The sequence below is a fragment of the Hemitrygon akajei genome, chromosome 4 (assembly GCF_048418815.1).
Source record: "Hemitrygon akajei chromosome 4, sHemAka1.3, whole genome shotgun sequence".
Classification (NCBI taxonomy): Eukaryota; Metazoa; Chordata; class Chondrichthyes; order Myliobatiformes; family Dasyatidae; genus Hemitrygon; species Hemitrygon akajei.
The window spans coordinates 13,657,846-13,802,024 of record NC_133127.1 but is presented as its reverse complement, the minus strand read 5'-3'; the positions used below and the strand labels follow the sequence as shown (position 1 = coordinate 13,802,024).

At 43.4% G+C, this 144,179-nt stretch overlaps 2 protein-coding genes across 4 annotated transcripts; both read left to right on the top strand.

The window, feature by feature from the left end:
- The first annotated feature begins 39,781 nt into the window (after positions 1 to 39,781).
- mrps26 (mitochondrial ribosomal protein S26) lies at positions 39,782 to 49,350 on the top strand. Its single transcript, XM_073042107.1, has 4 exons — positions 39,782 to 40,087; positions 40,844 to 40,990; positions 43,451 to 43,574; positions 47,230 to 49,350. Exons 1-4 carry the CDS (start codon positions 39,885 to 39,887, stop codon positions 47,359 to 47,361), a joined length of 606 nt encoding a protein of 201 aa, XP_072898208.1. The 5' UTR covers positions 39,782 to 39,884; the 3' UTR covers positions 47,362 to 49,350.
- A 12,722-nt stretch (positions 49,351 to 62,072) lies between these two features.
- Positions 62,073 to 120,946, top strand: aup1 (AUP1 lipid droplet regulating VLDL assembly factor). Of its 3 annotated transcripts, XM_073042103.1 has the most exons (13): positions 62,073 to 62,325; positions 63,584 to 63,721; positions 76,200 to 76,350; positions 78,846 to 79,033; positions 81,377 to 81,449; positions 87,901 to 87,974; positions 99,564 to 99,630; positions 102,831 to 102,869; positions 105,140 to 105,245; positions 110,050 to 110,208; positions 117,868 to 118,046; positions 119,680 to 119,771; positions 120,565 to 120,946. In XM_073042103.1, the coding sequence occupies exons 1-13, from the start codon at positions 62,285 to 62,287 to the stop codon at positions 120,629 to 120,631; spliced, it is 1,374 nt and encodes a 457-aa protein (XP_072898204.1). In that variant the 5' UTR covers positions 62,073 to 62,284; the 3' UTR covers positions 120,632 to 120,946. The 3 variants fall into 3 exon arrangements, with proteins under 3 accessions (XP_072898204.1, XP_072898206.1, XP_072898205.1); XM_073042105.1 differs by lacking the exon at positions 63,584 to 63,721; XM_073042104.1 differs by lacking the exon at positions 102,831 to 102,869.
- The last annotated feature ends 23,233 nt before the right edge of the window (positions 120,947 to 144,179 follow it).

Below are 144,179 nucleotides of genomic sequence, written 5' to 3'. Positions count from 1 at the left end.
AGAGAGGAGGTTTACCAGGAGAACGTGTATTTTTCGGGTGCAATGAGGTATTCAGGTCACATTAATGTCAACGTGTGGTTGATGTTTGGTGCAGATTCAGTGAGTTGGGAATTGCTCTGACTCGATACTAATTGATAGGAAAGGCTTGCAAGGCTAAATACCCTGCTGCTCACAGTATCTGATCTTCTTGTGTTCCTAAATAGCCTCCCTGTATGTGGTACTATTCACTGCAGTGGACTACAAGACCTGTTAACAGAAGCTTGAATTAAAGAGAGATGTATTGAATTGTAGCTCTAAAAGACTTTAGATTTGCACTCTCTGGTGTGAGATCAATCTGTTAACATCCTCATTACTGAACCTTGTCACCTCTGTCAAAGTCTGAAACAAGCATGAGAAATGGATCCTGATGGTAATGGACATATGAAGATAAATCATAGGAGCCATTCAGCCCATCAAGTCTGCTCCACCATTTCAACATTGCTGATTTATTAACCCATTCAAGCCCATTCTCCTTCCTTCTCCTCGTAACCTTAGACGCTGTTGCTAATTAAGAACTTTTCAACCTCTGTTTTAAATGTACCCAATGACTTGGCCTCCACAGCCACACATAGCAATGAATTCCACAGATTCACCACTCTCTGGCTAAAGAAATTCCTCCTCATCTCTGTTCTAAAGGGACGTCCTTGTGTTCTGAGGCTGTGTCCTCTGGTCCCAAACTTCTTCACTGTAGGAAACATCCTCTCCATCTTTTAAGCAACACACACAAAATGCTGGTAGAACGCAGCAGGCCAGGCAGCATCTATAGGGAGAAGCACTGTAGATGTTTCGGGCCGCGACCCTTCATCAGGCCCGAAACGTCGACAGTGCTTCTCCTATAGGTGCTGCCTGGCCTGCTGCGTTCCACCAGCATTTTGTGTGTGTTGCTTGAATTTCCAGCATCTGCAGATTTCCTCGTGTTTGTCTTCATCTTTTACACAGCTTCAGTCTGTACAACAATCTTTGCACCATTCTGTTGTTTGGATCATTGTATTTATAGTTATATTTATTATTAATATATTTCCATGAATTGTTGAAGCAAACTACATGCAAGCAAGGAATTTCATTGCACCCTGCTGTTCTTCTATTCTGAGGCTGTCTCCTCTGGTCCTAAACTCCCCCATGATAAGACACATCCTCTACGTACACACTCTATCTACTCCTTTAAAACTAGAGTTCATAGGATCAATGTGAGAGGAGAAAAGTTTAAGGGGGATGTTACAACAGACAGCCAACACTGGTAATCCATCTTCTTGCCAATGGAAGGAATTTACTCTATCAAGACACTCATTGTTTTAAACATTCTCCCTCAGCTTACAAATGATCTGCTTATGTACAGCCCCTACATGCAAGCAAGCTTTTGAGAGACCATGATAGGATAGACTTGTCAGCTGCTGCAAGGTCTAAGGGCCATCTTCAGCCATGTGGGAATTCGGTTCATGGTCTCACTTCCAGCTCGCAAACTGTCCAGGATGGAAAAGTTCACGGGAACAGAACCCTGGTGTAAATTTGGGATGACTTGTATTTAACCTCGAACTTGTCTCCACCACTCTAAAGAGAAACATCCTAACTTCTGAAGTAACTGTGAATAGCAAAGTTTGCAAGGTATTCAGGTGATGGAGGGAAAGCTTTTACTTCTGCTGGTTGTGTGGCTGAACTGTGTTTTCGAAACTGAAAACAAGATACTGGAAATCTTGAGGAACACACACAAAATGCTGGAGAGACTGAGCAGGTCAAGCAGCATTGGAGGATGTGAATGCTTGAGTATGCGTAACACTATGGTCAAAGATAGCTTCTATCCTACTGTGGTAAGACTTCTGATTGAACTTCTTGTGTAATAATGAACTCTTGATTCTTCAGTCTACCTCATCTTGGATCTTATTTGATCACCTGCACTGCACTTTCTCTGTAACAGAAACACTGCATTCTGCACTCTGTTTTTCATTTTCCACCTCCATAATTTTAAGGTGATTGGAGGAAAGTATCATGGGGGAGGTCAGAGTTAAGTTTTTAACACAGAGTGGTGATTGTATGGAATTCAGTAGTGGTGGACACAGATACCTTAGGGACACTTAAGAGACTCGAATAAGTACAATGATAGAGAAATGGAGGGCTATGTGGGAGGGAAGGGTTAAATTTTCTTAGAATAGGTCAAAAGGCCAGCTCGACATTGTGGGCTGCATTGTGCTGTACTGCTGTATGTTCCATGAAAATAGCCTCGCTGTCCTGATGAAGGGTCTCGGCCCGAAACATCGACAGCGCTGCTCCCTATAGATGCTGCCTGGCCTGCTGTGTTCCACCAGCATTTTGTGTGTGTTCTCGCTTTTTTATTCTCTTTTTGTACTACTTATTTAACTTACCTTATATTCAGTACTGTGCAAAAGTCTGAGGCAACTTAGCTAAATATATGTGCTTAAGACTTTTGCACAGTAGTGTCATATTTTTATGTACTGTTTTGTACTGCTGCCGCAAAAAAACAAATTAATGACGTGTGAGTGATGATAAACCCAATTCTGATCTGGGTCTCTATTGTGGACTGAGAGTGGGGAGGGGGCAGGGAGAGGGGAATCATGGTTGGGAAAGGGCAAGGGAGAGGGGAGGGAGTGGGAAGCACCAGTGAGACATTCTGTAATGATCAATAAACCAATTGCTTGGAATCAAATCAGCTTGCCTGGTGTCTCAGGGCTGGGTGGTCTGCACCCACAGCACCACCCCCCACCCGCCTCTGGCACTCCTTCTGTGCCAGCTGTTATTATTATTATGTATTGCTCTGCATTGCAATGTTCACAACGTATGCCAGTGATGTTAAAACTGAGTCTGATTCTGATGCTGATGTGTGGATTGATGTGTCTGGATGGCACGCAAACAGAAGTATCTCAGTGCATTAACATTAATGAACTAGCTACCAACTACTGGAAGGGTAGAATGCACAAGGCATGGTTAGAAAGTTTATAGGTTAGAACTTTGGAAAGTTTTTAACAATGACAGTGATGCACCATCAATAACTGTCTGAGATGTGAGGCGAGATATAGGCTTTTATTGGCTGGAAGAAAGAACAAGCAGCAATTGACCACCATGCTACATCCTGGAGACAGAGGGCAGGTCTCAGGCCTCAATCGCCTTTATACCGGGGTCTGTGGGAGGAGCCACAGGAGCAGTCAGCGGGGGTGGGGGGGGGGGGCCGTGTCCAGACAGGTATATGTAGTTCACCACAGACAGGCCATTCAGCCTAACAAATCTTGCCAAATTCCTCTTCACATAGGATGTTGAAATAACTATCGAGTTTAGATTTGAAAGTCTCTAAGGTACTACTCTCAACAACACAACTAGGTAGCTTGTTCCATGTGTCCACAACTTGATGTGCAAAGAAATACTTCCCGATGTCAGTCTGAAATCTCCCTTTAACCAGTCTCCACCCCTGGCCCTGTGTCCTTGTTGATGGATGAATTTTGAAGCAGCACCTTACTTATACCCTTTAACAATTTTGAACACTTCTATCATGTCTCCTCTCATTCTACAACTACTTAGCTGAATAGATTTAATTCTTTCAATCTTCATAGCTCATACCCTGGAATGAATTTGGTCACCCTGTACATTCACAAAATATGGAGACCAAAATTATATACCGTACTCAAGGTGTGGCTTCACAAGCACATTATACAGATTAAGGAGAAGTCTCTAGACTTGAACTCCACTGAGCGCATTATATAGCCCAACCTTCTATTAGCCTTCCTAATTGCTGCTATTCATTGTCTAAATGTTGATACAGTCTACCAAGGCACCCAAATCCTTCTCATACAGTGCACTTTCCAACTCAAGACCCCTCATTGTATATTTGTATCTAATATTTCCACTTCCTATATGTAATATTTTACATTTACTTGTGTTAACTTTCATCTGCCATTTCTCTGCCCACATCTGGATTTTGTTTAGATTCTGCTGCCTAAATGTTATCTGCCTAATTTTGTGTCATCTGCAAACTTTAGTGGTTTATTTGTTACATGCTTATCCAAATCATAGATGTAAGTTTAAAACATCAGCAGTCCCAAAACTGATTCCAGAGGGACTCCACTTTAAATATCTTCTAGGTGTGATATGATCTTCTCACCATAACTATTTTTTTTCTGTTTTTATTTTAGTTGCCTTTTCATAGGGCTCCAGCATATTAGTAAAACATGGTTTCCCCTTCCTGAACCCATGCTGGCTTTCTGCTAACATGCCTGTTCTTATCGTCTACTTTTCCATCTCATTCTGTATTAATGTTTCCATTATCTTTCCTACGATACATGTTAAGCTTACTGGTCTATAGTTGCCAGGGTCAGTGCAGTCAGTCTTTTGATATACTGGGACAACATTAACCCAGTTCCAGTCCTTAGGAATTTCACCAGTCTTCTCTGACCTTTTTGAAAAGTACAAGTTAAGGGTTTGCATATATAGCCACAGACCTCTTTAAGTACCCTTGGTTATAGGTTGTCCGGCCCTGGAGATTTAATAACTTTCAGCTTTTTCAGCTGAAGCTGGACGTCACTTTCTCAGATCTCTAAGTCACTTAATAACCTTATTTTTCTCTACAGTTACTGAGATATTGCTAACATCTTTGCAGGTGAATATTTCAGCAAAATTTGAATTAAGAGTATCTGCTATGTCATTCTCTGCATAATTTATCACCCCTCTAAGATGCCTAATTCTCAAAACTTCCTTCTTCTCTTTGGGTCAATCTTAGCATTATCATCAATATCCTTCTCAAGCTGTCATTTGGGAATCCGAATTTCCCTCCTGACTATAGCTCTCATATTTTAATTTGCCTATGCTTAGCATCATTACTATTTTTTATGTGTTCCTTATAAAGGTGGTTTCAATATTTTTTGTGTATTCATCTACGTAGCTGATCTATTGTTTTTATTGCTTCTCCTGACCGTGGGTATGTGCATTTCCTGTACTGCATGTGTTACCTCTTTAAATCGACCTTAATACAGATTCTGAAATTCAATTTGATAGCTTTTGGTTTTCACTGATATACTCTCCCAAAAAAACTTTGAAACTAACAATATTATAATCACTTGTTTCTCGGCTCAACAAATTCCATACTCAAAATTCTATCCTCATTGTTACAGAATATCAGATCTAGACAGGCCTCCCCTCTTGCTGGTGTATTAACATACTGGGTCAAAAACACAATCATTCAATAACTCAGTTAATTCACTTTCCTGTAATCCATTAGTCACTGGGTTCTCCCACTCAATATTTGGGAAATTAAAGTCACCTATAACTGTAACATTAGCTTTAGAACTTGCTGTTCCAATATTCTGAGAGAGTTGTTTATTAAAATCACTGTCAGCATTATAGAGTCTATAACGTACACCCAGTGTTATTCCTTTACCTATTGTAGCTTTTTATTCTCACCCAGATATCTTCACTAAGTCTTAATTCATCTCCTATCGTTAGCAGCCTCATGTTTAAATTCTCTCTTATCTATATGGGTATTCCTCCACCTTTACGATCTTGCCTATCTTTCCTATGTAAAGTATATCCTCTAATACTATAGTCATCACCATCCCCTGATGTCAGCCAGGTTTCAGTAATTGCTATTATATCACACTTATACGCACTAGCATATAATTCCAGCTCATTTATTTTATTCTTAATGTCACTAAGATAGGTGGTGGCATTGACTGTGAAGGTGGTCATCAGGGAGTTTGATCAGCATGAATGGCTGGTGGAGTTTCATTCAAATAAGTTCAAGGTATAGTAATTCGTGAATAAAAATGAGGGTAGGTGAAGGAAGAAAGAACTCACATGGAGTCTGGGGTTTACCCTTAAAACAAATTCTTTCTTTATTGCAAGCTAATGTTAACAAGGTGGTGGGGGAAGGGGAGTCATTTGATCTGAACGAATGCTCCCTGATCCAAAGTTTTCATAATTCTTGTACTTTTTCTTATCTACTTGCCCCCTCCCCATTATCATTACCCTGCATCGAGTGTGGTAAGCCTTTTGCAGTGTCAGGCTTCAGTCCCCATGCTCTATCTGAGCTGTGAGCAGTTCCACATTTACCTTGTATGGTAAGCTTCCGTCCTGGAGTTTTATGAAGCCGTTGCTAGGCTGGTATCTAGGCATGAGTTTGCTGTAGATCACCTTGGCCTACAGTTTGTGGTTTGGGTGTGTTACAGACCTTCATTGCCTGGTGCCTGAGAGGTATGCAGACAGGGTAGTTAGTCACTCTTTTTAGAAATGTCAAATACTAGAAGTCATTGCAACAAACAATCTGCTGGAGGGGCTCAGCGGGTCGAGCGGGAGGAAAGGAACTGTTGACTTTTTGGGTCTGAGCCCATCATCAGGAGGACCAGAGGGCAGAGCTTTAATATGGCAGAGGAAGGAGCTGGGGGTATGGAATGGTGTCCTTACAAAGGGACAGTGTGAAGACATTTTAACAGGATTGTTTTCACAACCTGTGGGAGTGAAATGAATATCATTCATTGGTCATGGGATTGAATTCAAGAGCCGTGAGGTAATTTTGCAGCTCTGTAAAACTCTGCGTAGTCCACACTTGGACTATTGTGTTCAGTTCTGGTTGCCTCATTAGAACAAGAATCAGAATCAGGTTTATTATCACTAGCATGCGTTGTGAAATTTTTTAACTTAACAGCAGCAGTACAGTGCAATACATAATATTACAGAAAGAAAAAAGAGTAAATCAATTACAGTAAGTATATTTATCTGTATTAAATAGATTAAAATAGTGCAGAAACAGAAGTAATATTTAAAAAAATATCAGAATCATATGGTTCTAGTGAACACCAGGGGAGTGGTTTTGTGATGGACACTGAAGTGGGTTGAGGTCTTTTTCGATGGGAGATTAAGAGAGAAGAAGCTTGAGAGAATTGGCTGTAGGATTTGATCCAGCAGGAATGTACAATCCGAAATTCTACTGGGGATCGAAGAATAGGCGATGGTGCTGTGAGCACATCAGACACAACAGCTTTTGGAAGATTTGAGCTCCAACCTGTGCACATTTGACTGTTAAAGTATATTAATGAATGTTAAACAAACGGTTATTAAAGAAAAGGGAAAAAAAGGGCCTTTCATGATTAAAATTTATAATTTATGCAGTGTACAGTCTATTATTCCTTGCCCATGGGTAATTGTGTGGGAGCAGCAAGTTACACAGTATTCAAGTCATACCTACCCTAGACATACAGAGTCTGAAAAAGTTGATTTTCTCTCCGCTGAGTCCGGTGGCTAGTAGCAGGGGGCTAAGGAGCCGTATCTCTAGAGACATCCAGTAAAAAGGGGTTCCACACTACTTCAACATAATATCCCATCTCCTGTACTTAATACTTTGACTCATGAAGGCCAATGTGTCAAAAGCTTTCTTTATGTCCCTATCTAGCTGTGACGCCACTTTCAGTGATACCAGATCCCTTTGTTCTACCATATTCCTCAATGAGAGTCCCAGTCAATATGTGGCAAGTTAATGTCACCTACTATATCAACCTAATGTTTCTTGCAACAGTCTGGGATCTCTCTACAAATTTGTTCCTCCAAATCCCTCAGCCTTTCAGGTAGCCTTTTATGTAGCTGCATTAATATGGTCACACCTCATTACTCAGGGTTTCGACCCGAAACGTCGACTGCTTCTTTCAACGGATGCTGCCCAACCTGCTGAGTTCATCCAGCTTGTTTGTACGTCTTGATTTGACCACAGCGTCTGCAGTGCACTTTGTGTTCAGTTTCACTGATAACGCCGCACTGGAAGAGTTCTCCAGTCTGTCCTGAATGTACGCTGCTGTGGTATTTTCCCTGACTAATAATGCTACCCCCCCCCTCCTTTAATCCCTCCCCAATGGCTCTAACAAACCTGCCTATGAGAATATTGGACTCCTTGGGTTCACGTGCAACCCATCCCTTTTGTACAGGTCATACCTCCCACAGAAGAGATCCCAATGATCCAAGAACCTGAAGCCCTGCCCCCTGCACCAGCTTCTCAGCCACACACTTATAGAACATAGAAATTTACAGCACATTAAAGGCCCTTCGACCCACAATGTTGTGCCGACCATGTAACCTACTATAGAAACTGCCTAGAATTTCCCTAGCGCATAGCCTTCTATTTTTCTAAGCTCCATGTACCTATTTAAGATGCTCTTAAAAGACCCTATCGTATCCACTTCCACCATCGCTGCTGACAGTGCATTCCACGCACCCACCATTCTGTGTGTAAAACTTACCCCGGGCATCCCCTTGGTACCTATTTCCAAGCACCTCAATATGCAAATATGAACACGTGTCCTGATCTTTCTATGCCGCCTTACAAAAAAATAACATGTTGGAAGTTTGTCTCACCAAGGATTAGCCACACCTCCATCATCATGTTAATCAATATAAATAAATAAACCCACGACTCACTTTCAAGAACTCTTCGTCTCGGGTTTTTGATATGCATTGCTTAAATATTTATTCTCTTTTGTGTTTGCACAGTTTGTTGTCTTTTGCACTTTGGGTTGTTTGTCCTGTTAAATTATCTGCCAAATCATCCTGTTTCTACCCTCACTGACGTGTGGCACAGGCAGCGATCCAGAAATTAATACCCTGGAGGTCCTGCTTCTCAGCCTTCTGCCTAGCTCTCTAAATTCTCTCTTCAAGACCTTATTTCTTTTTCTTCCTATGCCATTGTACCAATATGTACCAAGACACCTGATTGCTCTCCCTCCCTCTCCAAACGCTGTGGACACGATCCGAGACGTCCTTGACTCTGGCACCTGGGAGGCAACATGCCATCCAGGTGTCCCATTCACGTCCACAGAATCTCCTGTCTGTACCTCCGAGTATTGAGTCCCCTATCACTACTACACTCCTCTTCTCCCTCTCTCCCTTCTGCACCATGGACCCATGCTCAGTAACCTGGTCTCCGTGGCATTCCACAGGGAAGTCATCCCCCATAACAGTATTATTGAGGGGAATGGCCACAGAGTGCCCTGCGCTAACTACCTATTCATCCTTCCCTTCCTTCTCCTGATTGTAACCCAGCTACCCGGCTCCTGCGTCTTAGTGGTGACTACTTCCTTGTAACTCCAGTAGATGAACACCTCACTCTCCGGTACAAACTGAAGATCATCCAGCTGCTGTTCCAGATCCCTAACATGGTCTTCAAGGAGCTGCAGCCGGATGCACTTCCAGGGCTCCCAGGACTCCGACACCTGGTATGAAGAACACGTAACGGCCATTTAAACTGCACCAAGTACCCCGACACGGAAAGAAAAAGGGGAAATTTAACAGAAAATCAACACCTCTTCTGAGCCGAAGCCTCCTTTGAGCCAAAGCCTGACACGCCCACCCCTCACCAGTCCTGCCAATGGCAGCTCCAACAATGGCCACTTCGCTTCTCCCTTCTGTGCTTTTATTTAACTCCTCACTGAGCGCTGCTCCCGCCACTGACTGGGCTGCTGGAATTACACTGAATACCTGCAAAGCTCTTCTTTTAAACTGCACACAGTACTCCAAATTAGTCCTCAACAATGCCTTATACAACTTCAACATAACATCCCAACTCCAGCACTCAATACACGAAGGCCGATGTGCCAGAAGTTTTCTTTATGACCCTAGCTACCTGTGGCATCACTTTCAAGGAATTATGGATCTGTATTCCCAGATCCCTCTATTGAACTGCATTCCTCAGTTCCTTACTGCTCACCATGCAAATCCTGCCCTGGTTGGTCCTCCCAAAGTGCAACATCTCTCACTTGTCTGCATTAAATTCCATCTGCCATTTATCCAGCTGGTCCAGATCCCACGGCAAGCTTTGATTGTTTTCCTCACTGTCCACTCTTTCCCCAGTCTTGGTGTCATGTGCAGATTTACTGATCCAGTTTACCACATTATCATCCAAATCACTGAAATAGATGACAACCATCAAAGGACCCAAGAACAAATCCTTGTACCATACCACTTGTCAAAGGCCTCCAGTCAGAGAGGCAACCATCTACTACCACCCTCTGGCTTCATCCGCAAAGCCAACGTCAGTCCAACTTACTACCTCATCTTTAATGTCCAGCGATTGAACCTTCTTGACTAACCTCCCGTGCAAGACCTTGTCAAAGGCCTTGCTGAAGTCCATGTAGACAATATCCACTGCCTTGTCTTCATCAACTCTCCTGGTAAGTTCCACAAAAAAAACCTTTGCGATTTGTTAGACATGACCTACAATGTGCAAAGCCATGCTGACTGTTGCTAATCAGTTCCTGTCTATCCAAATACTTACATATATTGTCCCTCAGAATACATTCCAAAATCTTTCCCACTGCTGATGTCAGGCTCACCAGCCTATAATTTCCTGTTTTATTCTGAGAGCCTTTCTTAAACAGTGGAACAACATTGGCTAGCCTCCAAACCTCCAGCACTTCACCTGCAGCTAAGGATGTTTTAACTATTTCTGCTAGGGTCCCTGCAGCCTATGCACCAGCCTCCCACAGGGTCTAAGTTAACACCTTGTCAGGCCTTTGGGACTTATCCACACTAAGTTCCCTCAAGACAGCAAAACCCTCCTCCTTTGTAATCTGTATATGATCCATGATTTCACTGCTGCTGTTTTGCCTCACTTCTGTAGTCTTTGTGTCCATCTCCCGAATAAATACAGATGCAAAAAGATCCACTTCCGATCTCCCGCATCCCCTTCGGCTCCACGCACAGTTTACTACTCTGACCTTCCTTTGAGTCGGTGAGGAAGGCAAATGTAATGTTAGCATCCATTTCAAGAGGACTAGAATAGAAATGTAAAAATGTAATGCTGAGACTTGAAAAGTACTGGTGAGGCCTCACTTGGAGTATTGTGAGCAGTTTTGGGCTCTTTATCATAAAAAGGATGTGTTGACACTGGAGAGGGTTCAAAGGAGGTTCATGTAAATGATACCAGGATTGAATGGCTTGTGATATGAAAAGCATTTGATAGTGACTTCATTGAAACCTATTAAATGGTGAAAAGCCTTCATAGAATGGATGTGGAGAAGATGTTTCCTATGGTGGGAGATCTAAGATCAGAGGACACAGCCTCAGAATGGAGATGAGGAGGAATTTCTTTAGCCAGAGAGTGGTGAATCTGTGGAATTCTTTGCCTCAGGCAGCTGTAGCGGTCAATTCTTTATGTATATTTAAGGCAGACGTTGATAGATTCTTGATTTGTCAGGACATGAAGGGATGCGGGGAGAAGGCAGGAGACCGGGATTGAGAGGAAAGTTGGATCTGCTATGATGAAATGGTGGAGCAGACTCAATGGGCCAAATGGCTTAATTCTGCTTCTATATCTTTTAGTCTTGTGGTCTTCCAGAGGACCAATTTTATCCAAAGCTATCCTTTTCCCCTTAATATATCTGTAGAAGGCCTTAGGAATCTCCTTCACCTTGTCGGCTAGAGCAACCTTGTATCTTCTGTTAGCCCGCCTGATTTTCTTCTTTAAGTGTTCTCTTGCATTTGTTATTCTCCTCAAGTACCTCATTTGGTCCTATGTGCCTATGCCCACTATGTATGTCCTTCTTTTTCTTAACCTCTCTCGAAAACCAAGGTTCCCTAAACCTGTTATCCTTGCCTTTTATTCTGAAAGGAACATACAAACTCTGTATTCTCAACATCATGTTTTTGAAGGCTTCCCACTTACCAGTACACCTTTGCCATAAAACAGCCTGTCCCAGTCCACAGTTGCCAGATCCTTTTGGATACCATCAATATTGGCCTTTCTCCAATTATGAATCTCAACCCAAGGACCAGGCATATCTTCTGCCATTAGTACCTTAAAGTTCAGGCAGCTCCATCATGGGTACTAGCCTCCCAAGCATCCTGGAAATCTTCAAAAGGTGATGCCTCAAAAAGGTGGCATCCATCATTAAGGATCCCCATCACCAGGACATGCCCTCTTCTCATTGCTACCATCAGGAAGGAAGTACAGGAGCTTGAAGAGACACACTCAATGATTCAAGAACAGCTTCTTCCCCTCTACAATCAGATTTCTGAATGGACATTGAACCCATGAACACCACCTCACTACTTTTTTTTATTCTACTTATTTCATTGTTCGCATGATTTGTGTTTTTTTTCCCCTTTCTCTTGCACATCAGGTGTTGGTACTTTATTTATTTTCTTTGATTTGGTTCTTTTCGGTTTCTTGCTTTGTAAGCAAACATATCTCAGGGCTGTATAATTTATATATTCTTTGATAATAAATGTACTTTTCATTTTTGAATCTTCGAATTTGATTATTATGTATTGCAATATACTGCTGCCACATAACAATAAATTTCACAAGATATGTCTCTGATTCTGATTATGATCATTAGATTCAAAGTGTTTCTCTTTAGAATTTAAGTCACCTGCATTACTTCCTTACCTAATAGAAGATCTAGTATCATTATCTCTCTGGTTGGGACTTCTACGTACAGATTAAAGAAATTTCCAGAAAGCATTTGACAAACTCTTTCCCATCCACCCCTTTTACAGTACGAGAGTCTTAGTCAACACATGGAAAAGTTAAAATCACCTGCTATCATAACTTTATGTCTCCTGCAACAGTCTGTGATCCTCCACAAATGTTCTTCTCTAAATCCCAAGACTGTTGGGTAGTCTATAATATTCAGTAATTCCATTAACATGGTCATACCTTTCTTATTCCTCATAAAGCCTCACTGGACGAGCTGTCCAGTCTGTCCTGTTTGAGCACCGCCGTGACATTTTCCCTGACGATTTTCCTCCTCCTTTAACCCCTCGCGCTCTATCATGTCTTAAACAAGAGAACCCCAGACCACTGAGACAAAAACACTGACACTAAAACAAGAGAACCGCCAGTCCTGTCCCTCCTGCAACCAACTCTCACTAATGGCAATAATGTCGTAATTCCACGTGCTGAAGTATGCCCTTAGCTCATCCGCCTTTCCAACAACGCTCCTTCCACTATCCTGCCTGGCATTCCCACTGCTCTAAGAGGGCTGGATTTTGTGCATCGTACTTACATAATTCTACAGATGCACAGTAGAGAGCATCCCAACACACTGCATCACTGCATGCTACAGAAACTGCACTGCGGCAGACAGAAAGGCTCTACGACGGGTAGTTAAAACTGCCCAACGCATCTCTGGCACCAGCTTACCCACCATCAAGGACATATATGCAGTAAGGTGCAGGAAAAGGACCAATAACATCATGAGGATCCCACCCTCCCTGCTCAGGACTGTTAGTCCCACTCCCAACGGGAAGGAGGCTACATAGCATCCATACCAGGGCCACCAGACTAAAGAAAAGTTACTTTCCACAGGCAGTGAGGCTGGTCAACACCTCCACCCACTAACCCACCTCACCACACCCCAGCACCATGACATCATCACTTCGTGTCAGCCACATTACGTACAGACACTCTTATGTCTGGTGTCACTTTATGGACATGCAATCTACTTATTTAAGCTTTCTTATTTATTTATATTTATATTTTTATGTTTTATTATTATCCAGTTATTAGGTCTTTATTATTAAGGTTATTATCGTTGGTGGTGGTAATGAGGATAAGATCCCATTACCTTTAAATGCTCCCAAGCAATTACTTAAATGTTGGGAATATTTATCAATCATTCTTGTTAGCTACCCTCCACCACTTCCCCTTCATCTATGGGAAGGGTTTGGGAGTAAATCCTGAGGAAAAATCCAGAGCTGGTATTTATGTATTCATGCACATTTTATTTCAAATCTGTACTTCAACCTCTAAGTTTATTTTTTATGTAATTCTTTATAATTTACAATTGTTAAAAGTTGTTTCTTTTTGTTGCATGTCGTGCCCTGAACAATACACCACAGGAAATTCCTAATACAGCACACGTAAATGTATATGGAGACTAAAGATGATCCTTGATCCTTGTTGTGAAATGTTATTGTTTTCATGTGCCATCAGAAAGATTTCATACACAAGTACATCAAGGTAGCGAAACAGAGAACAGAATGCAAAATATGGTGTTACTGTTACAGAGGATGGACTGTCCAGAGGCTGACAAGTCCAGTGCAGGGCCACGACAAGCTAGACTAGGAGATCAAGATTTAGCATTTATCTTTTAATGTATGAGATTCACCAAGTCCTCATGGCAGGCATTGATGGAACAATACAGGAGCCACTGACAGAGGGGTTAGGAAGTAAGGTGGAGAATTAAGTTATCTAATTTAAAGATGGCACCTAAGATGGCTGCCAAGGTGTTTTGGCATCTTGTGTTTGTAATTTTGTTCAATAATAGTGTCTAGCAGTGCTCTCCAGATTACATATTATTCCATATTGGCCCTTTAATCTCTAAATATATTAGATTGTTTAATTATATATTATTTTTATATAATAACCTTTATCCTTTATAATTATTGAATGCTGCTGTTTATTTTTGTTGCATATCACACTCTGACCGATGCACCAAATCAAATTCCTAATTCGTAGCGAATAAAGTTAATCCTTGAATAAAGAAACAAAATGTAGCTCAGCTCAGTTAAGGACATAAAAAGCGGGAGAAAGGCTTTTAGACGCGTGAGTTTGTATCGTATCAATCGATTCGCTTGGGGCTGAGGTGCATTGATTTAGCCCGACCTCGTTTGCTACAGCTGCCTAACAAAATCTTATCAAATTGCAGTCTTCAAAGCTCCGGTCCCGAACAACCTGCACCTTGTTTGCAGTGATGGGGGAGGAGGGGAGGTTTCCACACCCCGTTGACTGAAGTGCATTTCGATTTGGCTCCTCAGTGGTCTTGCTCTACTTTGAAGAGTGTGTCACCTCGTTCCTAATTCACGCACCAGGGAAATTAGTTTTCCATCTATTCGAACAAATCCTTTTAACATTTTAAACACTTCAATTAGACCAACATTCAATCTTCTAAATCCAGCGCGACAGAAGCCAACTTCGTTCAACCTCAGCTCATAGTTTAACACTCTTGGTCCTGGCTGTGATTTTGGGTGAATATCAAAGTATATTTATTATCAAAGTACCTATATGTTGCCATATACTACCTTGAGATTCATTTTGAAATGGAAAATATGGAAATACAGTAGAAATTATGAAGAACTATACATAAACAAAGGTGACAAAATACCCAATGCGCAAAAGGCAAATTGTGCAAATATTAATAATTTTTAAAGTGACTCAATATATTGATAACATGGTGTAAAGCGAGTATAACAGGGGACTAAGCACACAGCATTGTGGTGCAAAATGTCATAAACATAGGAAATTCTGCAGATGCTAGAAACCCAGAGTAACTCTCACAGAATGCTGGAGGGACTCAGCAGGTCAGGCAGCAGCTATGGAGAGGATTAAACAGCCGATGTTTCGGCCTGTGACCTTTCATCAGCAGTTATCGTGTACCTGTGCTCGTGGTGATTATGGAGAAGATGTTGTTGCCGAACTGACTGGGGTCTGCAAGTGAGAAACTCGAGGATCCAGTTGGACATGGGAGTAGTTCTTGGAGTTTAGTGATTAATTTCAAGGGGATGTAGTGTTGAATGCTGAGATGTAGTTAATGAAGAAAATTCTGATGTCTGCATCTTCATTGTTCAGATGTTCCAGGGCTGTGCGAAAACCCAATGAAGTGGCAGCTGCTGTTGACCTATTGTGATGGTAGGCAAACTGGAGCATATCCAATGGTTATTGTATATTATCGGATTAATTGGTCAGCTCTATCATGGGCACAAGCCTCCAAAGTATCCAGGACATTTTCAAAGAGCAATGCCTCAAAAAGGTGGCATCCATCATTAAGAATCCCCACCGCCCAGGCCATGCCCTCTTCTCATTGCTACCATCAGGGAGGAGGTACAGGAGCCTGAAGGCCCACACTCAGCAATTCAGGAAAGCTTCTTCCTCTCTGCCATCCGATTTCTGAACGGACATTGAACCCATGAACACTACCACACTACTCTTTTATTTCTATTTTGAGCACTACTTATTCAATTTAACTATTATATATATATATAGTTAAATATATAGAATATATATGCTGTAATTCAGTTTTTCTCTATATTATCATGTATTGCAATCTACTACTGCTGCAAAGTTAACCAATTTCACAACATATACTGGTCCCATTAAACCGGATTCTGCTTCACTGCCCAGCAGTCCTGAAGAGGGATACAGAGGTCACTAGGAGAGCGGGCATTGCAGGTGAATTGTTCAACTCTTCTCCTTTCTCAGTGTTGCAGCTCGTAGAGCCACTCCTCTCAGCTCCAGTGACCCAGATTTGATTCTGACCTCCAACTCTGTCTGTGTGGGGTGTGCACATTTTCCCCTGTAAGCAAGTGGCTTTTTCCCCAGACTGTCCCGTTTCCTCCGAAATCCCAAAGCATCGGGATTGGTAGGTTAATTGACCATTGTGAATTGGCTCTCATGAGTGGTAGAATCTTCAGGGAGTTGAGAGGAAGGTCTGGACATCTTTTACATCAAATGTACAAGAAGTACAACAAAGAGCAGCACGGTAGTGTAGCAGTTAGAGTAACACTTTACAGCATCAGCGATCAGCATTCAGGGTTCAATTCCCACTGCTGCCGAGAAAGAGTCTGTACGTTCTCCCCAGGACCATGTGGGTTTCCTCTGGGTGCTCCAATTTCCACCCACATTCCAAAGACATACCGGTTAGGATTAGGGCTCGCTACCTACCAGAAGCATGGTAACCCTTGCGGGCTGCCCCCAGCACATCCTCAGAATGTGTTGATCGTTAATGCAAACATTTCACTGTATGTCTTGATGTACATGTGATAAGTAAAACTAATCTTTTATAATCTTTAAAGATCATCTTTTGTAAATACTTGATCTTACAGGCTACCTCGTTGTGACCCTTGCACCTTCTTGAATCCCTAAGTAACGCTTCCTCTGTAACTGTTACACTTTATTTTTCCCGACATTTCTCAGTCTATTTCCAAAAAAAGTTCAAACTTCAAAATAAACTTCTTATCAAAATACATATATGTCACCATATACAACCTTGAGATTCAAAAAATCTATAGAATAATTCTTAATATATCAGTAATATTTGAGTAACATTCTAAATATATAGTTTAATTAAATATTCTTTGCTGTTTACATAATTCATTATGATTATATTACAAAGTACATGAATGGCGAACATTATCACACCACTGTGTCACACATGCATGCCTTGCCTAAAGTAGAAATGAAGTAAGACTGTTATTCCATCTCTGTATTTTTGTTTTCAATAAATTTTATGTTTTGGAGTTACAAAACATGGCAGGTGTCAAAGAGAACTCGGCCTTTTCTCCTTAGAGCAATGGAGGATGAGAGGTGACCTGATAGAGGTGTATAAGATGATAAGAGGCATTGATCGTGTGGATAGTCAGAGGCTTTTTCCCAGGGCTGAAATGGCTGCCACAAGAGGGCACAGGTTTAAGGTGCTTGGGAGTAGGTACAGAGGAGGTGTCAGGGGTGTTTTTTTTTACTCAGAGAGTGGTGAGTGCGTGGAATGGGCTGCCAGCGACGGTGATGGAGGTGGATACGATATGGTCTTTTAAGAGAATCTTGGATAGGAAAAGTAGAGGGCTATGGGTAACCCTAGGTAATTTCTAAAGTAAGTACATGATTGGCACAGCATTGTGGGCCGAAGGGCCTGTATTGTGCTGCAGGTTTTCTATGTTTCTATGTTATGGGGAGAAAGCAGGAGAATGGAGTTAATCAGCCATAATGGAATGGCGGAGCAGACAAGATGGGCTGAATGGCCTAATTCTGTTCTAATGTCCGATGGTCTTATAGTCTGATATACTGTGGTGAAGGAATGGGTAGCATGGACAATATCTACTAGCACCAATAAACCAATTCCCAATTACCAAATAAATGAGTTGCTCCAGCTTTGTAGAATGCATTGTCCATATTTTTGTAATTATTATTATTATTACTGTACGTTGTGGCACTGCTGTTTAGTGCAGTAATGAAGGGCCTTCATCTTTGACAGTGTTCAGGGCTTCTTTCATCGAGCCAGTAGCCTCCTCTCTGTTTTCACTACTAGCAGCCATGTAAGTCCTGGGTGGATACTCAGGGTACATGTCACTCAAGTGTAGAAGGAGTCTTCATTGCTGTTTCCATAACAATTTTGTTTTACCAGTCACAGTTGTTAGTCCTGAGCTGAATCCCTGAACCGCAAGGACTGGTGGACCATTTAGACAAGATGGGCTGAATGGCCTGTTTCTCTCTCTATTTTTTCCCAGAGGTCTGCGATGCATCAAAAGTGAAAAGGATGTGTCAATGGCCGGTAGAGGTTGTGGACATGAAATGGCCTGGCTTTTCTTATGAATTCCTGCAATGATGCCTCAGGAAATGGATGGTGTGCGTGAGAAATGGTTCAGTACAGACATTGCCAGCACAGGTCCTACTTAAATGCCACAGGGAGTGATCCCGGCCCAGCCATGCCCTTCCCTCCTCGCCAGGTTCGGAATTCATCTGTTGCAAGGCCACCATATCTTTACATCGCACGACTGACGTGGTACAGGCTCCATTCACAGGCTGAAGGCTGTGTCTCGGGTTTGATATGAGGCTTTATAAGGCATTGGTCAAACCACATTTAGAGTATTGTGAGTAGTTTTGGGCCCCTTCTCTAAGAAAGGATCTGCTGGCATTGGAGAGGGTCTAGAGGAGATTTACCAGTATGATCCCAGGAAAGAAAGGGTTAACATACAAGGAGCATTTGATGGCTTTAAGCCTGTACTCAATGGAGTTTAGAAGAATGAACGGGGATCTCATTGAAACCTACGGAATATTGAAAGGGCTAGATAGAGGGGACTTGGAGACAATATTTCCAATAGTCTAGGACTAAAGGGCACGTCTTAAGAATTTAAGGACATCCCTTTAGAATAAAGATAAGGAAGAACTTATTTCGTCAGAGGGTGGTGAATCTGTGGAATTCATTGCACAGATGGCTGTGGGGTTCAAGACTTGGGTATATTTAAAGCAGAGATTGATAGATTCTTGATTAGTAAGGGAGTCAGAGGTTATGGGGACAAGGCAGGAGAATGGGGATTGAGAGGGAAAATAAATCAGCCATGATCCAACAGCAGAGCAGATTCAATGGGCTGAATGGCCTAATTCTCTTCCTATGTCTTATGGTCTTATGGGATCAATACCATCTCCAGCTGACATGGGTCCCGGGACATTAGTTCATTCCAATAGCTGTCAAGCAAACCGCGTCTCGAGAAGTCTTATCCTACACTCACGACAGGCTCCATTATGAATCGAAGCTGGTCTGTAATGTGCTTAAGCCTTTTCCCACCTTCCATGATTCCTTGCTTTAGGCATAGTCATATAACACTATGTTAAACAATATGTTTTAGTTATTCTGTAGTGTGCAAAGTCTTAGGCACATATATATAGCTAGGATGCCTAAGACTTTTGCACAAAGCTTTAGTAATTTTATGTATTTCATTGTATGGCTGCCGCAAAAAAAACAAATTTCATGACATATATGATAAACCTGTTTCTGATATGGGTCTCTATTGTGGACTGAGAGTGACAAGGGAATAGGGAGAGCGGAATCATGGTTGGAAAAAGGGGAAGGGAGAGGGGAAGGAGTGGGAAGCACCTGAGAGACATTCAGTAATGATCAATAAATCAATTGTTTGGGATCAGCTGACCTTGCCTGGTGTCTCAGGTCTGGGTGTGTGTCTGCACCTGTACCAATCCTGCCCACCCCCATCCCATGGTACTCCTTCTCTGCCATCTGTCCCACACCCCTCCCGAAGCGCTCCACCCTCCTTTGCTCCTGTACAGACGGAATCCACGGAGGGGAGGCCGGTTTCCGTGAAGCGCTGAGCTGTGCCCGCTACTCTCTGCGGTTTCTCTGCAGTCACGGGCAGAACGGTTGTCATTCCAAACCATGAACGACATCTACGTGTATCTAGTCTCACCTGCCTGCTGGATGTGCGAGCTTCCCGCTTTGAGGAGGACACGTTGAGAGCAGCAAAAATGGTAAGATATATTCCTGTCCATTGATGCTGCCTGATCTGCTGAGTTCTTCCACATTTGTACATGTTACTGTGGATTTCCAAAATACCTTGTGTTTATAATAATCAAATAAACTGCTTTAGTGATGCTTCAGGATAAGTATACAGAGCATAAATATAGTCTGAAGTAGCATCTTGAGATCTATTACATACTGTTGAGAGAGCAGATTGGGCTGTGATTGAACAGCTTGTCTGAAAGACAGACTCTTGGATAGTGCGACCCTCCGTCAGTACCACACAGGAGCAGATGAGACTTTTAAGCTGAAGTGTCTGGAGGGACTTATAGAGATTTTAAAGATTAGCATTATTTCTGACATGTACGTCTAAACATATGGTGAGCTGCGTTGTTCACGTCAGATCAAATCAGCGCGGATTTTGCTGGGCAACCCACAAGTGATGCCACACTTCTGGCACCAGCATAGCGTGCCCACAGCATCAAACCTCCAGGATACTCGGCAATCATATAGCAGTTCCCAGATGAAGTTAAAGGCTCTTTAAAAATGAATATGAGACAGCCTCGGAAAGATTAAATACATTGGATCTGACATCGGCTTAGCAGGAGATACCAGAAGCCAGAGAGTAGTAGATACATAAAAACACAAGAGATGCTGCAGATGCTGGAATATGTGGTGACGCTTGCGGGCTTCCCCCAACACATTCTTGAATGTGTTGGTTGTTAAAGCAAGTGACACATGTCACTGTATGTTTTGATGTACATGTGATAAATCTGGATCTGAAGTTTGAAAACCTAAACAGTCCACCTGCATGTATATGGTCACTATATCCTCCATTCCCAGCAGCACGCACAAGGTGCCGGAGGAACTCAGCAGGTCAGGCAGCATCTACGGAAATGAACATTGACTGTTTATTCATTTCCATAGATGCTGCCTGACTTGCTGAGTTCCTCCGGCATTTGGTGTGTGCTGTTGTAGATACTGGAGGCCTTTGTCTAGTAGTATACTGTAGGGTTCAGTGCTGGGACTGCTGTTGTTTATCATCTATATTAATGATTTAGATGAGAATTTGCAAATTACAACAAGGTTGAGGAAGGCTATCAAAGCTAGCTGTGGTATCTTGATCACAAGCACAAGATATTCTGCAGATGCTGAATTCCTGAAGCAGGGTCTCCGCCCGAAACATTTGTTGTTTGTTTAAAGATCAAAGTACATTTATTGTCAAAGGATGTATATATTATACAACTTTTATCTCCTTACAGGCAGCTGCAGAACAAAAAACCCAAAATAACCCATTAAAAAAGCCCAACAAACACTCAAAGTACACAGAGAGAGAGAGAGAGAGAGAGAGAGAGAGAGAGAGAGAGAGAGAGCCAGAGAACTCATGCAAATAGTATTTAGAATGAAAGTGAGTGCTCATACATAGAGCCCAGAGCAGGCCACAACCACAGTCACAGTGCAGAGCGGAGTAAATGTCACAGAGAAGCAAGCAGAACCGGACCGACACCCAGCTTTTTAAATCCATCTGGCCCCACGTTTAAGTCATCCAATCATCGGGTCATTCCTCACTCTAAGACCCATGTTGCTTCAATACGCTCTGGGCTTGGGCCCCACCGCCGCGTTTCGGCCTGCACCCAACCTTTCCAAATCGGCCCGGCACTTAGACTGATCCTGATTTAGGCTGACTCTCCTCTGCTCCGACCTTTTTCCACTTCACACTCCCTACTCGGCCTCGAACGTTCTTCAACCTCACTCTGACCCTGTCTTGGACACTCCTCGACCTTGCTCCTACTCCGTTGCACCTGCAAGCTTGACCCTTGCCCCAGCGTTGCCCCAGCTTTGCACACCTCTTCATTGTTTGCGGTGATCACTTACCATAATTTTTTTTACAGAAGAAGTGTTATTAATAGAGGATTTCGTTGTACTTCTTGCTTTAGGCTCCGCCAGTAAATTGTCACCTGCCTTCAGCAGCACCATTTTAAACCGAATGTCTGAAAGCAGATGCTGGCTGACCTGTTGTGTTCCTCCAGCATTTTAAGTAGGGGTCTGGATCAGCTGGGAAAATGAGCTGAAAGATGGCAGATGGAATTTAATTGCAGGCAAATGTGAGTTGTTGCACTTTGGAAGGGCCAACCATGGAAAGACTTACACACTGAACAGTATGGCACTGAAGTGGGTGGTAGATCAAAGGGACCTAGAAATACAGATCCATAATTTCTGGAAAGTGCCAATCCAGGAACTTCTTTACACAGAAAATGGTGAATCTCTGGAATTCTTCGGCCCGCTGGACAATGGAGTCTAACCTGCTGGGAGTTTTATAACAGAAAATGACTAGGAAATTGGGAGCTGTGGGGACCTGATAGAACAGAGAACATAACACAGGAACAGGTAATCTGGCCCCAACGTTGTGATGAACCAATTAAATTAGTAATCAAAGTGCCAACTGAACTAATATCTTCTGCCCACAGAATGTCCATATCCTTCCATTTTCCTCACCTATCCAAACATCTCTTAAAAGTTCCAAATGTATCTGACTCTACCACCACTCCATGGACCCGCCATTCTCTGTGTATACCCTCTGGTAGACATTTCAATCCTGGGAAGAAGGTACCATCTGTTTACTCTATCTAGGCCTCTCATAAAACTCTATCCGATCTCCCGTCAGCCTCCGTTGCTCCAGAGAAAACAAGCCAAGTTTGTCCAACCTCTCGTTATAGCACATGCTCCCTAATCCAGGCAGCATCCTGGTAAACCTCTTATGCACCCTCTCCAAAGCCAAAATAACCTTCCTATAATGGGGCAACAAGAACTATGTGCAATACTCAAAATGTGGCCTAACTAGAGTTTTATAGATGTCCTGATTTTTAAACTCAGTGCCTTGACTTTTAAAGGCAAGTATGCCATATGCCTTCTTAACCACCCTGTCAACCTGTGTGGTCACTTTCAGGGGGGCCTGAACTGGGACTCCAAGATCTCTCTGCTCACTCTCACCGATAAGGGTGTACTGTCTCTTTATGTTAACCAACCAAGGTGCCACACTTCACATTGGCCGAGTTAAGTGCCATCTACTATTTATTTTCCCATATCTGCAACTGATCTATATCCTGCTGTATTATGTCCCAGTCTTCTCAGCTATCCACAACACCATCAATCTTGATATCATAAGACCATAAGACATAGGAGCAGAATTATTCCATTTGGCCCATTGAGTCTGCTCTGCCATTCCATCATGGCTGATTTATTATCCCTCTTAGCCCCATTCTCCTGCCTTCCCTCAAAACCTTCGATACCCTTATGAATCAAGAATCAAGGAGCTATCTATCTCTGCTTTAAGTATATCCAATGACTTGGCCTGCACAGCTGTCTGTGGCAATGAATTTCATGGATTCACCACCCTCTGACTAAAGAAATTCCTCCTCATCTCCGTTCTAAAGAGAAGTCCCTGTATTCTAATAATTCCTAACAGAGCTAGCCATCAGCAGCCATCCAGAAAAGGCCCCATTTGTTCCCACTCTTTGCCTCCTGGCATTCAGCCAATCTTCTATCCATGCTAGTATCTTTCCTCTAATACTATGGGCTCCTACCTTGCCAAGCAGCTACACTTGCAGCCAATAACACACAGCAGCACACAATAATACTAGCCAAAAAGAGCGCAGGACAAGGTGTAACAGTGACAGAGAAAGTGCAGTGCGGGTAAACAGTAAAGTACAAGACCATGAGGAGGTAGGTTGTAAGAATCCATCCTATCACACAAGGTGACCATTCAATAGTCTGGTAACAGCAGGATACAACTTCCTTGAACATGATAGTATGTGCTAGTGGTATCTGATGTATGCATCTTCTATCCAATGGGAAAGGGGAGAACAAAGAATGTCTGGGGTGGTGGGGCCTTTAGTTATGTTAGCTGTTTTACTGAGGCAGCCAGAAATGTTCACAGAGTCCATGGAGGGGAGGCTGGTTTCTGTGATAGACTGGACAGAGTCCATGGAGGGGAGGCTGGTTCCAGTGACACTGGACAGAGTCCATGGAGGGGAGGCTGGTTCCAGTGACACTGGACAGAGTCCATGGAGGGGAGGCTGGTTTCTGTGATAGACTGGACAGAATCCATGGAGGGGAAGCTGGTTCCAGTGACACTGGACAGAGTCCATGGAGGGGAGGCTGGTTTCTGTGACACTGGACAGAGTCCATGGAGGGGAGGCTGGTTTCTGTGACACTGGACAGAGTCCATGGAGGGGAAGCTGGTTTCTGTGACACTGGACAGAGTCCATGGAGGGGAGGCTGGTTTCTGTGATAGACTGGACAGAGTCCATGGAGGGGAGGCTGGTTTCTGTGATAGACTGGACAGAGTCCATGGAGGGGAGGCTGGTTTCTGTGATAGACTGGACAGAGTCCATGGAGGGGAGGCTGGTTTCTGTGATAGACTGGACAGAGTCCATGGAGGGGAGACTGGTTCCAGTGACACTGGACAGAGTCCATGGAGGGGAAGCTGGTTCCAGTGACACTGGACAGAGTCCATGGAGGGGAGGCTGGTTCCAGTGACACTGGACAGAGTCCATGGAGGGGAGACTGGTTCCAGTGACACTGGACAGAGTCCATGGAGGGGAGGCTGGTTTCTGTGATAGACTGGACAGAGTCCATGGAGGGGAGGCTGGTTCCAGTGACACTGGACAGAGTCCATGGAGGGGAGACTGGTTCCAGTGACACTGGACAGAGTCCATGGAGGGGAGGCTGGTTCCAGTGACACTGGACAGAGTCCATGGAGGGGAAGCTGGTTCCAGTGACACTGGACAGAGTCCATGGAGGGGAGGCTGGTTTCTGTGATAGACTGGACAGAGTCCATGGAGGGGAGGCTGGTTCCAGTGACACTGGACAGAGTCCATGGAGGGGAAGCTGGTTCCAGTGACACTGGACAGAGTCCATGGAGGGGAGGCTGGTTTCTGTGATAGACTGGACAGAGTCCATGGAGGGGAGGCTGGTTCCATTGACACTGGACAGAGTCCATGGAGGGGAGGCTGGTTCCAGTGACACTGGACAGAGTCCATGGAGGGGAGGCTGGTTTCTGTGATAGACTGGACAGAATCCATGGAGGGGAGGCTGGTTTCTGTGATAGACTGGACAGAATCCATGGAGGGGAGACTGGTTCCAGTGACACTGGACAGAGTCCATGGAGGGGAGGCTGGTTCCAGTGACACTGGACAGAGTCCATGGAGGGAAGGCTGGTTCTTGTGACGCTGGACAGAGTCCGTGGAGGGGAGGCTGGTTCCAGTGACACTGGACAGAGTCCATGGAGGGAAGGCTGGTTCTTGTGACGCTGGACAGAGTCCGTGGAGAGGAGGCTGGTTTCTGCGACAAGGCATGCACAAAATCCAAGGAGGGGGGTTGGTTTCCGTGACATGCTAATGTGCTGTGATCAATCCCCTTTTGCAAGCTGTGTAATCTGCACTCTCTTCATCCTCACACAGTGGATTACAGGTTATGACTTCTCAGGAAATAGTTTGATCATGTCTGTTCCAGGATCCTCAGCCAATTATTGTATAACTGGGATCAGTGACACATCTACGAGGGTCTTTCTCTCCGTTTCGCACTTCTACCCCACAATGTGATGTGCTGGGCTGTGCCCCCTACTCTCTGGAGTATCTCATATCTGAAGCAATTGCCACACCAAGTCAAGACATATCCAGATAGACTTCCCAAAATAGCTTCCACCTCAAAGAGCAGTGATATTATATTAAATATTATCAAATCTTATTTCATCATATTATCAGAATCAAAATCAGAATTAAGTTTAATATCACCCGGCATATGTCGTGAAATTTGTTGTCTTTGCGGCAGCAGTACAATGAAATACATACTAATGAAGTATAAGAACTGAATCACAGTAAGTACACATACATATAATAATTAAATTACAAACTTTGTAAATAAGTAGTGCAAAATAGAAATAAAGAAGTAGTGAAGTCATGGTCATGGGTTCAGTGTCCATTCAGAAATCTGATGGCAGAGGGGAAGGAGCTGTTCCTGAATCATTGAGTTTCTGCCTTCAGTCTCCTGTACCTCCTCTCTGATGGTAGCAATGAGAAGAGGGCTTGTCCTGGTGAAGGGCATGCCACCTGTTGGATGCCACCTTTTTGAAGCATTGCTCCTTGAAAATATCCAGCATTCATAAGAAAAATAACCTAAATTAAACCGAAGTTCTAGGCAAGTTTTACAAGGAAAAACACAATTAGCACAAAAAAGTCCGTTTCAGTGGACTTGAACGTACTGCATGTCCCATGAACCCCAGATCTAGAATATTATGTGCTATTAATGTATGGTGATCTGAATACCAAGAAGTATTATCGTGAAATATAATGAAGCCTTCCAAACACTGAAAGGCCGGATGGAGTGAATGTGGAGATGATGTTCCTATTAATAGGAGAGTCTCAGATCTGAGGGCACAGTGTCCGATCACCTGTCTCTTTAGAAGTGAGATAAGGAGGAAGTTCTTCAGCCAGGGGGCAGTGGAGGCCAAGTCGCTGAGTGCGTTTAAGGCAGAGATTGATTAGGTTCTTGATTGGGAAGGATGTTAATGGTTATGGGGAGATGTTGGGAGAGCGGAGTCAAAGACAAATTAGCTGTGAGCAGGTACAATGGGCAGTTGGTTTCTACGCTTTCTCTACCTGCTCTAATCCTGTGGAGAGTCTTTGAGTTAACAGTGAATGGGCTAAGGATGTGTGTGTGTGTGTGTGTGTGTGTGTGTGTGTGTGTGTGTGTGTGTGTGTGTGTGTGTGTGTGTGTGTGTGTGTGTGTGTGTGTGTGTGTGTGTGTGTGTGTGTGTGTGTGTGTCTGTCTGTCTGTCTCCAACTATAGCATCTCATATAACATCATCACACCAACGAGCTGCACAGACAGCCAAAGCATGTGTTTCAACATAACAGGAAAAGCAGGAAGAGCCCTAATTATAGTCCGTTTTTTATAGAGGGTGGGTGTGATCACAGAGTGTTTTATCAAAATGTCTCATCAGCACATGGGAACCAGAGTGGCCCAATGACCCTATCCCTCCATTCAATGAGATCCTTACCACAACGGAAGGGGAAATTATTGGAAAAGATTCTCAGGAACAGGACTTAATCTCTTCTGAAAATAGACTTTATTCCTTCCACTCCACCAGCCTTCTTACTCTGGCTTCTTTCCCCTTCCTTTCCAGTCCTGATGAAGGGTGTCGGCCCAAAATGCCGACTGTTTATTCATTTCCACAGATGCTGCCTGACCTGCTGAGTTCCTCCGGCATTTTGTGTGGGTTACTCTAGACTTCGTTGGGCATTGGTCAAAGTCAAAATCAGAATCAGGTTTATTATCACTGATGTATATTGTGAAATCTGATGTTTTGCAGTGGCAATACAATATATAAAATATACTATAAATTACAATAAAGATATATCTGGCAAATAAATAAGTTGTGCAAAAAGAGAGCAAAATATTGAAGTGGTATTCATGGGTTCATTATCCGTTCAGAAATCTGATGGCAGAGGGGAAGAAATGTTCCTGAAATGTTGAGTGTGTGTCTTCAGTCTCTTGTATCTCCTCCCTAATGGTAGTCATGAGAAGGGGGCATGTCCTGGATGCCCTCTTAGTGATGGACGCCACCTTCTTGAAGCACTGCCTTTTGAAGATGCCCTTGATAGTGAGGAGGCTAGTGCCTGTGATGGATCTGACGGAGTTTGCAGCTTTCCTTGGTCCTGTGCATTGAAGCCTCCAGCACTAATGTCATTCGGAATAATGTGAGAAATTCTGGGGCTCTGCATCTAAGGAAGGATATGCTGGCCCTGCCAGGGGACCAGAGAAGGCTCAGAAGAATGATCCCAGGAATGAAAGGCTGAACATATGAGGCGTGTTTGATGACTCTGGGCCTGTACTAGACAGAGTTCAGAAGGATAGGAGAGGATCTCATTGTAAACTACTGAATGCTGAAAGGAGTGGATATGGAGATGATGTTCCCATTAGTAGGAGGATCTAGAATCTGAGGGCACTATCTCAGAACAAAGGAGCTTCCTTTAGACATGAGGTAAGGAGGAATTTCCTCAGCCAAAGAGTGGCGAATCTGTGGAATTCATAGCCACAATGGCTATGGAAGCCAATTAATTAGGTCCATTTAAGGCAGAGATTAATAGGTTCTTGATTGGGAAGGGAGATAAGGGTTATAGGAAGAATTTGAGAGAATGGGGTTGAAAGAATTCAGTTAAGAGCAGACTCGATGAGCCAAAAGGCCTAATTTTTCTTCTAACTCTTGTGGTCTTATGGCCTTGTGGACTTAGTGATGCCAATCAGTGTGCCTCCTTGTGGAGGAGCTGCTATCCCATAAATCTGATTAGGGTTTTTTTGAGGAACTGATGAAAATGATTGATGTGGACAGGGCCCTTCACATAGTCAATGATCACTCCCATCTGCCCCACAGTTTCTTTGAACCTCTACCGAGACAGGAGTTACTAAAGCATTAGGGCAAAAGACTGTTAGGATGAGAAACAGTTTCTTTCCCCCCGCCGGACTGTGAGACTATTGAACTCCCTGCCACACCCAGATCTCATCATGTGCAACGTGCCAGTAGCGTTATATCACCAAGACCAAGGAGATGGTGGTGGACTTTAGGAGATCTAGGCCTCATATGGAGCCAGTGATCATTAATGGAGAATGTGTGAAGCAGGTTAAGACCTACAAGTATCTGGGAGTACAGTTAGACGAGAAGCTTGACTGGACTGCCAATACAGATGCCTTGTGCAGGAAGGCACAGAGTCGAATGTACTTCCTAAGAAGGTTGGCGTCATTCAATGTCTGTAGTGAGATGCTGAAGATGTTCTATAGGTCAGTTGTGGAGAGCGCCCTCTTCTTTGTGGTGGCGTGTTGGGGAGGAAGCATTAAGAAGAGGGACGCCTCACGTCTTAATAAGCTGGTAAGGAAGGTGGGCTCTGTCGTGGGCAAAGTACTGGAGAGTTTAACATCGGTAGCTGAGCGAAGGGCGCTGAGTAGGCTACGGTCAATTATGGATAACTCTGAACATCCTCTACATAGCACCATCCAGAGACAGAGAAGCAGTTTCAGTGACAGGTTACTATCGATGCAATGCTCCTCAGACAGGATGAAGAGGTCAATACTCCCCAATGCCATTAGGCTTTACAATTCTACCGCCAGGACTTAAGAACTTTTTAAAAGCTATTATTAATGCTTTTTGAGATGGTGATTTAGATGCATATCATATTTTTTTTACTGAGTTAAGTGTTGTATGTAATTAGTTTTGCTACAACAAGTGTATGGGACATTGGAAAAAAGTTGAATTTCCCCATGGGGATGAATAAAGTATCTATCTATCTATCTATCTATCTATCTATCTATCTATCTATCTATCTATCTACTTTGTAACTTGTATTGTAAATGCACTTTATGCTAAATGTCAATCTATTTGTGGTAATATTACTTTATATGTTGTGTGTGAGTTATATACACTGTGTTGTGCACCTTGGTCCGGAGGAACATTGTTTTGTTTGGCAGTGTACATGCACGCAGTTCGATGGTTCTGAACTTGACCAGTGGATATCGTCAATATGGATTTTAATAAAGCTTTTCACAAGGTACCTCATCGTCCAGGTTAAATTTTGCAGTGAGCTGGTAAACTAAATTCAAAATTGGCTTGGTCATAAAAGACAAAGGGTGGTCTTAATGGGGTGTTTCTCCAATTTGAAGTCAGTAACCTGTGGTGTTCCACAAGGTTTAGGTAAGTCTGCAAACAAATCAAAAATTGCTGGAATTGTGGATGGTGGGGAGAAGATAAAGCCAGATGAATATTTGGGCAGAGAAATGGAAGATAGCATTTCGTCTAGGCAAGAGTGATGGGTTGTACTTTGAGGGGTCAAATTTAAAAGGGGACTGTTCAGTAAATGCAATACCCTTCGGAGAAACGATAGCGTGGTGGTTAGCGAAACACTGTAACAGCTCAGGTCATTCCAGAGTTCAGAGTTCAATTCCAGTCTGGTAGGGGTCTGTATGTCCTCTGGGTGTTCCGGTTTCCAAAGACATACTGGTTAGGTTAATTGGTCATTGTAAATTGTCCCATAATTAGGTTAGGGTCAACCAGGGTTGTGGAATTGCTGGGGCAACGCAGCTCGAAGGGCTGGAGGGTCCTACTCCACATTGTACTGTATCTACAAATAAATAAAATAAATGCCTGACGTGTAGTGAGCCCTTGGGGCAAGAAAAAGTTCAAAGTAAATTTATTTTCACCACATACAACCCTGAGATTCATTTCCTTGTGCGCATTCACTGTAGAACAAGAAATGCAGTAGAATCAGTGAGAAACTACAAAGACTGACAAACAACAAACGTGCAAATAAAGATAAATTGTGCAAATACAAAACAATATAATAATATAATCATATAACCATATAACAGTTACAGCATGGAAACAGGCCATCTCGGCCCTTCTAGTCTGTGCCGAATGCTTACTCTCAGCTAGTCCCACCGACCTGCACTCAGCCCGTAACCCTCCATTCCTTTCCTCTCCATATACCTATCCAATTTTATTTTAAATGACAATACCGAACCTGCCTCTACTCCTTCTGCTGAAAGCTCGTTCCACACAGCTACCACTCTCTGAGTAAAGAAATTCCCCCTCGTGTTACCCTTAAACTTTTGTCCCCTAACTCCCAACTCATGTCCTCTTGTTTGAATCTCCCTTACTCTCAATGGAAAAACCCTATCCACGTCCACTCTATCTATCCCCCTCATAATTTTAAATACCTCTATCAAATTCCCCCTCAACCTTCTACGCTCCAAAGAATAAAGACCTAACTTGTTCAACTTTTCCCTGTAATTTAGGTGCTGAAACCCAGGTAACATTCTAATAAATCTTCTCTGTACTCTCTCTATTTTGTTGACATCTTTCCTATAATTCGGTGACCAGAACTGTACACAATACTCCAAATTCGGCCTTACCAATGCCCTGTACAATTTTAACATTACATCCCAACTCTTATACTCAATGTTCTGATTTATAAAGGCCAGCATACCAAAAGCTTTCTTCACCACCCTATCCACATGAGATTCCACCTTCAGGGACCTATGCACCATTATTCCTAGATCACTCTGTTCTACTGCATTCTTCAATGCCCTACCATTTACCATGTATGTCCTATTTGGATTATTCCTACCAAAATGTAGCACCTCATACTTATCAGCATTAAACTCCATCTGCCATCATTCAGCCCACTCTTCTAACTGGCCTAAATCTCTCTGCAAGCTTTGAAAGCCTACTTCATTATCCACAACCTTCGTATCATCTGCATACTTACTAATCCAATTTACCACCCCATCATCCAGATCATTGCATAATAAATAAATAGTAAATAAATAATACTGAGAACATGAAAGTGAGTCTTTGAAAATGAGTTCATTGGTTGTGGAATCAGTTCAGAGGTGAGGTGAATGAACGTTCGGGAGCCTGATGGTTGAAGGGGTAAGAACTGTTCCTGGACCTGGTAGTGTGAGACCTGCTTCCTGGTGGTAGCACTGAGAAGCCTGAATGGTGGGAGTCCTTGATGATGGATGCTGCTTTCTTGAGGCAGCGCTCCATGTAGATGCGCTCAGTGGAAGGGATAGCTTTTCCTGTGACTACATCCATTACTTTTTGTAGGCTTTTCCATTCTTGGGTATTCGCGTTTGCATACCAGGCTGTGATGTAACCAGTTAGGATACTCTCCACGTGCATCTACAAATGTCCCCGTAACCCAATGCTTCCCAACCTTTTTTATGCCATTATACCATTAAGCAAAGGGGCCGTGGACCCCGGATGGGAACCCCTGCACATATTCTCCCTCACATGCCCATAACTCGCAGTAAGTTTTCCCTGACCCCACACATCGTCTTGTTTTTACCAACCATCTTATTGAAATTAACCTCAAGACCTGTTTTCTTACAGGAAGATTATTGGATCTTAAGGTTTGTAAACATGCCCTTGTGAAAATCACTCACGAGTGCCACGCCATCTGCAAAGGCCAAAGGAAGTGAGCACACCCTCTGAACCGAGATGGAATCCGGACTGATCCCTATCCAATGAACATCATAAATTGTCCATTGTAATATTAAATAAAATTGGGAAAAGGGTCACCCCACAACCTTGGGATAGGAATGGGCAGCCTTGGCCTTGCCATTCTCAATAGAAGTGCAGGAGTCTATATGGATATTTGAAATGAGGTTCACAAAATGGGCACCAACCACAATCCAACCCAAGGCTTAAAAATAACCCTGTGACCAACAGAGTGAAATAGCTTAGACATAAGGCCTTTGTTGCACAAGGCAATAGGGTGTTGGCCTTCATTAGGCGGGGGATTGTGCTCAAGAGCTATGAGGTAATAATTCAAAAGCTCAAAGTTCAAAGTAAACTTGTTACCATATACATCCCTGAGGTTCATTTTCTCTAGGGCAGTCACAATAAGTGCAAAGAATCCCAACAGAATCAACGAGAAACTGCACACAACAAGATGGACAGTTTCTCAATGCTTCTTTTGCATTTCTTTGTGGCTCTATCAAACCCTGGATAAACCACCCGGAGAATCGTGTACAGCTCCGGTTGCTTCACTATAGGAAGGATGTGGAAGCTTTAGAGAGAGATTTATCAGGATGCTGCCTGGATTAGAGAGCAGGTCTTTTGAGGACAAGTTGAGCGAACTAGGGCTTTTCTCTTTGGAGCGAAGGAGAATGAGAGGAGACATGACAGAGGTGTACAGGATGATATGAGGCATAGATCAAGTAGACAGCCAGAGAGTTTTTCCCAGGGCAGAAATGCTAGAAAGAAGGAATATATTTTTAAGGTGATTGGAGGAAAGCATAGAGGGCATATCAGAGGTAGGAATTTTACACAGAAAGTGGTGGGTGTGTGGAATATCCTGCCAAGGATGTTGGTAAAGGCAGATACATTACAGACATTTATGAGACTCTTGGATGGACACATGGATGAAAGAAAAATGTGGGGGGTTACGGTTAGATTGATGTTATATCTTGGTTAGAATGGTTAGATTGGTCATATAGCTGTGGAGGCCAAGTCGTTGGGTGTATTTAAGGCAGAGATTGACAGATTCTTTATTGGACATGGCATCAAAGGTTACTGGGAGAAGGCCAGGAACTGGGGTTGAGGAGGAGGCAAAAAAAGGATCAGCCATGATTGAATGATAGAGCAGACTCGATGGGCCAGATGACCTAATTCTGCTCCTATGTCTTAAGGTCTTCTGGAATAGTTTAGAAGGTCAACTCAACATCGTGAGTTAACGAGCTTCTACTGTGCAGTATCATTCTATATTCACCCTGACCCTATGACCACTAGTTCTAATCTCACCCAATCTGATGGGGAAAAGTCTGCAAGTACACTGAGTGGCCACTTTATTAGGTACACCTGTACACATGCTTATTAATGCAAATACCTAATCAGCCAATCACGTGGCAGCAACTCAATGCATAAAAGCATGCAATAACCATCAAGAGGTTTGGTTATTGTTCAGACCAAACATCAGAATGGGGAAGAAATGTGATCTATGTGGCTTTGATCATGGAAGTGCCAAACAGGATGGTTTAAGTATCTCAGAAACTGCTGATCTCCTGGGACTTTCATGCAGAGCAGTCTCCAGAGTTTATGGAGAATGGTGCAAGAACCAAAAAACATTCAGGGATTTAGTGAGTGGTTGGAAATGGCTTGTTAATGAGAGAGGTCAGAGGAGAAGAGCCAGCCTGGTTCAAGGAGACAGTAACTCAAATGACCACAGGGTGGATGGTGTGTCAGGGAGGGGTAGAAACGGTGGTATGAAGACCTGCCATATCTTCCGAGGTAGGTCTTCCACTTTTGGTCCTCACCTGGCACTCAACTCTGACCTCTAGCTCCAAGTAAGCTGTTTGCATGTGACAGTGGCCACGCCCCAAACAACAGCTTCGACAGGCTGGCCAAACCAGGTGAGAGTAGCTGTCGGGGTTTTTTTGAACCTTTGGTGACCGGATTTGTCTACTCAAAATATGTGAAGACTGGATTCGGCGGACTGCGATTTGGAAACCTCCAGATGGTTCAACGGGCAGGAAGGCATGTTCCAGCACGTGTCGTGGAGCGCAAGGAGCGTGGCAAGACATTTCGATCATCCTGGTCATCCTGACCTAGCTCCAGTTGTCTTGACACTCATCTTCCCAATGGATCCAATGGATGAGAGCGTGAGGTTGACAACCTGCACTTTAATCAAACTCATGCGCAAGTCATGGCATCCAAAACAATCTCACAGGCCCAAGGATGTCAGTGGGCCTCATCGCTTGCGATGGACGTGCATGGGCACACACACACACACACACACACACACACAGACACACACACACACACACACACTCACACTCACACACACACACACACACACTGACACACACACACACAGACACACACACACACACACACACACACACACACACACAGTGGTGAACTACATATACCTGTCTGGACACCCCCCCCCCCCCCCCGCTGACTGTTCCTGTGGCCCCTCCCACTGACTGTGGCTCCTCCCACAGACCCCGGTATAAAGGTGATTGAGGCCTGAGCCCGGCCCTCAGTCTCCAGGATGTAGTATGGTGGTCAACTACTGCTTGTTCTTTCTTCCATCAATAAAAGCCGATATCTCGCCTTCACGTCTCAGAGAGAGTTATTGATGGTGCAACACACACACACACACACACACACACACACTCACACTCACTCACTCACTCACTCACTGGTGCTCAGAAGAGCATTTCGAAATGCACAACACATCAAACCGTAAGCAGCAGAAGACGACGAGCATTCACTCAGTAGCCGCTGTATTAGGTACAGGAGCTATCTAATAAAGTGGCCACTGAGTGTATTTACCATGTCTATAGAGCAGTGGAGGTCAAGATCGAATCTGGGTCACCGGAGAAGCAAATACCACTGTGCCCCCATGCCCTGGCATAAGAGAGTTGTGCAAGTATTGAAGCTTAAGTTACTGAAGGCAAGTGATTGACCTGGTTAGGAAATTATCCGGCAAACAGGGTTAATGGGCAGGTGCTCAGATTGATAGTGTGTGACTAGTTGGCTCTCACAGGGACCTGTGATGGAGCCTCAATTATTCTCTGCATTCATTAACAACTTGAAGAGAGGATAGAGAGTCACATATGCAAGTTTGCCAGTGACACAAATAGTCAATGCAAGCAGTACATATGGCAGCAAATTGAGGTCATCCATTCTGGACTGAAAATAAAACATCAGAAGCGCCACACACACAAAATGCTGGAGGAACTCAGCAGGTCAGGCAGCTTCCACGGAGGTGAATAAACAATCGATGTTTTGAGCCAAGACCTATGAGACCTCCATAGATGTCGCCTGGCTTGCTGAGTTCCTCCTGCATTTTGCGTGTGTTGCTCTGGATTTCCAGCATCTGTAACATCTCTTTTGTTTAAAAAGAGGAAAAAGAGTGTGTTCTAAATAGTAAAATGTGAGACACAATGTAGACTCAGTGGCCATTATATTAGGTACCTCCTGCACCTAATGTGACCAATTAACCTACTAACCTGTATGTCCTTGGAATATGGGAGGAAAGCAGAGCACCCTGAGGAAACCTACACGGCCTCAGGGAGAATATACAAATGACTTGCAGACAGTGGTGGAATTGAACCCGGGTTGCTGGGGTTGTAATAGCATTACGCTAACCATTATGCGACCGCGCTGTCCTGGTTTGCAGCGGCTGCCGTTTCTTATGTTTTTGTGTCTTTCTCAAAGGTCTGGAGCCAGCTGGAGCTGGAGAAAAGAGCTGGGAATCAAAGTTCAAGGTAAATTTATTATCAAAGTACATATATGTCACTAAATTCTACCCTGAGATTCATTTTCTTGTGGCCATTTACAGTAAGCAAAGAAATACAATCAAACCAGTGACAATCTACACCCAAAGACTGACAAGTAACCAATGTAGAAATACAAAAATAAATAACACTGAGAACATGACTTGTAGAGTTCTTGAAAGTGAATCCATAGTTTGTGCTCAATCATCCGTTCAGTGTTGAAATGAGTGAAGTTATCCACGATCAGGAGCCTAATGGTTGAGGGGTAATAACTGTTGCTGAACCTGGTGGTGTGAGTTCTGAGGCTCCTGTACCTCCTGCCTGATGGTAGTAGTGAGAAAAGAGCATGACCTGGATGATGGTGGTCCTTGATGATGGATGCTGCTTTCTTGTGGCAGCACACCTTATAGACGTGCTCAGTGGTGGGGATGGCTTCTGAGAAAGTAGAGGAGTTGCTGTGTCCTCTTTGTCATGGAACTTTGTAATGTGCATACCCTCTGAAATGATAACACCGAGGTATTTAAAGTTACTGATCCTCTCCGTCTCAGATTCTCTAATGAGGACATCCAGTTTCCACCTCCCATAATCGATAATCATCTCTTTGTTTTAGCTGACATTGAATGAGAGGTTGCTGTTGTGGCACCACTCAGCCAGATTTCCCATCTCCCTCCTGTATGTCTAAACAGCGACTTGATTACACTGGACAACAAAGATTTTGCTTCCTGAATACCTTCAGGTGTATCTTATGAATTTTGGGTACTGATCATGAAAATCACCATGAAATTTCCCTATCAGGTACCATTTTTAATAAACTTATGTTTATTATTTCAATTCATAATTCAAGTTAATTAAAATATTGCTTACAATGTAAGCTGGAAAGTTTCCTATCTTGTCCAGGCATGCTTGGGCAGGCTTAGGCGGTGTGGCTGCTGCATGGCAGGACAGGTTTTAGTTATGGAAAACCCTGAAAATCCTCTACATAGCACCATCCAGAGACAGAGAAGCAGTTTCAGCGACAGGTTGCTATCAATGCAATGCTCCTCAGACAGGATGAAGAGGTCAATACTCTCCAATGCCATTAGGCTTTACAATTCAACCGCCAGGAGTAAGATATGTTAAAGTGCCGGGGTTGATTGTATTTAATGTATTTAAGTAAACTACTTAAGAACTTTTTAAAAGCTATTATTAATGCTTTTTGAGAGAGTGATTTAGATGCATATCATATTTTTACTGAGTTAAGTATTGTATGTAATTAGTTTTGCTACAACAAGTGTATGGGACATTGGAAAAAATGTTGAATTTCCCCATGGGGGATGAATAAAGTATCTATTTATCTATCTAATAATTATTAGGTTCAAGACTGTAAGAATGGAATTTTCTATCGCCAGGCACAAAAATTTTTATGAAGGACTTTGAAATTTGAGACAGACGCTTCCCAGAATAACTGATGCCAAGATTAAGGAAAGCATTTTTGTTGGTCCACAAATCAAACAGGTTATCAATGACAGGCAATTTGAAAAATTTCTAGTGGGACCGGAGAAAATCACATGGAAGGCATTCAAGGAAGTTGTTGAAATTTTTCTCGGCATCTACAGAGCACCAAATGACATGCAGTTGGTTGAAAGCATGCTTCAAGCATGTAAAACCATGAAATGCAAGATGTCACTAAAGATTCATTTTCTGCATTCCCATTTAGACTCCTTCCCTGCGAATCTTGGTGCTGTTAGTGACGAGCACGGTGAAAGGTTTCACCAGGACATTGCAGTCATGGAGAAAAGATACCAGGGCAACTGGAATCCATCAATGCTGGCGAATTATTGTTGGACACTTAAGTAAGGAGCTTCAGACACTGAGTACAAATGAAAATCATTAACAAGATATTTTTAACTTAGTTGAACTATTGCAAAGCATCAGCACCATTATGCAATTAAACACATTATATTCAATAAAAGTTAGTTTGCTGTTTCTCTAAATTCCTACGTAACACAAGTAGTCCGAAATTATATTTGTGTTCATCTTCAAGCATTCTATCATAAACAAAAGAAAATTCTGAGGAAGCAACACTTTTGAAAAAAATTTGTTGTCCAGTTTATTGGTCAGTCCTGCTCAATAGCACTGTCAAAACAGAAGTACACAAAGGAGGATACGAGCTGACCTGATAGAGGTGTAATAGAGCCATAGTGTAAAGTCAGTGCCTTTTTCCCAGGCTGGCCATGGCCAATACCAGAGAACATCCTTTTAAAGAGAGTGCAGGAAAGTTTGGGGAAGCTGTCAGAGGTAGTTTTTTTCACACATAGTGGTGGTGGGTGGTTCCTTAAAGTTGTCATAGCTTGGGGGTGGTAATGGGGATAAGCTTCCAATGGTGTGTGTCTCAAATAGCCCCTGACAACCAAGATCAGTTCTTGGCCTTTACGTGTGACTTAGCTACTAAGACTGGCGGAACCATTTCTACTGACAGGAGAAGGAGCAAAGACAGGTTGCTGGTGCCTTAAAACCAGTCGCTTCGGGCAGATGGGGCTCATGAGCCGTGGTTGGCAGCTCATCTAGGAGAAGGAAAACTCTGATCTCAAACCTCCACTGCCTTCTGGTTACGTCCGCTCATTGGGAACGTTTTGGGTATAAACCCGGAGGACAAAGCAGCATTCTGCAGATTTCAGATACGCACCGCATGAAGTGAATAATGAAGATCTCGATCATGTATTTAATGGGTGGATTCATCACTGCAGAGTGAACGTTTGCCACTTAACAGTGTGCTGATCAGGATCTATCACAATGAACTGAAAATTGAAGGCTATTGCGAACATTCAGCAGGATGGTTGCAGAAATTTAAGAACAGGCACAGCATTATTTTTTAAAAGATTTGTGTTGATACAGTAATGCGTTTGCTGATCATGAAGCAGCAGAGAAATTCATTGATGGATTTGTCAAGATCTTTGCTGACGAAAATCTTAACACACTGACCGGCTGCATCCGTACGTCTGTGTGATGAACAAATGTAAGGAAATTCAGAATTGGGAATGATGGTGATGGCAAATAGCTGCTGATTGTTTCATGCACTAAATTATTTAAAATATTATATAAAACTACCTTCAGAGGGTACATATACACTGAATATGTAATGTAAACCCCATCCCCAAGTTATCTCATTATATAAATACAAATACTGTAATCCCAAATCTAATACACTTCTGGCTTCAAGAATTTCAGGAATGCTCAACCTGTACTCTAAACACAAGACATTCTGCAGATGCTGGAAATCAAAGCAGCACACACAAAATGCTGGAGGAACTCTGCAGGACAGGCAGCATCTACAGAGGACCATAAACAGTTGATATTTCAGGCTGAGACCTTTCATGAAGGCTGGAAAGGAAGGGGGCTGGGAGCCAGAATAAATCAGACGCTGGGGGAGGGGAGGAGTACAAGCCGGCAGGTGATAGGTGAGACCAGGTGAGAGTGAAGGTTGGTGGGGTAGGGGGTAATGAAGTAAGAAGCTGGGTGGAAGAGGTAAAGGGCTGAAGATAAGGGAATCTGATAGGAGAGGACAGAAGACCATGGGAGAAAGGCGAGGAGGAGAAATGTGGAAGAGTGACGGGCATCAAGCTGGGTTAAGAGAGGAGTCAGAATAGAGAGTGGAAAGAGAGAGACAGCTGCCTGCACTGCACGTTCTCTGTAACTGCACGCTAATTCTGCATTGTTTTTTTTAACTTCTTCGATGTGTGGAATGATCTGTCTGGAGGGCACACAAAGGCTTATTGTACCTCGGTGAATGTGACAATAATAAACTAATTCAAAATCCCTAACACAAAAAAGAAGTAGATGCCTAAAGATTGCAAAGTTTATCACCCAATTGTTCGCCCTTTATTTTTTTAAACCATTCAAGCAGCTGCGAGAGCTGATGGTTCGGGAGCGTGATTACAGCCCACGTGGGCAAACAGCTGAGAGACCTTTGACCTCCGCTGGATACAGCAGGCGCTTCCGGTCATGGCGGCGCCCATGTGAGAAGCTGGAGCTGCTGCTCGACCGACCGGCACCCGGACTCCTTCACCGTCCCGCCCGGCCGAGATGTGGGCCCGCTGCCGCTCACTGCTCGTGGCCCGAGCCTTGGGCGCCCGCCCGGCCCCTGCCCGCGGCCGCAAGTCGCGCACCGACCCGCCCGCCAAGTCAAAGGTGGATCGAGTCCGCGTCCCCACGCCCGTCCACCCCGAGGAGCTGCTGGTGGTGCAGGAGCGCTACCGGCAGTACGATGCCATCATGAAAGCACTGAGGTCGGTGTGGGTGGGGAAATCAGCAGTACGTGGCTGTGTTCGGGCCACGTCTGCGTTGAGAACAGGGGCAGAGAATGTGTGATGGCGGGGGGCGGGACACAAGTGGAAGCTGGACGGGGGTGCTGAGGCACATCTGAAATGTTGCCGGGGAGGGTGACTGGGACACACCTGGAATCAGGGCGGGGGGTAGACGCACATCTACGATCTGTACGGGGAGTTGGGACACATCTAGAATCTAGGTGGGGGCTGGGGCACATCTGGAATATGGGGTTGATGCCCGTCTGGAATGTTGTCAGGGGGCCAAGACACATCAAGAATCTGGATAAAGGTCCAGGACACATCTGGAATATTGGCAGGGGCTGGGGCACATCTGGAGTCTAGTCAAGGGCTAGGGAACATTGGGAATATGTGTCAGGGGCTAGGACACATCTGGAATATGTGAAAGGGGACACCAGCAATATAGACAGGAATACACTAATTATGTGCAGGGATGTGGGTTTATTCTGTCTTGAGTATATGGCTGGTGCACTGTGCTACCAATCGAATTGTCTCACAACTTGGATTGTTCAACTTGTTTCTCAGGGTTTGAGCTGAGACTGTAAATAGCAGTGTTTCTCTTCCACCTGTCTTGTAATTGGCTCAGTAAAGAGTCAGTATGTGAAGATTAGGACACAAAGTGAGATGCAGGAGAAGGTTATTCCACATCTTTTCTTTGCCCCACTGTTTGACTTATCATTTCACCCGCTCTTTACAAAGGGCTGAATTCAAGGAGGCAGTGTTGCGGAAACGTTATGAGGAGGAGGTGGGCTCGCTGGCAGAGGAGCGAGCCAAGCAGGAAGCTGAGGAGCATAGACAGCTGATGGAATTCAACGACCGGGAGAATGCGCGGCTGCAGAAACTCCGGTGAGTCTGTGTAGAGGCAGTACTTCGTCAGTCACCACCCCTCAAGGTCAGAGAGCAGCCAGCTGTAAATCATAAAACTAGACATTCTGCAGATAACACCCACAAAGTGCTGGGGGAACTCAGCAGGCCATTCAGATTCTGCAAATGCTGGAAATCCAGAGCATCACACACAAAGTGCTGGGGGAACTCAGCAAGTCAGGGAGCATCTATGAAAATGAATGAACAGTCAATGTTTTGGGCCGGACCCTTCTTCAGGGTTCTTCCAGCATTTTGTGTTTTTAAATCATAAAACTCCTGTCTCAAGGACAGTGGATAATGAGGGCAGGCAGCTGTATGTCACAGCCACTGACTCATCAGAGGGTGATGAAGGCCAGCAGTATTATAACTCATACTCAAGGTCACGGTTGGCAGGGTGGAGATGTGTCTCCACCAGAGAAGATACAAGGTGCCCCTGCCCTATGCTAGCCTGCAGGTCACCCTTGAGCAAGGTGTAGCATCTGCTTAGCCCCTGATCTGGGTCACGTGAAGCCACGGGGGCAGGTTGTGGAGGTCATACGAGCAGCTGGTGCAGATCACAAGTCCTGGTTATGCGACCACTGACACCAGACAGACAATCTCTGAAGAGTATTGATAATGGCTGGGGTCACCCATCTTGTAGAGACACTGTCCAGAAGAAGGCAATGGCAGACCACTTCTGTAGAAGAATTGCAAAAATCCCATGGAAAGACCATCATCACCTATGTCATACAACATGGCACACGATGATGTCATACGACATGGCACATAACGAACGACTCAAGGCGAGGGTAATGAGGGTGGGCAGCTGTAAATCGTAAACTTCTGATACAAGGTCAGGAGATGATGAGAACAGTTCAAAGTAAATTTATTATCGAAGTACATATATGTCACCATGTATAACCCTGAAATTCATTTTCTTGTGGGCATATTCAATAAATCCAATGACCATAACAGAATCAATGGAAGATCACACCACCTGGACCTACAACCAGTGTGCAAAAGAGAACAAAGTGCAAATGCAAAAAGAAAAAGAGAATTTTAATAATAAATAAGTGACAAATATCAAGAACATGAGATGTAGAGTCCTTGAAAATGAGTCCTCAGGTTGTGGGAACAGTTGAGTGGTGGGGCAAGTGAAGTTCAGGAGTCTGGTGGTTGAACTTGAACATGGTGGTGTGAGTGCGGAGGTGCGTGTCCCTTTTTGATGGCAGCCGCAGTAAGAGAGCGTGACTTGTTCCACAGCCACTGAGCCGTCAGAGGGTGATGAAGGCCAGCGGTTATGTTCTGTGTTTTGGCTCAAGGTCAGAGGGCAACAATGGCAAATCACAGCGATAGATAAGGTACAGGCAGGAAAGTTGTTTCCACTGGTAAATGAGACTAGAACTAGAATGCTTAGCGGTTAGTGTAATACTATTTCAGCACCAGTGACCCAGGTTCAGTTACTGCCGATGTCTGTGAGGATGTTCTCCCGAAGGATGCTAAGTATGTTCTCCCTGTGATCACGTGAGTTTCTTCCAGGTGCTTCATTTTCCTCCCATATTCCAGAGATGTATAACCATATAACAATTACAGCATGGAAACAGGCCATCTCGGCCCTTAGTCCGTGCCGAACGCTTACTCTCACCTAATCCCACTGACCCGCACTCAGCCCATAAACCTCCATTCCTTTCCTGTCCATATACCTATCCAATTTTACTTTAAATGACAATACCGAACCTGCCTCTACCACTTCTACTGGAAGCTCGTTCCACACAGCTACCACTCTCTGAGTAAAGAAATTCCCCCTCGTGTTACCCTTAAACTTTTGCCCTATAACTCTCAACTCATGTCCTCTTGTTTGAATCTCCCCTACTCTCAATGGAAAAAGCCTATCCACATCAACTCTATCTATCCCCCTCATAATTTTAAATACAATTATCAAGTCCCCCCTCAACCTTCTAAGCTCCAAAGAATAAAGACTTAACTTGTTCAAACTTTCTCTGTAACTTAGGTGCTGAAACCCAGGTAACATTCTAGTAAATCTCCTCCATATGGGTAGGGTGCCGCTGTTACTTATTACAGCTCTTGGCATTCTGGTGTTCAGAGTTCAATTCCGGCACCACCTGTGAGGAATTTGTGCGCTCTCCTTGTGAACGTGTGGGTTTCCTCTGGGTGCCCCCATTTCTTCCTACAGCCCGAACACTTCCTGGTTACTAGGTTAATTGGTCATTGTAAATTGTCCTGTGATTAGGCTAATGTCAACTTGGTGAGTTGCTGGCCAGTGCAGCTTGTTGGGCCAGCAGGGCCTGTTTGGCACTATTTCCATAAATTAATTAATTAAGTTGGTCACATGGGTGTAATTGCACCCTCCCCCCCAGGCTCGTTGCACTGTTAGCGCCTGTTTCTTGCTGCATCTCTAAATAAATTTTCAATAAGCGCTGCCTTGTTTTTGTCTTGGAACAGAGAGGAGCGACTCCGGCAGGAGATGGAAGCAGAGCGGCAGCAGAAACAGCAGGCTGCTGCCTACAGAGAACAGAAGCGGATGGAGTTCCTCAGTGAGAAGGAGAGGGAGGTTCTGCAACTTCAGGTGAGCTCTGCGCTCTGGTACCAGGGCCATGTTCACTCTTTATTTATTTATTTAGAAATACTGCAGGGTCAGTCATTTCCAGCCCACCGAGCAGGTGGTCCAGCACACACCTATTTAACCCTAGCCTAATCACAGGACAGTTTACAATGAACGATTAACATATTGACCAATACATCTTTGGACTGTGGATGGAAACTGGAGCACCAGTGTATATTTACAAAATAAACAGCATTATTTGTACACAGTGGTTTAAAGTGTTTACAGTGCAGTGAATGGGGTAATAAATAAAGTATCCCCCTAACTAGAATGGTTGATCAGATTAACTGCCTGAGGGACGAAACTTTTAAGATGATGTGAAGTTTTCGTTTTAGTAGCCCTATAGAGCTTTCCCGAAGAGAGCTTTTGGAAGAGACAGCTTACAGGAGATACAGGAGCCTGAAGACACACACTCAATGTCTTAGGAACAGCTTCTTCCCCTCCACCATCAGACTTCTGAATGTTTGTGAACACTGCCTCACTATTTTTGCTCACTTTTTGCACTACTTATTTATTTTTTATATATATTGTGTCTTTGTTGTTGTGAATTATAGTAATGTTGATATGTACTACTGCCACAAAGCAACACATTTCACGGCATGTGTCAGTGATGATAAACCTGATTATGATTAAAACACATCACAAACGTCGTCCTCTGGTCTGACAAGTATATGACTCCAGGCCCATCAGGTGGTTAGTTCTTAACTGCTTTCTGCAGATGTCCAAAGAGAAGTTTAAGTTGTGCTGCAGATACACTGCGAGATCCACTTGGTTCATAGCCTGATCCCTGCTTCTAGGCAAAGTAACGTTCACTCTGGTCCACAGTGACACCTGTCAGTCACTCTCAGAAATACACCAGGTGCAGGCAGTAGATCACAATGTTGTAGTCTTCATACAGTTCCTGCAGAAATATTGGAGACCTTCAATTGAACAATAACCACACTGATTTTTAAAAACAGCAATTGAACATTTCCATGGGGGTTTAACCTTTATTCTTACTGCTCCTTATGCTTTTGGCACTGAGGGCACCAATGAAGGTCCTCCCTCTCTGTCTCCATACTTCCACACACAGATAAAGAAGGATTTTTCATTGCTGTTTTTTTGACCAGACTGGATTGTTAGCCCTGAGCTGAACCCCCAAACCTGGATGACCAGTGGACCGGTCTTGGTCTGGCCTCTACCCTTTGGCCTGTTTGGCATGGGTGACCCTTCCAAGAGCCAAAGTACAAGGCCGTGACTCCAGCCAATGTAGCTCTCTGGGTCAATGAGGCACACAAGCCTCCAAACATACAACACGGTTATGGTCCCCTTGGTGGTTAATCTTCATGTTGAGGAAGAAATCGTGATCAGTCTTCCAGTATGTTTCTGTGGTAGGGATGAGTCAAAGTTGAGCTTATTGTCATATACTTAAGTACACATATGCGCAGGTGCAAAGAGAAACTTACATGTGGCAGCATCATTTAAGCACCATTCACAAAGGAAGTATACATTAAACACTATTTTACAGGAAAAAAAACCACGATTTAGAACATAGAACACTAAAGCGCAGTACAGGCCCTTCGGCCCACAATGTTATGGTGATCAATCTAACCCTTCCCTCTTACACAACCATTTATTTTTCTATCATCCAAGTACCTATCTAAGAGTTTAAATGTCCCTAATATATCTGTCTCTACCACCAATCCTGGCAGGGTATTCCACACATCTAGCACTCTCTGTGTAAAAGACTTACTCTGACCCGTCAATACTTTGCTCCAATCACACCGCTCTCTCTGTGGGATAACCTACCTCTGACATCCCCCTATATTTTCCTCCAATCACCTTGAAATTATACTGCCTTATTCACCCTGGGAAAAGTTCGCTTCCTCTCCACTCGATCAATGCCTCTTATCATCTTGTACACCTCTATCAAGTCACCTCTCGTTTTCCTTCACTCGAGAAAAGCCTTACCTTGTTCAACCTATCCTCATAAGACATTCTCTCTAATCCAGTCAGTATCCTGGTAAATCTCCTCTGACCCCTCTCTGAAGCTTCTAAATCCTTCATAATGAGGGACCAGAACTGAACCCAGTATTCCAAGCGTAGAAATATTTGTTATACAATATGAATTGATCTGTATGAACAGCAGGCAAGACAGGCTTTTCAGTGTATCATGGTACATGTGACAATAATAAACCAATACCAAACTATACATAAACAGATCAAGTCCAGTTTAAAAATAATATACAGGACACAGAACACAACAGTGCGTAAGTAGGCCTCCGGTAGTCTCGATAGACCATGGATTTGCACCTTGGGAAGTTTCCAGGGCACAAGCCTGGGCAAGGTTTTTTTTTATGGAAGACCGGTAGTTGCCCAAGCTGCAAGTCTCCCCTCTCCATGCCACTGATGTTGTCCAAGGGAGGGGCATTAGACAACAGTACAGGAATGGGGAATAGGCCCTTCAGCCCACAATGTTGTGCCGAACTAATTAAACAAGTAATTAAAATCGGAATCATAATCACTTTATTACCAGTCTGTGAAACACACCACTATTGATTGTGGTCTGGTGCCAAGCAAAAAACACAGGACAATACCATAACAGACAGCACAATAGCAACCAACAATTTACCGGACAAACAGTCATGAGCAATCAACAATTAGCAGAGCGGTCACACGTGCAGATGTCAATAATGGAACTGAAATAAATGTGAACATATAAACGGGATGAACAATTATCAACAAAACAAGGAGAGCAAGAAAGACTATTTCATGGATTTTGTGCAGGGACAGTTAGGGTATTACACCTGAGTGGGACTTGTTGAGAAATTGGACAGATACAGGAAAGAAGCTTCCTAAATTGTTTTTAAAAAGTTTAAACTAGTAAATAAACCTTTCTAAATGGTCCTGTCAGCCTCCATAAGTCCATATCCCTCCATTTTATTCATGTTTATGTGCCTCTCTAAGAGCCTGTTAAATGCCTGTATTGTATTTGCCTCCACTCTTAGCAGTGCACTCCAGATACTGCCAAGGTGGGTCATCTCCTACCTGACTACATGATAGTGATTTCTCCCCCTCCCCTTTCCTCTTCCATTTTCCATTCTTGCTTCCCTCTTACCTCTTCTCTTTAAGTGCCTATCAACTCCCTCTGGTGCCTCTTTTCCTTTCCTTTTTCTGTTGTTCCACTCTCCCCTCCTGTCAAATTCATTCTTCTAAAGCTCTTCACCTTTTTCACCTGTTACCTCCCAGCTTCTCACTTCATCCATCCTCCGCCACCCACCTTCCCCCTCGCCTGGTCTCACCTGCCACATTGTACTCCTCCCCCCCCCCCCCCCCATCTTGTTCTGGTCTCTTCCTCCTTCCTCTCCAGCCCTGAAGAAGGGTCTCGGCCTAAAGCGTCGATTGCTTATTCATTTCCGTGGATGCTGCCTGACCTGCTGAGTACCTCCTGCATTTTGTGTGTGGCTCTCTGGATTTCCAGCTTCTGCAGATTCTCTTGTGCCTCTGCAGCCTTTTCCGATCCTGCGTCTCCAGACCAGAAGGTGATGCTGCAACCAGCTGGAAGTCTGTCCCTGCTACACCCGTAGAAATCTGTTCGGGTTGCTGGTGACATTGATTATCTCACTCTTCTAATTTACAGGAGGAAGCAAAGAATTTCATTACGCTGGAGAACCTGGATCAGCGCATCGAGGAAGCAATGGACAACCCACAGAACTATAACTTCGCCATCGACAAAGAGGGTAGAATTGTTAAACAGACGGTGCTGCAGTAGGTCAAGCCCAAGCGTAGTCTTGTTGCCTGAGTTCTTTAGTGGCAGGGTGTAGGGAATTGTTCCCCCTGCAAGGGAAGGGAGGGGAGGGGAGGTCTTTTGAGAATGAGTGAAGTCCAACAGAGCAGCCCTACCAGAGTATCAACACTTTCAGTCACAGTACGGGTGAGAAGATCAACTTTACTCACTATATATATTTACATGTATTAGAAATTTACTGTCCTGTGTTGGTGTGACATATAAGAATAAACAACAACGTTCCAACAATTATAAAGCAGTGTATAAAATAAAGTTAAAAGTACAGCTATGGGATAAAATATGTATAAATATACAATACTAGTGGGTATTTACAATGTAAATAGCATTATAAAGACTGGCTTAAAGTGCTTACAGTGCAATGATGAGTAATAGAGGGTTTGTGGGGGGGGGGGGGTAACTTGATTGGTTGATCAAATTAACTGCCTGGCAGAAGAGACTTATAAGATGGTGTGAAGTTTTTTTGTTTCAATAGCCCTGTAGTGCTTTCAAGAAGGGAGCTTTTTGGGAAAACCAAACAAGAGGAATCCAAGCAACACACACAAAATGCTGGAGGAACTCAGCAGGCCAGGCAGCATCTATGGAAAAGAGTAAACAGCTTAAAGCCCTTCAGCAGGACTGGAGAAAAAGCTGAGCAGCAGATTTGAAAGGTGGGGGAGAGGGGAGAGGGAAATGCCAGGTGATAGGTGAAATTTGGAAGGGGGGATGAAGCAAAGAGCTGGGAAGTTAATTGGTGAAAGAGACAGAAGGCCATGGAAGAAAGAAAAAGGGAGGGGGGAGCAGCAGAGGGTGGTGATGGGTGGGCAAGGACATGACATGAGAAAGGGACAAGGGGATGGGAAATGGTCAAGGTGAGGGGAGGCATTACTGAAAGTTTGAGAAATCAATGTTCATGCCATCAGGTTGGAGGCTATCTGAATGGAATATAAGGTGTTGTTCCTCCAACCTAAGTGTAGCCTTATCACGACAGTGGAGGAGGCCATGGATGGACATATGGGAATGGGAAGTGGAAATTAAAAAGGGTGGCCACTGGGAGATCCCACCTGTTCTGGCAGACAGAGCATAGATGCTCGGCGAAGCCAGTTTGTTGGGTGGGTACTGTTGGCAACGATTTTCTCCTGCCTGCATCTTTGTCGGCAATAGGGCTGTTGAAAGCGACGGGAGCACCCTGTTTCTTCCCACAGTTCAAAGCTGTGCTAGTTGGTAGGTTAGTTGATCATTATAAATTGTCCTGTGACTAGGCTAGGGTTAAGTTGGGGGGTTGCTGGGTGGTGTGGCTCGAAAGCCAGAAGGCCTGTTCCGCACTGTATCACCACAAATATAAAGTCCCTCAATCATGGCAGACTGCAGCTAATGACCTTTTCTGCTGATCTGACTGTTCACTGTAATTTTGTGTAATGTGAGCGGATGCTGCTCCAAACTGGACAGTATGGACCATAAAGCTGAGAAGAATATGAATTGTAAAATATCATTTTTGTACCAGTGGCAATAGCCATCGTCCTCTGTTGCTTACTGCTCTATTACAAACCTGCTGAGATTTAAAACAATAAATTCCTGTGAAGTGAAGCCAATTGATTTCAATGTTAAACTTCAGCTGTGCGGGCTCTGCACTTTATAATGTAATAAAGGCTGAGACACATTGTATCAATAAATAAACTTTAATAAGCGTTGTGCCACATTCTATCAATAAAGACACCACAGACAAATGCCTAAGGTTGCTTTACAGCAATAAATATACTTCAATAATCATAGAATAATAATGTATTAAAAAAGAAAATATAATGGTGGCCTGAAGCTGCATTGTATCAATAAATGTAACACTGTGGATACATTCATACAGCAGATAAGGAAATGCATAGGAACTCACAGATTGTAACAGGATTCTTTGTACAAATAAGTATAAAATGGGTAGATGTAGTGTGGTTTATTTTGAATAAAGGAAGAATCATTCAGGTTCACATTCATTTATTTATCACGTGTACAGTACAGACCACATTGTTTCCCACACTACTGTGTAAAAGTCGTGGGTACATATACTGTATATAGCTAGGAGGGCCTAAGACATTTGCACAGTCTTCTCTTTGTCAACGTGAAACAGAGAGCGAGTTTGTAAATCTGGTGGGAGCAAAGGATGGTGAGAGGGGAGTGCCGCGGGATGGGGGTGGGACAGGTGGCGGAGAAAGAATGGTGAGGTGGTGGGGCAGGTGCAGACACACTCAGCCCTGAGACACCAGGCAAAGTCATTTGATTCCAAACAATTGGTTTATTGATCACTACAGAAAGTCTGGTGCAACAGTCCGCAATAGAGATCCATATCAGAATCATGTATGTCATCAACTTTTTTTGCAACAGCTCTACAGTGCAATGCATAACATTACTACAGTACTGTGCGAAAGTCTTAGGCACCCTATCTATCTTGCACAGTACTGTATTTATTAAGCAATACAGTACTGCGTAGGCTCTTTCAGCCCTTTGAGTCATGCTGCCCCAGATTGTAGAAATTGTTGCTCGCTGCCGCTTACTCGTGGGAGGGGGGAGCTGGGGGGGGTACTTTGGGGTTCTCAAGTTTAAACTGTCGTTCATTCTTTGGGACACTTCTCTGTTTTCGTGAATGTTTTGCAAAGTAAAAGCATTTCAGGATGTATATTGTATACATTTCTCTGATATTAAATTCGACCTTTGAACTCCTTTCCTCCCACAGACGCTGCTCAACCTGCTGGGTTTCTCCACAAAACTTATCCTTAACATCTGGATTTGTTGTGACCAAGCTCAGTTCCAAAGAAAATATAGTAGTTTAATGAAAGGGGTCAAAAGGAATTGCAAAAACTTAGCAATCCAGTCTTGGTTTTTCATTCCATCAGGTATTAACTTATTCTTCAAGGTCTTGGCAGGATTGGGATCGAGCAACGCACAAAATATAGGAGGAACTCAGAAGGTTAGGCAGCATCTGCGGAAGGAAATGAGCAGCTGATGTTTCAGACTGAGACTCGAATCAGACCCAATGAAAGGTACTGATAAAGGGAATCGGCCAGAAATATCACCTCTGCATTTCCCTCCACAGAGGCTGCCTGACCTCAAAGTCAAAGTAAATTTATCATCAAAGTGTGTATATCTCACGTATACTACCTCGAGATTCATTCTCTTGCAATCATTTACAGTAAATAAATATAATAGTATTTATGGAAACTATACATAGCAAAGACTGACAAATATCCACTGTATAAAGGAAGACAAACCATGCAAATAAACCAAAAAAGTAAATCAGTAATACCAGCTTGTAAAGCTCATAGCAGGATGGGGATCAAACTACATACAGAAAATGTTGGAGGAACATCATTCCAGACACCCGCCACTCTGTATAAAAAAGTTCAAAGTAAATTTATTGTCAAATTATATAAACAACACTGAAGTTCATTTTCCTGTGGGCATACTCAGTAAATCCATAACAGAATAATGATCATAATGGGAGCAATAAAAGACTGCACCAATTTGGTTGTTCAACTAGTGTTTCCCTGCTCTGCCATGTACATTCTCCTCCCACGTCCTCTGGTATTAGACATTCTGACTCGAGGAAAATGACACTGGCTGTCTTTTCTATCTATTGCCTTTGATAGTTTTATAAACTGCTGTCAGATTTCCCTTCAGTCTCTGCTGTACCAAATAATACAACTCAAGTTTGTCCAATGTCTGCTTATAGTACATGCTTTCTATTCCACACAGCAGCCTGGTGAAAAAATGTGGCAAATGTTCAGGGGATATTTGCGTGGGGTTCTGGGTGGATACGTTCCAATGAGACGGGAAAGAATGGTAGGGTACAGGAACTGTGGTGTACAAAGGCTGTTGTAATAGATTTACAACATCCTTTCCTTTACAACGAGATGTCATGAAGAACAGAAGAGCTTACAGAAGGTTCAAGAAACTAGGTAATGGTGGAGATCCAGAAAATTATAAGGCTAGCAGGAAGGAGATTAAGAATGAAATTAGGACTGCCAGAAGGGGCCATAAGAAGGCCTTGGTGGACAGGATCGAGGAAACCCAAAGGCATTCTGCAAGTATGTGAAGAGCAAGAGGATAAGACGTGAGAGAATAGGACCAATCAAGTGTGACATTGGAAAAGTGTGCATGGAACTGGAGGAGATGGCATAGGTACTTAATGAATACTTTGCTTCAGTATTCACTACGGAAAAGGATCTTGATGATTGTAGGGATGATTTACAGTGCACTGAAAAGCTTGAGCATGTAGATATTAAGGAAGAGGATGTGCTGGAGCTTTTGGAAAGCATCAAGTTGGATAAGTCACCGGGACCGGATGGGATGTACCCAGACTGCTGTGGGAACCGAGGGAGGAGATTGCTGAGCCTCTGGCGATGATCTTTGCATCATCAATGGGGATGGGAGAGATTCCACAGGATTGGAGGGTTGCGAATGTTCCCTTATTCAAGAAAAGTAGTAGGGATATCCCAGGAAATTATAGGCCAGTGAGTCTTACTTCAGTGGTTGGTAAGTTGATGGAGAAGATCCTGAGAGGCAGGATTTATGAACATTTGGAGAGGCATAATACGATTAGGAATAGTCAGCATGGTTTTGTCAAAGGCAGGTTGTGCCTTATGAACCTGATTGAATTTTTTGAGGATGTGACAACACATTGAGGAAGGTAGAGCCATAGATGTATTGTATATGGATTTTAGCAAGGGATTTGATAAGGTACCCCATGCAAGGCTTATTGAGAAAGTAAGGAGGCATGGGATCCAAGGGAACATCGCTTTGTGGATCCAGAACTGGCTTGCCCACAGAAGGCAGAGTGATTGTAGACGGGTCATATTCTGTATGAAGGCTGGTGACCAGTGGTGTTCTGCAGGGATCTGTTCTGGGACCCCTACTCATTGTGATTTTTATAAACCTCATTTATATATATATGAGGAAGTGGAGTGATGTGTTAGTAAATTTGCTGATGACACAAAGGTTAGGGGTGTTGTGCATAGTGTGGAGGGCTGTCAGAGGTTACAACGGGACATTGATAGGATGCAAAACTGGGCTGAGAAGTGGCAGATGGAGTTTAACCCAGATAAGTGTGAGGTGGTTCATTTTGGTAGGTCAAATATGATGGCAGAATGTAGTATTAACAGTAAATCTCTTGACAGTGGGGAGGATCAGAGGGATCTTGGGGTCCGAGTCCATAGGGCACTCAAAGCTGCTGCACAGGTTGACTGTGTGTTTAAGAAGGCATATGGTGTATTGGCCTTCATCAACCATGGGATTGAGTTCAAGAGCCGAGAAGTAATGTTACAGCTGTATAGGACCCTGCTCAGACCTCACTTGGGGTACTATGCTCAGTTCTGGTCACCTCACTGCAGGAAGGATGTGGAAACTATAGAAAGGGTGCAGAGGAGATTTATAAGGATTTTGCCTGGATTGGGGAGCATGCCTTATGAGAATAGGTTGAGTGAATTTGGCCTTTTCTCCTTGGAGCGACGGAGGATGAGAGGTGATCTGATAGTAGTGTATAAGATGATGAGAGACATTGATTGTGTGGATAGTCAGAGGCTTTTTCCCAGGGCTGAAATGCCTAATGTAAGAGGGCATAGTTTTAAGGTGCTTGGAAGTAGTTACAGAGGATGTCAGGGATAAGTTTTTTACACAGAGAGTGGTGAGTGCGTGGAATGGGCTGCCAGCGATGGCGGTGGAGGCGGATACAATAGGGTCTTTTAAGAGACTCCTGGACAGGTACATGGAGCTTAGTAAAACAGAGGGCTATGGATAACTCTAGGTAATTTCTAAAGTAAGTACATGGTCAGCATAGCATTGTGGGCCGAAGGGCCTGTATTGTGCTGTAGGTTTTCTATGTTTCTCATTACTATCAGTAGACTGAAGACCCATATAAAAAGATTCAGAAACAGCCTCATTCCCTCCACTATCTGATTTATGAACAGACCATAAACACTAGCTCAATATTCCTTTTTGTACGATTTAATTATTTTGTAATTTATAATAATTTTGTCTTTGCACTGTCCTGCTGCTTCAACATAACTAATTTCATGCTGTATAAGACCTAATTAACTAATTTCATACCATATTAGTGATAAGAGACCTAGTTCTGATCCTGAAATCTGATCTCCTTACCCAGCCTAATGTGCTTTCACTGTGGTTAATACCCACAACCTGTGAAATGTTAAAAAAAGAAGTCTCCAGACTAATTATTGCTATATGCATTCAGTGAGAATGATTTGCAGAGATTTGGGAACACAGCCCAGTCCACCAGAAAATCCAGACTCTCCTACCCATTCCCACAGTGACATGTCTGTCCTCAGTCTCCTCCGCTGGCAAGGTGAGCGGAATTAGAAACTAGAGGAACAGCACCTCCTATTCCACCTGGATAGTCTACAACCTAACTGAAGATTCAAATTTGTTTAATATATATCACTATCAGTGGTGGGGGTAGAGATACATCTCTACCCCAGGAGGTGTAAGGCCCTCCATTACCCTGTAGGTCACCCTTCGGCAAGGTGTGGCTCCTGCTTAGCCCCCTCTCCTCCCCGATAAAGGTCACATGAAACATGGGAGCAGGTGGTGGATGGTCGTATATCACTGATGCCAGGCAGATGTTCACTGAAGAGTACTGATAATGGCTGCGGTCACCTATCTTGTAAAGACACTGCCCAGAAGGCGGCAATGGCAAACCACCCGTTCAGAAAACTTTGCCAAAAACAATCACGGTCATGGAAATTCCATGATCGCCCACGTTGTATGACATGGCACATGATGATGATATTGCTGAGAATATAGATGATGAAATTAGCAGGTTTGTGCATGACACTGGGATTGTAAACAAGGTAGTCCGGATGCAAGGTCTGAACCAGTTGGGAAATTGGCCTCTGGGAAGGCAGTTGTGATTTAACTCAGGCTAATGTGAATTGATGCATTACCTTTGTTGCTCTTTATTGGCCACAATGTCATTTGGGATCTCCTGAGGCTTGTGAAAGAAATGGAAGTCCATCCACCACCATCTCATACCTTTAACACTCTCTCCAACACACCCTCATTCACAGCACATTCTGTGAGCTATAGAACGCTTAAAGAGTATTGAGACCAGCTCTCTGGTGTTGTAAATATCCAGGAAACATTTACACTAAACATACACTAACTCAGTTTTCTTCTCCCCACAGTCTTATCAACTCACCCCATGTGAGGGGCAATTTACAGTGACCAGTTAACCTTCAAGTTTCAGGATTGTTTAATGCAACTTCCAGTTCACAAGTGCAAAGGAGAGCGAAAGAATTATTAATCCAGATCTGATACAGCATGAAAAAACAGTTAATATATAAAGCAATAATAAAAAACACAATAAGTATAAATATAAATACATAAGGTAGCTTTATACATACATTGATTGCATGTCCACAAATTGATGCTAGGTACAGAGGTGTCTGTACATAAGGTGACTGACAGGAAATGATAAAGTAGTGGTGGTGGGGTGAGTTAGTGGGTTAACTGCACGAATGCTGAATTTTCAAACTTTTGGTATCTGCACAGTAATGTAAAGGGTGGCTCTGTAATGTAGCTGTTAGCGCACTGGTTTACAGCAATCGGACAGAATTCCTGTTGTTTTCTGTCAGGAGTTTGTACGTGATTGTGTGGTTTTCCTCCAGGTACTCCAGTTCCAAAGGCGTACAGTTAGGGATAGTGAGTTGTGGACACGCTATCTTGATGTCAGATGTGTAGCAACTAGCTGACTGAAATATAAAAGCAAGGATGTAATGTTGAGGCTTATGAGGCCTCACTTGGAGTATTGTGAGAAAGGATGTGCCGACATTGGAGAGGGTTTGGAGGGGGTTCATGAGAACGATCCCGTGAATGAAAAAACAGTTATCATATGGGTGGCGATTGATGGCCCTGAGTCTGTACTCATACGAAGTTAGAAGAATTGAGACCTAGCAAATGTTAAAAGACCCAGATAGAGCGGATGTGGAGAGGTTGTTTGCTACGCTGGAGGGAGGGTGAGTGTGGTCTAGGACCAGGATGTACAGCCTCAAAATAGAGGGATGTTCATTTAGAACAGAGAGCAGTAGGAATTTCTTAGCCAGAGGGTGGTGAATCTGTGAAATTCATTGTCACGGGCAGCTGTGGAAGCCAAGTCACAGGATGCATTTAAGTCTTGATTAGTCAGGGTGTGAAAGGTTATTGGGAGAAGGCAGGAGAATGGGGTTGAGAGGGAAATGGATCAGCTATAATGAAATCCCGGAGCAGACATGATAAGTCAAATGGCGTAGTTCTGCTCCTATGTCACATGGTCTAGCTCTTGCAGGCTGCCCCCAGCACATTCTTAGACAGTGTTGATCATTGACACAAAAGATCCATCTCACTATATGTTTCAATGCTCATGTGACAAATAAAGTTAATCTTCTTTAAACTCTGTCCCTTTTCCTCTATCCTTCTGTTTGACCTGCCCCCCCACCCTCTCCATCTGCTCATCACCCACACACTCCTCCTTCTGTTTACCATCCCTACCTCCTTTTATTCAACACTCCACTGTCTTCTCCTATTTGTCTTCATCATCTTTAGCCCTTTGTCACCAGCCCCAGCTTCTGACATCATTCACACTCTTCCCCTCCCTTGTCTACTTATCCTCCTCCCACCTCATCACCAGGATCAGTCTATCACCTGCCAGCTCTTGCACCACCTCTTTACAGTGGCTATCTCCTCACTTTCAGTCCCAACGTAAGTTTTTGACCTAAAATGTAGACTGTCCGTTTCCCTCCCCAGGTAATGCCTGACTCACCGAATTCCTTCAGCATTCCACGTCCCATTCCCATTCTGATATGTCTATCCGTGGCCTCCTCTACTATCAAGGTGAAGCCACACTCAGGTTGGAGGAACAACACCTTATATACCGGCTGGGTAGCTTCCAACCTGATGGCATGAACATTGACTTCTCTAACTTCCGTTAATGCCCCTCCTCCCCTTCTTACCCCATCCCTGATATATTTAATTTTTTTCCCCCAATCCCCCTTTTTTTTCTTTCTCTCTCTGCCCATCACTCTGCCTGTTCTCCATCTCCCTCTGGTGCTCCCCTCCCCCTTTCTTTCTCCCTGGGCCTCCCGTCCCATGATCCTTTCCCTTCTCCAGCTCTGTATCCCTTTCGCCAATCACCTTTCTGGCTCTCAGCTTCACCCCACCCCCTCCGGTCTTCTCCTATCATTTTGCATTTTTCCCTTCCCCTCCTATTTTCAAATCTCCTACTATCTTTCCTTTCGGTTAGTCCTGACGAAGGGTCTCGGCCCGAAACGTCGACAGTGCTTCTCCCTATAGATGCTGCCTGGCCTGCTGCGTTCCACCAGCATTTTGTGTTGAATCTCTCCATGGATCCTGTGTTCATTTCCCAGTCAGGAAAGCAGCCAACATAATCAAGGATCCTTCCCAACCTGGTCTTTCTTTCTTCTCTCCCTCCCACCAGACAGAAGATTAACATACAACCATGGCGACAGCATTTATCCCAGTGTTGTCAGACACTTGAACAGACTTTGCATACGTGAAAGATGAACTGTTCATCTCCCATTCCACCTCACTATTGTTCTTGCACTTTATTTCATTAGCTGCACTGCAACTTGTCTATAACTGTAACATTACTCTCAATACTTCCTGTACCTAATAAACTGGCCACTGTGTATATGTTCATGGGCTTTTGCTGTAGACCATCCACTTCAAGGTTCAACATGTTGTGCATTCAGAGATGCTCTTCTGCACACCACTGTTGTATTGTGTGGTTATTTCAGTTACTGTCACCTTCCTGTCAGCTTGACCCAGTCTGACTGTTCTCTGACCTCTCTCATTAACAAGGCATTTTCATCCACAGAACTGCTGCTCACTGGATGACTTTTTGATTTTTGCACCATTCTCTGTAAACTCTAGAGACTGTTGTGTGAAAATTCCAGGGGATCAGCAGTTTCTGGGATACTCAAACCGTCTGGCACCAACAATCATTCCTCAGTCAAAGTCACTTGGGAGATCACATTTCTTCCCATTCTGATGTTTTGTCTGATCTACATCTGAACCACTTGACCATGTCTGCATGCTTTTATGCATTGAGTTGGCTGACTAGATATTTGCATCAATGAGCAAGTGTACCTAATAAAGTGGCCATAAAGTGCATACTCTGCATTGTTTTCCTTTAACTCTCTCAGTATGATTCTGTTTGGAATGATCTACCTAGATGGCAGGAAAACAAGGTTTTTTTACAGTCTCTCGTTACATGTGACAATAAGCCTCAGTACCTCAGATTTGCCCAAGATATAAGACAAAGTGTAGGCAATTTATCTGAAGATAAGATCATAAAAAGCTGCAGAAATTTGTCAACTCAGGCAGCTCCATCATGGGCACCAGCCTCCCCAGCATTCAGGACATCTTCAAGGAGCAATGCCTCAAGAGGTGGCATCCATCATTTAGCATCCCCGTCACCCAGGACATGCCCTCTTCTCATTGCTGCCAGCAAGGAGGAGGTACAGCAGCCTGAAGACACACACTCAATGTTTTAGGAACAGCTTCTTCCCCACTGTTATCAGATTTCTGAATGGACAATGAACCCACTAATACTACCTCACTATTGTTTTTTTAAATGTTGCTCTCATTTTGCATAGCTTAATTAATTCCATTTTGTTATTTCTTATTGTAATTTATAGTTTTTTTCCCCCAAGTCATTAAAACATACAACACAGAAACAGGCCCTTCAGCCCATCTAGTCCATGCTTAACTACCTAAACTGCCTGCTCCCATTGACTCGCACTGGGACCATAGCCCTCCATACCCCTATCATCCATGTACCTATCCAAATTTCTCTTAAACATTGATATCGAGTTTGCATATTATGTACTGCTGCTGAAAAAAAAAACATTTCACGACATATGCCGGTGATAATAAACCTGATTCTGATTCTGGAGAATATAATCAGAAGTTAATGAAATGAGATTAGGTAGAAATAAAATATGATAAAGTTGTGAGAAATAAATCTGTTTTATTATTACTGTCTCATGTACCGAGGTACAGTGAAAAATGTGCCATCCATACAGATCATTTCATCACATCAGAATGTCAAGGTAGTACCAAGGGAAAACAGATTATTCTGAAGATTGCAGAATAAAGTGTTATAGCTGCAGAGAAAGTGCAGAACAAGCAGACAATAAGAGGCAAGATCACAAGAAGATTGACTAATAGGTCAACAGTCTATTTTTAAAGATTAAAGATTAGCTTTATTTGTCACATGTACAACAAAAAATTGAAAGATACAGTGAAGTGTATCACTTACTTCAAATCAAATCAGTGAGGATTGTGCTGGAGGCAGCCCACAGGTGTTGCAATGCTTCTGGTGACAACATACCATGCCCGCAACTTGCTAATCGTAACCTGTACGTCTTTGGAATGCGGGAGGAAACTGGAGCACCTGGAGGACTTGCTAACTCCTCACAGTCAGCGGTGGGAATTGAACCCCAGTCGGTGATCACTGGCACTGTGAAGCAGTTGCACTAACTATTTTGCTACCACTCCACAACATACATAACTCTAACCAGAATGTCCTTGGAATGTGGGAGGAAACCAGAGCACTTGGAGGAAACCCACAGGGAGTATATACACACTCCTCACAGGCCATGGCAACCCAAATCCTACAGCAAGTGCTGTAAAGCATTACACTAACTGCTACGCTGGTGGGACCTAAGGTGATTTACTAATGACAGATTACTCTTTTATAGCATTTCTAACACAATTCTGAGCAGCACTGAAAGAAAGATCAGAAGAAGTGACTGAGATAAAAGAAAAGAAATAAAATAATTTTTTTAATGGGCTTCTGTTGGATCATATTTGGGGACCATTTTGATAAGAGTGAGATTAGCCAGCTGGTGATGCAGTGGCATCAGCACCAGAGTTCGAGGGGAATGGTTCTGAGTTTGAATCCAGCCCGCTCCTTGCACTCTTTTCAAACGTGTGGGTTTGAGCATCAATCTAGTGACCTGGCCTTGTAAAAAACAGACAAATGCTACGGAAACGGCAAAAAAAAGCCAACCGATGCATTACAAGGTGTGAAAAAGGAACAAGAAGAGTGAGAATCAACAAGGTCGCTTTGACCTTGCCCGTCATTGTCTCCTTGTACTGCATTTTCTCTGTAACTCTGCATTTTTACTGTTTTACCTTGAACTACCTCAATGCTCTGTATAATGATCTGATCTGTATCAACAGTTTACAAGACGGGTCTCTTCAGTGTATCTCAGTACATAAGACAATAATAAACCAATTCGAATTCAGATAGAAGCTAATCTTTCCTCATAAAAACCTCTACAGTTATGATGCTAGGTCTCGACTGCATCCATGATAACCTTGAATTTGACTTGTCCAGATTAAACTTCATCAGCCATTTCTCTCTCCATCTACTTTCAATTGGTCTGTATCCTTTGACAGCATTATGGGATCATTATCCACATGAGGAATCACACATACATTTTCATCCAAATCACTTAAACACTGGATATGTACGGCCATGGCAATAAACTCGAAACTTAAAAGAGACAGAGTAGCATCCCTCCACTACTACCCTCTGACTACCATGGCCAAACCATTTTTGAATCCAATCTACCATTGATTTCATAGAAACATACATGACAATACAGACCCTTCGGCCCACAATGCTGTGCCAAATATTTCATACGCATTAATTATTTGAATCAGCCTACCATGTGGAACCTTGTCCAATGCTTTAATAAAGTCCATATATACAACATCCACTGCCCGATAAAATTAATCGAACTTGTAAGACATGACCACCACAAACCAGCCTTGCTCACTATTAGAGTCATAGAAAAGTACAAGCACAAAAACAGGCTCTTCAGCCCATCTAATTCATGCCAAAACCATTTAAACTGCCTACTCCCATTGACCTGCACTGGAATCGTAGCCCTCCATACCCCTCTCATCCACGTACCTATTCAAACTTCACTTAAGTGTTGAAATTGAGCTCTTTTCCAGATGCGACGAAATCCTATCCCTAAAAATCTTCAATGGTGATTTCTCTACCATTGTTGTAATGCTCAATGGCCTATAGTTTCTTGGTTTGCTCTTTCTTTTTGCTCATCTTACGCAAGGACCGCCTCTTCCTCCTGACACGTAGCATGGCAGTGTAGCATAGCACTCTACAGTACCAGCAACCAGGGTTCACTTCCAGCTGCTGCCTGTAAGGAGTTTGTATACACAAAGTACACTGCAGATGCTGCGGTCAAATCAAGGCGTACAAACAAGCTGGATGAAATCAGCAGGTCTGGCAGCATCCGTTGAAAGGAGCAGTCAACGTTTCAGGCCGAGACCCTTCGTCAGGACTAAAGAAGGAGGGGGCAGGGGCACTATAAAGAAGGTGGGGGGAGGGTGGAAAACCAATCAGAGGAAAGATCAAGGGGTGGGGGAGGGGAAGCAGGGAGGGGAATAGGCAGGAGAGGTGAAGAAGGAATATAAGGGGAAAGCACTATGGGTAGTAGATGAAGGCAGAGTCATGAGAGATGATAGGCAGCTAGAAGAAGAGACAGAGTGAAGGTGGGATGGGGGAAGGGAGAGGGAGGGAATTACCAGAAGTTGGAGAATTTGATGTTCATACCAAGGGGCTGGAGACTACCCAGACGGTATATGAGATGTTGTTCCTCCAACCAAAGTTTGGCCTCATCATGGCAGTACAAGAGGCCATGTATGGACATATCCGAATGGGAATGTGAAGGAGAGTTGAAGTTCGTATGTTCTCCCTGCGACTGCGTTGGTTTCCTCCGGGTGCTCCGGTTTCCTCCCACGGCCCAATGATGCTGGTAGGGTTAATTGGTCATTGTAAGTTGTCCCATGATTAGGCTAGAATCCATGCTGCATCTAAAAATATACATGCATAAATAAATTAACATTTTGAATCTTGAAAGTGGGCAATTCGTTAACTTTATTCCTAGACAGATTTCTGATTTTATTCTACAGCATCACGTCTCGGCAGGACATTTTTTAAAATCAATGATAACATTTTATGTTATAACATTCTTATCAATTCACAACTTCGTTCCTGGTTAGTCATTATGACGCCTCCAATGCACAGGATTGCAGGGGCTGCGAAAAGCGGCAGAGGATTGTAGACTTAGTCAGTTCCATCATGTCACGGCCTTCTTCACCATGCCAATATCCAGAACATCTTCAACAGGCGATGCCTCACGAAGGCGGCATCCATCACCGAGGACCCTCGCCATCAGGGTCATGCCCCGCTTCTTACTGCTACCTTCAGGGAGGAGATACAGAAGCCTGAACACGCAAGCTTCTTTCCCTCTGCATCAGATTTCTGAACACTATTCCGTTAGTTTTCACACTATTTATTTATGTTTGCATTTTATAGATTTTAATGCAGCTGAAAAAACAGCAAATTGCTCACGATCGCTATTAAAACGGATCCCAACCCGGCATGAGTCTCTGACAGTCAGGACCACGCATGCGCACTGAATACCACGCAGACGACCTCCCCAGGAACCGGGGAAACTGAGGTCGTGTTGCTCAAGGGTTGTACGCGTGTGCAGCGAGCCTTGGCCGTGCAGCTTGCTGGGATTTGTAGTTAATGTTCGCTAAAAGTAATTGGGAATGGGGTCTTCAGAACTACATATTCCGGCAGGCGCCGCGGGAGCGGCGTACGGTGCTTGCAACACTGTTGAGAGACGGCTGGGGATAACATGGCGGCGGTGGTCGGGCTTGGGCTGCTCGGCCTGTGGTAGTGGGAGAGAGAGGGTCAGGATTTCCGCCTTCGGGGCGGTAGGGGCTGGTTTCCCCCCTGAGGAGTTGAGAGCGCTAGGCTGTGGGTGGTGACGGTGGTTGCCGCCGGAGTGGCGGACAGCGGTTTTGGGACATGGAGACGCCGCGATTGGAGCAGCTCTTCGACTTTAGGAGGTGAGCACGACCGGATTCGTGGGGGTGGGGGGGGGGGGAAGCGGTGGATGCGGAGAGGGACCAGGGCCCGTGGGAGGGGAGTGTGGGAAGTGAAAGAGAGAGTGTGGGAAGTGAAAGAGAGAGTGTGGGCTGGCTTGGAGGGTGTGTGAGGTGGGGTGGGGTGGGGTGGATCGAGGCAGGAGGTAGATATAGAGGGGATTGGAGTGGAGTGATGTGTGTTGCTAAAGGTTTAGAAAGGGGTGCCGTGCGGGGTGGAGGGAAGAGGACGTGGGATGGTGGGTGGGGGAGGTGGAGGGGCCAGGAGGGTGACGAGGAAGGCGGGAGAGGGTAGCTGGTGGGCTGGATTTGGGTGGTGTGAGAGTGGAGTAAAAGGAGGGGTGGAATTGGCGGTGGTTGGAGGAAGAGAGAAGATGGGAATGGTAATACACACAGATTGCTGGAAGAACACAGTAGGTCAAACAGGATCAATGGAGGAGAATAAACAGTTGACATTTCAGGTCGAGACCCTTCATCGGGACCGGAAAGGGTTATGGTTCCAGAATAAGAAGGTGGTGGGAGGGTAAGGAGGACAAGCTAGAGTGAGTTTGGGTGAGCACATGGTTGAAGAGTTGAACAGCAGCAGAGATCACAGAGTGGGAGCAGTGAGAGAGGGTCGTTCTGTCGAAGAGGAGATTTAAACTTCAGGGTAGGCATCTCTCGAAGAGACTTTTTAGTGAAGCAGCAAATCATAAACATGAGAGATTCTGCAGATGCTGGAAATCCAGAGCAAGACAAACAAAATGCTGGAGAAACTCAGCAGGTCAGGCAGCGTCTGTGGAAATGAATAAACAGTTGACGTTTCAGGCCAAGACACTTCAACAGGATTAGAAAGGAATGGGAGCAATCCCAGAATAGGAAGGTGGGGTTGAGGGGAAGGAGGACAAGTTAGAGTGATTCTGGGTAAGCACATGGTTGAATAGGTGGTGGGCAGCATACATCTGAGAGAGGGATGCCAAGTGAGCTTTGACATGGCTCAGACAAGACTGAGGAAAAAGACAGCTTACTATCCTGAATTCCCCAAAGTATGATTGCAAATGTGGTGCTGCCTTTGAGTTGCTTAAAGTCTTTCAGGAAATGTTATGGAGTGCCTTCAGCAGACATGATTTTCTCTAATTGCTCGAGCTGGAAAACCACTGTCTTATTTCTAATTTCCACATCCTAGGTTTATCTGCAAGGTTTGAAAAAACTCCTTGCCCATCTGTTTCTTTTCAATTTTCAGGTTACCTACGGATGGTTTAATCCTGACCCTCCTGGTATTGTACGCTCCGTTCGGCATCTGTTTAATGCTCCTCAGGATATTTATTGGGATTCATGTGTTTTTAGTCAGCAGCGCCCTCCCTGATAACTTTTTGCGAAGGTAATTTTTTTTCTCTCCCTTCTTGGTTAATATTTGGAGGCAGTTCCATTTCTTCTGCTTGCTAGTCGTCTGCTAAGTAGTTCTCTGTCATCTGCCAGAGGTGCGAATGAGAAGTTCTTGCACTTTGCATGCAAACTGTAATAGTGTGTTTCTTGAGACTAGCATCAACTTCTAGTGTAGTGGTTAGCGTGATGTTATTACAGTTCAGAGTGTCAGAATTCAGAGTTCAATCCTGGAGTTTGTATGTTCTCCCCATGGAAAGAGTGGGTTTCCTCTGAGTGCTCTGGTTTTCTCCCACAGTCCAAAGATGTAACAGTTAGTAGGTTAATTGGTTAATGTAAGTTCTCCCATGATCAGGCTAGGGTTAAATTGGGTTTGCTGGCAGTAAGGCTTGAAGGGACTGTTCCACGCTGTATCTCTAAATAGAATAAAATAAATTAAATCTATCACCTCTCAAGGGGCATAGGCTGCTGATAGCAGCTCACCGGAGTCCTCTGTCCTGTGCCAGTCTTTCACGTTGTCCCCATGTGTAGCCCATCTTCTTGTTGTATCCTTCCTTTGCTAGCAATAAGGTCTTTGGAGCTACTGTTGGCATTTCTGTAGGACTGTGTTTTTACTGGATGTGGTTACTATCCCCATGTCCAACCCTTCTCCTCTCATATCCACGGTGGAGTATGACACTAGCAACAGTCAATCAAAAGCTACCACCCCAGGGCTCTGGGAGATGAGAATTGTCCAAATACAAAAAAAAACAAAAATCTATTTGCTCGCAGAACAACCTTTCAAGAGTTCTAGTAACCCAATGAACTCCTCAGTTTATCAGTTAAGTAACACTTATTTGAAGCAGTGGTATAAAGTTCTATAGCACAGAAACAGGCCCTTCAGCCCTTTTCATTACTGCTGATGAAAGTGCCTCCCTGGGCAGACCCAGTTGCCTGCTTTTGGCCCATATGCCTCTACACCAGAGGTTCCCATGGATCCCTCGGTTAATGTTAAGGGTTTGGAACCTGTGCTCTGCACCTTTCCTACCCATTAACCTGGTTGAAAATGTACCAGCCTCTACCACTTCTTATAGCAGTTGATTCCATAAATCTACCGAACTCCATGTGGATAAAGGAGACCTCTAGGTTTCCCCTCACACCGTAAACCTATGCCCTTTAGTTTTTGACTTCCGTACCATGTGGGGAGAGAAAAGAATGACATTATCTCTGCCCTTTGTGATTTTATAAACTTCTTAAGGTCTTCCTCATTCTCTTATGCTCCAGAGAAAACAGACCTAGCTGATCCAGTGTCTCCTTACAAAGCAGGCCCTCCTGTCCAAGCAAAACCCGTGTCAATCTCTAAATCTCATATACCTTAGTCCTCTCTTTCTGATGGTATGGCAACCAAAACTGCAATCACTGTTTCATTTGTGGTCTCTACGGCTGTAATTTGAACTCCCAATGCAGAATGATTCTTTTAGAGCTCTGTGCAATCACTTCCAGTACCATGGACCATCATTTTAAGGTGATTGGAGGGAAATATAGGGTGGTGTCAGAGGTATGTTTCTTTTTACAGAAAGTAGTGGGTGCTTGTAATGCCCTGCCAGGGTGCTGATAGAAGCAGATACGTTAGAGTAGGGATTCCAAACCATTTCTTTGTGGGGACTAACCACAAGTCGCTGCCATTAACTGAGAGGTCCATGGACCCCAGGTTAGGATCCTATGCATTAGAGACATTAAAGAAATGCTTAGGCACATGGAAGATGGAAAACTGGAGGGTTGCATGGGAGAGACTGGCTTGATTGATCTTGGAGTAGGTTACAAGGTCAGCACAACATCGTGGACCGAAAGGCCTGTTCTATGTTCTGGTGTGCTTGAAGTTATCTTTGTGAACATTCCTTTTAATTAACTACTTCCTCATTTGAAAATTTTATATATATAAAAAAAGTTGGCTGGGCTAATATTTATTGCTTAGTCACCATCATCAATATTCAGATTCAGTTTATTGTCATTTAGGAACCACAAATGCAATGCAGTTAAAAAATGAGACAACGTTCCCCCAGAATGATATCACAAAAGCATATGACAAAACAGACCACACCAGAAAATCCACATAACGTTTGGCAATCCCCAATCCAGAGGCCGGAGAGGCTGCTGCGTATTAATATCACGCTACCGTCTAACGCGTTCCCCGGGAAAGGAGCTTCAAATCCACCAGACAAACAAGACCAAAAGCTACATAATTACCAAACCACATAAACCACATAATTACAACATATAGTTACAACAGTGCAAACAATAGCATAATTGATTAAAAAAACATACTATGGGCACAGTAAAAATAGTTTAAAATGTTAAAGGACTGTAAGTTCAAAAGAAATCACCACAGTTTCCACAAGTCCCCAGGGTCCCGACAGACTCGCCATCCCACGCTGGCGGCAGAAGGGAATACCCTCGCTATGGACTTCCAAGGCGCCGCCTGACTCAGCCTCGCAGACGCAGCACACAATGGAAGCTCCGTCGAAACCAGCCTCGCAGACGCAGCACACAATATTTACTGTTCTGACAATATTTGTTGCTTGTTTTGTATCTTTGCTGTGTGCAAACCAAATAACATATTTCCCTAATTTGTAATCATTTGGTTCAGTTATTAGAAACCACAGAAATTCAAGTTCTTAATTCTATTGAAGGTGGAAGTCTGATCTACCCTCAGTGCTCTTCCAGCTAGAGTAAACGAAAGTATCTGATTATTAGAGGAAATTGAGGTCACTGGCAAGTTGCAGAAGTTGAAGTATACGTGTCAGAACCATATGTACATCTGTGTCTTTTTTAAACATGCAGTAGGAGCTGTGATATATTCACAGCTGCATCTGTAAGCTTTCCTTTCCCTGCCATTTCATCTATCCTTCCCTTACTGCCTGCACCTGCAGGAACTTAGTGGCCACTCAAGCCTACCCTGATTTAACAAGATTGTGTCTGATCCAGTGTAGGACTCCACATCCACTTTTTCTTTCACTCCCAATAAGCCTGATCCCATTGAATATCTTAAGTATATTTAATGGCTTTTCGCACAGCTCCTTCTTCATTCTTCTCATCTCTATCCTAATGGGCTTAATTCTGAAGCTGCCCTTTGTTCCAGATATTCCATAATATGAATGATAGAGTAACATAGTAGAAAGTGTAACACTATCACAGTGCTAGTGTCAAGGGTTTAATTCCTACCCCTGCCTGTAAGGAGTTTGTATAGTACAAAGATATACAGGTTAGTAGGCTAATTGGTAATGTGGATGTAATTGGTCAGCAAAGGCTTGTTGGATTGTAAGGGCCCGTTACTGTGCTATAGCTGGATAAATTAAAAAAATCCAAACATCCTTTCAGCTTCCACCATATTAAAATAAGAAATTAGGACTAAGAGCAAGCTATTCTACTTTTCAAGCTCACCCTGCCTGAAGAGCTGTGCATCATAGATACAGGTCTTTCCATTCACCATGTCCATGCTGACCATTTTGCCCAAACTACACCAATTCCATTAGGTTTGTCTTTTACGCCTTGCCCATTTAAATGCTTATCTAGACGTTGCGATTGCATCTGATTCCACCGCCTCTGACAGTGAGTTCCAGATATCTACCACTGTGTGTGTGTGTGTATGTATATATATAAAACTTCTCACATACATCTTGAAAAGACACTCTCTTTGGCTTTGATTACCTTACCCTAGCAAAACATTCTAATTATCTTCGCCTCTGTAATTTTTATAAACCCTGAACGAGATTGAAGATCAACATTGTCTTGTTCACACTTAGAGGTAACAAACCCGTGTCTAATCTCTCCCCATAACCAATCCTCCAATGTGGGCAATATCCTAGTACATCTCTGCACTCTGTCCAGTGTGACCACAACCTTTATAAAGTGTAGCAACTAGAACTGCTCACAATAATTTTAAGTTTAACCATTGAAGTTGCAACGTAATATCCTATTTATTCAATATGATTATGGCAGATCTGTCATAGGCCTAATTTTCTATGCCATTTTCCCACTGCACTCACTTCCTTGATCATTAAAAACGATAATTTAAAATGGTCATTTACTTGTAAGTACACCCGATGGAGCCTCTGCAACCCTCTAATGTAGAGAGTTCCAGTGATACACTGTAGTATGTTTTAAAAACACAGAATCTTATTTCAATACAATCACCTGTGATTGTGCTATATTTCAATGAGTACAAATCTGACCCGATCAGCCTTGTCTTCATATGTCAACCCCTTAATCTACTTTTCTATACTTATACTCTATAACCTTGCGATAAAGGTCAGGATGAGCCTTCCTGATTACTTTGTATTCCTGTGTGTCTACCCTTTGTGTTTTATTGAGTCGTAGATCTCTTTATTGCGGTCGTTTTAACCTTAGTCAAATTAAATAATTTTGTTCTTTCATTCTTCTTTCCAGAAAGGACAAATTTGCATGTTCCCTTAATTATTCGCTTGCCCACTCATAGAGTCATAGCACACTACAGCACAGAATTGGGCCCTTCGGCCCATCTAATCCATGCCAAACCATTAATCTGCCTAGTCCCATCAACCTGCACCCGGTCCATACCCTTTCCATCCGTGTGCCTAATCAAGTTTCTCTTAAATGTTGAAATTGACTCCGCATCCACCACTTGTGCTAGGAACTCATTCCACTCTCTTGCCATCCTTTGAGCGAAGAAGTTCCCCTTAAAGTAGTGGTCGCCAACCTTTTTAAGCCCAAAATCCCCTACCTCGGCCTTAGTGAAAGGCAAGATAGACCTACTAAATCGTTTAGACACACACATGCGCCCCAGGCAGAAGGGACCGGAAGTGGAGCCCCGCAGCCCCGGAAGCAGTCTCTCTTTGCAGTCGGCTTTCCGTAGTGGGAGTGTTGCTATCTTACCATTATCTTAATTGGTACTACTTATTTTTATAATGCTCACATTACAACACCTTTAGTTCTACATTTCATTATTTAATTTTATTTCAACAAGAAAAATAAATTAATAAAAATTGACTGTTGCACTCAGTGTGATGACTGGGGCTGAATACTTTCTGCTAGTTCCCTGAAATTTGTCTCATAATTACAGACAGCCAGTCTGAGACATTCTGTGAGGTGTCTGTCAGTAAGACTGCTCCTGTACTTAGATTTAATAATTTTCATCTGTTGCAGCACAGCACAAACCTGACAGACTGAATATTTGAATGGACAGTTTCCTTTGTTAGACTGAATGTTGAATCTGCCACGTTTTTCAGGTGTTTTGTATTGGTAAACTGTTACTGAGACACTAGTATAAGTTTCAGAGGTACGCAAAATAATGACACCACTGTTTTTTGTTTCCCAGTTCTTTTACATTTGGGGAATGTTGGATTTTAACGGGGGAGAAGTGTTGTAATGTGAGCATTATAAAGATCGGTTGATGCTGATTAGGATAATGGTGATGTAGCAGTGCTCCCGCTGCGGAGAGCTGTTTGTGGGGAGAGGTTGTTTCCGGGTTGTGGGGTTTTGCTTTCGGTCTTTTCTGCCAGGTGCGCATTTTTCTTTTTTTTTGGTATCTACTGGGAAAGTCTCAAAGATCAACCGGTCGATTGCGATCGACTGGTTGGCGACCACTACCTTAAACTCTTTCACTCTTAGCCCATCATTTCTAGATGCAGTCTCACTTAACCTCAGTTGAAAAAGACTGGTTTCATTTACTTCTCAGAATTTTGTATACTTCTCTTAAATCTCCCCACATTCTTCTATGTTCTAGGGACTAAAATCCTAACCTATTCAGCCTTTCCCTGTAACTGAAGTCCTCAAGTCCCGGCAACATCCTTGTAAATTTTCTTTGTATTCTTTCAATCTGTTTGCATCTTTTGTATAGGTAGGTGACCAAAGCTACACACAATACTCCTAATTAGGTCTCACCAATGTCTTATATAATTTCAACATAGCATCCCAAATGTAACTCTTCACAATTGTCTGCATTAAATTCAACCTGTCATTTTTCAGCCCATTTTTCCATCTGGTCCAGATCTCACAGCAAGCTTTGATAGCCTTTCTCGCTGTCAATCATGGTGTCATTTGCAAATTTGCTGATCCAGTTAACTACATTATCAATGAGATCATTAATATAAATCACAACCTGCAATGGACCCAGCACTAATCCCTGCAGCACACCACTAGTTACAGGCCTTCAATTAGAGAGACTACTATCTATTACCACTCTGGTTTTCCCATGAAGCAAACGTCAAATCCAATTTACCACTTCGTCCTGAATGCCAAGTGATTGAACCTTCCTGACCACCCTCCCTAGTAGGACCTTATCAAAGGCCTTGCTAAAGGCCATGTAGATGACATCCACTGCCTTGCCTTCATCAACTTACCTGGTAACTTCCTAGAAGATTGTTTAAACACAACTTACTACGCACAAAGCCATGTGACTATCTCTAATCAGTCCTGGTCTATCCAAATACTCCTGTCTCTGATTCTTTAGAATATCTTTCAATAACTGGTGTCAGGCTCACTGGACTATATTTTTCTGGCTTATTTTTAGAGCCTTTTCTTAAACAAGGTGAACAACATTCGAGCGGTGCAGGCTGGAAGGGCCGAATGGTCTACTTCTGCACCTATTGTCTATTGTCTATAACATCAGCATCTCACCTGTGGCTAAGGAAATTTTAAATATCCTCAAAGAACTGTGTGCCCTGTAGTTTTGTAATTACATCTTTTTTTCCTCTTTGGAGTGAAGTAGGATGAGAGGTGACTTGATAGTTGTATAAAATAAGAGGCATAGACAGAGTAGATGCCAAAGAGACTTTTTCTGCTGTGTGGATATTGCTTATAGGAGGTGGCATAATTTTGCGTTGGCCTACTTTAGTCAGGGGATTGAGTTCAGGAGCTCGAGCTAATATTGCAGCTCTGTAAAACCCTGCTGAGACAACAGTTGGAATATTGTCTTCAGTTATGTTTGCCTCATAGAAAGGATATGGAAGCTTTGGAGAATGTGCAGAGGAGGTTTACCTGGATGCTGCATGGATTAGGAAGCGTGTCTTATGAGGATAGGTTGAGCAAGCTAAGGCTTTTCTCTTCAGAATGAAGGATGGTCAGAGGTAGACAAGATAAGAGGCATAGATCGAGTGGACAGCAAGAGACTTTCCTGGGGTAGAAATGGTTAATATGTGGTAGCATAATTTTGAGGTGATTTGAGGAAAGTATAGGGGGCTGTCAAAGGTAAGGTTTTTTTTTAACACAGTGTTTGGTGCATGGAATGTGCAGCCAGGGGTGGTAGTAGAGGCAGATACACTAGGGACATTTAAGAAACATTTATGAAGTAGGGAAGGCTTAGATTGATCTTTGTAGGTTAAAACGTCAGTACAACACTGGGCTGAAGGATTTTTAATGTGTTTTACTGTTCTATGTTTATATAAATATATACTAGGTTTATAAGGGTAATTATCAGAGTGAGAATGGATGCAGAGGAATGGGATCTAGTTGGATGGCACACATTCCTCATTATCCCCTATCTTCAACAATAACTCAAACCAGGCTGAAAGCAGAACAGACTGCTCTTAAAGAACTGCTAAATGAAATACCTATAAAGATATGAACCAGGGCATTACAGCAGAATATAGTGTTGGAGTTACAGAGAAAGTGCAGTGCAGGCTGACAGTAAAGAGCAAGGCCATAATGAGGTGTATTGTGAATTCCAGAATCCACCTTGATGTACAAGGGGATCATTCACTAGTCTTACAACAGTAGGGTAGAAGCTAAACACGTACAACATGCTGGAGGAACTCAGCAGTTCGGGCAGCATCTGTGGAAACGAGCAGTCAACGTTTCGGGCCGAGACCCTTCGTCAGGACTAAAGAGGGAGGGGGCAGGGGCACTATCCTTGAGGTGGTAGTGTGTGCTTCCAGGCTTTTGTTTTCTTCTGCCTAATGGGAGGGGGAGGAGGGAAAGTCCAGGATCAGTATGGGGTCCTTGATCATGTTGGATGATTTTCTGAGGCAGCAGTGTAGACAGTCCATGGAGATGAGGATGGTTTGTGATGTGCTGAGCTATGTCTGCAACTCTGCAGTTTCTTGTGAATGAACTCCAATAATCACTTGTGACTTTAGCTCTGGATTAGCAGATTTTATGGATGTTTATTTATAATTCAACACATCTTAAATTTCTTCTCAGATGTTGCAGGTGATAAATTTCCCACTGAACCTCTTAAGTTTAAAGGGAACATGGGGAAACAGGACATTAACACAACCAATTCTGCAGATGTTGGAAATGCAGAGTAACAGACACACACATAATGCTGGAGGATCTCAGCAGAATAGAAATAGAGTTGTGCTGAGACCATCTGTAGATGCTGCTAAGTTCCTCCTGCATTTGTGTGTGAAACAGGGCAAGGTCATTGATCTGTATTTTTCTTTAAACACAAGGGAAATGGTTCCCTGGTCAGTTTTAATAATCTGGGAACTGGGACTTTGAGTCTGAAAGGAGTGCCAGAACTGAGGCCCAGTGAGCCAGAAGGAACTGGCAGATAATACTCAGTGAACTATTGGAATTTCTAAATGGTTGAATTGTGGATTATTGGAATTTAACTCTAATATGAACTTCTTGTCAACAAACTGAAGTTGCAATCCTGCCACAGTGGGATTCTTTTCCCCTTGGGGATCATTGGTATTAGGTCCATTCATCAATCCTGTATCATTACATAATACTAGATCTAAAATAGCCTCCTTGCCAATTGGCTCCTTATTGTGTCGCTCTGAGAAACTATCCCAATACATTCTATGCTCATGACAGATGTTACTAGATAAGGAAAAAAGTACTTAAAATATGAACAGTAAAAATAATTTGTAATATGAAGCCTTAATGCTTCTGACTGTCATTTGCATAAGGGTGATGATGGCTTTGAGTCCACTGGATGAGTGTAGTTTCACTTTTTTTTGCTGTTGCTAGTTTATTGTGGGTTTTGTGTTCTTAAATCACTTTAGGAAAACAGTAGTGAAAATCTTTTTTCAAATTGCCCCTTACCCCAAATGACTAGAAACGTGAATGAAGCAGCTGATAGTAGTTGGACTTGGTACTCTATGGTGAAGAACTGTTACAGTGATAATTTGTGATGAGACGATTGACCTCCAGCCACCACCATTTTCCTTTGATTCTGATGATTCCAACCAATGGGGGGCTTTTGGCCTGATTCCCTTCAACTCCAGTTTATCCAAGGCTCCCTGTTGCCTTGATATCAGGGGCAGTTAGTTAACTTCATCTCAGGAGTTCAGTTCTGTGTCCATGTTGGGACCAAAACTGTAAGGAGATCAGAATCTGAGTGACTGACAGGACCCAAACTGAACCTCTGTGAGCAGCTTATTAGGCAAGTCGTGCTTGATAGCACTTTTGGTAATCCTTTCTGTCATTTTTCTGATGATCGAGAGTGTAATGGGATACTAATAAGTTAAGTCAGATTTGTTCTGCTTGTGGACAAGTGGGGAGTTCTCCCTGCCGTTGGGTAGATGCCACTGCTGTAGGCTTACCGGGAGAGCTTGGCCAAGAGTACAGCAAGTTCTGAAGCACAAGTTTTCAGTACTACTACTGTAATGTTGTCAGGTCCATAATTACTCATGATGTGTCAATTATTCTGATTGCATTCTGTGCTATAGAGGTGAAAGAACTGAAATTGAAAATTTTAATATATTTTGGTGCTGTTTTACTAACTGTATTGAAGATTTTCAGTAGTTGTACTTTGCTCCTTGGCACAGTACGAGTTTGTTTTCTCCAGCTCCGACTTGCTCAAGTAGGCAATTTGGTCAGCGTAGTTAAGCTGAGCCAAAGTTTCTCTGCTATATAACTGGCTCTGACTTGCGGTGCACCAAGCCTCATTATGAGGGCTTTTTCCATAGAACCATAGAACATTACAGCACAGAAACAGGCCTTTTGGCCCTTCTTGGCTGTGCCAAACCATTTTTCTGCCTAGTCCCACTGACCTGCACCTGGGCCATATCCCTCCATACAACTCTCATCTATGTACTTGTCCAAGGTTTTCTTAAATGTTAAAAGTGAGCCCACATTTACCACTTCATCTGGCAGCTCATTCCACACTCCCACCACTCTCTGTGTGAAGAAGCCCCGCCCCCAATGTTCCCTTTAAACATTTCTCCCTTCACCCTTAACCCATGTCCAAACACGAGGAAATCTGCAGATGCTGGAAATTGAAGCAACACACACAAAATGCTGGTGGAACGCAGCAGGCCAGGCTGCATCTATAGGAAGAAGCACTGTCGACGTTTCGGGCCGAGACCCTTCCTTTGTCCTGACGAAGGGTCTCGGCCCGAAATGTCGGCAGCGCTTCTTCCTATAGATGCTGCCTGGCCTGCTACATTCCACCAGCATTTTGTGTGTTAACCCATGTCCTCTGTTTTTTTCTCCCCTAGCCTCAGTGGAAAAAGCCTGCTTGCATTCACTCTATCTCTACCCATCATAATTTTATATACCTCTATCAAATCTCCCCTCATTCTACGCTCCAGGGAATAAAGTCCTAACCTATTTAACCTTTCTCTGTAACTCAGTTTCTTAAGTCCCCGCAACATCCTTGTAAACCTTCTCTGCACTCTTTCAATCTTATTAATATACTTCCTGTAATTCGGTGACCAAAACTGCACACAATACTCTAAATTCGGCCTCACCAATGCCTTATACAACCTCATCATAACTTTCCAACTCTTAATCTCAATACTTTGATTTATAAAGGCCAATGTACCAAAAGCTCTCTTTACTACCCTATCTACCTGTGACGCCGCTTTTAGGGAATTTTGTATCTATATTCCCAGATCCCTCTGTTCTACTGCACTCCTCAGTGTCCTACCATTTACCTTGTATGTTCTACCTTGATTTTTCCTTCCAAAGTGCAATACCTCACATTTGTCTGTATTAACTCCATCTGCCATTTTTCAGCCCATTTTTCCAGCTGGTCTAAATCCCTCTGCAAGCTTTGAAAACCTTCCTCACTGTCCACTACACCTCCACTCTCTGTATCATCAGCAAATTTGCTGATCCAATTTACCACATTATCATCCAGATCAATAATATAGATGACAAATAACAATGAATCCCCTCAGGACCTCCTCTAATGCCAGCACATCCTTTCTTAGATAAGGGGTTCAAAAGCTGCTCACAATGCTCCAAGTCCAGTCTGACAAATGCCTTGTAAAGTGTAAATATTGGCTTGGCTGGGCATGAAGGATAAGTTTGCTAAAATAGTGACAACAGTCCTCTACCCAGGTAAGCAAGTGGAGCCTCTATTTTAAGATTTAACATTTTAAGATTAACTCCATTTGTCACAAGTACATCGAAGCATACAATGAAATGTGTCATATCAAATCAGTGAGAATTGTGATCAACACCCCGTAGGTAACACCGCACTTAAGGCGCCATTGTAGCAGGCCCCACGACTCACTGACCCTAGGCAGCAACGGGAATTAAACCCCGACTGGTGATCACTGGCTCTGTAAAGTGATGTGCTACCATGACATCTCTTTCAATAGAAAGCAGCCCTCTATTATTGCACTGAAAATGTGAGGTGATGAATAGAAGCATATTTATGGTAAGGCTAGAATGATGGGTTGAATGAATGCACTTGGACTCTGCTTCCAGTTAGCACTATTTAGCACCATTAGAAGAATCCCTCTTTCAGATGAAGTGGTACACCAGTCCTGAATTGGATGTAAAAAGATCTCATGGGACTATTGCAAAGAAGAGAAAACAGTGCTTTAGTGAGCTGTCTGATAATTAATGACTTGACAAAAATATCTATTCAGTTTGCTATCTGCAGATTAGGAGATACATTTATAAATTGCTCATCATTGCACTAAGGAGTAATTCACTGTTATAAAGTAGGTTGAGGCACCTAGATGCTGATGGACTTCGCATAACTATGGGATTTTCACTTTGAGTTTGGGGTCACTTTGGCTCTTGGGCTGTTCTTGAGGGAGTGATGCCTACTCTTCCGTACCCTGGGAGTGGGCAGTTGGTCTCCGCGGTGAAGAAAACTTGCACATACATTACATAACTAATGCCCCACGGAAGGGTGGTGGTTAGCCTGATACTGTTGCAGCTCAAGACATTCCGGAGTTCAATTCCAGTGCCGTTCTATAAGGACTCTCTGCATCCTCCCTGTGGAATGTGTGGGTTTTCCCACTGTGCTTTGGTTTCCTCTGACAGTCCACAGGCATATTGGGTAGGTTAATTGGTCATTATAAATTGTCCTGTTTGGGTTAATCAGGGTTGTGGAGTTGCTGCAGTAGCATGGCTTGAATAGCCGGAGGGCTAAGTCGGCACTGTTGTGCTAAATAGATAAAAAGACAGAATCATGAGAGGTGATCAGACAAATGCTGCCCAATTTGTCAACTTGTTGGTCAACATTAGACGCTTAATATGAAGAACGATTCTTAAATCACTTATCCAAATTCCAGTTGATCTTAATTGCCTCTCTTTTCTGTGTCATGTTCCAGAATTATCGTGCGAACAATGTGCTCGGTTTTAGGCATGTTTGTTTCTCAAGCTGACCCCAGGCAACGAGATAAAAATGTCAAAACTTACATTGCCAACCACGTTACCCAGTTTGACCACAATGTGCTGAGTTTCATTACACCATGCCACACGGTAAGTTCAAGGGAGTTTGAATACTTACATTTGGCAATTCTTTCTGTCAAGTATAAGGCGTTTCAATCCAGTGACCCAGCAAGATTGCTTTTTTTTTTGTTAGTCTATTCTTTTGCCACAGTGATCTCCAGGTTATCTGTGCAGGCATTAAAATCTGCAAATTTACCAGTCTGTATAGTCTTTGATCCTTAGAAAAACATTTTAAAAACTTCTTATTCATTTTACTGTTTGTTGTCATCATGACATGATTGTCTCTGGGGCAAAGTTCTCTGCGTCCCATAGTTTCCCAAATCCCTGCTTTTTCAAGAGGTGCTGCCTCAAGAAAACGACAGAAACAGCACACACACATATATATATATATATATATGTATGTATGTGTATGCGTGTGCATGTATGCGCGCGTGCGTGCGTGTGCACACACTTGCAAGAAAAAGTCTGTGAATCCTTTGCAATTACCTGGTTTCCTGCAATAATTACTCATAAAATGTGGTCTGATCTTCATCTAAGTCATAATAGTCAAACACCATCTGCCTAAATTAATAAGACAAAAATTGTACTTCTCATGTCTTTATTGAACACTTTGTTTAATCATTCACTGTTCAGGCTGGAAAATGTATGTGAACCCTTGTATTTAATGACTGAACCTCCTTTAGCAGCAATAACCTCCACCAAATGTTTCCTGTAGCTGCTAATCAGACTTGCACAACAGTGAGGAGGAATTTTAGATCATTCCTACATACAAAACAGTTACAGTTCATCAATATTTCTGGGATACCTTGCATGAGTAGCCCCCTTCAGGTCAGGCCGCAGCATATCAATTGGGTTAAGGATTCCAAGCAACACATTTTCTTCTTTTAAAACCATTCCGTTGTTGATTTATTCTTCTGATTCTGATCATTGTCTTACATCATCCAACTTCTGTTAAGCTTCAGGTGACGGACCATTACCCTGACATTCTTCTATAAAATGTCTTGAGCTCCTCCAGCAATTTGTGTGTTGCTTTTAACTGGAGGAAGCCGATGAGGTTACAGAGAGAATATACAAAACTCTTTACAGAGAGCAGTGAATTGAGCCCTGATCTTCCAATCACTGTCACTGTAAACCATTATGCTACTGTTCCACCCTCTTCCTTTAACTGGAGCTGTACTCCAGTGAATTCAGTTGAATAGAAAAATAGATTTATATTTTGTAATGTAAATTGGGATACTTATTTAGAAAGGGAGCATTTTGGATTGAGATTCATTCTCTGTTTTGATTGTTAACCCATTTAACAGCTCTAAGATTTCATAAGACATAGGAGCAGAATTTTCAGCACACTGAGTCTACTCTGCCATTCCATTATGACTGATTTATTATCCCTTTTAGTCCCATTCTCCTGCCTTATAACCTTTGTCACCCTTAATAATCAAGGACCTATCAACCTCCGCTTTAAACATACTTGATGACTTGGTCTTCACAGCTGTCTGTGACAATGAATTCCACAGATCCAACATGAGAGATTCCTCATCATCTCTGTTTTAAAGGGACGTACTTGTACACTGAGGCTGTTCCCCCGGTCCTAGATTCTTCCACTACTGGAAACATCCTCTGTTAATATTTGATAATTTTTGATGAGATTCTTCTCTCCCCATCCCCCCCCCCGATTCTTCTAAATTCCAACAAGTATAGGCCCAAAGCCATCAAACACTCCTCGCATGTTAACCCTTTCATTCCTGTGATTATTCTAGTGAACCTCCTCTGGATCCCCTCCAATGCCAGCATAGCCTTTCTTATGTAACACTCGCTTCACCTAGCGGCTTAACCTAGGGGATGAGTACCCCCCTGGCCGGCCAAACTTAATAAATCTTGTTTCGGTGGATGCGGCGCGATGTGTCCCATTTCAAATCAGTACCCTGAAATAACAAACAATACCCAATATGCGGTTAAACGACTAAGATTTTTAACTCTTACTTTGGCCATGTGGTTAGTAGAGAAACAAAATATAAAAGAAAAAGGCGCCAATGTTATTAAGCAGTCTGTGCTCAAATTGTTGGAGCTCACTCAGCAAGATTTTCTTTCCACCATTCGATCTTCTCAGAGCGTCGCCAACCCCGGACTCCCATCTGGAGTCCACCTGGTCAGGCGGCCCGCCAACCCTCTCAAGTCGCGTCTCTTCTCTTCATTCCCCTCACGCCTTCTGGCAAAAGCCCGCAAAACCAACAGGTTCCAGACACACAAGAAAGAATAACATTTCCCCCATTGGATAGCCACTGAATACCAAAGTGCGTTATCTCTAGTCATAACCCAAACATTGCAGCTACAGAAAAACCATTACCTCAGCAATTAACGTTACAGAGAAGTCCTTACACTTAGATAAGGGGACCAGAACTGCTCACCATATTCCAAGTGTGGTCTGACCAATGCCTTATAAAGTCTCAGCATCACTGTTTTTGTTGTACGCCAATTATGAAAATATTTGCTTAATCTTCATGTCTCTGTTTTACATGTGGATTTAGCCCTTGCTGGAGGGTCGGCCTGGATTTGTGAGCTGGGCTCGTGGCTACCTGGAGCTGGGCTGGGTAGAGAGCCGAACACGTTTGGTGGAGTCACTTCGAGATTACAGCTCCCTGGAGGGGGAGCAGACATTATTGTTATTCCCAGAGGATGAAATGACCAATGGAAAGGTTGGGCTTCTGAAATTCAGGTATGACTCATATTCTATAAGTTTGAGATGTGCTGGGATTCAGTTAAGGAAGCAGAAAAGACTCGTAAATTTATACACCTCATTGTCGCAATTGTTGTGAGTTGAGGTTACTATCATTAACGTAGGAAGCCTGACAACTAATTCATTTACCCAAGATCCTGAACTTCTTTGTCTCTCAACAGTTCCGTGATATTACAATAGGTTAGGACAGGATGTGTGTAAGAATGAACACTTGGTGGACCTTGTGGACTCACTGAGCTTAAGAGCTACTGAGCACTGTTTTTCAAAGTCTAACCCTTCACTGTGGAATAAAATTTGCCCTTACAGAATTTATCTTGGGGTGGACTGTGTGTGGGGAGGGAGAGAAAACAGTTGCAAACAGAAAACAGAAAATCGGACTGGAAGTCCCTACAAAGGGCTACAAGAACATCCGAGAGGATCATAGGAGTCTCACCACCATCCATTGGGTATGTTTCTCAGGAATGCTGTATGTACAGGGATCTTAGTATTATCAAGGATCCCGCCCATCCATCCAGCATCCTCTGACTTTCTACCATTAGGCAGGAGACTCCGATGTATAAAGATGAGGATGGTCAGGATGGGAAATGGCTTCTTCCCTCAGGTCATTAGGCTTCTGAACTCCCTGCCACATCTAATGCAAGTGTCACTGGGCAATTTGTACTGTACCCCACAGTATTTAATTTATGCACTTTAATTTATCTAAAGGTAATTCATTTGTAGATTTTATCCTTATTCTAACTTATTGTGTGTTATGTGTGCTATTGTGCTTTACACCCCGGTCTGGTGAAATGTGGTCTCGTTTAATAGTCTACATGTATATAGTTAAATGACAATAAACTTGACTTGAAAATTATTTTTCAACTCCCATTTAACACATGCACAAATGACGTCAAGTTTGCATGTTATCTCTTTGGATTTCCTCTTGGTGCCTCAATTTATTTCCATACCCCAAAATACGGCTGGTTAGTTAATTGGTCACTGTAAATTGCCTCTCAGATGACTGCTAGAATCGAGGGTGAAATAGGAGCGTGAGGAGAGTTTAACAGGGTAGGTCAAAATTTACTGCTGTATGTCCCAGTGATTAAGGTTTACTCTAGTACAGAGACTGACAGCAGGTTCTAAACTCCTTTGCTGGCAACAATCATCCCTACCTCCATCCTGGAAGACGTATCAGAATTTTATCTATCAATGAGATTCTTGTTCTTCTAGATACTGGGATTCCTGCATCTGTACAGATTATTAATACAAATATCTATTCAGCCAATCATGTGGCAGTAACTCAGTGTATAAAAGCATGAAGACGTGCTCCAGAGGTTCAGTTGTTGATCAGATCAAACATCATAATGAGGAAGAAGTGTGATATTAAGTGACTTTGACTGTGGAATGATTGTTGGTGTCAGGCAGAGTGGTGTGAGTATCTCAGAAACTGTTGATTTTCTTGTCCTGGGATTTTCATGTATAACAGTCTCTGAAGTTTACAGAGAATTTTACAAAAAAATAAAAAAAAACATCCAGGGATCGGCAGTTCTGTGGCAAAAAGGCCTTGTTAATGAGGGGAGTCAGGGGGAATGGCCAGACTGATTGAAGCTGACTCGAAGGTGACAGAAACTCAACACCTGTTACAACATTGGTGTGCATCTCTGAATACACAGCATGTCAAACCTTGAAGTGGATGGGCTGGAGCAGCAGAAGACCACAAATATACACTCAGTGGCTACTTTATTATGTACACGAGGTATGTTGTGAAGTTTGTTTAATGGCAGAAGTACAGCGCAATACAAAAAAAAACTAAGTTACAATAAGAAACATAAAAAAACAAGTAGTGCGAAAAGAGCAGAATAGTGAGGGTAGTATTCATGGGCTCATGGACTATTCAAAAATCTGATGGTGGAGAGGGAAAAGCTGTTCCTAAAATGTTGAATGTGATGTTTTCAGGCTCTTGTACATCTTTCCTGATGGTAACAATGAGAAGAGGGCATTTCCTGGATGGTCCTTAGCCCATTAGTGTCATTACCATTTGAAAATTTCCTCAATGGTAGTGAGCGACGCACCTATGATGGGACTTGTTAAGTTTACAACCCTCTGCTGCTTTTTCCAATCCTGTGCAATGGTCCCTCCATATCAGACAGTAATGCAACCAGTTAAAGTAGTTTCCACAGAACATTTGTAGAAATTTGCTAGAGTCTTTGGTGGCATACCAGATCTCCTCAAACTCCTAATGAAATATATCCACTGGTGTGTCTATTCATTATAATGGTCTTAAGTGCGTATTGGAATAAGACTGAATGGTTTTGATGTGCTTTGTTCTTATTACTGTTCCAGCTCCTGGGCCTTTTCTGTAGATAGTACTATTCAACCTGTGGTGTTAACTGTGAAGAGGCCCTTCATTGCTGTGGTAAGTTTATACTTGTATTAATGGAAAGATGCCCATTCATATAAGACCCCTTTCTTTTGCCTGCATGCTCTCAAATTTCTTCCACATTATCCCTAACTCCTTCCTCCTTTCCCTCTGGTTCTCAAAGCCCCCACCTCATAGTCTGAGCAAAAGGTCAGAAATAATTGCTTAATGGGGTACAATATTTGTTGGATGACACTACGTCCACAGAGGATTGGTTGCATGGGCCACTGTAGTACTCTGGAACAAATTAGACTGCTTTCTGATCTGGATTGGGTACATTTGGTTAACTTGCCAATATTGCTTTGAGTTTGTGCTAGAGCAGGAGTTCTCATCCTGGGATTCTCAGACTCCTTGGTTAATGGTAGGGGTCCATGACATAAAAAAGGATGGGAACCCCTGTGTTTAAGGGAGGTGCCCAGTCTTCCTGTAACTACTAGCTCTATGACTGGAAAGTTGAGATGATGATTGTTGGTCGAGATTGAATGCAATGTGGCTGTTTTGAAAGCATCTGTGGTCTAGGAGTATTTGAAGCGTAAAACGCACAAAATGCTGGAGGAACTCAGCAGGTCAGGCAGCATCAAATCCTGATGAAGTTGATGTTTTGGCCGAGAACCTTCATCAGGATTTGAAGCATGACTTGTTTGTGCATCCGTAACATCCAGCTTGAGATGGCACGTTTCATAATGGTCCAAGCAGATTTCTCACCAGCTCAGCTTTATGCTGCATTCTGTGTTAAATTTGTAATCAGCCTAACCAGCATCTGTACGTGCAAGTTAGAGAAAATGCAGCTTCACATCAGGTGTTCTGATACTCCGATGAGCCACACAGAGAATAAGGTATAATTGGCGCCCAGGATGTGCGTACAGTACATTAATCATTAATGGAAAGTAGGCCCAGTGGAAGAGGGCTGCTGTGCTATTCTAAGGCAGACTGAAGTACTGGTCCAACATAAGAGCATTAGAAATAGTTTGAATAAGTCTGTTGAACCTGCTTCACCATTCAATAAGGTCATGGCTTTCTGTGGTCTGGCATGTTTTGAATTTGGTGCCATTATTTGGCAGGGCAGACCCCAGGCCACTGACTGTGCATTTTGTATGAGCAAAGTTTGAGACATGGAAAGAAAAAAACGTTGCTCTTTAGGAACTTGAACATAGAATATAGATCGTAGAACAGTACAGCACAGTACAGGCCCTTTGGTCCACCCAGTTGTGTCAATTTTTTAACCTACTTGATCACTTTCACCTTTCACTCACACACAGCCCTCCCATTTTTCTGTCATCCCTGCACCAAAGAGGCTCTTAAACGTCCCTAATCTTTCCGCCTCTACAGCACCGTGCCCCCCCCATTCCACTCACCCACCAAAAAAATACTGTGTATAATCTTACACACTTCCACGAGAAAAGCCCTAACTCAATCTATCCTCATAAGATGTGTTGTCCAATCCAGAGAGCATCCTGGTAAATCTCTGCACCCTCTCCAAAGTTTCCAAGTACTTCCTATAATTAGGTGAATTATGTGTGTTGGAGGAAAAAATGAAATGTGTATGAAAATAATGAGGTGGGGAGGAATCTCATTGAAACTTGTTGAAAAACCTAGATAGTGGATGTGGAAAGCATGTTTCCAATTTTGGAAGAGTCTAGGACCAGAGGGTATAGCCTCAGAAAATCAGAATAGAAGAATGTCTTTAGAACAGATGAGGAATTTCTTTAGCCAGAAGGTGGTGAATCTGGGATTCAATGCCACAGATGGCTATGGTGGCCAAGTCATCGGGTATATTTAAAGCAGAGGTTGATAGGTTATTGACTAGTAAGAGTGTCAAAGGTTATGTGGAGAACAATTGGGTTGAGAGAGTTAATACCTCAATTATCATTGGATGGTGGAGTGATTCAATAGGCTGAATGGCCTGTTTCTGCTCCTATGTCTTGTGGCCTTACAACTGAACCGATTTATCACAGACATTGTTCAGCAAGATGCCTATGGGCAGCAAGAGGCCGCTTGAGGAGTTGCTTTGAAAGCGGACAAGGCAGTCTCTTTTATTGATCCTCTACAATATCAGCACATCTTTTAGATAGGGATCCAAAACTGCTCATAGTACTCCAAGTGTGGTCTGATTAATGCATTACAAAGCCTTAGCATTACATCCTTGCTTTTATATTCTAGTTTTCCAGAAATGAATGCTAACCAGCAAATTAACCTTTAGCGAACCTGCATGAGGGCTGCCAAGCCCCTTTACTGGTGGGATTTCTGAATTTTCGCCACGTTTAGAAAATCTGTCTTTATTCTTTATAATAAAGTACATGACTATGCACTTCCCTACACTATATTCCATCTGCCACTGCTTTGCCCATTCTCCTAATCAGAATAATTCCTTCTGCAGATTTCCTGCTTCATCAACATTACCTGCTTCACTGTCTCCATACCATCCACAAACTTGGCCACAAAGCCATCAATTCTATCATCCAAATTATTGACATGTAAAATAAAGTGGTACCAGCACTGACTCCTGTGGAACACTGCTAGTCACCTGAAGCCAACCAAGGCACTCATTCCCACTCATTGCCTTCTGACAGTCAGCCAATCATCTGTCCATGCTAATATCTTTCCTGTAATACTGTGGGCTCTTATCTTGTTTAGCAGCCTCATCTGTGGCACCTTGTCAAAGGCCTTCTGAAAATTGAAGTAAACAACATCCACTGACTCTTCTTTGTCTGTGTCTCCTGTTATTCCTCAAAGAATTTGAACAGATTTGTCAGGCAAGGTGTCCTAGTAAGGAAGCCACACTGACTTGGGTTATTTTATAATGTGCCTCCAAGTACACAAAACCTCATCCTCAAGAATGGACTCCAACATCTTTCAACTGTTGAAGGCAGGCTAACTGGCCTATAATTTCATTTTTTTCTCCCTCCCTTCTTAAAGAGTGGAGTGGCATGTGCAATTGTCCAGTCCTTCAGAATCACTCCAGAATGTAGTGATTCTTGAAAGATCACCATTGACGCCTCCATAATCTCCCATAATCTCTTTAGCTGTCTCTTGGGGTGTAGTACATCTGATCCAGGTGACTTATCTACCTTGAGACCTTTCAGCTTAGCAAACAGCTTCTTAGTAGTAGCAAATGCACTCACTTCTGCCCCCGACATGCTCAAATTTCTGGCATACTGCTGGTGACTTCTACAATGAAGACTGATGCAAAATAGACTTAAGTTCATCTGCTATTTCTTTCTCCTCCATTTCTATCTCTCCAGCATAATTTTGCAGCAGTTTGATATCCACTCTTGTCTCTCTCCTTTATTCATTATATATATCTGAAAATATTATATTAAATATTATATTATTGGCTAGCTTATCTTTGTATTTCATCTTTCTTCTTACTGCTTTTAAAGGTGCCTTCTGTTCATTTTTAAAAGCTTCCCAAACCTCTAACTCCCTACTAATTTTGCTCTATTATATGCCCTCTCTTTTGCTTTTATGCTGTCTTTGACTTCCCTTGTCAGCCACAGTTACTTCATCCTCCCATTAGAATGCTGCTTCTACTTTGAGATGCATCTATATTTTGGATTGTATTGCTACCACAAAACAACAAATTTTGTGATGTGTCAGTGATAGTAGACCTGATTCTGATAATGTAGGTCATCTGGGGAAGCTGGACTCATTCTCACTGGTTGTTATCAACAATAATAGTCTGGCTACATGGCAAGTTGGTATAGCAGTGAGTGCTTTTGCTGCACAACACCAGGAGCCCCAAGTTTAACCTGTCAATAAACACTGGTTTTCTGGAATTTACTTCCACGATCACCTAGGTTTGTGCTAGTTTCTTCAATTTCCCCTTGCCAGGATGACTTGTTTGGCCAAATGGTTACTACAAATTGCTCTATAGTGTAGAAAGTCTGAGGACCAAAGGGAAGCTGTGGGGTATACAAGGAGATAAGTTGGTCCTGGGGGTGAAAGGTTTAACACATGCGTAGCATTTGATGGCTCTGGGCCTGTACTTGCTGGAGTTTAGAAAAGTGGAGAGGGGGGGGGAGAGAATCTCTTTGTAACCTATTGATTATTGAAAGGCCCCAATATGCCTCAAAGGACTCCTGGACATGGAGAGATGTTTGCTATAGTGAGCAAGTATGAGATCAGAGGGAGTACCCTCAGAATACAAGACTGCCCCTTTAGAACAGAGATGAGAACAAAATTCTTTAGTCAGAGGGTGGTGAATCAGTAGAATTTATTGCCATAGGCAGCTATGGAGGCCAAGTCATTGGGTACATTTAAAGCAGAGGGTGATAGGTTCTTGATTAGTATGTCGAAGGTTTATGGGGAGAAGGCAGGAGAATGGGACTGAGGTATAATAGTGAGTGAGAGTTTTCAGGTTCCTGTGCACTGTCTTTTGAAGAAGTCCTTCATAATTTGAGACCCTTATCCCTAAATTATTATATCATATCTCTTTCTACATCTTTTGTAAAACCTTGAAGTCTTGGCCAAAACAATTTCGTAACAGGTTGTTATAATTTAATGCCTTTGCATTATTTTCCATTATCTGCAAAGCCTGTTAGCTTTTTAAACACATTCTCGATCTCTGCCCATGTTGCCGTATCTTTAACTACCTTTTTCATTGCACTTAAAGTTGCAAAGTATGGACTGAGGGGCGGATAAAACTGAAGTAGCTCTAAAAATCATTGCACTGCAGTCTGTGGGTGTTTAAGACAACAGTGCATATAAGAATATAATAGTGCTCTCTGGAGTTTCTTGATTTATTAAGGGGTTGGAAGAAAGTGTGCAACAGAAGAGCCTGACTCATCTTTCCCTGAAGTAAGATTAAAACTTTTGTATTGTTTACATGACCCCCACACTCCATACACATGCATGTGGTGTGTTGGCCTGCATTAGTTGGGGTATTGAGTTTAAGAGCCACTAAGTAATGCTGCAGCTCTGGTTAGACCACACTTGGAATCAATTATGGTTGCCTCGTTACAGGAAAGATGTGGAAGCTTTTGAGGCGGTGCAGTGGAGAGTTTAACAGGATGTTCTCTAATCTAGCAACATGTCTTGTGAGGATAGCTTGAGTGACTAGGGCTTTTCTTTTTGGAGCAAAGGAAGATAACGGTGTACAAAATAAGAGGCATAGATAGAGTGGATAGCCAGAGGCCTTTTCCCAGGGTAGAAGTAACTAAAAAAAGGCAGCAAAATTAAGGTGATTGGAGGAAAGTATAATGGGTTGTCAGAGAAGTTTTTATAGAGTGCTGCATATGTGGAACTTGCTGCCAGGGGTGGTGAGAGAGGCAGAAACATAGGGGACATTCGAAAAATACTTAGGCACATTGATGATAGAAAAATGGAGCACTATGTGAGAGGGAAGCGATAGATTTACCTTAAGGGTTGGATGAAAGTTTGGCATAACATCTTGGGCCCAAGGGCCTGTACTGTGCTGCAAGTGTGTACAAATCAGTGTGTACAAATATAGTGTCACAGCTAGTGGAGCTGCTTCCTCAGCTCCATCACCTTGAGTTTACTCCTGATTTTCGGTGCTGTCTGTATGGGATTTGCGTGTTGTGAGTACATTTCCCACTTTGCTTTAGTTTCCAGTCACATCTTTGAGACCGGTAGATTGGTAGGTTAAATGGGCAATATAAGCAGCCCCTAATGTAGAAGTGATTTGGTTCATATGGGGAGAGTAAAAGTGAAATTAGTGCAGATAGGTGCTTGATAGCAGGGTGTGGGGAGTGCACCAAGTTGCCCATTTCTGGACTGTATGACTTTATGGTTTGAATTAAAACTCTCCTTTCACAATGGTGATATTTAGACCATTAAATACAGAAGCAGAATTAGGCTATCGGTCCACTGAGTCTTCTCTGCCTCTTCATCGGGTTGAGAGGGATAATAAATCTTTGCAGGGAGGGATATATGCGAGGGTCCATTACGATGTAATTGAGAGAGTCCTGCACCACAGCTTGGGCCAGAAAAGTAAGAAGTGTCCTGTGGTAGAATAATTACGTTTCAAAGCATTGTCTCTCAGGTGAAGCACCAAAGGTTAATCAATGCTGCACAGCTTCACAAAGTTAATCTTCCCCTATGTGTGCTCAGAAGGCGATTATCTGTAACTCAAACTGCTAACAATGAGCATAAAGAGATTGGGAGACCAAATGAAGTTCAGAGAGGAGTAATTCAACACATCGTTCTACATCAGTGATTAGTCCAGTTGAAATTAGATTTAGATTAATATCCACAATCTATCTTAAGCCTATTGTCCATTTTTGAATCTTCCGGTTTTGCAATGGAAGGCGAAAGACAGATGCGAAAATTGACATTTTATGTGAACAGTGTCTTAGCAGTCTTGTGAACAAGAGGCTTGTTTGTTCATTCTTCCTCTGCCTATTTGTGAGAAGAGATTCAGTGACAGAACGCAGGATGGTTGTGTCCCCTGTGAAAGTTAGACTTATTTCTCCCCCCTTTCTCCCCCTAGAGTGTCGTCGATTCCTCTTGGGTTGCCGAGCTGCTGTGGATGTTTTTCAGTCCCTTCACCATATACCAAGTAAGGTAGTAACTGTCGTTAACTCACTGGGGGTCCAGTCGGTAAGGTGGAGTGAACTTGCTTGTATTTAGCTGCCTCCTTTGATGTCCCACACCCCATCCCACCCTCAACACACGTACATATATCTGGTGCCCATGTTCAATTGCACACGGCGTCGATGTGCTTCTCAGTGCTTGGTAGTCTGCTACCCTTTGTTATTCCAGAATCAGAATTTGCTGTTTTGTGGCAGCAGTACATTGCAATACATAGTAATAAAACAGCTACGTTACATATAAGATGTACATTTTCATGTATAATACCTCACTATATAATATACACACATGGGTTCAATGTCCATTCAGAAATCTATTGGCAAAGTGGAAGCAGCTGTTCCTAAAATGTTGAATATGTACTTTCAGGCACCTGTACCTCCACCTTGATAGTAACAATGAGAGGAGGGCACGTCTGGGGTGATGGGGGCCCTTAATTAAGGATGCCACCTTTTTGAGGCATCCCCTTTTGAAGATGGGGCAGCTAGTTCCCGTGATGGAGCTGGCAGAGTTCACAGCTTCCTATAGCTTTTTCCGATTCTGTGCAGATGTCTCTCCATACCACATGGTGATGCAACTGGTTAGAATGCTCTCCACTGCTGAAATTTACGAGAGTCTTTGGTTACATACCAAATCTCTTCAAACTCGTAATGAAATACAGCTGATGTCATGCTTTCTTTGTAATTGCACCAATATGTTGGGCCCACACGTCTGATATCTGTGGCTATCAGAGTAACTTTGTCCTGTATCATTCATTCATTATGTGTCGTGTGGTAAGATGTGGCCGATCATGATTGTTCTTGGCCATTTTTTCTACAGAAGTGGTTTGCCATTGCCACCTTCTGGGCAGTGTCTTAACAAGATGGGTGACCCCAACCATTATCAATACTCTTCAGAGATTGTCTGCCTGACGTCAGTGGTCACATAACCAGGCAGCCGCTCATACGATCATCCAGCACCCATTCCCATGACTTCACATGACCCTGATCGGGGTTGGGGGGGGGGTGCTAAGCAGGTGCTACACCTTGCCTGAAGGTGCACCTTACACCTCCTTTGGTAGAGACGCATCTCCAACCTATCACCCCAGTCCTGTGTTAACATTGGAATAGTTTCAAGCCTGAATAAGAAGAGGCTTTTCTTTAGTGTATCTGGCTTCTGTCTGCCTGTACACAATCTCACTCTACCAACATCATGATGATGCTAATAGTCTCACAACTCTATATTCCCATTGCAAGCAATATTAGTCAAAAGGTAGGCAATTCAGCCCTTCATTGATTTGCTGATTTCATTATCATGGCTGACGATGTCTGCTGCTCTTCAAAATGTGTCCCTGCAGAAGGAAATCACTGCGGAATATGAGGTTACTGCAAAACCTCGTCTAGTTCCTGAAAATAAAAATCAGCAAAAATAATCTAGCAGATGCCAGAAGTTTGAAATAAAAGCAAGGTGTGGGAAATCCTTAGTGGGTCAGGCAGCATCTGAGGAAAGAGGAAAAAGGTTCAGTTCAAATCCCTTCAGCTGAACTGTGATAGGGGCTCTGACTGAAATGCTTCTCCCCATAGATGCTGTCTGACCTGCTGAGTATTTCCAGCCTTTCCTGTTTATAATGTCCTCTTTACAATTTAACTGAAATACATGGTGCAGTGGTTATATGTTGATCTACTTCTAGCAGTCATTAGGTAGTGTCAAAGCTTGTTTGTTCAATGGTTGCAAATGAAATGAGACTACTTAATATTTCAGGAGAACTTTCTCTCTTGTCTTTTGTATGCCTTCAAATTTTGAAAAAAATGATCAATTGCAAAATTATTTGCCCTCCTGTGCTTGCTGACCACGTGTAAGGACATAAAGAGCTTTCAAGTTGTGCTGCATTTGTAGAGAACACTGGTTGAATTCACTAATTTGAGTGTTATAAACATGAGATTCTGCAGATGCTGGAAATCCAGAGCAGTAACACACACAACATTGGAGAAACTGATGAAGAGTCTAGGCCCTGAAACATTGACTGTTTATTCCTCTCCACAAATACTCCCTGACCTGCTGAGTTCCTTCAGCATTGGTGTTATCTAATTTTGGTCACTCCCCTTTACAAAGGATGAGAAGTTCTTAAAATAGGTGCAGGCATCTGGAGCCATTCCAGTGAAAGGCAGATTTCAACTGCAATGTTAGATTGAAGAACCTGGAATTGTGCTTGAATGAAATGTTATGAGTAAAGAGTTTACTATGATTATGGCAGAATCTGCTCCAAACTGTTTTCTGAGCTGTATGACTGTGACGAAGTAGGAAAAGATGGAAGTTAAATATATTTTGGAGATGGAAGACAATGATCTGGAACGTGACGTACACAACGCAGGAAGAACTCAGCAGGCCAGGCAGCATCCGTGAGAAAAGAGTAGCCAACATTTCGGGCTGAGACCCTTCATCAGGACTGGGGGGGAAGAGAGATCCGAAGCCCAGTAATAGAGATAGGGGAGGGGTTAGGGCCTAGAGGCGCCAGGTGGAAAACCAATCAGAGGAAAGATAAAGGGGGGAGGGGATAAGCATGAAGGAACTGTAGAGATAAAGACGCAGAAAGTTGAAAGCGGAGAGAGGCAGAGAGGGACCTGGGATAGGGGGAGGCGGAGGGAATTACCGGAAATTGGAGAATTCAATGTTCATACCTCCAGGCTGGAGGCTACCCAGACGGTAGATGAGGTGTTGCTCCTCCAACCTGAGTTTGGCCTCATCATGGCAGTAGAGGAGGCCATGTATGGACATATCTAGATGGGAATGAGAGGCAGAGTTGAAGTGGGTGGCAACCGGGAGATCCTGTCTATTGTGACGGACGGAGCGTAGGTGCTCGACGAAGCGGTCCCCCAATCTGCATCGGGTCTCGCTGATGTAGAGGAGGCTGCACCGGGAGCACCGGATGCAGTAGACGACTCCAGCAGACTTGCAGGTGAAGTGTTGCCTCACCTGGAAGGACTGTCTGGGGCCCGGAATGGTGGTAAGGGGGGAGGTGTGGGGACAGGTGTAGCATTTGCGCTTGCAGGGATAAGTGCCAGGTGGGAGTTCTGTGGGGAGGGACGTGTGGACGGTAGTCGCGGAGGGAAAGATGTGCTTGGTGGTGGGGTCCTGTTGAAGGTGGCGGAAGTTGTGGAGCTGTGAGGATATTGAAGGGTTATTAATTGCACCTAATCTGATGAAGATGGTACATGAATTAACATACTCGTGAGATGTTTAAAAAGAAAAGAAATTTAATGTGCTATCAGTTCTGCATATGCGGGAAGTATTCAGCAGGCAGGATACCATCAATGATGGAAGAAAAGTTGAGTTAACATTGTAAACTGATCTTTCATCAGAATAAAGCAGTTCCGATACAAATTGATTATCTGAAATTGTTGACTTCAGTGTTAAGTCATTGGACACAGGAAGTAGAGACAAACTTCCATTATTCATTTAAGGTAATTGCTGGCCTTCAGTGGTCCACTTTCCCCAGTCTAATCCCACATTCTCTATTAGCCTAGAATTAATTTTTTGCATGAAGTGCTTTGTAGCCCTCTTGGTAAAATAATTCTGAAGAATCACTATACTAGAGATTCTGCAGATTCTGAAAATCACTAACATACACAAAATGCTGCCGGAACTCAGCAAGTCAGGTAGCATCTATGGAGAGGAGCAGGTAGTTTTGGGCCGAAAACCTTCATCAGGACCAGAACGGAAGGGTGAAGAATTCAGAATAAAGTGGGAGGAGGAATACATGCTGGTAGATGATAGGTGAGACCAGGTGAGGGGAAAGGTGGGAGGGGGCCTGTGAAATGAGAAGCTGAGAAGAGATAGGTGGAAGAGGTAAAGGGCCTAAGAAGGAGGAATCCGAAGGAGAGGGGAGAGGACTGTGGAAGGAAGGGAATGAAGATGATGAGAGGCAGGTGAGGATAAGAGAAGAGATCAGTGTGTGGCGAGGAAGCCGGAATGAAAGAAGGTGCGTTCCGGTGAGACAGGGAAAGGATGTTAGGGTGCAGAACCGTGGTGTACAAAGGCTGTTGTAAATCTAGTCAAGAAAAGAAAAGCTTACGAAAGGTTAAAAAAAACTAGGTAATGATAGGGATCTAGAAGATTATAAGGCAAGCAGGAAGGAGCTTAAGAAAGAAATTAGGAGAGCCAGGAGGGGCCATGAGAAGGCCTTGGCAGACAGGAGTAATGAAAACCCCAGGGCATTCTGTAGGTATGTGAAGAGCGAGAGGATAAGACGTGAGAGAATAGGACCAATCAGGTGTGGAAAAGTATATGGAACCGGAGGAGATAGCAGAGGTACTTAATGAGTACTTTGCTTCAGTATTCACTATGGAAAAGTATCTTGGTGATTGTAGGGATGACTTACAGCTGACTGAAAAGCTTGAGCATGTAGATATTAAGGAAGAGGATGTGCTGGAGCTTTTGGAAAACATCAAGTTGGATAAGTCACTGGGACTGGATGCAATGTGCCCCAGGCTACTGCGGGAGGCAAGTGAGGAGATTGCTGAGCGTCTGCCAATGATCTTTGCATCATCAATAGGGACGAGAGAGTTCCGGAGGATTGAAGGGTTGCAGATGTTGTTCCATTATTCAAGAAAGGGAGTAGAGATAGCCCAGGAAATTATAGACCAGTGAGTCTTACTTCAGTGGTTGGTAATGGGGTTGATACAAGTTGGTTATCTCCCTTAATCCCGTTCTCCTGTCTTCTCCCCAATACCTTTGGCACCCTTACTAATCAGGAACCCATCAACCTCTGCTTTAAATATACCCAACAACTTGACCTTCAGTCTTCTGTGAAATTAATTCCAGATTCACCACTTTCTGGCTAAATAAATTCCTCATCTCTTCGAAAGGGATGTCCTCCTATTCTGAGGCTGTGCCCTCTGGTCCTAGATTCCACAACGATTGAAAACATCAGGAAATTATAGACCAGTGAGTCTTACTTCAGTGGTTGGAAAGTTGATGGAGAAGATCCTGAGAGGCAGGATTTATGAACATTTGTAGAGGCATAATGTGATTAGGAATAGTCAGCATGGCTTTGTCAAAGGCAGGTTGTCCCTTACGAGCCTGATTGAATTTTTTGAGGATGTGACTAAACACATTGCTGAAGGTAGGGCAGTAGATGTAGTGTATATGGATTTCAGCAAGGCGTTTGGCAAGGTACCCCATGTAAGGCTTATTGAGAAAGTAAGGAGGCATGGGATCCAAGGGGACATTGCTTTGTGGATCCAGAACTGGCTTGCCCACAGAAGGCAGAGTGGTTGTAGACAGGTCATATTCTGCATGGAGGTCGGTCACCAGTGGTGTGCATCAGAGATCTGTTTTGGAACCCCCTACTCTTTGTGAGTTTTATAAATGACCTGGATGAGGAGGTGTGGGGATGGGTTAGAAAATTTGCTGATGACACAAAGGTTGAGGGTGTTGTGGGTAGTGTGGAGGGTTGACAGAGGTTACAGCGGGACATTGATAGGATGCAAAATTGGGCTGAGAAGTGGCAGATGGAGTTCAACCCAGATTAGTGTGAGGTGGTTCATTTTGCTAGGTCAAATATGATGGCAGAATATAGCATTAACGGTAAGACTCTTGGCAGTGTGGAGGATCAACGGGATCTTGGGGTCCGAGTCCATAGGACACTCAAAGCAGCTGCACGGATTGACTCTGTGGTTAAGAAAGCATACGGTGGTGATGAAAGCATTGGCCTTCACTAATCGTGGGATTGAGTTTAGTAGCTATATAGGACCTTGGTCAGATCCCTCTTGGGAGTATAGGAAGGATGTGGAAACCATTTAAAGAGTGCAGAAGAGATTTACAAGGATGTTGCCTGGTTTGGGGAGCATGCCTTATGAGAATAGGTTGACTGAACTCGGCCTTTTCTCCTTGGAATGACGAAGGATGAGAGGTGACTTGATAGAAGTGTATACGATGATGAGAGGCATTGATCGTTTGGTAATCAGAGGCTTTTTCCCAGGGCTGAAATGCTAGCAAGAGAGGGCACAGTATGCTTGGAAGTAGGTACAGAGGAGATGTCAGGGGTAAATTTATTAATGCAGAGAGTGGTGAGTGCGTGGAATGGGCTGCCGGTGGCGGTGGTGGAGGCGGATGCAATAGGGTCTTTTAAGAGACTCCTGGACAGGTACATGGAGCTCAGAAAAATAGAGGGCTATGGATAACACTAGGTAATTTCTAAAGTAAGGATACGTTCGGCACAGCTTTGTGGGCCGAAAGGCCTGTATTGTGCTGTAGCTTTTCTATGTTTTTTAAGAGGGAATGGGGAGAGGGAAAAATACCTGAAGATAAGAGAAAGCGATCTTCATGCCTTCAGATTGGAGACTACAACTACCCTATGTGGAGATTTCTCTTTTTTTCTTCCTAAATGACCAACCCCTTGTTTTGAGTCTGTGTGAACCCCTAGTTTTAGCTGCCCTGGAGAGGAGCTCTGAGACCTGAAACGTGTGAAGTCAGAATATGAGGTTCTGAATCTTAAGCTTGTTTTGGGCATTGTTGGAATAGTGCAAGAGGCCAAAATGGGAGTTCAAAGTGTTAAAACCGAATAGGCTGGAAAATCTCAAGTGGTCAGAAATCACCTGTAGAAGGGAAATTAGCCTTTCTGGTCTGTAGCCCTTCAGCAAAATATCAGGCAGATATCAAAATATCTTTTAATTTTAAGGTACTATACTTTGGTACCTGAGAATCCACAATCCTCTGATGGAATTTAAAAGGTTAATGACCTATTGGGAGAAAAGGTTTCTTGTTTCAGTCTTGAATGGCTGCCCATGAAACATGACTATGATTAGATTCTTGACTTTCCTCTGTTCATCACTGATCTTAACATCCCTTCTACTCAAATTCTTGTGAGCTACTTAATTTGAAAGATTTACACCTAATGGAAAGCCATGATAGCGCAGTGGTTAGTGCTACGCTATTACAGCTGGGGGCGGTTTCACAGTTCAAATTTGTACGTTCTTGACGTGATCACATGGGCTTCCGGGTGCTCCAGTTTCCTCCCACAGTCCAAAGACTCACCGGTTAGGTTAACTGGTCATTGTAAGTTGTCATGTGATTAGAATAACGCTAAATAGGTTGCTGGGCGGCACGGCTGGTTGGGACTGTTCCACGCTACCTCATAATAAATATAAATGAAAACTTAATTTCGAATAATGTCTTTTGAGGGGCTAACAAGTGTAAATTATTCCTATAATAGCTCCTGATAGTTTTAAATGCTGCTTTGTCAGAATAGACTGCATTACTGATCTTGCTTGCCAATCATTCTGCCCACTCAGCCTGCATTGTCAATTTTGGCCCTTTTCCAAGACATGGTTATCGATAACCATGCAGTGCCAGCAATAGAAATCCAGAGTAACACAGAAAATGCTGGAGGAACTCAGCATCTATGAAGGAAAGTGTACAGTCGACATTTTGGTCTGAGACTTTCCAATACTGGAAAGGAAGTGGGGTGCAGAAGTCTGAAACATCAGCTATTCCTCTCCGAAGATTCTATCTGATCTGCTAAGTACCTCTAGCATTTTTTAATGAGGAGATCAGTGCTGCACTTAATGCTGTGCTCTCCAGTATTGCTGATCTCTGTCTCTGACACTCGGCAATCTGGCTGATAGTACAGCCCGTTGTTGCACAGGACAAGGATGGTCAATCCAAAAGCAGTTTTATTTTTCTCTGCAGTGCTGTGCTTGTCAGAAACATTTTGCTGCTCTGTCTCAGCACTTAACAAAATCCCAGCTCCAGCTAACATTCCTGCAAAGAAATCTTTCTTAACCCACCTCACTTCCTGATGTTTAATAGGAATTAAATTATTCACTCCCAGACAAGAGGAAATAACCATTCTCTCATCAAAATTATTTATCATTTTAAAACCCTGTGATAGGTATCTTCTTTTCCAGTCCCAAGTTCATCATTCACTCTTTGGATTGCTAAGTTTCTGTCCAGCCACTCAAGTTTAAAATGCATTCATTAAAGTAAATACGGTACTTTACGAAAGTCTTAGGCACATATATATTGCTAGGGTGTCTAAGACTTTTGCATAGTGCTGTAGTAATCTTATGTATTATATTGTACTGTTGCATAATAAAAAACTAATTTCGTGATGTGAGTGATGGTGTACCTTATTCTAATATGGGTCTTTATTCTCGATTGAGAGTGGGAGGGGGCCAGAGAGAGGGGAATCATGGTTGGGAAAAGAAGGGAGAGGGGAGGCAGTGGGAAGCACCAGAGAGACATTCTGTAGTGATCAATAAACCAATTGTTTGGAATCAATTGACCTTGTCAGGTGTGTCTCCAGCCGTGTTACCCCTCACCCCCCCCCCCCAACCCCTAGCACTCCTTTTATGCCACCTTTCTTACATCTTTTCTGCGGCACTTCAACATCCTCTGCTTCCACCAGATTTACAAACTTGCTTCACATTGGCAAATGCAGGACAGTGCAAAAGTCTTAGGCACCCTGCCTATATATGTGCCTGAGACTTTTGCACAATACTGTATATGTAGGGGAGTCTAGGACAAGATGACACAGTCATTGGGTGTATTTAAGGCAGAGATAGATAGGTTCTTAATTAGCCAGAGCATCAAAGGGTATGGGGAGAAGGCAAGGGTGTAGGGATGACTGGAAGAATTAGATCAGCCCATGATTGAATGGCGGAGCAGACTCGATGGGCTGACAGGTCTACTTCTGCTCCTGTGTCTACTGGTCTTATACTTATATTGTCACATTTACTCCATAATGCTACCAGACGAGTTTTTCCAGCATTTTGTGTGGGGGTCTGAGATTCATTTTCTTGCAGGCATTCACAGTAGAACAGAGACATACAATATAATTTATTAAAACTACACACAAAGAGTGACAAATAAACTAAACTGCAAAGAAACAAGTAATATAAGAACATGAGGTGTAGAGAGCTTGAAAGTGAGACTAGGTTGTGGATTCAGTACAGTGTTGAAATGAATGATGATGTTATCCATGTTGGTTCAGGATGGTTGAAAGGCAATAACTTCCTGGACCTGGTGGTGTGGGAGATTGTGTGATCAGCTTTGACTTTTAATGTCGTTACTCAGCTGGGACATATTTGATGATAATCTAATCCAGAGTTTACTAACTTGGAATCAATGGATCCCTTTTGGTATTGGTGCATGGCATAAGGCTAGGAGCCCCTGGTCTAATCTATGTTTTAAATAAGTTTGCCATTTCATTGTACTAGTATTTTCATGACTAACCAGGTGAGGGTAGCCGACGGGTCTCAAACTCTTGGTGAGATAGGGAGTTGTCTATCCCAGCATGTGAAGACAGACTCCGGTGGATTGAGCGGACGAGACCAGTGGAAGGTCCAACGGTCAAGCAGGTGGTCTCTGCAAGCGTCACGGAACACATAGAGCACGACAAGACACAGAAGATGCGCTGGTCATCCACTGCGCCTAGTCCCATCCTTAGCCGTCTCGACTCTTGTCTTGCCACTGGATCTGGATGGGAATTGGGAAGAGAGAGTGAGGCTGACGCTGCGCAACTCTCCCTCACTTAAATCCAGATCAAGCGCTAGTTTCGACACCATAATCATAATGGTGTTGAGGTCTTCATCGATGACGGTGGACAAACAGCCAACCATTTTCATGACCTAAAATGCATGTCAGCTTTTCTTCCAGATGGTACAGTAAGAGAGTGATCCTAGCATGGGAGCCTAGAAGTGATGAATACAAACCTCACAATAGCATCTTTGGGTAGTGACCACACCAGACAGTTATAAGAACATCCACTGCCCCAAATGTGCCTGGCCAGTCTATGGAATTAGGTTCATGCCACGTAGTGAGGGATATAGATAGGATAAATGCAAGCAGACTTTTTCCACCGAGGTTCGTTGAGACTAGAGATAGACATTAAGGTGACAATAAAACGTTCAAAGGAAACTGAGGGGGATCTTCACTCAGGTTGCTGAGAGTGGAACAAGCTGCCAGTGGAAGTGGTGGGTGCAGATTTGATTAAAACATTTAAGGGCAGTTTGGCTAAGTACATGGTTTTGAGAGATAGGGTCTGGGTGCATGTCAGTGGAACTAGGTAGAATATTTCGGTATGGACTAGATGGGCTGTACAGCTTTTTTTCTGTACTGTAGTGTTCTCTGGTCAAAGAACACTGAGGCTGTCTACAAGAAGGGTCAGAGCCGTCTCTATTTCCTGAGGAGACAGGTCCTTTAACGTCTGCCGGATGATGCTGAGGATGTTCTACGAGTCTATGGTGGCCAGTGCTATCATGTTTGCTGTTGTGTGCTGGGGCAGCAGGCTGAGGGTAGCAGACACCAACAGAATCAACAAACTCATTCGTAAGGCCAGTGATGTTGTGGGGGTGGAACTGGACTCTCTGACGGTGGTGTCTGAAAAGAGGATGCTGTCCAAGTTGCATGCCATCTTGGACAATGTGTCCCATCCACTCCATAATGTACTGGTTAGGCACAGGAGTACATTCAGCCAGAGACTCATTCCACCTAGATGCAACACTGAGCGTCATAGGAAGTCATTCCTGCCTGTGGCCATCAAACTTTACAACTCCTCCCTCGGAGTGTCAGACACCCTGAGCCAATAGGCTGGTCCTGGACTAATTTCCACTTGGCATTATTTACTTCTTATTATTTAATTATTTATGGTTTTATATTGCTATATTTCTACACTATTCTTGGTTGGTGCGACTGTAACGAAACCCAATTTCCCTCGGGATCAATAAAGTATGTCTGTCTGTCTGTCTTAACTTCTGACACTGTCATGTTAAATAGGGACAGTGAAACCAAGAATTGTCCTTGGGTGTCTTTGCTTTGTTTTAATTTCAAAATATACAGCTTATATGCTTCACCTCCAGGCCTACAATATGTGAATGACTATACTTAAACATGCATATCTGCCACTTTCCCGCCCCGATTCATCAATAATACTGTGAACAGTGTGTAGCAGGAGTATTTCTGCAGCAAGTGCATGTATCCTGTACATGCTTCCACAGGCTTAGTCTGTGGGACAACATCGGGAAGCAGTAATCATTTTCTTATTCTGTTTTCTCCCAAATTATATGAACAAGTTATACGAGTTCAGTTCCTCTAGTGTCAGACAGAATTGGTCATCTTCCCGGTCAGTATTGGTCTTGCGAAGGCAGCTCACACGATTCTAATCTTGCCTCACCAAATTCTAGGACTAATTCACTTAGCATGTGAAAAGTAGTAGGATTGATGCCCCATCCTTTAAGTTTCAGGCAGCATGGTAGCATAACATTATTATAGCCTCAATGGCCCGGGTTCAACTCCCCCAGCTGTCTTTGAGGAGTTTGTACATTCTCCTTATATGGGTTCCCTCCAGATTCCTCCCACTTTCCAAAAGCGAGCATGTTAGGTAGTTAATTGGTCACATGCATGTAATTGGGTGGTGTGGCGCAGGCTCACCGGGCCGGGAGAGCCTGTTACCATTCTGTACCTCTACAGAAATAAAAATATTAACAGCTAAATTATTTTGGGTTGGAAAGTCCAGCTTTATCTGAATGCATGTTTAGCTGTTGCAACAAAGAATTTCACTGCATTTCTATTTCCTGCGTCTTGTAGGTGGCTGCCCAGAATGTCCCAAATGGAAGATGAATCAGAGGAGGAATTTGCTGTCAGAGTGCAAGAGGTAAGGTACTTGATGAACAGTATCCTTTACCTCCTTAACATTAAAACAAGCTTTCGGAAACCTGGAGGCGACCTGTCTGTTTGTCAGTGTGTGGGAATGGGACAAAGGGTGCTTCTTTTGCTCTTGTTATCGTTTTGTTCTGTTATTGTTGTTTGTGCTGTGTTGAACATTGGGGTCTTGCAATGTAGGCACCAGAACATGAGGCGATAATAAGACCATAAGGTATGGAACAGAATTGGGCCATTTAGTCCATCGAGTCTGCTCTGCCATTTCAACATGGCTGATCCATTTTCCCTCTCAGCCCCAATCTCCTGCCTTCTCCCCATTCCTTCATGCCCTGACTAATAAAGAATTTATCAACCTTTGCCTTAAATATTCCCAATGACTTGGCCTCCACAGCCGCCTGTGGCAACAAATTCCACAAATTCACCACTCTATGGCTAAAGAAATTCCTCCTCATTTCCGTTCTAAAAGGACATCACACTGTTCTGAGGTTGCAATGGGTGGATCCAAGTAGGAGAGGTGATGGGAGGATAGTGACAGTGTCCAGGAGGTGACAGGTCAGGGCAACAAAGAGATGGAGTTCATGACGTATGGTGGGTGAGAACAGTAAAGGGAATTAGCCCAGTGGGAGCAGTGTGTGGGTAATGGGTAGATGAGAAGAAGCAAAGTGATGGAAGTGGAATGAGGGGACCTGTGGGTTGACTGGTTCTAGAAGGGACTGTATATCAGGAGGAGAAGGGACAGTGGGGGGGGGGAGGGAAATGGAAGGATTCTACCTAACCTGCTGAGTTCCACCCCTCTCCATACAGCTGATGAATCCAAAGGAATGGTAGAGACCAATACAGTTTGGCACCAGTGCTGTTGCAGAAGTTGCCGGTCAGCATTGAACTCAACTTAGGACTGACTTGGGGACTCCAGCTCTGGATGTTTTCTCCAGTTTACTCCTGTAAGCCTTCACCATGAATGGATATAGCTGTAAGGCAGCGGAGGTTTGAAATCAGTTTTCCTCCTAGATGAGTTTCCAACTATGGCTGACGAGCCCAATCTGCCCAAAGTGACCAGGACTTGGTAGCGAAGCCACATGTGAAGGCCAGGATCTGACTTTGCTTGTCAGAGGCTATTTGAGATGCCTGCCATTGGGAGCATTTAAAAAGGAGTGGGAGCATGACTTTGATGCAGGTAGCTAGGGTGCAACATCCATTGTTGACCTTGACCAGTGGAGGGCCTTGGGTTCCAACATCTGCAGTCTCTTGTGTCTCTGTTCAGCCCATCAAGCCTAATTGCTGTTCATCAAGATCAAAGCCGGTAGCTGACTTTATTCCTAAATCATGCATGTCTTTAATGTCACTTGGACCTCTCCTAATCCATCAGTGAAAATGGTTCTTGTTTTTAAATGTTTCTAAATCTTCAATCAGTGCATCTTCTGGGAGGATCTCTGAAACGAGATTCTGCAGATGCTGGAAATCCAGAGTAACACACACAAAGTGCTGGAGGAACTCAGCTGGTCAAGCAGCATCTATGGAAAGGAATAAACAGTCGACATTTCAGGCCGGGACCCTTCATCAGGGCTGCAGTTTTGGCCAGAACCATTGACTGTTTATTCTCCTTGATAGATGCTGCCTGACCTACTGAGTTCCTTCAGCACTTTGTGAATGGAAGAGCTCTGGGTCAGGCAGCATCTGTAGAAGGAAATGGGTGACCCCTCAAGCCTCTCATCTGGACCAAAGTAGAAGAGAGAACTGGTCTAAAGGGAGGCAGGTTGGAGCAGGGGCTGGCAGCATGAGGGAAGGGTTGAATAGGCTAGGTCTCTGTTTCCCGGAGCATAAGAGAATGAGGGAAGATTTGACAGAGAGATGCAAAATTGAGGGCTATAAATAGGGTAAATGCAATCAGGCTCGCTGTGGTCATAGGTTAAGGATGAAACGTGAAATGTTTAACGGGGAACATGAGGGGCAAACTCTACTCAGTGGTGCATGTGTGGAATGAACTTCCAGTGGAAGTTATGAATGCAAGTTCAATTGCAACATGGATGGGAAGGGTGAGAGGGGCAGTGGTCTCAGTGCTAGTCGAAGGAACTAGGCAGAAAATTTGTAGATGGTATTTGAGCTATACCTAGCCACACAGTCATGTTTATAGAGAGTAGAACAGTCGGCTAAGTACACGCCCCTGTGGTGGACCAGTGTTGATCATCAGCGAGGAGGATACGTTATAACCAACTCACATAGATTGTGGTCTTCCATTTAGGAAGTCGAAGATCCAATTGCAGAGGGAAGTACAGAGGTCCAGGTTCTGCAACTCCTCAATCAGGATTGTGGGAATGATGATATTAAATGCTGAGCTATAGTCGATGAACAGCATCCTGATGTAGGTGTTTGTGTTGTCCAGGTGGTCTAAAGCCATACGGACGGCTATTGAGATTGTGTCTGCCGTTGACCTATTGTGGCGATAGGCAAATTGCAATGGGTCCAGGTCCTTGCTGAGGCAAGAGTTCAGTCTAGTCATGACCAACCTCTCAAAGCATTTCATCACTGTCAATGTGAGTGTTACTGAGTGATAGTTATTAGGTAGCCCACATTATTCTTCTTAGGCATTGGTATGATTGTTGCCTTTTTGAAGCATGTGGGAACTTCAGTCCGTAGCAGTGAGAGGTTGAAAATGTCCTTGTATACTCCCGCTAGTTGGTTGGCACAGGTTTTCAGAGCCTTACCAGGTACTCCATCGGGACCTTCCGCCTTGCGAAGGTTCACTCTCTTTAAAGACAGCCTAACTTCGGCCTCTGAGACAGATCACAGGGTCATCAGGTGCAGCAGGGATCTTCGCAGTTGTAGTTGTACTCTCCCTTTCAAAGCATGCATGGAAGGCATTGAGTTCATCTGGTAGTGAAGCATCACTGTCATTCATGCTATTGGGTTTCACTTTGTAGGAAGTAATGTCTTGCAAACCCTGCCAGGATTGTGATTGTTAAGAATATAATATCAAATCTTTGTACAAGTTCATCAAGTTGAATGGCTAATTCTTTAACTTCCATTCTTTCAAAAGTACTTGAGTTACAGTGGATAAGGCTTGCAGTTTGTCTACATTGAAATTTATTTGAGATTACTTCCTGTTTTTATTATTTAACTGTATTTGTAATGCCTTGCGTCTTTGTAACACTTGTGAGAGCTGTATCAATGCTTGCTAATATTTGTTCACTGTAGATTGCTTTGAAGGGAACTGATATTCCTATTGCATTTTCAGTAAGTATTTATGACTTTGTGTGTTAATGACACGGTATGGGTGTGCAGGGTAAAAAAAAGTGTCAAGTTTTGAAGGTAATTAAGTGGGTATAGTTTGTCAATTTATGCAGATAAAAGGTGATGCAATTTTCACCTTCCTGTCAGTTTCCATCAGCTTCAGCCCTTTGTCAATTCCACCTACCACTTCCCAACTTCTGACACCATTCCAGCTACCTGCCCTGCACCTGAATCCACCCATCACCTTCTAGCTCTTACTTCACCTCTTCCCACTACCATTTTATGTCAGCTTCTTTCTTTTCAGTCCAGGATCTTAATCTGAAGTGTGACTGTCCAATTCCACCCCCTCCCCACCCATAGGTGTAGAAACATGTGGAGAGGATGTAGAAACATAGAAAACCTACAGCACAGTACAGGCCCTTCAGCCCACTAAGCTGTGCCAAACAAGTCCTTACCTTAGAAATTACCTAGGATTACCCATAGCCCTCTATTTTTCTAAGCTCCATATACCTGTCCAGGAATCTCTTAAAAGACCCTATCGCATCCGCCTCCACCACCGTCGCCGGCAGCTCATTCCACGCACTCACGAATCTCTACGTAAAAAAACTTACCCCTGACATACCCTCCGTACCTACTTCCAAGAAATTTTAAATTGTGCCCTCTCGTGCTAGCCATTTCAGCTCTGGAAAAAAGCCTCTGGCTATCCACATGATCAATGCCTCTTACCCTGTACACCGCAATCAGGTCACCTCTCATCCTCGGTCGCTCCAAGGAGAAAAGGCCGAGTTCACTCAACCTATTCTCATAAGGCATGCTCCCCAATCCAGGCAACATCCTTGCAAATCTCCTCTGCACCCTTTCTATAGTTTCCACATCCTTCCTGTAGTGAGGTGAGCAGAACTGAGCACAGTTCTCCAAGTGGGGTCTGACCAGGGTCCTGTATAGATGCACATTACCTCTCAACTCCTAAACTCAGTCCCACGATTGATGAAGGCCAATGCACCGTATGCTTTCTTAACAACAGAGTCAACCTGAGCAGCAGCTTTGAGTGTCCTATGGACTCGAACCCCAAGATTCCTCTAATCCCAAGATCCCTCTAATCCTTCACGCTGCCAAGTGTCTTGCCATTAATACTATATTCTGACATCATATTTGACCTACCAAGATGAACCACTTCACATTTATCTGAGTTGAACTCCATCTGCCATTTCTCAGCCCAGTTTTGCATCATATCAATGTCCCGCTATAACCTCTGACAGCCCTCCACACTATCCACAACTCCTCCAACTTTCGTGTCATCAGCAAATTTACTAACCCATCCCTCCACTCTTTCATCCAGGTCATTTATAAAAATCACGAAGAGTAGGGGACCCAGAATAGATCCCTACGGCACACCACTGGTGACCAACCTCCATGCAGAGTATGACCCATCTACAACCACTCCTTGCCTTCTGTGGGCAAGCCGGTTCTGGATCCACAAAGCAATGTCCCCTTGGATCCCATGCCTCCTTACTTTCTACACTATATCTACTGCGCTGCCTTCATCAATGTGTTTAATCACATCCTCAAAAAATTCAAAACGTTCAAAACACAGATGTTCGTTTCCACAGATGCTGCTCGACCTGCTGAGTTCCTCCAGCTTGTTGTACGTATTGCTCAAAAAATTCAATCAGGCTTGTAAGGCACGACCTGCTTTTCACAAAGCCATGCTGACTATTCCTAATCATATATGCTTCTCCAAATGTTCATAAATCCTGCCGCTCAGGATCTTCTCCATCAACTTTCCAACCACTGAAGTAAGACTCACTGGTCTATAATTTCCTGATGTTTTCAATCATTGTGGAATCTAGGACCAGAAGGCACAGCCTCAGAATAGGAGGACATCCCTTTCGAAGAGATGAGGAATTTATTTAGCCAGAAAGTGTTGAATCTGGAATTAATTTCACAGAAGACTGAAGGTCAAATTGTTGGGTATATTTAAAGCAGAGGTTGATGGGTTCCTGATTAGTAAGGGTGCTAAAGGTCTTGGGGAGAAGGCAGGAGAATGGGATTGAAGGAGATAATAGATTGGCCATGATTGAATGGTGAAGCACTCAATGGGCCAAGTGGCCTAATTTTGCTTTTGTGTCTTGAGTGTACAGCCAGTGCTTTTGTGTTGTTGCAGATTCAGCATCTGTTGTCTCTTGTGTGTCCGCTATATATTTGCATGCATAATGGACGAAAGGAGAGGAGCTCATCCATAGCCCACCAACTCTGATTTTTTTCTCTTGTAGCATTTAGCTATGGAACTCGGCATTGTATCGACTCCTCATACCAAGTCTGACAAATTGGAATACCTCAAAAGAATGAAGCACGTGGCACCACAAGAGGCCAGCTCAGGTCAGGCTTGTATATCAGCTGCTTACTTGTACTCCATCTTGCTAGGGAAGCACTAAATAAGAAATTGGTTAAAAACACTAGATTGCAAAGTTAATCATCATTTAATGTAAATCTATTGACCAAGGTAACTTCTGCCAACGCGCTGCGCTCAAAGTAAAGAATCGAAATAGAAAATTGGTTATGTTGAGGCCACAGAAGGAACAGTACTAGGTCATTTAACCCCGTGAGTGTGTAACTCCACCAATTGAGGTCATGGCTGATGAGTGGCTTCTCCATTTAGTCCCATATCTCTTAATACCTTGTTAATAAAAGCCTACAAATCTTAAGATTTAAGATTAACAGTCAGCCCATCTTCATTTGCTCTTTGTAGAAAAGGTTTCTAAATTTATGCCACCATTTGCATGTAGAACTCTTTATAACTTCATTCCTGACACTTGATCTTGAGGCTTTTAACAGAGCAGCTTCTCCTGTAATTATGCCCTGGAGTGTAGGAGAATGAGGGAAGATTTGATCGAGGTACACAAAATTATGTGTTTAGTATTCCTTTGCTGTGGTAGGCTTAGCATCACCCTAAAGCAAGCTGGTGTCCACGGACCCTTGCGTAGTGATGTCGGTCCATGGCATAAAAAAGATTGGGAACCCCTGCCTTCAAGCTATTCTTCTTGGGCTCTTGGCTCCCAGTGGAGCATAGGCCATTGGTGATCTCCCATCTCCATCGTCCAAAATTAATGGTACGATTGGAGTTCATTAATGTATCTGTAACCACCCTAAACCTATGCACACTGGTATTTGATGTTTAATTTTGCACTGAAAGGGAGGCTTTACCCACTAGGTTGGGTGAGATTAGAATTGGAGGTAATGGGTTAAGCATGAAAGATGAAATATTTAAGGGGAACCCAGGGGGAAGCATTGCTCAGAAGATGGTAGGAGTGTGGAATGAGCTGGCAGTGGAGGCAATGGATGCAGATTTGATTTCAACATTTAAGAGAAATTTGGGTAAGTACATGGTTGGGAGAGGTATGGAGGGTTATGGTCCAGCTGCAGGTCAATGGATAGGCAGAATAATAGCTTGGCATGGACTAGGTAGGCCAAAGGGCATGTCTCTGTGCTCCAGTGTTCTGTCACTCTGATACAACCCTCTTAAGTCTTGTAAAGTATTCCTTGGTATCTGCTTAATCTGTATGCATTCTTTCCAATCCCAGTATCTTTAAATGGTGTGTACAACCTCTTATTGTTCTTCATAAATCAGAATTTAGCATTGATGTAATACAACTTCTATCCTCGTGTATTCTAGTCCCCTAGATATTATGAAGAAAAGAATTCCATTCGTTTTTTTTGTGATTAATTTCAGCGCCAGCTGCTGACATTTCAGTGATTAATTTCCATAGACCCTAAATCTCTTTGGGCATTCATTGCTATCCTTACGCTATTTAAAATTACTCTGCTCAATCCATTTTAGGTCCAAAGTAATTGACCTTACAGATGCCAGCACTGAAGTCTGTTTCCCATTTGTTCAATATATTAATATCTCCTCTTGTAATTTAATGTTTCTATCTAGCTTGCTTGCACTGCCAGTAGCAAATGTTTTCTACCCTGTTTTCCACATTATTTTACAAATAAGATGAATATTTTTGGTCTTGGGACCCCCACTAGTAATTTGTCCATTACCCTTGCCAAGTTAGTAAATTCTCTTACAGTCCATATAACCATAACAATTACAGCACGGAAACAGGCCATCTCGGCCCTTCTAGTCCGTGCCGACGCTTACACTTACCTAGTCCCAGTGAGTCCTAGTCGCACTCAGCCCATAACCCTCCATTCCTTTCCTGTCCATATACCTATCCAACTTTATTTTAAATGACAATACCGAACCTGCCTCTACTCCTTCTGCTGAAAGCTCGTTCCACACAGCTACCACTCTCTGAGTAAAGAAATTCCCCCTCATGTTACCCTTACACTTTCCCCCCCTAACTCTCAACTCATGTCCTCTTGTTTGAATCTCCCCTACTCTCAATGAAAAAAGCCTATCCACGTCAACTCTATCTATCCCCCTCATAATTTTAAATACCTCTATCAAGTCCCCCCTCAACCTTCTACGCTTCAAAGAATAAAGACCTAACTTGTTCAGCTTTTCCCTGTAACCTAGGTGCTGAAACCCAGGTAACATTCTGGTAAATCTTCTCTGTACTCTCTCTATTCTGTTGATATCTTTCCTCTAATTTGGTGACCAGAACTGTACACAATACTCCAAATTCAGCCTTACCAATGCCTTGTACAATTTTAACATTACATCCCAACTCCTATACCAAAAGCTTTCTTCACCACCCTATCCACATGAGATTCCACCTTCAGGGAACTATGCACCATTATTCCTAGATCACTCTGTTTTACTGTATTCTTCAATGCCCTACCATTTACGATGTAGGTCCTATTTGGATTATTCCTACCAAAATGTAGCACCTCACATTTATCAGCATTAAACTCCATCTGCCATCATTCAGCCCACTCTTCTAACTGGCCTAAATCTCTCTGCAAGCTTTGAAAACCTACTTCTTTATCCACAACACCACCTACCTTAGTATCATCTGCATACTTACTAATCCAATTTACCATCCCATCATCCAGATCATTAATCTATATGACAAACAACATTGGACCCAGTACAGATCCCTGAGACACACCACTAGTCACCGGCCTCCAACCTGACAAACAGTTATCCACCACTACTCTCTGGCATCTCCCATCTAGCCACTGTTGAATCCATTTTACTACTTCAATATTAATACCTAACGACTGAACCTTCCTAACTAACCTTCCGTGCAGAACCTTGTCAAAGGCCTTACTGAAGTCCAACATCCACTGCCTTACCCAAGTCAACTTTCCTCGTAACCTCTTCAAAAAATTCAGTAAGATTTGTCAAACATGACCTTCAACGCACAAATCCATGCTGACTATTCCTAATCAGACTCTGTCTATCCAGATAATTATATATACCATCTCTAAGAATACTTTCCATTAATTTACCCACCACTGACGTCAAACTGACAGGCCTATAATTGCTAGGTTTACTCTTAGAACCCTTTTTAAACAATAGAACCACATGAGCAATACGCCAATCCTCCGGCACCATCCCCGTTTCTAATGACATTTGAAATATTTCTGTCAGAGCCCCTGCTATTTCTACACCAACTTCCCTCAAGGTCCTAGGGAATATCCTGTCAGGACCCGGAGATTTATCCACTTTTATATTCCTTCAAAGTGCTAGTACTTCCTCCTCTTTAATCGTCATAGTTTCCATAACTTCCCTACTTGTTTCCCTTACCTTACACAATTCAATATCCTTCTCTTTAGTGAATACTGAAGAAAAGAAATTGTTCAAAATCTCCCCCATCTCTTTTGGCTCCACACATAGCTGTCCACTCTGATTCTCTAAGGGACCAATTTTATCCCTCACTATCCTTTTGCTGTTAATATAACTGTAGAAACCCTTCAGATTTATTTTCACCTTACTTGCCAAAGCAACCTCATATCTTCTTTTAGCTTTTCTAATTTCTTTCTTAAGATTCTTTTTACATTCTTTATATTCCTCGAGCACCTCATTTACTCCATGCTGCCTATATTTATTATAGATCTCCCTCTTTTTCCGAACCAAGTTTCCAATATCCCTTGAAAACCATGGCGCTCTCAAACTTTTAACCTTTCCTTTCAACCTAACAAGAATGTAAAGATTCTGTACTCTCAAAATTTCACCTTTAAATGACCTCCATTTCTCTATTACATCCTTCCCATAAAACAAATTGTCCCAATCCAATCCTTCTAAGTCCTTTCGCATCTCCTCAAAGTTAGCTTTTCTCCAATCAAAAATCTCAACCCTGGGTCCAGTCCTATCCTTCTCCATAATTATATTGAAACTAATGGTATTGTGATCACTGGACCCGAAGTTCTCCCCAACACGTATGTCCGTCACCTGACCTATCTCATTCCCTAACAGGAGATCCAACAGTGCCCCTTCTCTAGTCAGTACCTCTATGTATTGCTGCAAAAAACTATCCTGCACACATTTTACAAACTCCAAACCATCCAGCCCTTTTACAGAATGGGCTTCCCAGTCTATGTGTGGAAAATTAAAATCTCCCACAATCACAACCACAATGTGCTTTAACTTCAGCTATTGTCTAGTCAGCATTTTCATTTTTATTAACTGCCTTCTAAATGGCCATGAAAGAGATTCTGCTGCTTCAGATTCCTGCTAAAAATGCTCAACTGGGAAGAGTCAGAGTTATAGCAAAACCAGACACTTCTGCCCATCTAATCCACAGTGAACCATTAATCCGCCTAGTCCTGTCGACCCGCACTCAGCCCATAGATATCCGTACCCTTTCCATCCATCTACCTATTCAAATTTCTCTTAAATGTTGATATCAAATTCACATTTAACTGTTTCCCTGGCTGCTTGTCCCTCATGTTCCCCTTTAAGCATTTCACCTTTCACCCTTAACTCATGTGACCTCTAGTTCTAGTCTCACCCAACCTTAGTGGGAAAAGCCTCTTTGCATTTACGCTATATAAAACCCTCATAATTTTGTATACCTCTATCAAATCTCCCCTCATTCTTCACAGGGAATGAAGTCCTAACCTATTCAACCTTTCTGGCTGACTCAGTTCTTCAAGTCGTGGCATCAGCCTTGTAAATTTTCTCTGCACTCCTTTAATCTTCTTGACATCTTTTCTGTAGATAGGTGACTAAAACTGCATACAGTGCTCCAAATGAGGCCTTACCAACTTAATATTAACTTTGTTTCAGGAACTAATGCTCCACCTTCAGGAGCTCGACCTCGTACCTTCCTTCCAGGATTGAGCCTTAGCAGTCTGTCCGCAGAGGATATTCGGATCGCTGGAATGGCAAAGCAGGTCAAAGAGGTTTTGCCTCACATCCCACTCAATGTCATTAAAATGGACTTGGGTATGACTTTGTCTTCTCTCCTTTTCATCAGCTCCTCCCTCTTTCATTTGCACTTGTTCCCATATTAGAAGGGACATCATCATGGTTATTATAGGAATTGATTTGCTATTGTCTGATGTACTGAGATACAGTGAAGATATGTCTTGCACACTGTTCATACAGGTCAAATCATTTACAGTGCATTGAGCTAGAAAAAGGTAAAGCAATAACAATGCAGGGTAACGTGTAAATACGACTTAAATATTGCAGTGCAGGTAAGCAATAGAGTGCAACATCATACCGAGATAGACTATAAGGTCAAGAGTCCATCTTATCACACAGGAGGTCCATTCAAGAGTCTGATAACGGTGGGATAGAAGCTGTCCTTGAGCCTGGTGCTACATGCTTTCGGGCTTTTGTATCTTCTATCTGATGGGAGAGGAGTGAAGCCAGAATGTTCAAGACAGGTAAGGGTATTGGCCGCTTTACTGAGGCATCGTGAAGTGTAGGAAGAGTTCAGAGTAAATTTATTATCAGAGTACATGAATGTCACCATATACAACCCGGAGATTTATTTCCTTGCCGCCTTTCATAGTAAAAAACAAGCGCAATAGAATCAATGAAAGACTGAACAGGACAAACAAGCAACTAATGTGCAAAAGGTAACAAATTGTGCAAATACAGAGAAAAAAACAAAAAAAAAGCAATAATTATCAAGAACATAAAATAAAGTCCTTGAAAGCAAGTTTGGTGGTTGTGGGACCTGTTCAGGTTGGAGTGAGTGAAGTTATCCCCTCTGGTTCAAAAGGCTGATGGTTGAGGGGTAATAACTTCCTGAACCTGTGGGCTGGATGTTGAGGCTCCTGTACCACTTTCCTGATGGCAGCAGAGAGAAGAGAACATGACCTGGATAGTGGGGGTGCTTCCTGAAGATATATGCTGCTTTCCTGCGACAGCGGTCCTTGTAGATGTATTCAATGGAGGGGAGGGCTTTACCCGTGATAAACTAGGCAGTATCCACTACTTTTTGTAGAGTTTTCCCTTCAAATACATTGGTGTTTCCAATCCAGGCCATGATGTAACCAGGATATCAGTATTCTCTCCATCACACATTTATAAAGTTTGTTAAAGTGTTAGATGACATGTTGAATCTTCACCAACTGGCACTTGTATGCTTTGTAATGGCACTTGTACCCATGACCAGATCCTCTGAAATGATAACACCAAGGAATTTAAAGTTGGGAAGGCTCTGATCCTATGATGAGGACTGGCTTTTGGACCTTCAGTTTCCTGCTCCTGAAGTCAGTACAGCTCTTTGGTCCTGCTGACATTGAGTGAGTTATTGTGGCATTACTCAGTCAGATTTTCAGTCTCCCTACTATATGCTGACTTATTTGGCCAATAACAGTGGTGTCAGGAAACTTAAATATGGCATTGGAACTGTGCTTAGTCTCACAGCCATAAGTATAAAGCAAGTAGAGCAGGATGCTAAGCACACAGGCTTTTAGTGCACCTGTGCTGATGGTGATTGCGGAGGAGATGTTGTTGCCAATCTGTGCTGATTGGGATCTGCAAGTGAGGAAATTAAGGAGGTATTGAGACCTAGGTCTTGAAGCTTACTGATTAGTTTTGAAGGGATGATAGTACTGAATGCCAAGCTGTAGTCACTGAAGAGCATCCTGACTGTCCAGATGTTCTGGGATTGACTGAAGACCCAATAAAGTGGCACCTACTGTTGACCTGTTATGAAAGCAAATTAGAGTGGATCCAAGTCGCTCCTCAGCCAGGAGTTGATTTGTTTCATCATCAATCTCCATGAAGGGGAGGCTGTTTGCCATGATGGTTGAGCTGTGTCCACAACTCTGCAGTTCCTTACAGTGGTGTGAAGATCATTTGAGGTACCAAGCATTATGCACCCAGAAAAATGATGATTATCGGATGAGGTAGAGTGGGGGGTTGGGGGGGGGGGGGGTTGCCATTTGGCTGTCAGTGCCTGCCCTGCTGTTAGTTGGGTCATGGCTGGTTGCCTATGTTAGTGCCACCTTGCTACACTGACGTTATTTATTGAGTTTCCATTTGAGTTGTTTGCTGCCTGAGTCTTATCTCTGACTTTCTTTGTAGCTGAGTGTCGCAGATCTCAGCAGTGACTCTGAAATCTCACCACACAGCCTCTATTAATCTTTCACACTGGGCAGTGAACATGCCTGACTGCTCAACTGGTAAGAACATTGCATGCCCATTTGGCATGTACCACAGCGTCTGCCGTCAGCACTCTCAATTAAAGATTAGTTTTGTTTGTCACATGTACACCGAAACACACAATGAAATGTGTTGTTTGTGTCAGCAACCAACATAATCTGAGATGTGCTGGGGCCATTCTTCCAGCACCAGGTATGTGAGAAGAAACCAGAGGACCTAGAGGAAGCCCGTGTGGCCACGGAGAGAGCATGCAATCTCCTTACAGAATGGACAGGAATTGAACTCCTGATAGATGTTAGCATTGCAATAGCATTACACTAACATCTATCATAGTTCAGTTTTCAATTCTGACACTGTAAGAAGTTTGTACATCTTTCTCATGAAGTGCATGAGTTTCCACTGACATTACAAAGGCTTACTGGTTAATAGGTTAGTTGGTCATAGTAAACTGCCCTATGATTAGGCTAATATTAAATAGGTGGGTTGCCAGGTGGAGTAGTTCATTGGGCTGAAAGGTCCTGTTCCATGCATCTCTAAATAAAAATAAATGAATAAATAAATGTGGTTCTTTCCCAATGATATTCCCTCCCAAAAAATATTCCCTCCCCCTCCCCTCTTCTTCTTATTCCCTCCCCCTCCCCTCTTCTATTTCCCAATCTGGCTTCTTACCTTTTCTCACCTCCCCCCGGATCCTCTCCTTTCCTTTCTCCTTTGGTCCACTCTCCTCTCCTATCAGATACCTTCCTCTCCATCCCTTTACCTTTCCCATCCACCTGGCTTCACCTTTCACCTTGTGTCCTTCCCCTCCTCCTCCTCCTCTTATTCTGGTTACTTCCTCCTTCCCTTTCAGTCCTGAAGAAGGGTCTCAACCCGAAACGTTGACTGTTTATTCCCCTTCATAGATGCCCCGTGACTCCAGCACCCGCCGAATCTCTTGTGCTAATAAAACTTTGGTTAGGTCATACTCAGAACATTGCGTGCATTTCTGGTTACACGTTACAAAAAGGTTGGAAACTTTGGAGAGAGAGAGAGGAAAAATAGTTCACCAGGCTATTGACTGGATTAGACATAATTTGCCATAAGGAGAGTTTGGACAGAGATGGATTGTTTTATTTGGAGTGCTGGAGGCTGAGGAGAAACCTGATGGAAGTATATAAAATTGCAAGAGGCATAGATGGGGTAGATGGTCTTTTCCTCCCCAGATTGGAAATGACAAATATTAAAGGAGATGAGGCTAACGTGGCAAAGGGAAAGTTGAAAGGGGTCTTTCAAAACAAGGTTTTTACAGAGAAACCCGCACAAAATGCTAGAGAAACTCAGCAGGTCAGGCAGCATTTATGGAAATGAATGAACTGTTGACGTTTCAGGCCGAGACCCTTCTTCAGGGCATAGCTGAATTTCTGGATTTCCAGCATCTGCAGAATATTTTGTGTTACTGTTTTTATAGTCTTGAACCAGGAAATGTGGTGGAATCAGATACATTAGCAAAGTTTGAGACATTTAGACATGCACATAAGCAGGCGGGGAATAGAGGGATGTAGAACACGTGCAGGCAAATGTGTAGTTTAAATCGACATTATGGCCCAAAAGGTCTATTCTTGGACTGTGTAAAAGGTCTCAACCTCAAACAATGACCATCCCTTTGGCTCCGTGAATGTGGTCTGACCCAGAGAGTTTCTCCAGCAGTTTGATTTATTGTTTGAATCGGTCATATCCCAGATGTGACAAAACACCTCCTTGAGTTCAACCTTAATTCCTAAATTTAGTCACTGATGAAAAATTCCAGTTTCTACCATGGGAGGGCACTGTTGCACCAAAGAAATCTGTTTTTCTTTTTAGAATTTTATTTTAGAGAGTAGGCCCTCCTAGTGTACATGCCCTCTCCCTCTCTTTCACACACGTGCATACACACGTGCACAAAAACACACCTGCAATTTAACCCTAGCCTTATCACAGAACAATTTACAATTAATCTACCCGGTTAATACAGAGAATGCCGGGATTAACCTCTGAATTCCAACACATCAAAATGTAATAACGTCATGCCACTGTGGCGCCCCATCGATGTACCATTCTAAGAATCTCTACTGTAAGTGTCCTTAATTTATCATCCTTCACCAGAACCTGGCAGCATGTTCCATGCACCCACCACTCCCTGTGCAAAAACAAAAGTCTACTTCCGACATCTCCCCGATACTTCCCTCCACTCACCGTAACTGATGTCCTCTAGTGTTGGCCATTGCACCGTGGGGCATTTTTGCCTTTGGGGTGGTTGTATGTTCAAGCTTCATTCTAAGAATTGAGCACAACATCTAGGCTGGAAACCTGTGCATTAGGGCAGTGCCAGGAATGCTGCTGTTCAGGTGAGATGTCAGCTAGGAACTCATCTGCCCTTGTTGGTATATATAAAGGAAATGCACTGTTAATCAAAGATGGTAAAAGACTGTACTGTCTGATATTTATCCCTTGTCAAGTTTACTGAAAAATGCTCAGTTTTTGGACACACATAAAATGCTGATGCAGGGTCTCAGACAGAAACTTCGAAGTTAACATAAATTTATTACCAAAGTACATTGTGACCATTTACAGTGGATTCCAGTTAATTGGGGCACATCAGGACCAGTACATTTTGACCCAATTAAGTGCTGCCCCAATTAGCCAAAGTTTCTTGGAAATAGTTAAAAAGGTATATTAATAAAACTGAGTAATAAATTATCTATTTAAATGAAATATAGAACAAATTAGAACACTACCAAAACTACAAAGGTTTTTGCATTGGATCCAAAAGTTGTCAAAGGAGGAATTAATCAGCATTGTGTTCTTTTGACTGTAAGTGAACAGAATCAACTTAGACATGTTGTGCAGATAATGGGATGATTTCATACAATGCTTTTGATGACTGCGTCCTCCAAATCTTCATTTTTGTTGTAACATTCAAGATGATTATCAATACCTTCAAATTCTCAGTAGATTTTAAATTTTTGAAGCAGCGAATGCAGAATGCTTGAAACTGCAGTGAGCAAAACAGTTCCGAGCACATACACAAAGTACACTGCAGATGCTGTGGTCAAATCAACACGTATAAATAAGCTGGAGGAACTCAGCAGGTCGGGCAGCATCAGTGGAAACGAGCAGTCAACATTTCGGGCCGAGACCCTTCATCAGGACTCAAGTTCCGAGTTGTCTTGCTATTTATTTCTTGCCAGCCATCAGTGGCAAAAATTGTTGCTATGCAAAGACAAGCACATGCAGCTAATGTATTTAAAAACTGTTCATTTAAAGTACGGTGTTTTGTCTAATAGCAACACAAGTGCATGCGATTGACGCTAGTTAGAAACTGCTTGGAAACTGTCTGCTGCCCCAGTTAAGCAGCATATTGTCCCAGATAAACAAAGGGAATCCCAACTGTTTTCTCATTTAGATTTTACTCTTTAAGAGTTGTCTTAAGTAAGTGACTGTTCTGATTAATCGATGTCCCAATTAATCGGAACCTTCCTCTATACTTCCTTGAGATTATTTTCCTGTGAATGTTTGCAAGAAAATGATAGGAATGCAATAGAATTTATGAAAAACTATACAGAAAGACTGACAAACAGCCATTGTGCAAAAGAAGGCAAATTGTGTAAATTAGAAACATTAATAAGAACATTGAGCTATAGTGTCCTTGAAGGTGAGTCTACAGATCGTGGAATCAATTTGGTGTTGGAGTGACCGAAGTTATCCATGCTGATTCAGGAGCCTGATGATTGAAGGGGAATAACAGTTCCTAAATGTGGAGGTGTGGGTCCTAAGATTCTTGTACCTCCTGACTGAAGATAATATCAAGAAGAGAGCAGGGCCTGGATGTGAGGATCCTTAATGATGTAAATGTGCTCAGTGGTGTGGAGGGCTTTCCTGTGATGGACTTGCTGTATCAACCACTGGATATGAATGAACTAGTTGTTCCCCTGTCTGACCTGCTGAGTTCCTCCAGCATTTTTGTGTGTGTTGCACTTCTGTGGTGCCACACACAGCTCCAGTCTGCTGATCAGGTTCACAGATGACACTATGATCGGCCTTATTTCTACCGGTGGCGAGACACCCTGACACAGTGGTGCCAGGATAACAACCTCTCCCTCAATGTCCAAAAAACAAAAGACCTGATTGTGGATTACAGGTGGAACGGAGAGAGGCTCGTCCCAATCAACATCAATGGGCCTGCAGTTGAGAGAGTGAGTAGTTTCAAGTTCCTCAGTATGCACATCACCAATGATTTCATCTGGACTGTACACACTGGTTTTGTGGCAGTAAAAGCACAGCAGTGTCTCTCCCACCTCAGGCGACTGATGAAGTTCGGCGTGGGTCCCCAAATCCTCGAGACCCTCTACAGGGGCACCATTGAGAGCATACTGATTGGCTGTATCACTGCCTGGTACAGGAACTGCACCAACCTTGATTGCTGTGCACTGCAGAGAGTGTGGTATGGACAGTCCAGCACATCTTTGGAGGTGAACTTCCCTCCACTGAGGACATTTATAGCTGCATGTGCAGCAAGAAGGCCTGGAAGATCACTGGGGACACCAGTCACCCCAACCATAAACTGTTTCAGCTGCTTCCAACTGGCAAACGGTACCAAAGCATTGCAGGACCAGCAGGCTACAGCTTCTTTCTACAAGCCATTACACTTACAAATTCACATGTCTGTACGTTGCGACAGAGTCATAACGCAGAGATTTTTACTCCCTTACATTGTAGGATGGATGTAAGATTTAAATAAGTTCTAAATTCTAATCTGCAGAATCTTGTATGTTAGCTATTATTGTCTTGCCTGAGCCCATTTTGACTGAGCAACACGCACAAAATGCTAGAGGAACTCAACAGGCCAGGCAGCACCTAAGAATAAGAGTATTGTCAACATTTCGGACTGAAACACTACGAAATAGGTGGTGTACTGGCGCAGTGACTTCACCTCAAAAGTATCTCATGAATCATAGATCAAAATCAGGTTTATTATCACTGACATATGTCATGAAATGTGTTGTTTTGCAGTAGTAATACGGTACAATACATAAAAATTAATATAAATTACAATAAGATTATATAGTAAAAAAAATACAAAAAGAGCAAAATAGAGGGTAGTTCATGGACCATTCAGAAATCTGGCGACAGAAGGAAGAAGCTGTTGCTAAAATATTGAATGGGTCTTCAGGCTCCTGTACCTCCTCTCTGATGTAATGAGAAGAGTGAGGATCCTTGGTGACAGATGCCTCCACCTTGAGGCATCAGATTTTGAAGATGTCCTCATTTTTGGGTGAGACTAGTGCCTATGATGGGGTTGGTTGCAAAAACTGCTTTTGAGAATTAAGCTCATTTTCAAATTTTAAATAATATTTATCCCATGTGTAATTATATGTACTGTTGAGTGCTGGGTGTGTGTGTGTGCTGCTGATCTCAGTGGCATGACCCTATCTGTTCACTTTCCTTTGTCTTTTGCTCCCTCAGTAACTACAAAGTGTGTGGATACAACCATCACCAACCTGCTGGAGGGAAGGGTGCAGTTTGCTCCAGAAGAAGTTTCAGTCAGCTCTTCCAGCTTGTCCTTGTCAAATAAGCCTCACACTGCACCTCACAATTTGACTATGTCTCAGAAGAAGGTGCCAAGGGATGTACCTGCACCCAAGGTATTGGCTAGGATGACATCCATCACATTAACATTCGTCAGTTCTTGAGCCCCCTTGTGCAGCCATGTAGGTGGTAGACCAAGAGCTGAGTCAATGGCTGTACAAGTCCCTCCCTGCTTGGCAGATGTGAACAATGCTGAAAGTTAAAAGTAAGGGGATCTGTGCACGTGTGTGTGTGTGTGTGCACACACAATAGTGGGGGGAAATAAGCTATCAGTTGTTTATTACTCTACATGGAAAAATTCTGCAAATGCTGGAAATGCAGAACAACAAAGCGCTGGAGGAACTCAGCGAGTCAGGCAGCAACTGTGGAGGGGAATAAACAGTCAGTGTCCCTGATGAAGGATCTTAGCCTGAGAAAACAACTGTTTATTTCCCTCCACAGCTGCTGTCTGACCTGCTAAGTTCCTCCAGCATTTTGTGTGTCTTACTGTGGATTTCCAGCATCTGCAGAATCTTCTGTTTATAGTTGTATTTTTGTTCACTAAACTGGCAAGAATAGTGCTTGGCGTCACTGCTTCAAACCTGTGAATGGGAATGGCGGCCCAAAAATGTTGAGAGTGATAATAAATTATCATGATGGAATGGCAGAATAGACTCGATGGGCCAAATGGCCTAATTTTTGCTTCTGTCTTAAGATTTCTGCTTAAAGAACTTGTCCCTCGTGTTTTTAAACTGATTGCCCTCCCCCCTCCAATCTGTACAAGTATGTGTTATTTGTTTGTTTTATTTAGTGATACTGCATGAGCCACACACCCAATAATCCCCTGACAATCAACAAACCCAGTTAACTCTAACCTAACCTTGGGCCAATTTACAGTGACCACTGAACCTACCTGGTATGTTGTTGGAGTGTGGGAGGAAACCGGAGGATCCGGGAAGACCCACACACTCCATGGCTAGGATATACAGAGACTCCTTACAGAGGAGAGTGGGATAGAACTCTGAACACTGCCCTGAGCTGTAAAGGCGTCACACTAACCACCACACTATCCTATCATCAGTGTTGGATATTTCTACCCTGGGGAGAAAGATCCTGACTCCCTGTCTGCTTCTCATAATTTTGAAATCTTAGTCAGCTATCCCCTCAGCCTCTGGTGCTGCTTAATAGGCAACCCATGTTTATCCAACCTTTATTTGTTTATTTATTCAGCAGTACAGTGCAGAACATATCCTTCCAGCCCAATGAGCTGCACCATCCAACAACCCATCTATTTAACCCTAGCCTAATAATCACAGGACAATTAATAATGAACAATTAACAGTACATCTTTGGGCTGTGGGAGGAAACCACACCCTCACAGGAAGAATGTAGAACATTGGAATTGTACTCTGATGCCCGAGCTATGATCGTGTCAGATTAACCACTATGCTACCATGGCACTCATGCGCTGTAATGTAGACAGTGTCCTGGAGGATGGAGGTGTCCTGCCTCCTAATCATCCTGGACTTAACACGATGGAGAAGTTCTCTCTCTACTGGTCAAACTGTACAGATGTGCAGCAATTTGGGAGGGAGCAGTGGCCGATTTACTTGGCTTAAGGAAACATGCACGTGGTAATCAGAATTGAACTGAACTGGAATGTAGATTCATGCAGGTTTTCTGATCTGACATTTTTTCTTCTCTTTAAAGCTCATTTCTAAAACGACATTTGAGAAATCACCAGTTGACAGACATCTGTCCTTGCAAGAGAGGAAAGAAGCCTTGTATGCTTATGCAAGAAGGTCAGTACCATTTTATATAAAATTATTAACTATAGATAGAATGCTTGAAAGAAAAATGGGAGGGAAGGGTTAGATTGACCTTAGAGTCAGTTAATAGGTTGGCTCCATAAAACATAGGAACAGAATTAGGCCACTTGGCCCATCTAGTCTGCTCCATCATCCCATCAAGGCTGATTTATTATCCCTCTCAATCCCATCCTCCTGTCTTCTCTCCATAACCCATAACCCCTAACCTCCTTACTAATGAAGAACTTATTGATCTCTGCCTCAAATATACCCAATGACTTGGCCTCCATAGACAACTGTGGCAACAAATTCCAGAGATTCACCACCCTCTGGTTAATGAAATTCCTCATCTCAGTTCTTTATTCCTGAGGCTGTGCCCTCTGATCCTGGACTCCTACTAACGGGCTGAGAAGTGACAGATGGAGTTCAATCCAGAAAAGTGTGATGTAATAAAAAGAATAGATAGCATGGACAGCCAGTGCCTTTTTCCAAGGTTAATACAAGAGGCTGTCATTTTAAGATGATTGGAGAGAAGTGGGATGTCAGACACAGAAAAGTGGAGGGAAGGGTTAGATGGATCTTGGGGTAGTTTAAAAGTCAGCGTAATGTTCAGGACTGAAGGGCCTGTGCTGTGTTGTATTATGTTCTATGAAGCTTCCTCTTCACATCCACTCTATCCAGGCCTTACAATATTCAGTAGCTATCAATAAGATCTCCTCTTGCTAGGGGTGAGTCCCGCTGAACTCTAGTACAATCTCTGACTGACCTTCTCCCTTCTTGAAAACAGGCGATACATTGAGAAGCATGGGCTGCAGACACAGACGGATGAGAGCCAGGACAGTGACAGGACCTGAGATTTGCTCCAGCATTTCAGCTCGTAGCTCCACAGAAATGGCACTTGAAGTTTTTTTTTCTTTCTTTTTGCCTTTTTTGGAGATTGTTTGTCATTTATTTTGGAAAAAACTTTCTCTTCAATAATATGGGTCTAATTTTTAAGATATTTTATGGCAAACTTTTCAAACAATCACTTGCTGGGGATGGGGTAAGGGAGGGAGGAGTTCTGCAGAGTGATCTGCGTAGCAATCATGCATGTTCCTGTCATGGATACCTCTGGGAAGCGGTTGTGTCCTTGTATTTTTTGGAGTCTTTATAAAAGAGCTTACAACTGATCTCCTGCCTCCTTTCGCTGCCCTACTGTTTATTGAAATGTTTTAGTCTGTGGAATAATTCCTTGTGCACTTGGCTTTTGAATGTTTTTTTTTTATTTAGAGAAACGTCCCAGCGAGCTCATGCTGTCCAGTTGGGGGATGCAGTGTGTGGCTGGTGCGAACAGTACACTCGTATTCCTTGCCTCTGACGGTTGGTGTGGGGAGAGGCAGGAATGGAGAGCGGCTTCTGTAATCCGACACTGCACACTTCGCAAGCACTTTTAGAGATGCAGCACAGTATCCGGAGCAATGAGCTCGCACCACCCAGTTACGTCCATGTGATCAATTAACCAACCAACCCCATGCCTCGTCGGAATGTGGGGAGAAACCAGAGCACCTGGAGGAAATCCGTGTAGTAAAGTGGAGAACGTACAAATTCCTTACAGATAGCGGCAGGAATTGAATCTGGGTCACTGGTGCTGTAAAGCGATACACTAACCACTACGGTTCTGTACTGCCTACTGTTTTCTGTTGTAGAGGAGTAGCTCTGGGTTTATCAGAAGCTCAACTAGGGCTGAAGTTCAGCAGCTGTCTTAATGCATTGGTCAAACACTGATTCTATTAACAGCTAAACATGAGACAGTCTATGTGGCTGTCACCCGATAATTATCTGTTGGCAGTAATGAATCCCAGCAGCAAATGGAAGACTAATTACATTGTGAGTTAACACAGTATCTGAGCTGTTCCTAACCCTCCTCTCTCCTACCATTGAGATGTTCCTCTGTATGCCTGTTTTGTAGTTTGGAAAATAAAGGACGAAAAGAAGTTTTTGAAGAAAAATAATTTGGCCAAGTGTACCAATGGGGTCTCGGTAAAGGGTTTTGTCTTTGAATTTGATTTGATCGTGTTCTTAGCTATGATGATCTTCAGTGCAAATTTCACCCCAGAATTTGCCTCAGGAAAATTTGAAGAAGCAAAACAAGGTTGTGTTGAACTGGTTCATCACAGGAATAATATTTGTTGTACCCAATTGTACACGGTCTTTCTTCATTGAAAGCTATGAGAAATCCTTAACAGTAGCAAACATTTTCCATTGTTTTAAAAGAAGCACTAGCTAGCGTAAACAAAGTTTGGCCAGTCAATATATTGTCATATCTACTGAGATGCAGTGAAAAACCTGCATGCCATACATCACATTAGTGCATTGAGGTAGCATAAGGGGGAAAACAACAGAATGCAGAATAAGATGTTGAAAGTGCAGTGCTGGTAGACTTAAAGTACAGGATCATGACCAGGTAGACTGTGAGGTCGAGTCCATTTTATCTTTCTTTTTCCAGCCAGCATGAATATACACTTAGTGACCACTTTGTTAGGTACACTTGCTTGTTAATGCAAATATCTAATCAGCTCAATGTATAAAAGCATGCAGACATGTTCAAGAGGATCAGTTGTTGTGCAGACATCAGCATGGGGGAAGGAATGTGATCTAAGAGACTGACTGTGGAATGACTCGGTGCCAGATGGGGTGGTTTGAGTATCTGAGAAACTGCTGGTCTGAAATGTTCATGGACAGCGGTCTCCAGAGTTCACAGAGAATGGTGCGAGAAACAAAAAGCATCCAGTGAGTGGTAGTTCACTGAAAACTGGAGAATTAACAGGAAGGCAACAGTAACTCATAACCACATGCTACAACAGTGGTGTGCCGAAAAGCATCTCTGAAGGCACAAACTTCAAACGTCATCTAACGTCAAACTTAGAAGTGGATGAATAACAGCAGCAGAAGACTGCACCAGGTTCCAATTTTGTGCCTAATAAAGTAGCCATTGAATGTAGCATGAGAATTAGATAATTTGGTTCAGATATAGATGGTTTGTAAATGACACTGAGATTGTAAACCGTGTGCAAGGTAGAAGATCGGAACCAGTTGGGAAATTGGCCTCTGGGAAGGCAGTTGTGATTTAACTCAGGCTAATGTGAATTGATGCATTACCTTTGTTGCTCTTTATTGGCCACAATGTCATTTGGGATCTCCTGAGGCTTGTGAAAGAAATGGAAGTCCATCCACCACCATCTCATACCTTTAACACTCTCTCCAACACACCCTCATTCACAGCACGTTCTGTGAGTTATGGCACGGTTACACAGTATTGAGCTGAGCTTTCTGGTGCGCTGACTATCCAGGAAACATTTACACAAAACGTATACTAACTCAGTTTTGTTGTCCCCGCAGTCTTACCAACTCACCCCCGTCATCTACACACAAGGAGCAATTCACAATACCCAGTTATAAATCCACATCTGGGATGTAGGGGGATAGATAACCAGAGCACCCACATGGTCACAAGCAGAGTGTATGACTCCATGTAGTCTGTGCTGAAGGTTGGGTTTAAGCCAGGGTCACTAGAGCTCTGAATTACTGGTTGAAAGTGTTAAAGAGTTGAGGCAAGCAAGGACACATGGAGTTTTGCATGGCTACTCGGGATGTCCCTCAGTGACACAATTGGAGTGTTATACTTAAGAAACTGAAAAAGAATGATTGAAAATGCTGTCAATTTGAAGTGCTGATGAGATGACTGGAGATGGCAAAAATCCAAAAATTGCTTGAGGCTATTCTCATCCTATTTCTCCAAAATTCTTGAAACACAAGCTTAGATGTCTTCCATTAGGCAGAAAATTCAAAGGCCTAAAAAAATACCACCAGGCTCAGGGACAGCTTCTCCACACCCCACCCCTACCACATGTAGTAAGGGTTCCCTACTATGATAAGATGGACCTTTAACCTCTCAATCTACCTCAAAAGGATCTTGGATTTTATAGACCACCTGTACTGCTCTTTATCTGTAGCCATTACACTTCGTTCAGCATTCTGTTATTGTTTTATCTTGTTTTGCCTCAATTCACTGTGTAATGATTTGATCTGTATGAGCAGTTTGCAAGACTATCTCGGTGCATGTGGCAATAAACCAATTCCGATTCCAAAAAGATTGATTTCTTCTCAACATTAGAGAAGCAGCAGCTTCATCAGACTTTTCTTTTGGATAGTAATGTGATCACTCCAGTCAAGTAAGATGTTCTCCTAAATGGTAATTCCCCTAATGGAGAACTGTTTAATGTGGGGAGGTTGATAAATGGGCAGTCACTAACACAGTCCTTGACAGATCAGGGTCCGGTGGTGTGGAATGCAGGATGACTGGGGACCCTTCACTGCAGTTGTAGTTGCGTCAGCATCTTCCATCAGCTCCAGCATTGCAGTCTTGGTTGGATCGCTCTTTGGAACTTTCCCTTTGACCTTGCCACCATAGATGACCCTACCAGGAGCTAAGCTCCAGAAGGCATCACTCTCAGGATCTCAGTTACACACAAGCCTCTCCAGTATGACAAGGTGACGATTCTCTTTTTGATGGACAAGCTTAAGAACAACAAATTGCATTGGTATAGCATTTTTAATCAGAATTCTTGTTAGTTACCTCACAGACATTTGATGCAGCCACTCAGCATTTTTGAGGCCGTGATTAAAAGCTTTGTTTAAAAATGCTGAATGTCTTAGTCATAGTCAAAGAGTCATACAGCACAGAAACAGGACTTTGGCCCAACTCATTCTTGTCTACTTGAGCTGGTCTCATTTCCCCATGTCTGGCTCATATGCCTCTAAGCCTGGGGTCCACAAACCCCATCAACAGTTAATGATAGGGGTCCATGGTATAAAAAAGATTGTGAACCTCAGCTCTGAGCCTTTCTTATCAATGTACATATCCAAGTGCCTTTTAAACATTTTAATTGTAGCCACAGTGTAGCTCATTCTGCATACCCACCTCATTGCCCCTCAGAATCGTTTAAACCCCTCACCTAAAAGCTATGCCATCATGGATTAACAATAATTGGAGGCAGTGCTTACTAGTTGTCTGCTAAGTAATTCTCTACCATCTGCCAGAGGTGTTAATGAGAAGTTCTTGCACTTGGCATTCAAACTATAATAGTATGACTGTCGGTACTAGCAAATACTACTGCTAGTGTAGCAGTTAGCGTAATGCTATTACACTGCAGTGCATCAGGTCAGGGTTCAATCCCAGCGGGTTCTGTAGGGAATTTGTATGTCTTCCCCGAGGAAAGAGTGGGTTTCCTCTGGGTGCTCCAATTTCCTCCTACATTCCAAAGGCGTTAGTTGATCATTGTGAATTGTCCTGTGATTAGGCTAGGGTTAAATTGGGGGTTGCTGGTGTGGCTTGAAAGGCCTGTTCCACACTGTATTTCTAACTTGTTTTAAATACCCTTACACTAGGAAATAGACTGTGACCATTGACTTTATTGGTGCCTCTTAAAGCTGAATAGAGAATTCCAGAGGTCTGGACAAAAATAATGCAGCTGCTCAAACCTTGAGATCAATTTGGGTGAAAGATGTTAACAAAAGCCTTGACCCTCATGATCTCAGGCAGCATGGGACTATTTCAATGAACATTGACAGAGTTTCTCCAACTATTACAGTACAGCATCATTCTTTTAAAACACATTGTTGAATAAGTTCAGAATCAGAATCAGGTTTATTATCACCGGCATGTGACGTGAAATTTGTTAACTTAGCAGCAGCAGTTTAATGCAATACATAATCTAGCAGAGAGAAAAAATAAAATAAAACATAATAATAAACAAGTAAATCAACTACGTATTGAATGGATTATTAAAAAATGTGCAAAAACCAAAATACTGTATATTTAAAAAAGTGAGGTAGTGTCCAAAGCTTCAATGTCCATTTAGGAATTGGGTGGCAGAGGGGAAGAAGCTGTTCCTGAATCGCTGAGTGTGTGCCTTCAGGCTTCTGTATCTTCAACCTGATGGTAACAGTGAGAAAAGGGCATGTCCTGGGTGCTGGAGGTCCTTAATAATGGACACTGCCTTTCTGAGACACTGCTCCCTGAAGATGTCCCGAGTACTTTGTGGGCTAGTACCCAAGATTTACAACCTTCTGCAGCTTCTTTCGGTCCTGTGCAGCAGCCCCTCCATACCAGACATGCAGCGTGTAGTGTAAATGTCCGTGATGGCAGGAAGAGAGACCCCGATGATCTTCTCAGCTGACCTCACTGTCCGCTGCAGGGTCTTGCGATCTGAGATGGTGCAATTTCTGAACCAGGCAGTGATGCAGTTGCTCAGGATGCTCTCAATATTCAATGTTCAGTCCTGACCTTGGGGTTGTCTGTGGAAGTGTGACTGTATGGGGTTTCCTTCCAAATCCCAGCAGTTTTTACATTAACTGGCTGCTGTTGATGGGAATAAAAATTGGGATTAATGTAGGATTAGCCGGTAGATGGTAGGTGTAGATTCAGTGTGCCAAAGGTAAGGGGACTGTTTCAGTTTTCCCTATCTCTGTTCTCTATCACTATTCTCTATCAACCTCTATATCTTTACCTACCTTCTTCTATATATATCTCTCCCATTGCCTCCATCTCTCTCTCTCTCTCTCTCTCTCTCTCTCTCTCTCTCTCTCTCTCTCTCAGAAACAGAAAGATCATTATAATTTTAAAAGCAAAATAAATATAGATATATAAGATGACATATGCATAGATTGATTGTATGCCCATGAAGTGACACTGGGCTGTATATAAGGTGACTGATGGGAAATAACGTAGTGGTGGAGATAGTGGGTGGAGGTGTTGATTAGTCTTACTGCTTGGAGAAAGTAACTGTTTTTGAGTCTGGTGATCCTGGCGTGGATGCTACAAGCTTCCCTCCTGATGGGAGTGGGGTGAACAGTCCATGAGCAGGATGGTTTGGGATCCTTCATGATGCTACTGACCTTTTTCCAGTACCTTTCTGTTTATACTGTACCTCCTTGATGGCGGGTAGGCTGGTGCCAATGATGCATTGGGCAGTTACGACCACCCAATGTCCTGACTGCCACAGTGCAGTTTCTGTACTAAATAGTGATGCAGCTTGTTAGGATTCTCTTGTACTGCGAATCTGTAGAATGGTGTGAATATTGATGTGCAAAGTCCCACTCTCTTCAGCCTTCTCAAAAAAAGGAGTCATTGGTGAATATATATACACACATACGCATATGCACATACATAATAGTATCTTTTTTTCCTCTATTCCCCCTCTCTCTTTCTCTCTCTATATATATATCTTTGTCTAACTTGGATAATCTACAATAGAACTGCACAATTCTAATACAAATGGACAAAGTATGTTCTTTGATCTTGCCCTTCCAGCTCTAAGGAACACATTTTCCTTGCCCGTGAGTTGCCACAACACCTTCCCGTGGCCTTGAGTCTAGAGCACCTCAAATCTGGCTTCATAACCAGCATTCCACTCGCTGATCTCTTTTCAGGCCACAAAAAAAGTTACCTTCGGTGTTTATAACCCCGAGAATGTGAACATCTCCCAAGAGCCACTCAGCCTGTGGTGGATTTTTGTCTGTCTGTTCAGGGGTGCTATAGAAATACAGAGCCTGTGGGACAATAAGCCGCTCAGTACATACGTGCTTAATGGTTAATCAAACACCCGTGTGTGTATGTGTTGCTTGTAACTCATTTATTAAGAATCGACTGGTCTGCCTCAGTTGTGAGCCATTCCCATCCGTTGTCAGATGAATGGGCTTCAGACGATGCCTCCTAATGAAACTGCACTCCATTAGTGCTGCTCGAACAGATTGCTCTGATCCAGAAATGAATTGAGGGTTTTTTTTTCCTCCTCTGTGTTTCTTGAGATCATTCTCATTCCATTATCTGCCATTTACTCATCCTAATCACAGCCAAATTGCATTAGCCAGCAATGATTAGCTCTGCTCGCCTCTCCTTCCAGCTTTTGATTCGATTTCCTTGCTCAGTCAATAGGGCCATGAGCCTCAATAGTTATATAGTTTGGATCCTTAAGTGGAAACGCTTCCTTAGATATCCATCCGATACACTCTGTGGCCACTTTATTAGGTACACCTTTATCATACTGGGTACCTTTGTTCACATATTTCTTCATGGCATGGATTCAACAAAGTTTGGAAACATTCCCTATGGTTTCTGCTCCATGTTGACGTACTAGTGTCATGCAGTTGCTGCAGATCTGTCGGCGACACCAGCCTGAACCGATGACATAAGGCAGGATGGAGCCATGGGTCCATGTTGTTTATGCCTATCATCTGCATGTCACAGTAGAATTCAAGATTCATCACACCAGGTGTTTTGCTAATCTTCTACTGTCCAGCTTTGGTCAGCCAGTGCCTCTGTTTTCTGTTCTTAGTTGACGGAACTGGAACCCCGTGTGGCCTTCTGCTGCTGTAACACATCCACTCAAGGTACAACGTGTTGTGAGTTCAGAGATGCTTTTCTTCACATCACTGTTGTAACGTGTGGTTATCTGAGTTACTGTGGCCTTCCTGTCAGCTTGAACCAGCCTGGCCATTCTCCTCTGACCTCCCTCATTAACAAGGTGTTATCACCCACAGAGCCATCAATCACTGGATTTTTTTTTTGTTTTTTTTTGGCATTCTCTGTAAGCTCTATAAACGGTTGTGCACGAACACTTCAGAAGAACCCTAGTTTCTGAGATACTCATACCACCCCGTCTGGTACCAACAACCATTTAACAGTCAAAACTCTTAAATCACATTTTTTTGCCCATTCTGATGTTTGGTTTGAACAACAAATGAACCTCCTGATCGTGTCTGTTTGCTTTTATGCATTGAGTTGAGTTGATTAGCTGAATAGATATTTACATCAACGTGCAGGTGTACCTAATAAAATGGCCAATGAGCCACTCTTCTAAGAGAACTGAACTAAGCCAGCAGAAGGTTCAGGGGCATTTCTGCAGCTGGTAGAGTTACCGCCTCATGATCTTGGAGATCGAGGTTCAATCCTGACATTGGATGTTGCTTGTGTGGAGTTCACTCGCTCTCGTCGTGACTATGTGGGTTTTCTCCAGAATGTTTTGTCCCAGGTTCCAAAGACGTGCAAGCTGATAGACACATTGGCCACCAAACACAATGTTACACCCCCCCCCCCCCCCCCACACCTTTGCTTTCCACAGGAATTATTCCCTACATGATTCCCTTGACCATTTGTCCCTCCCCACTGATCTTTATTCCCGGCACATATCCTTGCAAGTGGCCAAAGTGTTACACCTACCAATCTCCTCCTCCCTCAGCTCCATTCAGGGCCCCAATCAGCCCTTCCAAGTGAGCCAACACTTGACGTGCAGTTCAGTTGGGGTCATCTACCATACCCGATGTTCTCAATGTGGCCTGCTGGATTTTTGAGATCCAGTGTAGACAGAGGAACCACTTTATCCAGTACATTCACTCCACCCTTAAAAACCAGGATTTCCACTGGCCAAATTTCCAATCCCCATTCCCTTTCCAACACGTCGGTCCATGGCTCCTCTTCTGCCACGATGAGGCCACTCTCAGGTTGGAGGAGCAGCGCCTTATATTCTGTCTTGGTAGCCTCCAACTTAATAGCACAAGCATCAATTTTGCCAACTGCCAGTCATTTTACCCCCCCCTCTTCTCTCTTCATTTCCCCAATCTGGCCCCCGTGTTATTTCTTCTCCTCACCTGCCTATCGCCTCCTCCACCTTCCCTTTCTCCCCACACCTCTGCTTTCCACAAGAATTATTGCCTTTATGATTCCCACTCCTATTAAATTCCTTCTCCTGCCTTATACCTTTTCCACCTATCACCTCCCAGTTTCTTACTTTATTCCCCCTCCCCACTCACCTGCCTTCACCTGTCTCCTTTTTTCTTGTCCACCTTCCCCTCTCCCCCCCCCCCCCCCCACCTTCTTATCCTGGAATCTTTACAGCCCTAAAGAAGGGTCCCGGCCTGAAACGTCAACTGTTTATTCATTTCCATAGATGCTGCCTGACCTGATGAACTCTTCCAGCACTTTGTATGTGTTTCACAAGATATATCACCCAGTTATGTATGTTGTGTCCCAATAACATAGTTGTTAGTGCAACTGCGTTGTAGTGCCAGTGATCACTGACTGGGGTTCGATTCCCACCACTGACTGTAAGGAGTTAGTACGTTCTCCCCGACCTCCGGTTTCCTCCCACAATTCAGAGATGTACGGGTTAGGGTTAGTAAGTTATGGGCATGTTATGTTGTCACCAGAAGCATGGCAACAGTTGTGAGCTAACCTCAGCACAGTCCTCACTGGTTTGAGTTGAAACAAATGACACACTTCTCTATATGTCTCAATGTAATGTGACAAATAAAAACTAATCATTAACCTTCTCAAAACTTTGCTTCCCACTTTCCCTTAAACATGTGCAGCATTAGAATGCTCCAACATGTCTTAAGGTAGGTAATCGCAGCTGTAGATCGGAGTGTGTACAATGAAGGCCAGGGAGCAAAGATAAAAAAATGCCTCCAGTCCCCGTTTCCTTGTCATTCTAGGAATTAATCTTCACTTGCTGTGCCTCCACTAGTATAGCCATCCACTCTGGGATTCTCTGCAAACCTCACAGTCTCTCCAACAATCTTTGTTCCTTATAACATTCCTCATTGGCCAAATATTCTTTAAGTCCAATTGTCACTTGTCCAAGTATCACTTTGTAGCTTTATATCAATAACAATAACCGACCCACAGGAAATATATCAATAAGATAGAAAGAGTAGAAAGAAAATTTACAAGGCTATTACTGACGTGACACATAATGAACGATCAAGGATGTTACTTGGACTTGAGAAGCTAAGTTTAAGTAGGTTAGGACTTTATTCCCTCAAGCATGAGGGGAGATTTGATTGAAGTTTACAAAATTATAAGGGGCATTACAAGGCTTTTTCCACTGAGGTTGAGTAAGACTAGAACTAGAGGTTACACATTAAAGGTGAAAGGTGAAATGTTTAAGGAGGACTTGAGGGGGAACTTCTTCACTCAGAGGGTTGTGCGAGAGTGGGACAAGATGCCAGAGGAAGTGATGGATGTAAATTCAATTTCAATATTTAAGAGAATTTTGGAAAGATACATGGATGGAAGGGTATGGAGGGTGCAGGTTGATGGGACTAGTCAGAATAACAGTTTGGACTAGAAGGACTGAAGGGTCTGTTTCGTTACTGTAGTGCTCTATAACTTTCTGACTGTAAAACTAACCTGTGAACAACTTTGGGGCACTTTGACATGTGAAGGGAACGATATTAACGAATGCTGTTGTTCATAAGTGCTTAATGTGTACACATTAAATCTACCTTGCAATTATTGTAAAAGCATCAGTAATGATTTATAATTCATTTGGAATAGAAATTTGATACGTGCACACAGGCAAATATTGCTGACAGCATCAAGTTTAGAGAAGGGGAATAATCAGCTGAACCAGAGCCGCCTTTGCAGACTCACCACCACACCTGGGTGACTGCTGTTCGCCGGTAATTCCTTTTCTTTTACTCCCCCTCCCCAGAATGTGGGTTACACAGCCAAGACCTTCTAAAAACCTACCTTTTCAATTTGGCCTACTTATTGGATTACTTAATGCTTGCTGATTTGTATATAATTTGTTATATTTGATTACATTTTTATTCTATATGTTTGTCTTTAAGTATGATTTTTAATTTTGTCTCATAGTTTTATGACTATATTTATTTATCTTTACAATCTACAGTATGTAAAGCACTTTGAGCCCCCATCTTACAGGATGAAAGCTGTATAGTTCTGTGCAAAAGTCTTAGGCACATATTGTATATATAGCTATGGTGCCAAAGATTTCTGCACAGTACTACAGTAATTTTAGATATTGCACTGTACTGCAGCCCCAAAAAAAAACAAATTTCATGAAATATGTGAGTGGTGATAAAGCTGATTCTGATATGGGTCTCTATTGTAGTGGGAATGGGGCAGGGAGAGGGAAATCATGGTTGGGACAAGGGGCAGGGAGAGGGGAATCATGGTTGGGACAAGGGGCAGGGAGAGGGGAATCATGGTTGGGACAAGGGGCAGGGAGAGGGGAATCATGGTTGGGACAAGGGGCAGGGAGAGGGGAATCATGATTGGGACAAGAGGCAGGGAGAGGGGAATCATGGTTGGGACAAGGGGCAGGGAGAGGGGAATCATGGTTGGGACAAGGGGCAGGGAGAGGGGAATCATGGTTGGGACAAGAGGCAGGGAGAGGGGAATCATGGTTGGGACAAGGGGCAGGGAGAGGGGAATCATGGTTGGGACAAGGGGCAGGGAGAGGGGAATCATGGTTGGGACAAGGGGCAGGGAGAGGGGAATCATGATTGGGACAAGAGGCAGGGAGAGGGGAATCATGGTTGGGACAAGGGGCAGGGAGAGGGGAATCATGGTTGGGACAAGGGGCAGGGAGAGGGGAATCATGGTTGGGACAAGAGGCAGGGAGAGGGGAATCATGGTTGGGACAAGGGGCAGGGAGAGGGGAATCATGGTTGGGACAAGGGGCAGGGAGAGGGGAATCATGGTTGGGACAAGGGGCAGGGAGAGGGGAATCATGGTTGGGACAAGGGGCAGGGAGAGGGGAATCATGGTTGGGACAAGGGGCAGGGAGAGGGGAATCATGGTTGGGACAAGGGGCAGGGAGAGGAGAATCATGATTGGGACAAGGGGCAGGGAGAGATTCTGTAATGACAATCCCAATTGTTTGGAATCAAATGACTTTGGCTGGTGTCTCAGGGTTGGGTGTGTCTGCACCCATGTCATCCCCTGGCACTACTTCTCCTCGGCCTGTCCCACAACATTCCCTTGGCTCTCCACCCTCGCCATTCCCAACACCCTTTGCTCGCACCAGATTTACAAATTCGTCTCCACTCCATGTTGACAAATACAGTACTGTGCAAAGGTCTTGGTCACCTTAGCTATATATATATATATATATATATATATATATATATATATATATACATACATACATATATATATATATACCTAAGACTTTTGCACAACGCTATATTTAAAGTTACAGTAATAATTATTATCACAGCCTACAATCATAGCACAGATCCTGAGGTCTTCCTTCCAATAAACCAATGGCAACCATCCACCATTGAACACTAGAACATAGAACAGTACAACACAAAACAAGCCTATCAACCAACAGTACTCTAAACTATTATTTTTAAGAGATACGGGCAACATCCTCTCTAATTTTTTGAACAGTTGCACAAACCAGCTGTTGCTCTGAGCAGGAAATTTTTACATCCTGAAAACTGTGGCACTTTATATGTATTTTGTTTTGTAATATGCACATCAAACAAACACAAACCACAACTCACAAGACAAGTAAACAATGTCAGGCAGTCAAAACAACTGACCGGCACAGTGACCAAAGTACAACGATTTGACCAGATGGCGTCGGTGTTTGGTGGGCTGACAGTTTATTAACAATGAGCTACCAAGCTTCCATTCTGTGTTTATTGTTACAATTTGTAACAGTGTTCTAACTTGAAACTCTGACAACGTAAGTACGTTGAAGCTCTAGACTGTTCCTAGGTAAAGGTTGGGGTATGTTTATTATTTAGAAAATTTATGGATTATGTTCATTAACACATAATTACAGGGTTTTTCACAACAACATTAACATGATATAAAGGAAAATTCTAGCTGCATGGGAACTGTGTGTGAGAGCATTTCAGTTGCTGCACAGCCAGACATCTATGCAGCTTAGAGGGAACAACAGGTACAGACCTTTACCGGCTCAACAGGCCATCTGCAATCGATTAACCTACTAACTCATAGGTCCCTGGACTGTGTGAGGAACAGGGCACCTGGAGGAAATCTACACACTCATAGGGAGAACGTACAAACTGCTTAAGAAGTTTGAAATGCTTAAGGACAGTGGCAGGAATTGAACCTGGGCTGCAGGCACTGTAATGACCTTATACTAACTGCTACACTATCTGAAGCATTCAGGCGACTCTCAGATAGACGTGTGAATGTGCAGGAATTGGAAGGGTATGAACAATTGTATAGGTTGCGTGGGAAGAAAATGTTCCAAATTCATTAGGTTTGGGTTTCAGATTCTTGTACCTCCTCCAGAAGGTTATGTGAAGAGGGCATGTTGAAAGTCTTGAATGATGAATGCCACCTTTTTGAGGCACTGCCACTTGATGATATCTTCAGTGGTGGGGAGGGTTGTGCCTGTGATCGAGCTGGCTGTCTACAACTCCCCGCAGCCTCCTATGATCCTGCTCTTGGAGCTCCCAGACCAGGCTGTGATGCAACCAGTTAGAATGCTCTCCGCTGCTTACAGAAATTTGATAGAATCTTAATGACGTACCAAATCTCCTTGAAATCTTAACAAAGTAGAGCTGCTGGTGCAGCTTTGTCGTAATTGCCTCAATGTGGCAAGATTCTTTGATTTATCACATGCTTGTCCTCTCAGCCCCAAACTCCTCCCTTCTCCCCGTATCCTTTCATGCCCTGACTAGTCAAGAATCTATCAACCTCTGCCTTAAATGTGCTCAATAACTTGGCCGCCACAGCTGTGTGTGGCAACAAATTCCACTGGTTCACCAGACACCGGCAGGCTCTCCTCTTGGCCTACATTGGTTGTTGATCAAAATGGTGCATTTCACCGTATGTTTCAAATTTTCGATGTATATATGCCAAGTAAAGCTAATCTTCACTCTTTAATTAAAAGTGAGAGGCAGTTAATGCTTCAGGTTCATTGTCTCAGCCAACAGAGGGTCTCCCCGACAGGACGGCACTCTCTCAGTAGCCCTCCACAGATGCTGCCTGACCAGCTGAGTATTTCCTTTCTTTTATCCATTTTTATGTATTGCATTGTACTGCTGCCACAAAACAACAAATTTCACAACATATATCAGTGATAATAAACCTGAGTCTGTTACTAGGAAAGTAGGAATAACGAGGTGGTCTTCGTGGATTCATGGACCATTCAATTAATTATAGAGCCATTGAGCACCACAGCACAGAAACAGACCTGTGCCAAACTGATCTTCTGCCTAGTCCCATGTACCTTCAGCCAGACCATATCTAACACCCCAGTCTCCTTCTAACCAGGTACTTCCCTTCTCTTTAACGTTACTATTGAATTCATGTCTTTCAGATTTCCAGAAATTCATATCGGAAGTGGGAAGTTGTCCTGGAAGTGTGATATGTCCACTGAAGGGAGCTGTTTCACTACACAGAAATGAGCCCTGATGAGACATTAGAATGTGAAATAAAGAACAGGACAATACAATACTCAGCTCACAATATTGTGCCAATTATATAAACCTGCTCCAAGATCTGGCCCCTACTACACAGTCCTAACCCTCCATTTTTTGTACAACAATGTGTCGATCTAAGAGTTGCTTATATGTCCCTATTCTATCAGCCCCTACCACCATCCAGGCTCCCACCCACCTCTGAAAACTCCCCTAAACTTACCTCCACTGACATCAAGAGGATGTCCTCTGGTATTGGCCATCGCCAACCTGGGAAAAAGGCACTGGATGCCCATGCTATCCGTGCCTGTCATAATCTTATACACCTCTGCTAGGTTGCCTCTCAATCTCCTTTGCTCTAAAGAGAAAATCCCTGCCTCACTTGACCTTTCCTCATAAGACATGCTCTCTAATCCAGACAGCATCCTAGTAAGTACACAGGAAATATTTGGGTGGACAAGGACTGATTAGGGATTTGGATAGGTATATGGCTGGGTGATGTATAGAGCGTGAGGGTCAACGTGCAGGCCAGTTTGATTAGGCAGGTTAATAGTTCAGCTTGGACTAGATGAGCCAAAGAGCCTGAATCTGTGTTGTAGTGTTCTATGACCCTAAATCTCCTCTGCACCCTCTCTAACTCTTCTACATCCTTCCTACAATGAGGTAACACAACACTCCAAGCGTGAGCATAAAATGCAAAGACCAGACAACACAAGAACAGGGTCTTACACTGTCCCGCCAGTTTGTAAGCCTTTCCCTCTCCCCCCACCCCCACCTTCATATTCTGGATTCAGCTCCCTTCTGTTCCAATAGGCAATAGCCAATAGACAGTAGGTGCAGGAGTAGGCCATTCGGCCCTTCTAGCCAGCACCGCCATTCACTGTGATCATGGCTGATCATACACAATCAGTACCCCGTTCCTGCCCTCTCCCCATATCCCTTGACCCCGCTATCTATAAGAGCTCTAACTCTCTCTTGAATGCATCCAGAGACTTGGCCTCCACTGCCTTCTGGGGCAGAGCATTCCACATATCCACCACTCTCTGGGTAAAAAAGTTTTTCCGCATCTCTGTTCTAAGTGGCCTACCCCTTATTCTTAAACTGTGGCCTCTAGTTCTGGACTCACCCATCAGCGGGAACATGCTTCCTGCCTCCAGTGTGTCCAATCCCTTAATAATCTTATATGTTTCAATCAGATCCCCTCTCATCCTTCTAAATTCCAGTGTATACAAGCCCAGTCGCTCCAATCTTTCAACATATGCCAGTCCCACCATTCCGGGAATTAACCTTGTGAACCTACGCTGCACTCCCTCAATAGCAAAAATGTCCTTCCTTTAATTTGGAAACCAAAACTGCACACAATACTCCAGGTGGGGTCTCACCAGGGCCCTGTACAGCTGCAGAAGGACCTCTTTACTCTTATACTCAATTCCTCTTGTTATAAAAGCCAGCATGCCATTAGCTTTCTTCACTGCCTGCTGTACCTGCATGCTTGCTTTCATTGACTGATGTACAAGAACACCTAGATTTCATTGTACTTCCCCTTTTCCTAACTTGACTCCATTTAGATAGTAATCTGCCTTCCTGTTCTTGCCACCAAAGTGGATAACCTCACATTTATCCACATTAAACTGCCCACTCACCCAACCTGTCCAAGTCACCCTGCATTCTTATAACATCCTCCTGACATTTCACACTGCCACCCAGCTTTGTGTCATCAGCAAATTTGCTAATGTTACTTTTAATCCCTTCATCTAAATCATTAATGTATATTGTAAACAGCTGCGGTCCCAGCACCGAACCTTGCGGTACCCCACTGGTCACAGCCTGCCGTTCTGAAAGGGACCCGTTAATCACTACTCTTTGTTTCCTGTCAGCCAGCCAATTTTCAATCCATGTCAGTACTCTGCCCCCAATACCATGTGCCCTAATTTTGCCCACTAATCTCCTATGTGGGACTTTATCAAAAGCTTTCTGGAAGTCCAGGTACACTACATCCACTGGCTCTCGCTTGTCCATTTCCATAGTTACACCCTCAAAAAACTCCAGAAGATTAGTCAAGCATGATTTTCCCTTCATAAATCCATGCTGACTCGGACTGATCTTTCTACTGCTATCCAAATGTGTCGTAATTTCCTCTTTTATAGTTGACTCCAGCATCTTTCCCACCACTGACGTCAGGCTAACTGGTCTATAATTCCCTGTTTTCTCTCTCCCTCCTTTCTTGAAAAGTGGGACAACATTAGCCACCCTCCAATCAGCAGGAACTGTTCCTGAATCTATGGAACATTGGAAAATGATTACCAATGCATCCACGATTTCTAGAGCCACCTCTAGGATGCAGACCATTAGGTCCCGGGGACTTATCAGCCTCAGACTCAACAGTCTATCCAACACCGTTTCTTGCCTAATATAAATTTCCTTCAGTTCATCCTTTACCCTAGTTCCTTTGGCCACTATTACATCTGGGAGATTGTTTGTGTCTTCCCTAGTGAAGACAGATCCAAAGTACCTGTTCAACTCATCTGCCATTTCCTTGTTCCCCATAATAAATTCACCCGTTTCTGTCTTCAATGGCCCAATTTTGGTCTTAACTATTTTTTTGCTATTCACATACCGAAAGAAGCCTTTACTATCCTCCTTTGTATTCTTGGCTAGTTTACCTTTGTACCTCATTTTTTCTTGGCGTATTGCCTTTCCAGTCCTGATTGAGTGAGTGTGGAGCAAGATGCCAATGGAAGTGGTGAATGGAGAATGGATTTCAATACTTATGAGAAGTTTGGATAAGTGCATGGATGGGAGGGGTGTGAAGGGCTGCGGCCTGGGTGCAGGTCAATGGGACAGTTCAGCACGGACTAGATGGGCCAAATGACCTGTTTGGTGTTGTAAAGTTCTATGACTCTATAATAACCTCATCCTGACTGCCTTAATGAAAGGATGGTTGAGGCCCAGAGAGAGAAAGAGAGAGGGAGAGAGGAGAGAGAGAGAGGGGAGAGAGAGAGAGAGAGAGGAAGTTGAAACAAGTTAGTCAGCCCACTATGTGCAATTTATCAACCATCAACCTACCTGTTTATTATGTTTAAAACACCAGATGATCACAAACGTACAAGAGGTTCCCAATAAAGTGGCTAATTGGTGATTCAGAAATAAATAAATAGTACAGGAAGAGAGCAGTTTCGTGAGGTGGTTTTCATGGGTTCACAGACCATCCGTAAATCTGACGGTGGAAGGGAAGGAGCTGTTCCTAGTATGCTGAGTGTGTGTCTTCAGGCTCCAGTATCTTCTTCCTGATGGTGGTAATGAGAAGAGGGTGTGCCCTGGATGGCGACAGTCTTCCATAATGTTTGCTGCCACTTTGAGGCATCGCCTTTTGAAGATGACCTCAATGGTTGAGAAAGCTAGTCTCCATGATGGAGGTGGCTGAGGTTACAGTCCTCTGCAGCTTTTTCTGATACTCTGCACTGGAGCCTCCAGATGGTGATGCAGCCAGTCGCAATGTTCTCATTGCAGAAATAAATATTTTTTATTATTCAGAGATACAGCATGGAGCAGGCCCTTCCAGCCAATGACCCACCAATTTAACCCTAGCTTAACCACAATGACCAACTCACCAGTATATCTTTGGACTGTGGAAGGAAAAGGAGTATCCGGAGGAAACTCACGGCTTCACAGGGAGAAAATACAAACTCCTTACAGATGGCATTGGAAATGAACACCCTGAGGTTGTCTAAAGAAGAATGTGCTGATGTTGGAGAAGGTTCAAAGGAGGTTCACGAGAAAGATTCCGGGATAGAAAGGCTTATCGTATAAGCGACTGATGGCTCTGGGCCTCCACTCACTGGAATTCAGAAGAATGAGGGAGATTCTTATTGAAACCTATTGAATGTTGAAAGGCCTCAATAGGGTGGATGTGGAGAGGATGCTTCATATGGTGGGGGCATCTAAGACAAGAGGACATAGCCTCAGAATAGAGGGATGTCCATTTAGAATTCCGATGAGGAGGAACTTCTGTAGCCAGAGGGTGGTGAATATGTGGAATTTATTGCTACAGCCATCTGTGGAGACCAACTCATTGAGTATATTTAAGGCCGAGGTTAATAGCTTCTTGATTAGTCAGTGCTTGAAGAGATACAGGGAGAAGGCAGGAGACTGGGGCTGAGAGTGAAATGGATCAGCCATGGTGAAATGGCAGAGCAGACTCAATGGGTCAAATGGCCTAATTCTGCTCTATATCTTATGGACATGGTAATAGCATTACGCTACCATGGTGTCTATCCTCAATAATACTAGTTTTTTTTCCCCTGTATTCCTAATCCCTCCCTTCCCTCCCAATCTCCTGATTCTACCAGTCATCTGCACACATGGGACAACCTTCAATTAACTGACTGGCCTTTGGGACGTGGGAGGAAACTATGTGGTCACGGGGAGATTGTGAAACTCCACACAGGCAGCACCCAAGTAGGCTTGAATTTGGGGAAACTGGATCTCTGGCACTACACCACTCGATCACCCAGGTTGACCAAATCTATCTCTCTTATTAGCTTCTTTGAGCAGGAACATCAAGGAGTCCACAGACGACATGGACTAGATGGGCCAAAGGACCTGTTTCTGTGCTGTACTTTTCCATGACTCTATGACTCTTTTGGATAGATAATGAAACCATCTTTTTCACTTCTTTTATGTTGGTTTCTTGTCTTGCATGTGATTCTGGATCTGATGGAGCTTGAGTTTGCTGTTTGGAGATCATTCAGCACTCTGCAGACTCCTAGAGGATTCCAGGAAGCAGAGACAGTGTGACTGAACATTGTAGTGAGAAGGTTGCAGGACAGGGCACAAACCAATGTTTCACCCCATTTCGTCACCCAGTCCTGACAAAGGGTCTCGGCCTGAAACGTCGACAGTGCTTCTCCTTATATAGACGCTGCCTGGCCTGCTGGGTTCCACCAGCATTTTGTGTGTGTTGTTTCACCCCATTTCGCTGGTTATAGCTTCCATTGTTCACCGATTAAAGTGACGAAGGTGATTGAAACATTAAGGCCAGGGCAGAAGTTCGGAGATTGTTTGGGTGTTCCAATGCTCTGCAGTCACTGAGAGGATTCTGGGAGGTAGAGGCAGTGCGCACGAACCTTGTAGCAGTCGGGCTGCAGGACGGAATGCAAGCTGAGGTTTGGCTCCATTTCGCCAACCATAGCTTGCATTGTTCGTTGATAAAGCAACGAAGGAGATTGAAGTACTGAAGCGAGTGGAGAGGGTGAGTGGCGATTGCTTCCCTTTTGATTGGTTGCTCTGTACCAGAGAGAGGAGAGCCTGCTGCTGCACCTGGAGAGTGCTGCCCAGGATTTTTCTTATTTTGGATGTGGACTTGGACTGTAGACTCTTTTTATCAGTCTTATAGTTTTTATATTCTGTCTTTTTTTTTGCCGATCTTCTCAGATTTTTTTGTGTGGGCAGGGGAATTTGGGGGTTCCATTTTGTTCATTTTTTGTGTGGGAGGAGGTATTTGGGAATTGACGTGCCAGTCCAGTTTTGTTTGTCTTTTTTTGTGGGCAGGTGGGATTTGGGGGTTGATGATCGTGCTGCCTTTCTTTTCTTTCTTCGTTTCATGGCTACCCGGAGAATTGAAGAATTTCAGATTTGTAAATTTTGATAATAAATGAACCATTGAACTTTGACTCTATGACAACACAAACTCTGAATTAACAAGTAAGATAAAATGTCCTGTTACATTCTGAATGGGCAGCTCGGAGACACAGCTCTGGTGATCTGGGTTCAGCCCTTGATCTCTTCTTCTTTTTAAGCCCATCACCCCTACTGGGGCACGGGCCACTGATAGCAGCTTACCTGAGTTCTGGATCAGTTTTTCAAATTGTCCCCAGGAATAGTCCATCTTCCCCCAAGAGGACTACAACATTGTCATTGGGTTTGGAGGCTTGCGTGCCTCAGTGACCTGGAAGCTCTGTTGGCTGGAGTCAGGGTTTATGCGCTGGCTCTTGATAGGGTCACCCCTGCCAAAAAGGTCGAAGGGTAGAGGCCAAACTAAGAGTGGTCCACCAGTTTGAGGATTCAGCTCAGGACCAACAACTCTAACTGGTAAAACAAGACTGTTCCAGAATCGGCAATGAGGAATCCTACATCTGAGCAAGATGATACCCCTGAGTCTCCACCCTGGACTTGCATGACTGACAGGAGTGAAAACTGAGAGGAAGCTACTGACACGATGAAGGAAATCGCTAAAGAATGGAGGACTTTCATTACTGCCCTAAATGCCCGAGGCATAACGGGCTTTAGGTAAATAATAGTCCATCTTGCATCTTCCAGGAGAAAATCCTTCCTCTCACAGAGGTGAGGTCTTTGGAGTTTCTATTGGCATTTCTGTAGCTCTGGGTTTTTATGGGATGGGGTTGCTAGCCCCATGTTCAACCTTCCTGCTTTTGTAGCCAGACTTGGCTACGTCCATAGTGGAATTCAATCCTGACCTTGGATGACCTTCAACACCCTACACCAGGGGAAATAGAAGCATAGAAATCTACAGCACATTACAGGCCCTTTGGTCCACAATGTTCTACCAACCATGTAAGCTACTCTAGAAACTGCCTAGAACTTCCCTATCACATAACCCTCTATTTGTCCAAGCTCCATCTAAGAACCTCTTAAAAGACCCCATTGTATCCACTCTTCCATCATTGCTGGCAGTGCATTCCACGCACCCACCACCCTCTGTGTGGAAAACTTACCCCTGACATCCCCCAGTATGTACTTCCAAGCAGCTTAAAACTATGCCCCCACGTGTTAGCCATTTCAGCTCTGGGAAAAAGCCTCAATATTTAATGAGACAGGGTTTTCACACAGAGGATGGAAGGTATGAGGACTGAGCTCCCAGAAGACATGGCAATAGGGCTCCAATTACAGTGTTTAAAAGATATTTGAACAGGTACTTGGATAAGACAGGTTAGACCATAAGACCAGAGGATATAAGAGCAGAATTAGGCCATTTGGCCTATTGAGTCTGCTCTACCATTTCATCATGGCTGATCCATTTTCCGTCTCAGCCCCAATCTCCTGCCTTAATCCCTTATCCCTTCATGCCCTGACTAATCAAGAATCTATCAACGTCTGCCTTAACTACACGCAATGCCCTGGCCTCCACAGCCGCTTGTGCAAACGGATTCTACAGACTTGCCACTCTCTGGCTAAAGACATTCCTCTTCACCACCATTCTAAAATGACGCTCCTCTATTCTGAAGCTTTGTCCTCTTTTCTCACCATAGAAAACACCCTCTCCACTTTCACTCAATCAAGGTCTTTCAACGTTCAATAGGTTTCAATGAGGTCACCTCTCATTTTCATGAACCTCCTTTGAACGGTCTCCAATGTCACCGCATCCTTTCTTAGATTGGTGGACCAAAACTGTTCACAATACTCCAAGTGAGGTATGGGGTTAGAGGGACATGGGGTGAAATACAGGCATATGGGAATAACTCAAGAAAGAATGTTGGTCAGCATTGGACAAGTTGGGCTGAATGGCCTAATTCCCTGCTGAATAACTTCTGACTACACTCTTTCCTTAAAGTCAGTTGACTGTACTGAACAACTGAAAAATATCGACTGTCCATTTCCCTCCAAGTTGCTGCATGAAACAGTTGTGAAACATCGACTGTTTACTCTTTTCCACAGATGCTGCCTGGCCTGCTGAGTTCCTCCAGCATTTTGTGTGTGTTGCTCGGATTTCCAGCATCTGCAGACTTTCTTGTGTTTGTGCTGTATGAACCGCTGAATTCTTCCAGCTCCTTTGTATCTTGCTCCAAATTTCCACCATCTGCAGTCCTGATGAAGGGTCTTGGCCTGAAATGTTGACTGGTTATTCCCCGCCATAGATGCTGCCTGACCTGCTGAGTCCCTCCAGCATTTTGTGAGTTTCGCTCTGGATTTCTGCAGAATCTCTTGCGTTTATAATCTGCAGCCTCCGTGACTTACTTTCTATTTACTTGTCCTTGAAGATATTTTGAATGTTTTTTTAATTTGAGCTGAGCTGAGCTGTGGCCTCCGTTGGTCAGAGTTGACCATGGATGTTGTGTCCTAGCTGTCTAGATACGCAAGACTGGGCAGTACAATATGGAGAGCAAGCTGCTGCCCATTTAGCAAGCTCCCCCTCTCCACGCGTCTGGTGAGCCCAAGGGAGCGGCAGAGACCAATACAGTTTGGTACCAGCAGCACTGCAGGAGTTGCCAGTCAACATTAAACTCAACATAGCACTGTCTTAGGGACTCCAGCTACAGATTTTCCCTTCCCCGTGAGTGGGTACAGCTGCAAGGAAGGTCGCTGTGTCCGGCCAGCTGCTCTCCTCGGAAGGCCGCTGAGATTTCTGCAATTATTGATGTGGTCGGAAGTTCATACTAACTGTAGTTCAGATCAGCCTCCTTCAGGTTTTTGCGTTTCCTTTCTCGTTGCTGATTGGCATGTTGGGGGGGGGGGTAGTTTGGGATTTGACATCCTTGTTGCCGTTTTCTGGGTGGGCAACACCCATGTTTTTTGTGCGAGGTAGGGGATTGAGGGTTTGGGGGTTTGATGTTCTTGTTTATCCATGTGGATGAACTGTTAGGTTTTGTGTGTGAGAGAGAGGGTTTGGGGGTTTGATGTTCTTGTTTATCCATGTGGATGAACTGTTAGGTTTTGTGTGTGAGAGAGAGGGTTTGGGGGTTTGATGTTCTTGTTTATCCATGTGGATGAACTGTTAGGTTTTGTGTGTGAGAGAGAGGGTTTGGGGGTTTGATGTTCTTGTTTATCCATGTGGATGAACCGTTAGGTTTTGTGTGTGAGAGAGGGGGTTTGGGGGTTTGATGTTCTTGTTTATCCATGTGGATGAACTGTTAGGTTTTGTGTGTGAGAGAGAGGGTTTGGGGGTTTGATGTTCTTGTTTATCCATGTGGATGAACTGTTAGGTTTTGTGTGTGAGAGAGGGGGTTTGGGGGGGTTTGATGTTCTTGTTTATCCATGTGGATGAACTGTTAGGTTTTGTGTGTGAGAGAGGGGGTTTGGGGGTTCAATGTTCTTGTTTATCCATGTGGATGAACTGTGAGGTTTTGTGTGTGAGAGAGGGGGTTTGGGGGGTTTGATGTTCTTGTTTATCCATGTGGATGAACTGTTAGGTTT

What these genes read in the sequence shown, in the direction of transcription:
- mrps26 (XM_073042107.1), top strand. Translation starts at nt 39,885, where the DNA reads ATGTGGGCCCGCTGCCGCTCACTGCTCGTGGCCCGAGCCTTGGGCGCC. An exon ending in GCGCGGCTGCAGAAACTCCG is followed by an intron (nt 40,991 to 43,450) that starts GTGAGTCTGTGT and finishes GTCTTGGAACAG; the next exon opens with AGAGGAGCGACTCCGGCAGG. An exon ending in GGGAGGTTCTGCAACTTCAG is followed by an intron (nt 43,575 to 47,229) that starts GTGAGCTCTGCG and finishes TCTAATTTACAG; the next exon opens with GAGGAAGCAAAGAATTTCAT.
- aup1 (XM_073042103.1), top strand. Translation starts at nt 62,285, where the DNA reads ATGGAGACGCCGCGATTGGAGCAGCTCTTCGACTTTAGGAG. An exon ending in TCATTACACCATGCCACACG is followed by an intron (nt 76,351 to 78,845) that starts GTAAGTTCAAGG and finishes ATGTGGATTTAG; the next exon opens with CCCTTGCTGGAGGGTCGGCC. An exon ending in TTGTATGCTTATGCAAGAAG is followed by an intron (nt 119,772 to 120,564) that starts GTCAGTACCATT and finishes TCTTGAAAACAG; the next exon opens with GCGATACATTGAGAAGCATG.